The 121896-nt window shown below is 43.8% G+C and overlaps 1 protein-coding gene across 2 annotated transcripts; it reads left to right on the forward strand.

The window, feature by feature from the left end:
- The first annotated feature begins 4611 nt into the window (after positions 1-4611).
- Positions 4612-120307, forward strand: SLCO5A1 (solute carrier organic anion transporter family member 5A1). Of its 2 annotated transcripts, XM_060243663.1 has the most exons (10): positions 4612-4791; positions 6353-7765; positions 61883-62015; positions 65421-65641; positions 92872-93036; positions 95493-95691; positions 112450-112609; positions 116950-117191; positions 119018-119082; positions 119484-120307. In XM_060243663.1, exons 2-10 carry the CDS (start codon positions 6838-6840, stop codon positions 119933-119935), a joined length of 2565 nt encoding a protein of 854 aa, XP_060099646.1. In that variant the 5' UTR covers positions 4612-4791; positions 6353-6837; the 3' UTR covers positions 119936-120307. The 2 variants fall into 2 exon arrangements, with proteins under 2 accessions (XP_060099646.1, XP_060099647.1); XM_060243664.1 differs by lacking the exon at positions 92872-93036 and having other exon boundaries at positions 4645-4791.
- The last annotated feature ends 1589 nt before the right edge of the window (positions 120308-121896 follow it).

Here is a 121896-nt window from a genome sequence, read left to right on the forward strand (position 1 = left end):
TTTATGTTGTGAACCGCCCTGAGCCTGCCTCGGCGGGGAGGGTGGGATATAAATCAAATAAATAAATAAATAAGGAAGTACAACTTCATTATTTAAATATTTATATCCCACAGGGTTTTTTTTTGTAGAAAAATCCCAGCAAATACTCATTTGCATATTGGGCCACACCCCCTGATGTCATTAGAAGTGACATCACCCATTAGGTTACTTTCTGCATATTGAAATAGAACAGTACAGTGCCATTAGCTGCATTTCATGGATGTGTGTTCTTACACAGCCCAATGAGAGACCTTGTTTCATCCCCTCCAAACATGGCTGGAGAGAGAAATTGCGTTGGAGTGGGCAACAGCAGGCCCAGCTTCTCCCAGGAGGGGTCACTCATGGGCAGCTCTGCATCTCTCACTCTCTTTACAAGTGCACTGGATGCTGGAGACGGTAGGGAGGATGGAGTGTGGTTGCCTAGTGCCTTCCCTCTGCCAGAGACCCTTTTCTGAGCCAGAGTCCTGGCCAAGCCAGCTGAAACTGCGTTCTTACTAAAAAACAACAAACCCAGATATTCCACTTTTTCTTGTGCTCAATGCAACTTACACAGTTATGACATTACAATTTAAAAAACAACAGAATAAAAAACAGTTACCTCCCCCCCCCCCCAATATGCCTGTAGTGTATACCTCATTAAAAACCCTGGCAAATAAAATGGACTTTCAGTGCCTCCTGACAATTTCTAATAAAGTTGCTCCCTTCATGTCCTCTTCACAGAGTGGGGGGCTACAATGGAAAATAAGTTAGTACATCTAATAAAGACTGCAATAAACTACAGCCCTGTTCCCTCCCCTCGTATGTCATTATATTAATACCTATCAATATACATCACAATAAATACTGTACATTTGAGTTTAAAATATTTCCAATCCTCCCACAGTGCAATTCAGAGTACTGGTATTAACTTATAAAGTTCCTAAACTGTCTGAGATGGCACTGTCAATTCTCACATTTAATCCACCAATGAAAGGCCTTCTGGAACAAAAATATTTTCAGAAATCTCTTGAAGACCTGTAATGATAGTGCCACTTTCACCTCTAATGAGTTTTTGACAATCTCACTTCCAACAAGAGAGTTCATGCAAAAAAGCCTGCATCAATGATCTTAGCTATAGCCAAATTTGTTATTGGTGGCTGAGATTCTCTGTACATTTAGAAAGAACGTTGGAATTTCTCTGGAATTCAAACCTAGAAACAGAGAACAGGTGTTCTGCCAAGTTCCATCTGATGTCATAATAACTGCAATATACTGATCTAACTGGATGCTGGAGACGGTATATCTATCTTAACCAATACAGCTATATATTCTTGTTTTGCTAGTTTTCTTGGATATTTATTTGATCTGTAGTTTACCTGTATCTATGGCTATTCTACAAACTCATTCTAATCTCAGTCTCAGAGATGTCTGCATCTCTGCCTAATTTATGATGTGGAACCACACCAGAGATAGTGTTATCTCAACAAGGCTGCATGCTGGAACAAGTTCCTATTCTCTTTGTGGAGTGTGATGGAGTAGAAAGCTCAGTGGAACACTTGTTCACAAGTAGACTATACTTCTTGATAACTCTTATGATGTTCAGTTTTCAAGATAAATGATGCTTGGTACTGCTGAAGTCTTCCCTGTTGAAATGGTAAAAGAAATAGCAGGGTAGGTATAGTAGAAGATTCAAATATAAAAGTTAAAAGAAATATATCCTGTACCCAGATAAGGAGGGTACGTCTGTGTACTTACAACATAAAATGGTTCAAAGACTATTGCTTCACCAAATTTTCCACATTTTGATATATGGTTGGAGTATAGGCAATGCATTCTTTGGAATACAATATCTCACAGAAATTTTTTGTTTTATACAAATAAATAGTGTATATTCACACTGACATAGGCCCAGCTATAGTCCTACTGCTATAAAGTACTGGATATAAATAGTAGCATAAAGCTCGATTAAGAATCAAGGTAAGGCAGATGGGAAATGTATCCACAGCAAAAGCACCTGGATGCACATCAGGCTCCAAATGCAGTCTAAAGTTGTATTTCAGACATTATCAAATGATTATGTCGCTTCATATTTAGAATATGCATAGCTAACTTTTGCTGATAGTTAATATGTAAAATTGACTAAAGAAACAATAAACAGTTGACCAGAAACATTTTATTATAAGTAGTGAGGGAACTTTATTTCCTTATTAAAGCCCTCTTGGAAGCACATTTGGGTTACAGTAATTACAATGGTTCTGTCTCCAGCATATCAGGAAAAAGTCAACTTATTTACATAAATGGTTTTGCATAACTGGTTTTTGGAGACAAAGCATTGTGTTTGTATTTCCTAGCAAAATTGTCATGCAACAACTGAATTGGTTGGATTTGTATTGCCCTGGATTCTATGCTGGGTGAGTGGCTAGGGTTATGTTAGAGATAGAATCAGAAGTGGTGGAATAGTCCTGGTAGGATAATCATGGCTCTAGCCTCTAAGACATAAGCTATAGTTCATCAGATCCTCAAAAGTCATAATATTTGTGCATTTACTGTTAACTAAATAATGAACTAAAATTAAAACAGAGTGGCTACAAGTTAAATTAGATATTCTTTTGTGGAATTTCCTGGATAAAGACTTTATTGCACTGAATGCAACATTTTCTAATGGTGGCCATTGAGACTATCTGTGGAAACCTGTGCAATACGGGAAATTACCCCCACCTAAGTAATCTAATGCATTAAAAAACTCATGGTACATGAGTATGTAATGCAAGTATATCATAATATTATAAAAAGTTGGAGGGGGGGAGGCTGACTGACTTCTGTGTTCCTCAAGACTGAAAAATAGACTTTGTGACATACCAGACCTCCTTTCTTGCTCCTTGAGGCTAAAACTAAGATATGATCTAAAAAGCATGGAATTTATTAGTGATTGGCTGGATGACTGATCTTTCAAGGAATATCTTGACCTACAGGTTGGTTGAGACTTTATTAAGGTGTCCCATTCCTAGCATTTTTGCTTTTACAGGCTCTGTTAAGTGAGGTGAGATGGAGAAGGTAAGAGAACAGGTGAGCAGTGCAGTGCAGAGGTCATGCTAAAACTCTGCAGATACTGGCCAATTGCAGCATAGATCATTAGGAATATGTCACAGTAGGGGGAAGTTCTGGATACATAGACACTATATTAAGAGAGCATTCCTAGTCAGTCTTAGGATGCAATCTTAGTAGTTTCAGTTGCTGCCCATCAACTGTATGTACATACTTTTGGGAAGTGCTGTAAGATCAGAAGCAGTTTCAACAGGCATTCCACCTTCTAACAATAGAAATGATAATTAATATTAATACTTCTACTTTGTAAGTCATGTTGAGCCCTTCTAGGGTTGAAAAAGCAATGAAGAAATATATATAGTTCAGTTTGTTCCTGGATGTTTTGAAATCCAAGGTAATATTGCCTTTGAGATAATATTTTAGCTGAGTTTATTCTGCAAATTTTAGATTACCTGCAAATCTCCAGAATGAGTTTCTAAAATTTTAAATAAACACACAAATGCCTGATTATGAGAAGTATGCATATGTTTCTCAGTGACAATCCCATCAACAACATGTCTGGTACTTTACAGAGTGCAGGAAGGCACGTCCCTGTTGCTGTACAGAATACAAGACAGGTCTCTGCTTATATTCTGAAATTTAACACAAGGGAAACAATAACTGGAAATGAGGGAGGTGGAGCTCCGAATACACAAGGAATATGCATCCCAGTCACACCTATAGGGTGTAGCTTCTGTAGGATAGGAGGACTAAGGAAATGGGCCAAAGACATCACTGACAAAGTGGCCTTTGCAGAAGGATTTGAAGTGATATCAGGCCAGCTGTTCCCATCATCAAAGTGTGAGCTCGCTGGCAGTCTGGTCTTTGTTGCGGTAGAACCGATTCTTTCCAGCCATTCCTCTTCCCCCTCCCCCTTGCTGAAGACCGTTTCATTTTTTTCAGGTGTGTATGTGGAAAACCCGCTGTTGCTCCCTTTACCCTAGTCACTTTACAAATCTCTTTAACCTGGCTTTTTCCTATCTGATTCTTTTTTATAATCTTCAGTGGCATTTTATTATGTTCCCTGAGGCGTCCCAAGGGCTACCTGACTGCAGAGGGCTGTTGCTGGTCGACTACTAGCGTTTCTAACCAAAAACTGCCTGAGGCCTGTTTACTTAGTAGTAAGTCTCACCAAACCGAATTGGGGTGTGCGTGTGTGTGTGGTTATGCTTAGAGAAGTGTGCACGGTTTGCCAACTTTTCATCACCCCCATCATCATCTGTGGAGGAAGCCCACTTGAGCTTGAAGCATTTGGGCTTACGTGAGAATGAAGAGCCAGTGTGACGGAATTCAGTTGTTCAGTTGGGAGTAGCCTGCGATTCCTTCGGGCCAAAGCCCCGCTTCTGGTCTGCTCCCTGCCGGCAGCAGCTTCCTCTCTGTCTCCGAGAAGCCGCGCCACAGCGGCTGGAAAGACAGGAGCAGGTGGAAACCCAAAGCAGCCGCTGGGCTGTGTGCTTATGCGTCGCTTCCCCTCACAAAGAGAGGGGAATACGCCTGCGCGCTCCGCTCGGGATCCGGGGGAGGGCCGCGGGGATTCCGCGTCGAGAGTCAGGCCGGGTGAGGAAGGCAGAACTCAAGGGGGGAGACTCGGGATCCTTCACTCGTTTACCTCCGTCGGGGAACCGCCCCAGCCAAGAACGGGTGCTGCTGGCTTCCTGCCGTGCCGCCGTCCTCCTTCCAGCAAGCAGAGTGAGTAATGCGCTGTCTCTTCATCCCGGGAAAGGTGCTGCTGGTTGGGATTCCTTGCGGTTCTTCCTTGCCTCCTCCCCCCTCCCTCCCTCTCTTTCATTCCCAGACCAGCCTTCGCCGCCTAAAAGTTCTGGCATTGGCATTGCACGAGGCAAATTCCCCCCAGCCTTTGAAGGCGACAAAAGCAAAACAGGGGCAATTTCTCATTGCTCATCGTGAAGCGAACAGCTTCTTGTGCGGGAATCGGTGCTGCAACTCACGCAGAGAGGCGGAATTTTGAGAAGTCCTCTGCATGTGCTTTCTGGCTACAGTTCTTACCGGTAAATTCAATGAAGTTTGCCTCATGGTAAAGATGGTTAGGGATTCCCTTGGAAGCATTAGATGCTTGGGAATCAGACGTGTAAACTCAGGCTAACATTGGAAAGCTGCTGTTCAACAACCAGCTACTGAGATGCTTTTAGCTCTTCGGGGAGGCATAGCACATGCGGAGTATGTGAAACTTCTTATGCAGGCTGCTGCCTGCTACTGGCAGCTGTCTAGTTAATCTGATTCCCCCCTACCTTCCCTCCCCCCCTTTCAGTCTGTGATGATGCCTTTATCAGTTTGCACAAAGACCAGGCAGACACTCACAAAGGCAAATGCTCCCAAAGAAATGCTCAGTATAGTTACTCTTCCAGATGGAAAAGCAGACAGGCATTCTTCTCTGACTAAACTCAAGGATGTATGCAGATAGTTGTCTCTGTGTGTCCTATACTAGGCTGCCCTGAGTGTAGTGTGAGCATGAATGAATGTATATATTTGCTTGTTGCTGGCTATATATACCAAGTGCATCTAGGTAATTCTGTTGCATTTCCTATGTGGCTGTCTTGTCAATTGGTGTGTGTCCCTCAAGATGTGTTTGGAGAGGCTCTTTGTTTCCTGTGTGCTTCTTATCTTTGGGGGAAGCTTCCTATGAAACTCTTACTCTTTGTTATCAGGGAAGCAAACTGCATGGGGTCCAGACTGTCTGCAGTACCCTGGCTATTTGTAGATGAATAGATGCCTATTTATTTTTAGCCATGAAAATAAAGGAGTTGGTATGTTGACCTTTTGCATCGGGAGGAGTTGAAATGTCTGCATACAGGACTCAGGGATTATGCACGTGCTCTTTTTATATTTCCCTATTTGCAGAAAGGAAAAATTGGAAAGGGGTGGTGGTAGCTGAGAAAGACCTGATTTCGTCTTCAGATACCTTGTTTCTCTTTATAGGAGAAATTAAAATCATGGAAACGCTTTGATTGCTTCCTTTGTCTTAAAATAAATGCCACTTCTGATGGGTTAGGGTTAAGATAATTAAAATTACTTCTGCCTTAGGATGCTCAGAAAGGGGAGGGGAGCTTACAGTGAAGGGTGAGTGGGTTCCAAGCATTCTGCTTTTATTGTTCAAGGCAGAGAGCCTTACAATAGAGTGCCAGCCTTCTTTTCTAGCCCCAGGCAGCAGCAGCAGCTGGGTAAAGCAAGACAAAAGCAGTATGCTGACCTTCTTTGCTTGATCTCTCTCTCTCTCCCCCCTGCATAACAGATCGGTAGATTTGCCATCAGGAGGCTTTAAAACCAGAGGCTGGAGGACGTTCTCTCCCTGTCTGCAGCGGGACTGCCAGTGATGTAGCCATTGAAGGACTCTCTCAAGGTGGCTGGGCTTCCGTATGAGCTCTGGCACTTCTCCTATGCCAAATGTAGCTGACTAATCCACGTGGGAATGTTTCTGTAAAAGGGGAGAAGCCCAACCCAGTCTGTTTATAAATTGGATGAGCAGACGGGTGCCTAAGCAGCACTAGGAACGATGGAGCTGCCAAAGGAGCTGCTGGACATGTGCTCAGAAGCATTGATGTGATACTCTCGGGATTGTAGGCTCCTTATTCCAGAGAGGCTGCAACTAGCTCTGAAAACCACAAGGAATGCTGGCATACTGCTGGGATGGAAAGGCAGCATCGTCTGTGGTTTTCAACACAAGCATGTGTCTGATTAGGAACTGTTAGTTCAGCCCACATTGGGCTTGCTTTCAGCATGTTTTTGACGGGAATAACAAAGCACCAGCGTCCCTGTTCTCTTGAGAGACAAAAACCAGAAAAGCAAAATGAGAGTTTAAGGTCTAAGAGTTTGCCAGTTCTGAATGGCTCTTCTTTCCGGATTAACATCACGCAAAGTGCTCTCATTACAACCAAGAAGACCTTCTTACAGAGTTTCCAGGGATGCTCTGATCAGAAAGGTTGCCTTGACCCTGACCCTGCTGTTCCTGGGCCTATGGTGTCTTGTACAGCTTCTAGCTTTTCAAAAATTGGAAGTTTAACTGAAAGAACAGATGGCAATAACTTTGCTAGCAGGAGCCAAGGAGTTTCCCCAGCTTCCACACTCCTAGTGATCCCTGGCAGAAAATTTCTCAGCAAAGTATTGATAGATTCTCGGTTCTTCTTGGTTTGCATGTGCTTTCTGACATTTATTCAGTCCCTAATGGTGTCTGGCTATTTAAGCAGTGTCATCACCACCATTGAGAGGAGATACAGTCTGAAAAGCTCTGAGTCTGGGTTGCTGGTCAGCTGCTTTGATATCGGTAGCCTGATGGTAGTGGTGTTCATCAGTTACTTTGGGGGCCGAGGGCGAAGACCTCTCTGGCTTGCCATAGGCGGGTTCTTTATTGCTCTTGGGGCTGCCATATTTTCTTTACCTCATTTCATCTCTCCACCATATCAGATCCAGGAACTGAACTCCTCTGTCTCTAATGATGGTTTGTGTATTATTGGCAATATAACAGGCAAAGACCAAGTGGAGTCACCAGCCTGTGCTGAGGATTCTGGGGGAAAAGACCACTCACTTTATGTAGCTTTATTTATTTGTGCCCAAATTCTTATTGGCATGGGCTCCACACCCATCTATACCTTGGGACCAACCTATTTGGATGACAATGTCAAGAAAGAAAACTCTTCACTCTACTTAGGTAAGTGGCTGTGCATAAAAATCTCTGTATAGAAATTTGAACCCTTAAATGTTTGGCAGCTTTTACTAAATCCATTGAACATTTTAAATGAAATATAGGCACAATCTATCTAAAGTTAAGGTATTTCAAGCATTTAACTTTCCTACTGAAATAAATAGAACTTAAAATGCTTCAGTTTACCATAGTATATATGTCTTTAATTTTCAAAATATGGTTGCTGGGTTGTTAATATTCTTGACTATCTTGAGGCTGCAAACTTCAGTCTCTTTAATCATCTGTCCTCAAGATAGCAATGAATCTCTTAATTTGTCCATCATACTCTAATGATGTGTGAGCAAGACTTATCCAGGGTATTGGATGATAATGTTAGTGAAGTCTTTTGGGCATACTAGTTGTTCTCAGAAAGTGTGGTGCCTCATGCCCATTGCTCCAGAGAGCTGAAAAAACTGACATTTTATTGCATGCGTAGAACTAAGTGTAGATCTTGTATACATATTGCATACAATAAAATGTCATAGTCTCTACCCTACAGCTATCAGACTGATAGTCACTAGAACAGAGTTTGACCAAAAGTATAGCCTCTGATCTTCATCGTGGTCTCTGTGCAGTCCCACACATGGGTTTTCCTGCTGGAACGAACCCGACCTCAGAGAATTTAAAGCTAGCCTAGGCGTTTATTTTGGCGCGTATTCCCTTCCGTTCTGGGGAGCAGGCATCCACTGCGCATGCGAGGGGAAGGGGAAGGTGCTCCACCCACCCAGTTTCTTTCTAACCGCCGCCCGGGATAGTCCTTCCTCATTGCGTCTCCTCAACTTTGCTAGCCTTCTTACCTTTTACCATCGTCCTTCCTTGTTCATCTTCACCTTCGTCTTACTCTTTGTTATTCTATTGGTATAGTAAAATAAATAAATAAATATTATTTTTATATATATATATATATATATATATATATATATATATATATATATATATATATATATATATAAACCCGCTTTACTGTCGCCTCACCTTCTTTCCCTCTACCCCCCCCCCCTTCCCGGGCGTATAGAAGGAAAGGATCCAAAACCCACTTTTAAAAAGTGTACTCGCTGTGGGACAAAAATCCCCTCGACGGTCACTCTCAGTGCTTGTTTTGTTTGGGGGAGGCCCACAGAACCGACGCCTGTATCCATTGCAGCCAGTTTGGGAAACAAGCAAGAAAAAACCACGCCGCGAGGCTGAAGAGTCACCTTTTAGAATCTTCATTGCGGCCTGTGATGTCCCACACTTCTGGGTCCCAAAGTTCGCCGCCTTCCCTGATCCCGCAAAGGGACGTGGTGAAACCGGCAGCTTCAGTGGTATCAGTTCTTAGTAAGCTTAAGTCCAGCAAGCATACTAAGAAGTCGGACGGCTCCAAGAAAAAACATCACTTGGAACCGTCATCAAAGCGACAGCAGGAGTCGAAAACATTGAAGTCGACTTCGAGGACCCAGCCGGATCCTACAATTTCTGACACCATGACTACAACCTCGGTACCGAAAACCTTGGTATCGAAATCTATGGCACCAATTGTTCCACCAGAACTTTCGATGCCTACTGATGTGATTGCTGACGAGATCATACGGATTCGATCCGGGTCACCATCCATGCACGAGTCCCTGCCTGAAGACATCTTAGCCACGGAGTCCATGGAACCATCACCTCGACTCCAACAAAGAGCCAACCTTCTCGAGGTGCATTCATTCTGTGAGGTGTCAGCGCCAAGAGCATTTAAGGATTCTGCTGTCTCCCCACTCCATCAGGAATCTCTGGCCCGTCGGTACCGAGAAAGTTCTCAGAGTCGACGTAGAGATCGAAACTACTATTACAGCCAGTCCAGATCTTTTATAGCGACCAGATCTATTACAGCCAGTCCAGATCTATTTTATAGATCTTGGTCGCCATCTCCATACCGGCATCACTATTACAGGCCTTCTAGATCTCTATCCATTGAATACCGATATAGGTACCGTGACCAACCTCGGTACCGTGAGGATGACCGTGACCAACCTTAGTACCGTGAGGAATCTTATCGGCCTCGCCATCGAGAAGAGGTTGATCATTACAAGCACGTTGGAGACCCTCATCACCGGTACCAGGACGAAGCCTACTATCGACAGGAACCGAAACAGACGTTGCCGGCTCCATTGACATCCAAGCATACCATACATTCAGACCAAACTACTGTGGTGACAAAACCTCTAACTGTGACAACACCGGTACTTGACAGACCCTCGACTCCAGTAGAAGTCCAAGAGGACTCCGAAGCTGAAAACTCTGAGTCATCACATTCAGTCTCGTCTCCAACATCACCGGCATCTGACATTACAAAACCAGCTGACCTATCTCCATTTGAGGGATCCAAGGCGTATCTGGATCTACTCGTGAACATGGCAAACACACTCAACATAAAACTAACTACAGACTTGCCGAGGGTATCAGACGTGGTCTATGACCTGGTCCATGCTGACTTGCATGCAGGATTCTTCTTACCGATGCTACCTGTCCATTTAGAAGCATTGAAGGAAGCTTGGGATAAGCCGGCATCAGTTCCACCAACGTCCAAATGTATTGAGTCCTTATACAAAATACATGCACCAGATTCGAAATTTTTGTTTAGTCACCCTGCTCCAAATTCGATGATTGTCCATTCCTTCCTTACGCAGACATGCTTGGCTTTGTTCATCATCACTTCAACCTGATATAAAGTTTAAGATAGAGGATTTGCCTTTTGATGGCCAAGGTTTATTTAACGCAACCACTGATGACATCTTAACCACAGCAGATGACAGCAGAAAGAGAGCCAAGAGATTGTAACCAGCAGAAAGAGAGCCAAGAGATTGTAACCAGCAACAACCTCAAACTAACAGGCAGAGAGGGTGGAAAACACCCTTCTACAAGCATCCTCGTTCCCCCAGGCAAGCTGATTATTGGAAACTAAAAGCTCCTCCGGCCAAGCAACCATTCCATCAGCGTCCACGACCATGACCACAGTCGACCAAAAAAGTGGCTACAGCCACGAAACAGTCTCTTTGACTTGCTGATGCCACCACCACCACCACCAATATATCATCTTCATTCCCGTACAACAAGGTTGCTTCCCTTTTACCCCATGTGGGAATCCATAACAACGGATTCATGAGTCCTGGCGATCATCCACAGGGGTTACACCATAGAGTTCGCTTTGCCCCTGAAGCACCATCGCTTCATACCTACCCCTCCTTCTCTACCTCTTCAGGAAGAGATCGCTACCTTGCTGGCCAAGGAAGCCATAGAACCAGTACCACCTCAATACCATCGCACAGGGTTTTACTCCCAATACTTTCTGGTCCCAAAGAAGGATGGAGGGTAACGTCCAATACTGGACCTTCGCAAACTCAACCATCACATCCAATACAAAAAATTCCGCATGATCACCCTGTAGTCTATTCTCCCTCTAATTCCCAAGAACGCTTGGATGGCACTCAACAGCACCAAGGGTCTTCACCAAGTGCATGGCGGTGGTGGTGGCGTCACTACGTCAACGGAAAATTTCTGTATACCCATACATAGACGACTGGCTCATTGTGGCTCAATCCCAAGAGCAGCTTCAACAGGACATTTCCATCACGCTTACACTCCTATCTTCTCTAGGCCTACAAGTCAGCCTCCAAAAATCCAGTCTTGTCCTTGTCCAATTTATAGGCACACGCCTATCAACGATAACGCACAAAGCCTATCTGCCGGCAGACAGAGTTCACAATATTCAGACCCTGGCCAAGGCCATCTTATCTCACCCAACCCAGACAGCTCTCACCTTCCAACGCATGCTGGGGCTTATGGCAGCTACGACTTCTGTCCTCTGTCATGCAAGACTTTGCATGAGACCCCTACAATTGTGGTTCGTTCAGTCGTTCCATCCACACCATCAAAGTCAGCGAACCCTACTAACAGCTCCACATCACATTCTTCCAGCAATGGAATGGTGGACAATAGAAGATCACCTTCTGGCAGGAATGCCATTCCTGAGATCACCTCCATCAGCCATTGTCACGACAGATGCTTCGAGATGGGGTTGCGGAGCCCATTTCAACACCCTAACAGTGCAGGGACAGTGGACAGCCTATGAGAAATCCCTCCATATCAACTGTCTGGAACTCCTGGCGGTCCACAGAGCACTCAAATCTTTTCTGCTGCAAAATCATTCCTCAAGGGCATTCTGCACCTAAGACTCTCAACTTCAACTGACATGGAGTTTATATCTTGTCTTAAGTCAACTAATGAAACCTCCCTTCGAGCCAATGGCATCTATACCACTGTCGGTGGCACTTACATCTGGCAAAAGAGCAAACGATGTTTGTGCTTTCTGGACAGACCCACCTTACACTGTCTTTCACCATGACAGAGTGGTTCTGCGTCCCGATCCAACCTTTCTCCCAAAGGTCGTTTCACCTTACCTTCCTTTTTCCAGAATCCTAGTGACATGGGCCAACGAACTTTACACAATCTTAACGTATGTCGGGCCCTTGCTTACTATATTGATAGAACAAGCCCTTTTCGTAAGGACTTGAGACTTTTCATAGCCTACAGGACTCATAAACAAGTGCAAAGAATTTCTACACAGAGACTCTCGAAATGGCTTGTGGCTGCTATTAAGTTATGCTATCAACTAGCTAAACAGCCTATACCTGAACATTTACGAGCCCATTCCACTAGAGCTCTCTCTATTTCCTCGGCTTTCTCCAGGGCGTACCAATTGAAGACATCTGCGCTGCTGCAGTCTGGTCTTCTACATCAACATTTGCCATGCACTATGCCTTAGATGTCCGTGCATGGCGAGACGTGTCCTTTGGACAAGCTGTACTTCGCTCTATCTTTGATTGAAACCTGCAGTCTCTTCTCCTGTAAGTACAATAATTTCTTTTGGGTGTCTATATGCATATTTAATCTATGCCGTTCCTTTACAGAACCAGCACCCACCTCCGTGCACTTCAGCTTACCAGTCACCCATGTGTGGGACTGCACAGAGACCACAATGAAGATAAACAGGTTGTTTACCTGTAACTGATGATCTTCGAGTGGTCATCTGTGCAGTCACACACGCCCGCCCAGCCTTCCCCGCTGCTGGTTTTTCTGCTACGTTTTACATTTAAGATTCCGCTATGCAGCGGCTAGAAGTAACTGGGTAGATGGAGCACCTTCCCCTCTCTCCAGGCATGCACAGTGGATGCCTGCTCCCTAGAGTGGGAGGAAATGCGTGCCAAAATAAACGCCTAGGCTAGCTTTAAATTCTCCGAGGTCAGGTTCGTTCCAGTGGGAAAACCCATGTGTGTGACTGCACAGATGAACACTCGAAGATCATCAGTTACAGGTAAGCAACCTGTTTTTCTAGCATAGACTGATGTACTTCCTAGCTGGTATTTAACTTAACATTTGTGTGTCACAGACTACTTTTAGTTCAACCTCAGAGTTTGCTGATGTGATTTGAAAGTTGGAATTCTTTTCCCAGACTGAAAAATTAAATTGGAGATGTTGAAATTTGATGATGATATTCAGAATTTTGGATATTTGTATTCTATTTCTTATCATCTGAGAACCTGAGTGAAAAAAGTTTCCCTCTTGTTTGGTTTGCCTGTCTTTTGTCTCAGATATAATTGTATAAAATGTGAAGAGTGGGTGTGGAGAAATGCCCTTTACTTTGGAGCCACATCCCAATATGTCAAGATTTGGTGCTTGCAAACACTGCACAATAGTTTTTTTCCCTGTTGTTAGAAGACAGGCAGGAAGGGGAAAGTTGATTATTCCCAAGTATCGCCTATCCTGTCAACTGCTCTGACAACTATCCAACCATCAAAGCTCTAAAGCAATTGGATTTCCCAGAGGAAGACAATGAAATGGCCAACTGATGCCTAGACTGGAATCTGAGATAACAGATTTTGGATGTGGGAGGCTAGATTGTGTCTTCCTAGAGACCTTGGGAAGGGAAGATTAGATCCACAGAAGTGTAAGCAAACAGAGGAGTTAAATTCCCATGACATTGAGGGAACAGGGCCCATTTGGACTGATTCCAACTGGTGATAGTTTTCAGGAAGGCGATCTCATATTGGGTTCCATCTGGGATGGGAGCCATTGCCATGTGGCCAAGACAGGCAGCCCAGGCAAGACTCAAAGGTAATGGAAGGCAATGAAAATGCCATAACTTTGTAGTTCAAAGAGCCTGCATTAGAACAAGACCAGTTAAGGCAATGGGTAGGGCAAGGGAGAGAAGACTGTGTTTGCATCTTTTTCTTGTATTCCTTTCTTTATCTTTTGCTGTACATAATGTGGGCATGAACCCCCCCCCCCCATAAATCCTTTTCTGTTTTAAATGCTAGTAGTTCATCTCCTTACAACATAGACCTCCAAGCACACCATCCAAGAATACTATCCAAAACGGCCACCAGGAAAAGGGAGGCTGTTGGTTGCTAGAGTGCTGTTTCCCTGGGAGTGCTCAAGTTCAGTAAGTTATCCCAGCGGTAACCAGTCATTGGGTAGCTGGAGATGTGTGTGCTAGGCGGAACCTTTGAATCAGAGGTGTTGAACTCATTTGTTACAAGGGCTGGATCTGACATAAATGTTACTTTGTTGGGCCAGGCCATGTGTGCCACAGAATATGCCAGGTCCCAGAGATATAAACTGTATAAAGGACAGCAGCTTGTAAGCTCCAGATTGATGTATCCTCATTGCAAAACCCTATGGGCTGGAAGGAAGTATAGAGGAAAACCCACATGGACAGACTGAGATGCCAGTGGATGCAGCACTGGGCAGATGCTCCCATGCTGCTTGACTGCTGCAGGTAAAGTTGTTCCACAGTGTTGAAACGGCATTTGGAGTGACTCCACCCACTCCGCTCCCTGATCACTCATCTGTTCCCATCTTTGCACCTGCTGTTTTGCAGGCCACATAAGGCCCCCCAGGCCTTATGTTTGACAGCCCTGCTTTAAATGGCAATGTGGAATGAAAGCTAGAAGTTCTGGCCTTCTTGGTGGGAATTTCTGAAACTGACCAGCTGGTGGCAAAAGAAGAAGTGTGAGGAAAAATCCTCTGAGATTTGGGCAGACTCTGGAGAGGGATGTTTCATTCAGGATGATCTGAGAGGGCCAAAATGGGATCAGGCTTGTGGGTCAGCAGGGCCACATTTCTTCACCAATGGGTATACAATTTATATTGGTGTGAAATTATCTGCAGTGGCATGAACCATTTGCAGGGCCTGCTCTAGGCTGTCTGGCACCGTACACAAGACTATCTTCTGGCGCCCCCCCCCCCCGCACTGATAACGTCACCGAGTCACACAGGGGGGCACCCAGTTCAGTGCACCCAGAAGGCCAGCGCTCTAGACAGTTGCCTAGTTTGCCTAGTGGCAGGGCCAGCCCTGACCATTTGATTACTGAGACCTGGAACTTATGTATGGAAATGCAATAAGCACGCTAGGCAACCATGTTAAGATTCTCAGTCTGGTATGTGTGTCTAGGGTTCTTGTTCTTGCAGCAGATTGATCTGTTCTGCTTAACTAATAGTAAATTAATTTACTATATGCTTCTGCTTCCAGGAAGCTTCAGTGGAATTCACTATTCTTGATACATAAAATCATTTCAGAGGTATGGGTTGCAGTCTCATTTTTATTTTCAGCAAACTTTCCCCCCTTAATGAACATTTGGAAGTAGAACACTTGACTATAACAGCAAAATTGAACATACATTTCTAATCTTAATGTTGCTTTAAAATGGAAGCTTGTTTTTGTTGCTTTAAAAAGGACAGGTGTTCTTGGGGATAGTGCAGATACATAATATAATAATTGATTTGTGATCTCCTTACTATAAGGAAAGTGAGAAAGAGACTTTGAATACAATATCTCCAGACCTTGTCATATCAAGATCTGTGGAAAGAAAAGCAGTTCATGATGGCTTTTTTTTTTTTGCAAGAGAAGGTTACTGCTATAACTTCTTGCACATAGGTAAGTAATGGTAAATTGAAGTAAAATGGCACTTCTTCCTTTATCTTCCCTCTGTGATATTATCTTTGTTAGTTTATTCTAATGCAACTGACAACTTCACCCTTAAAATGCATATAATGATAGTGCTGTCCTAGGAAACCATAATATGTACTCACCAGTATGGAAGATCAGAAGGTGCAAGAATTCTTCAGGGTGAAAAGTTTATGGGCATATTTGTTCACTTTGGTGTGTTTTTTTTTAATTGAAGTAGCATGCCTTCTTTTGTTTGTAGGCATACAATTTGCGCAGTTGTACCCATTTAGGAGTATGTAATTCCTGTTGATTTATGGCAACTAAATGGGTAATGGTGTGACATTGCACACACTAAGAATTACTAAATTGTAATGAAAAATCAGTTATTCATTGAAGTAGTAATATTGTGGCTTAAGTTAAGATAGTTCTGCTTAAAACATACTCTAAAGAAAAACATAATTAAAGTTTATAAATTTCAGGAGTGACGACCATTTAAGTCACTCATGGAAACTACCACGTATTTAAGCAAATGCTCTCTATTCGGTGGTTATGCTAATTCTTTATCTATCCTCCAATGATCAAATGCAGGAATTAAATCCTTGTAAGACAGCAAAGATTTGGTGGAAATAAAAGCAGCAAATGTGCAGGGTCAGGCCCAGGGCTGGTCCTGGACTCTTTGGCACCCTATGCAAGGCTAACTGCTTGCGCCCCCATCCCTTCTCGGGGGTCACTGTGGCCTGATCTCTCCATTCTATCCTAGGGACCCCTAAGATAGAATGGAGAGATCAGGCCACCGCTGCAGTATGACCCCAGAGAAGGGGTTTAAAATTTAAAAACCCTTCTGTAGTGTTGCACTGCAGCAGCAGCCCAATCTCTCAATTCTATCTTGTGGGACCATAAGATAGAATGGACTCCATTCTATCCTATAGGCCAGGGGTGGTCAAACTTGCTTAATGTAAGAGCCACATAGAATAAACATCAGATGTTTTGAGAGCTGTAAGACATGAATGTCAGATGTCTGAGAACCACGAGGGAGGGAGGCAGGAGGGCAGGCAGGCAAGCAAATAGATGGGGGAGAAGTGAGAGAGAGGTGGAAAGAAAGCAACTTTAAATGCATTCTCCAAGCTACCATCTGGCTTGGAGAAGTGATTTAAAGAGAGAAATGTCTTTTCCAAGTAGGCTAACAGGGCAGTGGGGGCTTCAAGAGCCACACATGTGACTTTCACACATAAGAGAAAGAGCCATATGTGGCTCCCGAGCCACAGTTTGGCTAGCCCTTCTATAGGCCCTTAAGGTAGACTGGAGGGATTGGGTCATCGATGCAGCACAATGCTCAGAAGGGGTTTTAAAATGTAAACCTTTTCTCTGGGGTTGCACCACAACAGCAACCCAATCCCTCCATTCTATCCTATGGGCCCATAGGATAGAATGGAGGAATCGAGCGGCAGTGTCCCCAGAGAAGGGGTTGCCTCTTGGAGTCTCCAGGGGTGCAAAAGCAAGGAGAAAGCCCCACTGCCCAAGCCTCTCGGGGACTTTGAGAGTGGGTCTCGGGGACTTTGAGAGTGGGGAGAGCCTTTCCCTGCTTTTGTACCCCAGGGTGCAAAAGCAGAGAGAATGCCCCACCACCTGCACCTCTCAGAGAATCTGAGAGGCCCATAGGGGGAATTTGGAAAGGCAGTCAGGGTGGATGGTGGCATGACTTCACTGAGTCACATGGGGGGCACCCCCAGAAGGTCAGCACCCTAGTCAATCGCCTAGTTTGCCTAGTGGCAGGGCCAGCCGTGGTCAGGCCAGTGGTCCAATATCCCGTTTTACATACAGCCATTCAGATACAAAGCATACAAGTTGGACATGGAAGCCAAAGCTTTTCCTTTGATACTATGCCCTCCCATGATCTGATGCTCAGATCATGATACTACCTCTGAACATGGAAATTCCATGTAGCCATTGTACCTAATAGCCATTAAGGAACCTATCTTCCATGAATTTGCCTTGTCCCTGTTAAATCCACCTAAATAGGTGACCATGAAGTTTTGTCATCACTTCAGCTTCCAAACTGTGCACTTTTGGGGAGAGCATGTACATAAGGTTGTGCTATAATCATCCTGTTTCTGGGTTTTCCTCAACCTCAATGCACTTTTTCCCAAACCTGCTCTACTTTGATATTTTTGGAAAGAACATAGTCAAGGCATATTAGCATGCCATCTGGAAGGAATGGTGTGCATTTTATTTGCCCTGAAGAATGCCTTTTATACATTGGCTCCATGTTCCCACCTTCAATGTGTTCTGGACCCCTCCCTCCAATTTTCCCCATTTTCTTCTTGCTTTGCCACCAGAGGGCCTTTTGAGGACTGTTGTGCTGAATTGCTAGCTGCTGTTGTATTGTATTTTGTTCTTCATTTTACTTCATTTATAGGCCACTTTTCTCTCTAAAGCAGCTTATGTAATTTTCCTCCATTTTATTTAAGCTATAGCAATCTACTGCCACTTATCTATTTCCACTTCAGATTTTAATAGAATTGTTAAAACTGTAGTAGTGCATTCAGGAAGGAAGGAAGGGTGGGGGGGAGCAGTGAGCCCAAATGCTAATGTGGAGTTGCTGTAGAGCATGTATGGAAGGAGGAATTGAGGGAGGGGGGAATATGTGTAGGAAAATGCACAGAAACCTCGGTTGCCAACGAAGCCTCAATGAAAGCAATATAGAGATTCCTGACAGCATAGAAGCTATCTCTATTTTCCCCACCCCATATATTGTAGAAACCTCTACTGTACCCTTCTTAGTTCTCAAAAAAGTGTCATGTGGCATCTTGATGAATAGTAGATTCATTGTGGCATAAATTTTTATGCTCGTTTACTTATATAAAAAGAGGTGTGAGGATATTAGCAGAGAGTGAGAGCAAGTGTGCTTTCTACTTAGATAGGCCACAGACGGTACCTCTTCCACGTCATGGCTGTTTCCAGTGGGTTCTCAGTTCCAGACCAGCTACTGGATTCAACTTCCTGTTGGAGAAATGGTCAGTAGTCTTGGATAGCTAGGGTTGTATGATCTGTTCTTTCAAGGAAAATGGTGCTCTTGTTTTGGTAATGATTATAATTATTGTTGGAAATTATTAAATTGATTTGGAAAATGGTATCAGAAATTACCTTTGCTACTAATGACCATGTTCATATTTAGAGATGCTATACTGAAAGCTTTGTTATTGATGGTGATAGTGTTAACCGGTTTTAGGAGCTATGCTCCTGTCCAAATAACAATGACCAGGCTGGAGACCTTCTTGTTCAGAGAAAACAGCTTTATTTTCGTATCTGCAGATAACGGAGAGAGGGGCAGGCCAAACAAAATGCCCTCTCTGCCTGGTTTGGCAAAGCCCCTTGCCTTTATAAGATTCCCGACGTCATTTTTCCCTGTCTTGCTCTGTGGCAGTTTGCTATTGGTCCAGAGCTCACAATCTAAACTAAGCCGGCTGTTGGTCAAGGGCCTTAGCCATATAAGGTAAGTCTTAAAAGTTACAACATGTTCTTCCCAGCAACAACTTTCCCTCCTTTACCCAGCAACAGAATTTATGCTCATGTCCCTTTAACTTAGCACATAATTCTAGAACTTTTACCTCAGCAATTTACACTACCATATTCTTCATGCTAAATGTAACAGTTTGGCCTACTCAGGTTATGAAAGACTTTGCCAGAGAAAAAAATGTTACTTGATGCTGACTAGGGAGATAAGGCATAAAGAGCAGAAAACAGAAAGAGAAGCCTAAACTAGAGGATTGCTGAGAAACTGCAGTAGGGAATGGCATAACCACATCAGGAAGCTAGCACACAGAAGTCCAACTTCCAAAAACTGGGAAAGGGGTGAGGGCCTCCTGACTTTTATACTTCCTTCTCCTTACATTGAATGAATGAACATTATCTATTTATTCTAACAATAGGGAACAAGTCCTGACCTCTGCCTTTGCTAGCAAACGTCATTGTAAAGAAATGATGAATTTTGCTGTTATCTCTATAGTGACGAAAGCCAGAGTGGTGCAGTGGTGAGGGGGTCAAAGTAGGATCTGGGAGATGCAACTGAATCCTCATTCTAGCATGGAAGCTTGTTGAGTGTCCTGGGCTAATCACAACTCTCAGCCTAACCTACTTCACAGCGAGTGTTGTGAGGATAAAATGGAGGAAAGGAGAACAATGTAAACTGTTTTGGGTTCCTATTGGGGAGGGGCAGTATTTAAATATAGTATAGCAATGTTCTTTGCTTCCTAGAATATTTTACAGTGGTCTGTAATATGATGTCCTTTGATAAATCAGTTAATAATATTGAACAGTAGATTGACTGGTGTATTAACCCTCATTTAACCTTGTCCTGAAAGCTAGCCTTATAGGTACTCTGAAATTGGCTTATGTTTGGGCTCTTGGATTTCTGTGGGGAAAGTCGAGTTTAAAAACAGGGATGGCCATTCAAGTCACTGAGACCTTTCTGTGTGCCCCTGCTAGCATGTGGCCCTGAACTTGGAACATATGTGATGACATTAACCCTCTCAAGGAAAAAAATCCAATTGTACTACTTTGGCATAGGGGTCAAAGTGACCCCCATTGCAGCAAAAAGCAGTAGAAACCTGATAGCTCTCTCAATCATGGCATTAGCTACTAAGAAAAAAAATCAGGCCTCAAGAATAACTTTCTTCAGAAATGCAGAACAAAGGAGAATAAAATTTGGAATTGTGGTCAAAAGTACCCTCATTGAAACATCCAAAACCCACAAAAATGTAAATTGGGTCAAATTGACCCCACCATTTTAAAAGCAGAAGACAGAGTTGGGAATCTATAAAGCTATTTATTGTAATGAAAGCAGTCATTGTAACCTTTCACTCACTCACCCCCAATATGTAAAATTGAGAAGGTACAAACAGATGAGACACTGAAGTCATGGGATTGGATCACTAGATTTCTTTAGTTTTCATTGCACGTATATGCATATGTATGCGTGTGTCATGTACATGTGCACCAACTCCCCCCTTCCCCATTTTTCTCTGAGGGAAATAGTCTTCCATCTAGCTGCTATCAGCTCCAGTAGGAAAAAAAGTTCCCTATATTTTTCTCCCTACTGGAGCTAATTGCAGCGTGGGAGGTGATATTTTCTTCATGCAGATAAAGGGTTAACAGTCCTGGTCAATATAGACAAACCCTGCTGCACCTGCATTTGGAAATGAATAACAGCTGCAGAATCTTAACTAGTTGTTCTCTTAGGGCCCAACTAGATGTGACAGTGTCCTTGTGGTTACCATCAGGATGCCTTTGCTATTTTAAAATCATTTTAAAATGCTGTGAGGGCCCAGTTTTGATCAGACCTGCAGCATCATGCTCTTGTTGTTTCCCTTCATGCTTTCTCAGATACTGAACAGTTGCACTCTTTTCTCTTCCTCCTGGCTGATTCAACACTGAAAAATTTCCAGGGTGTGTATGGAAGATTATCGATTATTTTAAGGTTTATTCTGGAGGTAGGTGAGGAACAAGATCTCCATAATTGTAAAAGAGCCAATCAGTTGCCATCTCTAACTTCAGGTACTGATAAAGAGCATTAGTATTAGGAGTTAGTGATTGTTTATAACTTGTGGTTGCAGTCAGGTTAGAAGAAGTTTGGAACAGAAGGCTTTCATAGTTGAATAGAATGTTGTTTGTAATGCTATTGTTAACCACATAGAGCTTATGAAATAGCGGGATATAAATCTTTTACATAAATGAAACATTGTGGCTGTCACAGCAGGATAAGCCTGTGGAATGGGGTAGCTCTTCCTTTAGCCAGTGATAGGGTAAGAATCCTGTCTCTGCCCTTCAGTTCACTATCTTAAGCTATATACCCTCACCTGTAGCCCATCATCAGTTGCCCAGTTCTCCCAGCCCTTCTTATCCCTCACCTAGCAATAAAATTGGGTGGCAGTCACCACTTCTTCCCTGTCAATATAATATCCAAGTAAGATAAGATTAAAACTAACAATACCCTTTGTACTGACTTTATTTCAGACACCAACATCCAGTTCAAATTTAAAAAGTCTTTCAATGTTTTAGAAAACATACTTGAGAGTTATGTGAGTCTTCAGGAAAAGAGCTTCTGATATTAGTGTTTATGGAGAGATCTAGAAATCTTTCTTCTCTATGGCTGTAGTCTTCCAAGGCTGGCTTTTTTCAGCTTTTTGAATACACTGTTCTTTAAGGTCATGATTTGAAAGCCAGGAGTGATGATCGCCCTCCACTTCTAATGACTGACAGATAGTTTCCATATTTGAAAGAAGCCTTTTTCTAACAGATTGATTTCAGCAGGCCTGGCTGTCCAAAGCTGCTCAGGCAGATGGAACGTGAGAATAAGCCTTGCTGTAAATGGATTAGTCAAGTGAGCAGAGGGGCAGCCAAGGCAGCCAAGGGCACCTGATAAATGCTGTTTATCATATGGCTCTGCCACTCTATCACATGGGTGTTGCCATCACTTATATGACATGTAGCTTAGGATTTCAGTCACAGAGAGATCATTTCTTTCCAAACCTTTGCAATATATAGATGAGGAGAGCCAGATTAAAATAATCTAATTCATGATGCTAGTATAGAAACATCCTGAAGATGCTAGTATAGGAACATCCTGAAGAAAATCACATGAAAGTTGCCAAAGTGTAAAGAGCATGCAGCTAGAAAGGGAGGGTAGGACCTTGAAAAATAGAGCTTAGGTGGTTCAAGGATGGTAAAATGGGGAGGAGAATCATTTTATAACATGTTCCTAGTGATGATCACCTTATTTTATGAACAAGTTTGCAGAACGTAACAGTATTTTGTTATGCCATTTTGTCTGTGGTATGCAACTGCTTTTCCTCTGAAATTAAATGTGTGTTTTGATATAGTAATGGCAGAGTTTTATGGCTTCTTAGAATGCTATCTGCAAAAGCGCTTTTCAGATCTTTCCATTTCTCAACTAATGGTAATTTTATGATCTAGAGATCACCAATTCTGATTTTACAAAATTCACCTTATGTAGCTGTGGAAGCTATTTTATTTGTTTTCCAAGTTTAATCCAGCTCAGGACATGAGTGGCAACGGCATATCCTCTTAAATGTAGGCAAGCAAGCTCAGGCTGGACAGCTGTTTTGACATTCCTGGCTGGATGTCCTGCTCTCAGAAAATGCATTTGATGCTTATACATAATCTTTTGGCTGCTGTCACCCCAGTCCATCTGTCAGGATGGCGCTGTACCAGTTTACAAGGTGGAGTGTCATTCTTTTTTTCAGGCTGAGTTATTTATTTATTTATAATTCAATTTGTATCCTGCCCTTCCCACCAAAGTGGTTATCAAGCTATTGTATAATTACCAAGGCGAGTCTGCTTTATAAGTTCTTCCTTATTTATTTATGACAAGAGAGAAACCTGAGAGAAGTCATAAGGGAGAGGTAATCCAATTCTTCCCACTCTTCCTTTTGTGCACTGTTGCCATTGTTTTCATTTTCTTTGCCTTTGTACTCTTGCACTATCCTCCTCTTCCTTGTTCTGGCAGCTTCCAAGGCCTTGCACCAAGACTCCATGTGGGTGCTTTGGCATGCATTGTGGCTGCTGTGAAAACCCAGTGTTGGCTCAATTCTAACCAAGGTTTTCCAGGTGTCTGTGTGTGCAGAAATGGTGCAGCTAAGATTCTGGTGCTCTTACTTCCCTGCAATTTTATTTATTTATTTGCAATTATAAATGGTAGCTGTGTCTAGCCTTTGCTATTTGTACAGGAACCATCCATTAGATAATAAACATAGAAGTGGTAATAGATAAGCGGCACTATCCCATTCAGGCACTACCTCGACCTCAGTCCTGTTTAACTTCAGCAGGTTTATTCCATCCTGTGCCTTTGGGCTATTTCCTGAAGTCAAGGCCTTCTCTTTCTCTGCCTTTCCCCTGCAGTGGGTTTTCTTGCCAGCCACCACCACCACAGTAGATCTGTACTCAGTGGAGAAGTAGAATATCTCCTCTGCCAGGGAAAACATTTGTTAGATTTCAGGTAACTGGCCATTTATTGGCAAATCCAAAAAATTATATTACCATCTCAATTACCACTCCAAAACTACCAATATGTTTTGAATGCTTGAGATATTGATTGTAGATGTAATGTGGCTGGTGCTTATTCACTTTCACTTTCCAGATTTGGGGCTTACTTCTAACTACCAGGCAGTAGCATAGGAGCCACAGAGCAGCAAGCACATGACAGGAAGTCATGGGATATCACTTACTTTGACAGGAAGAGGAGGAGTCAGATTAATGATATTATCAGTGACAAGGCCTGAGCCATTCACAATGGGCTAAGAGAGCTGAGATGGAAAATGCAAGCCAAACGCCAGGTGCTCTACTATAGTGAGGAGTAAAAAAGGAATCCTCTGTACCACAAAGTGATCTCCACTCACCCTCTTGTTCCTTCATTTAGTATGCATGTAAAGGAGAGACAGAATGCTTGGTGCCCCATTCTGTGTACATGCATGCTAAGCAATTTTTTTAGTGTCCAGAACTTTTCATCAGGTGGAATGTTCAGTGCAAACAAATGGTGAAGAAAAAAGATGGCTTAAAATAACTTTTCTTTCCCCTCTTTTATTTTTTGTGTTGCGTCTTTTTCTGAGGAATTCAAAAGTTTGCATTCTGTTTTGTGATGTTTTGGTTGGTCTTAAAGAGTTATTGCATGCCTTTTTAAAAACTGAAGAGACAATTATAGTCTGTGATAAATTATAAAAGCTATAGATACATAGAGTATGATGGGCAGTTAGATCAACTTGATTTAGCGCAGCAGTCTAGCAACGGAAGCTTGACAGTATCCCTCTGGGAAATATGTTATCCAAGGGGAATGTAGATAATAACATGATCTTGAAATCTGCAGTGTGTTACTATAGATGCATCTCTCTCCAGTTCTCATAAAATTATCTGGCAATTATGCAATAGGAATATTTGATGTGAGAAAAAAGTCAATGATGTCAGTGGAACAGTAATTGGGTAAAGGCTGAAGCAAAAGATCTTTACAGATTAGTGCCAAGAATATTATATACCTTGTTATACCATATAAGTAGGATGATTAAAACCATGAAACAGATGGGAAGAATGGCATATAAGGTAAATATGATGTGTTATGTTTTGTCTGGGTTTTTTCCTACTCTCTAATAGGTTTCTTTTGTGTCATGAGGGAGCCTTTCTAAAGAAAACACAGTTAATATGGAAAATGTGTCAGGGCCACTGCTGATGTTTACTTCAGAGAATGCTGCATACACAAATGTTTCCAAATGGGTGTAAATGCAGTGTGAGTTAAAAATAAACACATTCTTAAATAAAATACTAGTATTCAAGCAGGTCTACTTTTATTATATGTGGCAGGAATCCTAAGAAAAGCCAGTAAGCAGGCCTGTTGTGAGGTGTTTTATGGCCCCTTTACCTAAAAATGTGGGGTATGTTTTCTGTTTGAGAGAAGGAAGAGCCCCGTGGCGCAGAGTGTTAAAGCTGCAGTACTGCAGTCCTAAGCTCTGCTCACAACCTGAGTTTAATCCCTGACGGAAGCTGGGTTTTCAGGTAGCCAGCTCAAGGTTGACTCAGCCTTCTGTCCAGGTTCCAAGGTTTAAGCAAGGTTGCTTGATTGTTGTACTTTTGGGAATTTTGTCCCATGTAACTGTTCAGTGCACTGTTAAATCATTACTGAAGCCACAGAAGACAGGTCTATCAGCGGTGACTAGTCATGGTGATTAAAAGTAACTTCCACACTCGGAGGCAGTAAATCTCTGAATTCCAGTGCCAGGAGGCAAAATCAAGGAAAGGCCTTGGCCTCTGTGCCCCATTGTTGGACATCTGGAGGAACTAGTTGGCCACTGTGTGAGACAGGACGCTAGATTAGATGACCACTGGTGTGCTCCAGCAAGGTTCTTCCGATGTTCTTATGCCAATGGATGGTTATGCTGGAAAGCTAAGCTCAACATAACTAACTCAGCATCATGCTTGGAAATCTCAAGAATAAAATATCCTTTTTGTTTCAGCACCACAAATTAAAAATATGAACTTTCATTTGGTCTCAACTGTTTAACATCTTCATGTTAAGCTATATTTGCTGCTACCAATTGCCTTAACCCAAACTTAGCTCTAAATTGACCCTTTCTGGCAACATCCTCCTCACCTGCTTCCTGTTTGTAATAGTTGATGACCTTGTTTCTACACATCTGAAGAAGAGTGCATAAACACAAAAGCTTATACCCAGAGTAAAACTTTATTGGTCTTAAAAGTGCCACTGGACTCAAACTTTGTTGGGCTGCTTTACCACTCTGTGCCACGGGGCTCTATGAGCCTAGGAGTAGAAGATCATATTTCAATCCAAAGGAAGGCGATAAACGTCCCGACAGCTAGAATATTTTTTTCCCCTTTTGGAATGTATTTCAGGCATGAGGACATTGCTCTGAGATTTATGCAAGCTGAAGACTAAGGCTACCCGAAACTGGATATTATCGATAACCGGTACACCTTTGCTTTTTTAAGGTGGTCAAATCTGAAGTGGCCAGAGAAGAATACTGTTGGCTGAGCCACACTTTTGGACTGGCTTGATATTTATTTGCTAAGAGCAACTTGCATTTGTACTGATTACTGCAGTGTGTTGTATAATTTGTTAGTAGAATTTTCCTTGTTAGAGTGGGCTTTGTTACTTTACATATTGTTCTTAATTACAAATGTCAAATACTTTAGAGTGTTGTTCAGGGATTTTTTTGTAGAAAAAGGCCGGCAGGAACTCATTAGTATGTGAGGCCACACCTCTGACATCACCGTCATTGCAAACTAGGTCACACCTCTGATATCACTGTCATTTGCATACTAAGCCACACCTCTGCCATCACCGTCACTTGCATACTAGGCCACACCTCTGACATCACCAAAAAGTATATAATGTCTTTTTTGGGGTATGGTAACAATTCTGGTCATCACACCTCAAAAAAGATATTCTAGCATTGGAAAAAATCCAGAAATATATAGCCACATATATATACAAAGCCATAAATATATAGCAATCCCAGGAAAAGAAATCAAATTCCAACACACTGCTACAGAGTCAACATTGTGTAGTGCTTAAAGAATGAAAGAGAAATAAAGCAAACAGGAGAAAAGATGGACTGAATGAATGAAAGAGGGGAGAGAGAGGGAAGGAGAGAGAGAGTGAGGGAGGGGGTAGTGGGAAATAAGGCAAACAGGGAAAAAGAAATATTGACAGAAAGAAAGTGAGGGAGTGGAAAATAAAGCAAATAGAGAAAAAGACTGACAGAAAAAAATGAATGAATGAAAGGGGGGAGAAAGAAAGATGCCAAAAAAGAAAAAAAATGAATGAATGAATGGAGGGAGAGAGTTGGAAAGAAAAGACACTGCCAAAAAGAAATAATGAATGAAAAAGAATTTGACAGAAAGAAAAATGAATGGATGAAAGGGAGGAGAGAGTTGGAAAGAAAGACTGACAAAAAAGAAAGAAATAATGAATAAATGAGAAAGAGGGAGGGGGTGACAGTTGGAAACAAATAGAGAAAAAAAGAATGAGAAATGAAATACGAAGAAAGAAAGGGATGGAAGGAGTGAAAGAAAGGGAAAAAAGCAAGAAAGAAAGAGAAAAGAAAGGAAAAATAAAGAGACTGAAAGAAAGGGGATTCAAGCAACTCACCTGTATAAATGCTGACTCCCACAAAGCCCCGGCTCTGCAGCTTGGCCCCTTGAGTCCCGCTGGCCAGTTGGATGTTGGGAGCCCCCGCCCTAGTGCAGCAGGCCTCCCCAAGCCCTGCCAGGCAGCGCGACATCGGGAGGCCCCCGTGCAAGCATAGCAGGCCTCTCCGAGCCCTGCTGGACATCGGGAGGCCCCAGCGCAAGCGCGGCAGACCTCTCCAAGCCCCACCGGGCAGTGTGACATCAGGAGGCCCCCATGCAAGCGTGGCAGGCCTCCCTGAGCCCCGTTGGATAGTGTGACATCGGGAGGCCCCTGTGCAAGAGTGGCAGGCCTCTCTGAGCCGCACCAGACAGCGTGACGCCAGGAGGCCCCCGCGCAAGCACGGTGGGCCTCCCCAAGCCCCACCAGACACCTGGACATCAGGAAGCCCCCACGCAAGCACGGCTGGCCTCCTTGAGCCCTGCCAGGGAGTGGGGGAAGTCAAATAGGCCGAGCCGTAACGCTACCCGGGCCAGCCAGAACGGCGTTCTGCTGCGTTCTGGCTCAAAGAAACCCTCTGGTGTTAAGTATTTAAATCTTTTGTTACTCTGGGGCTTTTCGTTTATTTTATATATCAACACAACTACCCCCCTGACTCTATTTTATGTTTTATAAGGAGTTTTGACAACACAGGCCTGGAACTAAATAGCTTTTTCAGTTGTCAAAAAAAGGGAGAAACAGCTCTTCTTTTTCTACCAAAAGTGGCTAAAGTGGGTAATGGGGTCTGCAGGGCCAAATGTAAATGCAAACGAGTCTGGCATAAGATGAGGAATTGGGTGAAACTGAGTGAAAAAGCTGACTGGATACAACCCACAAGTTGGAAGCTGAATATAAATTAAAATAACGAAGCTAATACATGGTTATATACATTTATAAGAATCTCTTTATTTCAGATGTGTTGCTTCTTTGTTCACTGTTCTGAGTGTTATATAGTCAGTGAGGCTGTAGCCAGTTATAATCCAAGTAACAAATAAAACCCTGAGTAGAACTTTCTGTAGAGCCTGGATAGCCATCAAGACAGTTTACGACAGACAGCTTTAGTAGTTATTGAAGGTCTCATATAAGGCATTTTAAAGTGTAAAATTATTATTGTGGAAGCAAGTATTTGGATCTTCTCTCAGAAATGCATAATAGTATTTGGCAATCTCTGTGGTAATCAATCTCCATAAAAGAACATCATTTTAAATCAGTATTTTATCTTTAAGAATTTCTTAGTTTAAGCAGATGGTGACCTTAATTAATCTGATTTAACAAACAGAATGTGGTACTTTATGCATCTTTCCAGCTCAAAATATCTTAAAGGCATTTTGCAAAAGTAATGAGCAAAATATTGGCAATGCAAATGTAGCAGACATAACCAGTTCAACAATATTTTACACAGGCTTGCATGTCTGAGTCTGATTTCTGATGAGGTAATGTCAGTTTAGTGTTCTGTAGATAAACTAATCCTGTCAGGATTGTAAATGACTGAAGAAATTAAGATAAACAATATGTAAGACATCTACATTTCGGCATCCACTTTCTTCAATAAATGGAAATGATTAAATTTTAAGGCAGGAAAGCAAAAGACAAGCTGATGGTACGGAGGGGAGAGAAAGTCAGAGAATTTTTAAATGCTTGTACTTGCTGTAGAAAGGTGGATATTTCTTGAAAAGTTATAGTTTTATTGTCTAAACTGAGCCTGAATAGTGTCTGCTTCCGCAGTCTGGACATACCATTCCACACTTTTTTGGTGCTCCTATGGTGTTTATGGGTAGTAGTTAGGCTTCCCAATCCACAGGTCCCGGTGGGGGATCCCCCGTTTTCACAGGCTTCTCCCCGCCCCCAGCCAGCTGGCCGGCGGGGAAGCCCCGCCCCCCACAATCAGCATGTAGTTTTAGAGCTCCTGCAGGTCCGTATTTAAAATATGTGCCTTTAAGGCTGAGCAGGAAGCAGGAAACAGGAAGGGCTTCGAAGAACGGCCCCTCCCTTTGTTTTGCTTTCGTTTTCAGATGAAGTAAAGTTCTGCAGGAACAAGACCCAGTAAGTATTTGTGTGTGAGAGAGGGAGGGGGCAGGGGATTCCCTGGTTTGGAGGCCCTCCCCCCGCTTTAGAAAGCGTGGGCAGGGGGAGGGAAATGTCTACTGGGCACTCTATTATTCTCTATGGAAAACGATTCCCATAAGGAATAATGGGGAATTGATCCACAGGTATTGGGGGCTCTGGGGGGGCTATGTTTTGAGGTAGAGGCACCAAATATTTAGTATAGCATCTAGTATCTCTCCCCAAAATACCCCCCAAGTTTCAAAATGATTGGACCAGGGGTTCCAATTCTATGAGCCCCAAAAGATGGTGCCCCTATCCTTCATTATTTCCTATGGAAGAAGTGTTAGCCGAAATGCCCTCAAAACGAGGTTGGGGAATTAGTTAGGTGGACACCCGGCTTAATAGGAATCTTTTTACCAAATGTATACCAGGCTCAACCATCCAGATAGTAAATGCTCAATAAAAGGACTCTAATTTAATAAAAACCAATTGTGATTTATTTGGAATGATATAGATTTTTCACACAAGATAAAAGTACAATACAATCACACATTCACACAGGTCTAAGAAACATAGATAGATCGATAGGGGAACATAAACGGGTACACAGACAGGGCGATATTTACCATCGTAGTCTTCCAGGAAGGTTCCAATGGCGACATAAGCGGACAGGGGAAGTGGACCCAAAACTGTGGCCAGAATTGGGGATGGATCTAGACAGCGGAACTGGGATGCTGTTAGATGCACACATGTGAGTAGCTAATCCACATGTTATAAAGCCTCACTTGTACCCTTAGGGGATGGGAGGCAATAGGGAGGAGAGATGGGAGGTTCTGTGATGACAGCGAGGGCTGGACATCGGCTGAACCAATGGTGAGTCTTTGGTGACACCTGATTGGGTGTTTGCTTCAACCAATGAACTTCACCTTTATCCTGGGCATCCTGGAAACTTCCAGGTTGCGACAGGGCCTGAGGCGGCTCCGATGATATCAGTATGGAAATGGTTGGGTGCTTGGGATGAGATGGGATTATCTGGGAAGGTGACAATAGGGAATCAAATATTGACCTAGGTATCCCCGGTGTAGACAAAAGGCTTGGATGTGGCAGAAGAGATTCTTCCTCTTTTCCCCTCGTTTACTGGGCAAGAGTTATTGTTCGGAATATGGCTGAGCAATTAGGATCAACAGTTGAGCTGTTAATCCATTCATAAAACGGATGGTTTGCTTGCGGGCTTGAAGTGACTCAGGGTGCGTACGTGAGATTCCCACTAAGAGGGAATGAAGTCCAGCCTGGCAGGAAGATGGCTACAAGTGGTGTTAGCGAAACACAGTGGTTTCCATGCTTAGCGCTTCAACACCGGTCGCCTGGACAGCTCCGTGGCGGTGCAGCTTCTTCCTCACCATGGCGGGCCCGTTCAGTGACGGGGGAAACGTTCGTACATGTTGGCAAGCACTCTGTGCCTGTTTAGAATGTTTGCACAATTAGGCTTTTTGTACACATGAGTCTCACTCCGTTCCTGGATGGCTTTACTCGCACTCTCTGGCCAGACGGGTGCAAGCTCACTTCTCCAGGCGCCCTGGCAACCGTGCTTGTGACTATAATATTGGAAAAGAGGGGTCGTTTCCTCACAGAAGGGCATTTAAAAAGGTGTGCTGTCCCTTTAAATGTGATGGCCAGAACTCCCTTTGAGTTCAGTTATGCTTGTCACACCCTTGTTCCTGGCTCCACTCCCAATGTCTCCTGGCTCCACCCCCAAAGTCCCCAGATATTTCTTGAATTGGACTTGGCAAACCTAGTAGTAGTTCTCTCCCCCCTCCATTCTTCATAGCATTATGGTGCTCTTGGGTACCTTCTGGCATTTTCCTGGCATTCCTGTGATCTTCCCTAAACCTGCGTAACTATGGTCTGTCTGGGAAGATCCCAGAAGAGCTGAGGTAGCTACCATGTGAATGGGAAAGTCTGGACCTTTTCTAATACTGTCCACAATGGCCATCCCTTGCATACTACTGGGGAAGGGGATTCAGTTTTTAAGAAATGTGTTGTCATGCTGCTATAGAACTAATGTTATAGTGAGTTGCTGACTACTGATTAGAACAAACAGAAAGAAAAAATTATCTGGTGGTGTGTGTAGAGGCAGAAATGGTTGCTAGAGGGAACTTCTGCTGGATTCAATAAGAAGCATTCCTGATGGGCAATTTGGATCTTTAGGCAGACAAGTTTTCATCACAACATACAGTATGCTGTTAAATAGGATTTTTATATGTTACATCCAATCAAAATGTGAACTTTTACTGGGCTAACCTTTGTTAATACAGTTATTGCCCTTGAATTCTGTGATCATATAAGGGTATGAACTAGAACTTGAATTGCTAGTTGATTCCTATGTTTGTGTTTCATGGAGATTCCAAACACTTGAGTATAATAATTATAGTAATGTTTTATAGAGAAACAGTAACATCCATAGTGCATGTTAACACATTGACTTTATAGTAAAGACAGAACCCTTCTCCAAGAAGCTTTGCCATTATCTTTTCCAGTTGAGGAAGTAGCGGAGGAAGCGTAAGGAAAAAGTGATCAAAGGTAACAACCAAGCAAAGGAAGGCAGAAAAACTAGGCATCAGTTTTATCAAATGCAAGTACAAAAACAAGCTTTGTTTTGATTAGGCAAGATTACATTTTACATTTTAAATACATTTTTTAGATTTTTATTTTGCCCCTTTTTCAAAGGACCAAGATGGCATACATTGATCTTCTTCGTGGTCTCTGTGCTTCACATTCATGGGACAGAGCGCCTGTGCCGATCCCCAAATCGGTACCTAAAAAGCCCAGGATTTTTTCGCACTCAGCACCAATGGGCATCCCAGTGCTCATGCTCGCTGGTGCCAGCGCGAGGATCCCGCCAGTTCCTTTCTGACCGCTGCGCTGAGAGGATCTCCTTTCGTGTCCCTGGTCGGTAAAGTAATTTTAGGATTACCTTTCTTGTTGTATATAGCCCGTTTGTTACTTTCTTAGTGTAGTTAGTTAGTTAGTTGTTAGATAGTTAGTGTTGTAAAAAAAAAATAATTGTTGGACTTGCCCGAGACCCAGTTTCCCCCCGTTTTTTCCCTCAGAGACTTTTCCTGGTGGGTTTTTTCCTTGGCTTCTATGGAAAGACGTTGGGGTTTTTTAAGAGGCACCGCTCCTGTGGGAAGAAGATTGCCCCCCCCCCCGACGGCCATTCCCTCTGTCTCCTTTGTTTGGGCGAGGGACATCGTGTGGATTCTTGCTCGCACTGCCTGAGTTTTTCCAAATAAACTCGCAAGAATCGAGCAGCGAAGCTTTCGGCTGCATTGGTTGAGTTGGCACTTCGTCCTCAAAAGATGGCATCAGGCCCGTCGGTACCGATGGGAGAGGCCGCGGCCCCGATGGTCACATCGCCCAATACATTGCCGATCAGGACCGAGATGCCAGTCGAGTGCGGGTGTTCCACAAAGCAACCTTCTGAAGGGTCAGTGGACACCCCAGCTAAGAAGCGTCAGAATGACTCAGGGACCCGATCATCCACACTGAAGAAGGTGAAATCTAAGGAGAAGCGGAAGAAGAGATCATCCTGCACTCCTTCCCGTTCTCATGACGCTTCGACATCGATGTCCGCTCCACCGAGGAAGATTTTGGCGTCCCCACATTGTAGCCCTTCGGTGTCAAGAGGCAGTGCTTCGCAGCAGTTGCGTCTATCGGCATCGGAGCAAGAGATCAACCTCATTCAGCGCTCCCATTCTTCAGGGTCGAGGCGTCGCAGTGAGAGCTATTCTGTCTCGGAGGTGGAGGTGTCGGAACCAATGGAGCCGTTGGCACCGCTGGATCAGGCAAGAGGTCAGAGAGAGGTGGAACCAACCACCATAGCTCGCCACTTCCCACCGCTTCCACCGTGGGAGCAGCGCCAGTGGCCTCCCTACCCCTATCCATATCTGCCGTACCAGTGGTATCTCCCTCGGGAGTTTGCAGTCTGGGACCAGCAATCCGAGGCATCCCATATGTCGAGGCTTTCCTAGCATTCTAGGCAGTGTCCCTCGGCATCAATGTTTGTCCCGCCAGAAAGACATGGCATGGTGGTGGAGGAAGTCCAGCCTCGGTCGTCGGTGTTGATCTGGTCACCCGTCAGAGAGTCAACGCCGGTGCTCTCGGAATGTTCTTTGAGGAGAGAGTCTTCATCGTTGGACTCTGAAGTCGGTACCGATGATCTGGACAGGGCTTTGGAACCTTTGCCAGTGTCTTATACCGCTGAGGATCTTCCCTGTGGAGGAACGCCATCTTAGTTAATGTTGGTGCTTCATTGGAAGGGAACATTAAACTACTAAAGCAGGCTTTGGCCTAGCCTCCCTTCATCCCCTCCTCCCTTCCAGAGTTAAACCAGCGCCTCTAGGGGGAAAGCCTCCTGGAGGGGCAGGAAGTTCTTTAGCCTTCCCCTCATTGCCTCCCCCCTTCTGGAGTTAAACCAGCAACTCTAGGGGGAAAGCCTCCTAGAGAGGCAGGAAGTTCTTTTGTTTTATTTATTTGAGTTAGGCGGGAAAAGGCCAGTTCTCAGCTGGCGCTCAGGGAGAGAGGTTGCCAGCCTGTGGGCTCCTGCCTGTGGGACCCCAGGCAGTCTTTCACAAGGTAGGGCTAGTTTACACCAGGGATGAGAGGATGCGTTTAAATCCACCTTTTGTTTGTCCTTCTTGTTGCTGTTCAGGTGCTGTGCTAAACTTTTAGATATGTAACTTTTTGTTTTTATTTTTTTCTTTCTCTTCTGATTAAACATTTTTACTGTTTTGAATGCTGGCAGTCAAACTCTGTACCGCATAGATCCCCAACCGCTTAGACCACGCTGCTTTATGAAGGGGGCCCCGGGGAAGGGGGAAGGCATGCAGTTGGATAAGGTGCCAGTCCTCCAGGGGTTACCCGAAGAAGTGCTGTGGTCTCTGTGATACCCAAGTACAGGGTGGCAGAGGAGGCCTGGCCTCATAGCTGGAGAGGGGGGTTGGGAGTCCTGTTCCTCTTAATCTGAACCCCTAGACTGAGCAGGTGGTGGCAGCGAGCCCAGGTGGCCGGAGGAGAAATAGCTCCCTCCAGGAGTTGGCGACTCAATAGGGAGTTGACGGGACCGGGTCTGAAGGCAGAATCGGGCCGGTTCCGTCACATTCCCATTTCACCATCGGAGGATCTAAAGTCGTATGGGGACCTGGTGAAGAGGATGGCACTCTCCTTTCCTCTCCCGGTGACACAACTGCAACCCGTTGTAGACGACACTGTATTCGACATCATGCAGCAGGATACGTCTACAGCGGTTGCCCTGCCTGTTACGAAGGTCATCTTACAGGTGGTGAAGGAGCCCTGGGCGAAGCCTGCTTTTACACCTGTGTCATCAAGAAGGTTGGACCACATGTACCACATCCAAGAGGCTGGTGCTGAATTTCTCTTCACGCATCCAAAGCCCAATTCGGTGGTAGTATCCTCCTCGTCAAAGGCCCGCAAGACGCACTCCTCTCCACCAGACAAGGAGGGAAAGAAGCTGGACAACGTTGGGAGGAAGTTTTACTCTGCTGGGGCGCTGGGAGTAAAGGTATCTAACTATGCTGTGTGCATGGCTAGATACCAATACTCAGTGTGGGAACAACTTACCCCCCTCTTGTCTTCCCTGAGTGAGGAGAAGAGGTCTGTTGCAAAGAAATTGCAGAAGGAAGGCTTTGCTGTAGCCAAACAACAACTGGCTGCAGCAAAGCATATGGTGGATGTCTCAGCAAGAACCATCACTTCTGCTGTCTGCCTCCGCCGCCACTCCTGGCTCAGGTCAATGGCCCTCCAGCAAGACACTAGGGCCTTCATTTGAAGATCTGCCCTTTGAGGGCAAAGGCCTCTTCAGCTCGACCACTGACAGTGCACTCCAGGAAATGGATAAAAGCATAAAAATTTCCAGGAACCTGGGTGTCCCGGCATCTTCCAGAGCTACAAAACCAAAACAGTGGAACAAAAGTTCTCCCCGGAACAGCATTGGAGACCTCGCTCTGCCCAACCTGAGAATAGGTCCCCATAAAGGGGGAACAATAGAAACTGCTACACTTCTGCACAGACCACCGGCAAGTCCAAGGGCACTCGTCCTCAAAAGCAGGGCCTTTGACTTTCTGGTAGCATGCGTCATCGTCCCCATTTCTTCTTCGTCTATCCGCCTCCGCCCATTCCTGTCGGCCTGGGAATCCATCTCTACAGACAGGTGAGCGCTTTCCATCGTCGTGGAAGGCTACAAAATAGATTTTGCTCAGATTCTGAACCAATCTGTGGTAATCACCACACCCCCTTCCCCACTTCTGCTGGCGGAGGTGAGCAACCTCCTACAGAAACATGCCATAGAACGGGTCCCGGTGAAGGCCAGGACGGGAGGTTTCTACTCTCGTTACTTCCTGGTTCCCAAGCGGGACAGGGGTTTGAGACCAATCATGGACCTTCGGAATTTGAACAAGTTCCCACCTCTGCCACTATTGACAAGGGTTGTCAACAAGATCGCAAGAGAGAGACCATGCTGCATCCTGGTGACTCCGTGGTGGCCTCGGCAGAACTGGTTCCCGATCTTGCTCCAACTGGCGAGGGGAGTCTTCTACCAGTTTCCGGCGGAACCAGATCTTCTGTCAGCTCAGGAAGGTCATGTATTCCATCACAGCGTGCCCCACCTGAAGCTGACAGCGTGGTTCATTGACCCTGTGAGTTCTCCAGCAGAGTCCAACACGTTTTCCTGAATAGCAGGAAGCTGTCTACCCGCGCTTCTTATGATAGGAAGTGGCGGAAGTTTCTTCAGTTTTTAGTTGATCCTACAGGTTCGCCCCAGAGGATGGGACTGCCGGTTATTTTGAGTTTTTGTTATCTCTGGTGGATGCTGGCCTTGTTTTTTCCTCCATTAAAGTTTATCTGGTGGCAATATCTGCATTCCATGAACCAGTGGAGGGGCATTCAGTTTTTGCACACCCTCATTCTAAGAGATTTTTGAAGGGTTTGCTAGGCTTCATCCTCCTTCGAGATCACCCCTACAGTTGTGGGATTTGACTCTAGTGTTGGACAGGCTGACTCGGTGTCCTTTTGAGCCGATGGCCACATGCTTGTTACAGCTTCTATCTTCGAAGACTGCTTTTTTGGTAGCCATCACATCAGCACGCCGTGCAGGGGAGCTCATGGCTATGCGTTGTGACTACCCATATTTAGCTTTTCAGGAGTCTGGAGTGTTCTTAGCTCCTGCTATTTCCTTTCTCCCCAAGGTGGTTTCTCAGTTCCACCTTAACTTAGAAGTTTGGTTGCCCATGTTTTATCCTACACCTTCCTTGGATGAGGAACGTAGGTTGCATGCTTTAGATGTTAAACGTGCCTTATTGTTTTATTTGAGTCGCTCCAAGAGTTTTCGTAAGGACCAGCATCTTTTTGTTTCTTATGCTGCTCCTAAGTTAGGTTCCAGAATCTCGTCTCAGCGGCTTTCAAAATGGCTTACTGAGACTATTAAACTGTTATTTGTTGGCTAAGAAGCCGTTACCTGGGCCTATTCGCAGACACTCTACAAGAGCGATGGCGATGTCGGTGGCGTTCCTGAAAGGCGTTTCCCTGACAGATGCTTGCAAGGCTGCCACCTGGTCCTCTCCGCATGCCTTTATGAAGCACTACGCGCTGGACGTGCATGCTCAACAGAGGACTCGTCTGGGAGCTGCGGTGCTGCAAGCTGTTTCTTCAGGTTGACTGGCTTCCCGCCTCCAGGTATGTCTTGCTTGCTAATCTCCCATGAGTGTGAAGCAGACAGGTTGCTTACCTGCAACTGTAGATCTTCGAGTGGTCATCTGTGCGTTCACACTACCCACCCTTCTTCCCCACTGCTGATGGTCTCCCTCCAGTAGGGGCTTCCAACGGTCAGGAAGGAACTGGTGGGATCCTCGCGCTGGCGCCGGTGAGCATGCGCACTGGGACACCTGCGCATGCCCATTGGTGCCAAGCGCGAAAAAATCCCGGGCTTTTTAGGTACCGATTCGGGGATCGGCGCAGGCGCTCTATCTTATGAGTGTGAATGCACAGATGACCACTCGAAGATCTACAGTTACAGGTAAGCAACCTGTCCTTCTGTTGTTCATCGTTTTATCCTAAGAATCCCATAAGGCAGATCAAGCAAAGAGAATGTGATGGGCCAAACATCACCCAGTGAATGTAATGGGAAATTTGAAGTTAAACCCATATCCTCCCCAGTTCTAGTCTGGCATCTTGCCCACTACATCAGGCTGTCTGGTTCGTACGTGGATTAATGACTTGGTGCTATATTGATTGTAGGGTTTTCCCCCTTGCTTTAGTTGGCATCATGCACAATATAATACATTTTAAAGTTATCTCACAGAAACACATTTTCCTGTTTATTTAGAAAATTTATATGCTGTAGAGATGAGCTTGAGACAGTTCATAGCATAAAAATAATAAAACCATAAATAGAATAGTCAGAAAATTTAAATAAAGGTGGTACAGCTCCTAGGTTGATATAGAGAAGCTAGTATTTAGATGGTTAACATCAGAAAAAAAATGTTCTGACAAACTGATTTTGAAAAGGAGTTTGAATTGTGTGAATTATTTAATGCTCTTTTCTTTGGCTTGAAAATATATGAATGGCTTTCTCAGGGAAGAAAGCAATTGTTTTGATTCTTGTTTTTCAGTGATGCAGTTTTAAACACTAATTGGCAGTGCAGGCTGCAGGCTGTGCACTTTGACTAAGGCCGTAGTTGGACATACCAAATGCTAAATTATGAATTTATCTGTGATCACCTCCAGGTTAGAATACTGCAGTGTACTTATGTGAGGCTGCTTAGGAACATATTATTGAAACGTTAGTTGGTTCTGAATGCTGTTGTACTTTATCCTTTTTGTTGTTTTGGGGGGGCATTTCCTCCAACAGCTTTTGAGAGGCGATACACAAATATATTAACACTTAAAGACCTTTACAGAACTGGGACATGTTCATGATCTCACGATGCTCATATTGTGTTCTGTTGACTTTCTGCATTTTCTCTGTGTACATTTTCCTTTGTTAATACAAATATACACTTACCTGACCACTACATTCATTTGTGGAGGAGATGCTTGTTTGTCAAAGCATATGACACAATGTATTTCTCAGTTTGTAAGGTACTGCAGGACCTTTTTCTGTTTGAATTTGGGTCCTGGGCCTAAGAGAGGACTTCACCCTTCCCCCTCCCCCCGGTTTCTTTCTTTGCTTCTCTGTTAAACTGATTTTACAGCATTTGTTTAAGGGTCAGTGTATCAACTGTACTACAGGGGTCTAGTTCAGGATAGTGGCATGGACACAATAGTGCTGTCACTCACTGAAAAAAATCATAATTCTGTTAAACTATTTCAAGTAGATTTTCACTGGCCTTAGATAACTTCTGTTGGTACCTCACAGCAGCAAACACCAGTGATCACCAGGTAACATATGAACCATCCCTTGAAATCTGCTGTACAGCAGCTGCAGAGAAGCAAATTCAAGATCGGTTTACAGAGAATCGGAAACTAAGATTACAGTGCTGAAATACTTTATGTATTTTATGTTTTTATACTATTCTATGGTTTTTGGTTTTAATGTATTACTGTATTTACTCATGTACATGCATGTCTATGTGAGCCACCCTGAGCCCGCCTTGGCGAGGAGGGTGGGATGCAAATGGAATAAAATAAATAAATTGTGGTACTATTAAAACCATCCTTTCAGTGTGATTCAATGTGATTTTGAAATTGATTACAGGTTTGAAAATGAAGACTGCTTCCTCTTATCTAGGGCCTACTGTGTCAGGAAGCAAATAAAATTCTGTGACACGTTTGATATTCAGTATGTAAGGGAAACTGAAGGGAAGGTGGCATAGTACAGCCTGATCTCACAAGATCTCAGAAGCTAAACAGGATAGGGGCTTGTAATGGAGACCACCAAGGAAAGGCTCTGCAGAGGGAGGCAGTAGCATACCACCTCTGTTTCCCTCTTGCCCTGAAAGCCCATCGCTGGGGCTGGCTGTGACTTTATGGCATTTTACACAAACATACATTGAAGAGAGAGAGTTATAGAGGGATGGCAAGCTTTCAGCTGGATTTTTAACAACCTCTGTACTATTGAAAACAAATCAAAAATTAACTATCTCAATATTTTATTGTGTACTAATTTTATCCATTTTCCATGGACAGTAACCGTATCACTCTGAAAAAGATCTGGGAATCCAAAAGGGAAGGAAGGAGTGAATAAATTATGCGATAAATTCATTATGATGAGGGAAGGAACTGTCATGTGAACTCACAACTGAAGTAGACATGTTGTTAAGAACGTAAGAACCACTTTTCTGGGTCAAACTAGTGGTTCATCTAGTCCACTGTCCTGTTTTGTTCAGTGACCAGTCAGTTGTCCCAAAGGGCCAGCAAACAACGTATGGAGACCAAAGCCACCTCCTGAAGGTGTTCTGCGATGCCACAATTTCTTGTTAGCTAACTAATAACATAAGATTTAAAAATAGACTTTATAGTTTCAATTCTTTTACATTTCTTTTCCATATGCCCAGCTGTCCACATCATTGATAATTATAATTGTAGAGCTCAGCTTCCCCTACAGATGCCTCAGTGGTTCTGAAAGCCATACCTTCAGATACCGTAATATTCACTTTTAGCAACTCAATGCTAGCCTCTGTGTAGCTGTTGAACCTTCTTTCCTCTCTTTGTTATTCAGGTTCAGATGACAAACATTTCCCACACCAGGCACAGTGTCTTTGGCTCTCAGGTTTCAGATAGAGCTTCCTTCTCAGATTTCAGAAAGTTTTTCCAGATAAGTTTTAAACTTTCTCCAGTAGAACACGGCACTTGAGCACGAAAGATTCTACAAACCCTAATGATGTTACCAGCCGTGAAAACCTGAAATCTTTGATAAGTTTTAAACTGTTGCTTTTTACTCTTCCAGTTGACATTTCCTTTGTGTGTAGGACAAACAGAAGAAACAATTATCAGCCATACTTTTACCTTGAGCTAGTGTTTGGAGGCCATTCTTTGTGCTGCTGTGAGATTGAATCCAAATTGCTGAACTGCTAGGCAGAGCTATGGAAAAGTTCCCCGCATAGTTTACATAATATTCAGTTCGCTCTATCCCAGCACCTGGTCATCTAAGAGGGTGTCCTCATAGAGGAAGTGACTGTGTGAACTCTTCTGTTATCAGCAATATTGCAAAATCAGTGTCACTGATCATGGAGAGGGAGAGTTTGCATGGCCACTTCTTCCACATGGTCTCCTTTGCAGATGACCAGCCAATCATGTGGAGGGAGCAGAGCTGCCATATTCTCTCTCTCTCCATTCTCCCCATATGCTCAATCAGTGCATGGGATTGTCATGTGCACCGAGCTACTGTTGGCAATCATATAGCCAGAAGATGCTGGAACCACATGGTACACTACCTCCATAAGCAGTGTATCATCACATATACATGTGTGAACCATTTTAATAGAAAAGAAAGACCATCAGTGCTGAATTTCCTCCCAGTTCTATAGCAGGATTGGAAGGCAGTGGTGATGTGCAGTGCTAAGGTGTATTGTTGATCTTTTTTACAGGCTGTGATTATATAGTGAAAAGTGAGACTTCTGATTTTAAGTTCTTTAAAAACTTTTAAAAAATGAATAATGTGTTTTCTTAATGACTATTATTGATTTATGAGAGAAAGTTCTAAAATTTAGAGTTGCCAGGTCTTCCCTTGCAGCTGGCATGTCCTTTGCAGAATCTTCTGTGGCTCATGTGAAGCATGTGCAGTGCAATGACATCACCCAGAAGTGACATCACATTGTCAACATTGGGGGTGATGCTCTAGTTTTTGGGCAATGCTCTAATTGTAGCAGATTTTATCATAGAGTGTTGCCCAAAAACTAGAGTGTCACCATGTGATGTCACTTCTAAGCCAGTTGGAGGCAGGATGGGGAAGCACCTCACAAAATGAGGTTTTTCCCCACCCCTAGCTGAGGTCTGGCAAACCCTAGTAAGGGCTGAAAGGCATAGTTTGTGTAGGTTTGGAGGCAGCCAGAGGGGAAAAAAAATCCATTGTTGAAGGGTTGATTACAGGATGTCTTTGCTGCTTTGTGGAACTACTTTGAATCTAGCTGTGCCTTATTGTATGTCTGCTTCCAGCAAGTATATTTATAAATAGGTATTTGAAAAATTCACAAGTCCTACCCTCACAGGGAAACTGACCTGTCAAAAATTCCCTGTGACATTCCTCCTTACAAGGAAGTGGAAATTGAAGACAGGATTTATAGGTGCTCCATGTTTGTTATATTCCTTTTTGATGATGTGACTTCCATGCAAGAAAGAGATAAAATTAGAATACAGCCTATTAATATTTCTGCAAATAATATAGACACAGGTAATTTTACTAGGTGTAAAAAAAGAATCCTGTGACAGATTCTATTTCACTGTTTAGCTTCTTGCCATATAAAACAAAATTAATTATTAGTATGTGCTTGGGAACCACTTAACATCCAAAGGTTAAAGCATGGAAATAATGTCCTTCCTATTTATTTCTTCCATAAACTACTGCTGTATTCTTCAACATTCCTCCAATGCAAAAGCTCTCTCCACCATCAGCAGCAGGCTCCTTGTGTCAGAAGAAGACACTGGTGCCATTAGAATGAACAAGAGGAGTCCCATCTGGTGTGTTAACTGTACTGTAGTTTGATATGGTTCATGTATTTGCTTCAGGGTTGTGAATGCAAATTTCTCTACCTTTCCAGCATATTGATTTATCCAAGCTTTACTCCTCATCTCCAGTGATTTGTAGGCTGAAAAGATGAAAACAGAAAAATGTATTTAGCAATTTATTACAGTCATGTTTTCTTGGGGATTTGAAAGTACACAATATTCAGCAAGCTTAAAGATTTCTTGTTGACAAATATTAAAAATGTAAGCAAATAAAAGATGTGTACATTAGACATTACAGGTAATTAAATTCAGTTTGGAACATAATCCATAATCTCAGCATCTGTATGATATAATCTTCCTTCAGTATTGAATCTAGACTTCTTGCTACTTATGGAGGATTATTTCATAGATACCAAAAGTGCAAATTTAGTAGCATTCCCTTTCTTTTTTAAGAATGCTGGTATACTAAAAACTCATCACAAAATAAGAAAATGTGGCAATACAACAGACATGTACATACAATATACTTTTTTTATCTAGGGTTGACAGCCATAGTGAAACCATGGTGTTTGGGGTGAATTGTAGAGCGCCCTGAATTACAGTGATGTCATTTCTGTGTACACAACTGGAAGCGACATTGCAGTTTTGTCGGATGCTGTTTCATCCATATAAAGTGGTGGTGGTGGAGCATAAAAATTGATGGCAGGAGGTTGCCCAGAGTGGGAAGCCTGACAAGCCTACTTTTACATTTTACAAGTAACAAATTGTTCAGGGTCTTGTCAGACCACCATAAATCTCTTGTTAGTTGTTGCTTGTCTCAAACATACAAAATGTTCCCCTTCTGTTCAGGCCCGTAGCTACAGGGCCCCCTCAGCTGCTCTGTTGAACCCCACCTTCCTTCTGTAGGGCCCCTCCATTGAGACGGAGAGGGAGCAAGAGAGAGTGCAGAGAAGGACAGAGCAGCCTTGCCTTCGAAGCCCAGTAGGGACTTGCTGGCGGATTCACCCAACCCCCGTTTGTCCCTGCTGACTCAGCAGCAGTGGTGAGCCTCCCTCATTCTGGCACCCCACTGCGCCCTGGGGCCCACTACCACTTCCCCAGTGCTGCCACTGCGCCCTAGCCTGGCCTCGCCCTCCTTGTCGTCATCCTCTCCCCCGATACTCAGCACTGGAGTGGTACTGCAGGGCAGCCCCGGGAAGGAGGTGCCCAGGGGGTGGGAGGCCAAGCCAGGCGCACCCTTTTGCCACAACCACTGCTCTACCGCTGGACATCCCCGGCCTGCCAGTGCACTGCCCCCTGGAGGCAACCACATTTTGCTCCTGCTCTCAATTTCTGCCTGCTTGGGCCCTTTCCTGTGCCTCCCCCACCCTGGATTTGCCCCTGCTCCAGGGCTCCTTTCCAGTGGTTGCCTCTGGGCTGCGGGGTCCTCCTTCAAACCCCTCTGGGCACCCCTGCTGCACTTCCCAAGCCAGCCAGGTCTTGGCCTGGAGGAGGAGGGGGAGAGCAAGGGGGGGGGGAGAGAGAGCTGGGGGTGGGCAGGCTGGCAGCTGGAGGGAAGCAGCAGCCAAGCTCCATGGCCCCCCCCACCAAATTTTTCTCCTGAACCCCTCCACCAAAGCTTTTCTGACTACGGGGCCTGCTTCTGTTTATAAAGTAGAATGTACAGTAGATGAGCAGTCCCAAGCTGCTGTTCTACCTTCTTGGGAGCTTAATGGTTGCTACAGTTTTGCTTTGTTTTGGTATTGAAATTATGTAAAGTCCCCAGGACAAAAACCATGACTGGCTGAATGCTCTGGTTTTCGTAAGGTTGATCTTAACTGCAAAACTTCCCTGGCATGCTGATCATATAGACAAGCTGCGGCTGATGTTGTTGAAATTATATCTTGTATTTACAGCAGTGGTTCTCAAACTTTTTGAAGGTGGAGCCTTTGAAAGCTGCTTCCTCATAGTGGGTGAGAAAAGGTGCCCCCTTGTGGAAGGTACACTGAATGAAGTGGAAGCAGGTTGGAGTAGTGTCTGCATGCACCACACTGAACCTCTTGTGATCGTTGATGCCAGTAGTTGTGGTGAGGCACTCAGTAGCAACTCTTCCCCCACCCCTTGCACTTTCCTGGATGAACTGCAGTGTAAAGCTACACTTTGGCTTGGCAGGGAAAGTAAAAAAGCCCTTTGAAGGACCAGAAAGGAGGAGGAAATGCTGACCTCAGCGTTAGCATTTTGAAAGCAAAAGTTAGCTTTTCACATCCCCATACTGGGTGCAGATGAAGTGTCCATTTGGCTATTTTGTCCACTGCCACATTGCAGTTCCTCCTTTGTACTAGGTCACCTTACACTGTGACTGAGGACACCCCCTAAAATTGGGATTTGTACTGCTGCTTACCCTTTTGTGCTTAGAGCTGAGGAACTCTCAGGAAGTGTTCCTGAATGTGGAAAGATATGTAGCAGTAATTTATTTTGGATAAAAGAAAAATAAATTTTTATGGATACAAAACTTTAAAAAATAAGAACTTGCTGGATCAGACCAGTAATCCATTTAGTCCAGCATCCTGCCTTCCACAGGGGCCAACCAGTTACTCTGGAGAGTGAACAACAGGACATAGAGGCCTTGGTCTTCTCCTAATGTTGCCTCATGGTATTGGTATTTAGAGGCCTGCTTCCTCTCAATGTGAAATTTCTCTTTAGTCACCATGGCTATCCTCCATGAATTTATCTAATCTCTAGTTAAAGCCATCTATGCCTGTGGCCATCACCATATCATCTGGCAGTGAATTCCACATTTTAATCACTTGTTTGAGTTAAGAAATATTCCTTGTCTATTCTGAATCTGCTGCTTGTCAACTTCATTTGGGTGCTGCTGAGTTCTAGTATTTTGAGAGACACAGTAGTTTTTTCCTTTTCCCCATCAAATTTTATAAGCCTCCATTGTGTCTTCCTTTAGTCGTCTTAGTATAGTGGCCAAATGTTCAATGCAGCCCTACCAATTGTACAGGTGGAGATGTGTATTGGGAATGGATATTGCAAGATCTAAATTTCAGTCATTATAGGGTTAACATACTTGTTTTGATTCTAGCAGACCTAACTTGGAAATACAACCTGGCAATCGGCTTCCAAGCTTCTTCTAGCTTTCTGAAGTGGAAAGGGACATAGTAGCTGTTGGTGCGGGGCTTCCCCCTGTTGGCAAGCTGACTGGGGGCAGGAAGGAGCCTGCAAAACTGGGGGATCCCCCACTGGGACCTGGTGATTGAGAAGCCTGCTATTGTGGCAGCCCCCCCTTCTTTTATGTAAGCTTACCTTCTAGAATAAATATGCAGTTTTAGAACTTTGTTATTTTCTTACAACCATCCCATGTTTTCCATTTCCTAATAGACTTAGATAAAGAGCTTTATTTTTAAATCCATAGCCTCTGTGCCTTGTTTACCCAACGATGTGCTGGTATAACAGCTCTGCCCACTTCTAATCACTAGATTGTCATTACAGTATCTCATGACTGGACTAAAAGATATTTTCAAAAGCTATAATTATAAACATAGTATAGCTAGTATAATTTATTTTGTCTGACCACCAAAAGTAAAAGTTAGTGGACTCGCAGCATTTACTTGGATATACTTGTATGATTGTGGATAACAAAATTTTAGTATTCTGCAATTCATTCATGCAAATTTAAGTACATATGATTAATGTGATTTTTCTTTTTTTTCCAGAGGCAAAAACAACTTTGTTAAAAATGTACAACTGAAATTACTGGGGGAAAATAGGATGTTAGCATAGTTAGATAGATCACTTTGTAAACTGAAAATCAAAGTAATTATTGCATCTACAAATGCATCCTAGAGCTTTCTTGGTGACTTTTAAATTATAAAAATAGTTTTTAATTTGCACTGGGATTTAAGAATGGTTGTAGAATACATGTGAGGAAACTAGCTAGGCTGAAGGCTTTCTGGTGGCTTTTAATTGCTGCTTTAATATTCATTTTCATTCAGTAGTCTGAAATATCTTTTGGTTGACTAGAAACATTGTTGTGCACCTGTCTTTTCCAGGAGTCCACAATGACTTTAGTAATATTGCTTAATAAGAGAGCCATTCATTTTTAGCCTCCTTTTGTCTCCAATGGGGATCCAAAATGGGTTACCTCATAGTGGTCAGGGAGTGTAATTAGACTTGAGAAACTCACATTCCACTCCCCTCCTATGAAAATAGCTGTGTGGTCTTGGGTCAGTAGATATCCCTGTCTACCACAGTTTTCCACCAGCAGAAAAAGACGCTTTTGTTCCTTCCTGCCTTAGGTGTTAATTGCTATCCTGTGTTGTATTTAATTTTGTTTTTATTGTTTTTATGATGTATATCTAGAATTGTTAGGGTTTGTAGAATTTTCTGGCTCAAGTGCTGTGTTCTACTGGAGAAAGTTTTTCTTCCAGACGTTTCGTTCTTGGCTGCGGAGAACATCCTCAGTGGCGTTGCAGCCGGAGCAGGCGTTCTGACCTTCTTGGCTGCTGTGCATTGAGCATTTATCTCTATCTCTGTCCTCTTCACATTGTTGGTGATGTTTCTTTAACATCTCAATGCACAGCAGCCAAGAAGGTCAGAGCGCCTGCTCCGGCTGCAACGCCACTGAGGATGTTCTCCGCAGCCGAGAACGAAATGTCTGGAAGAAAAACTTTCTCCAGTAGAACACGGAGAACACGGAATGTGGAATTTGATTAAATGATCACACACAGCAAATGGGCACAAATAGTCCTGTTCTGTAAGACTTTGTCTAATTTTTATTTGTTGGCTACCACCACCACATCTTGTAGCAGTCAATTTCCTAAGTTAATAAAGTGTTACTTGAAGTAATACTTCTCTCTCCCCCTCCCCCTTACGATTCATGGCCTTTAGATAGCCCTGAGTTCTCTATCTCTGTCCTCTTCACATTGTTGGTGATGTTTCTTTAACATTTAAAATAACTGTTAGATTGTATGCTGTAGTATTCTAAAAGGTGCCCTGTTGTCCTGTGTGTGACACAAATTATTGTCCACCCTCTCCACACAGTAGTTTGTCTAATCCTTGGAGTAATGGAACAGTGATTTGAATAAAGTCTGCAGATTCCTTAAATAACCCAGGAGAATTAATACTGGCAAGCTAACATAGATTGAATTGGAAAATAGATTGTTCTTCCTTTTAAAAGCAGTCTCTTTCTTTGGAAGGTCTTTGATTTATACTAATGTGAGTCTGAAGCTTCCAAAATAGTACTGCTACCACAAGAAAGGAAAGATGTTTAATTTATTACATAGAGATTGGGAGTGATTTAAGAGGTTTAAAGATAACATGCAGGTATCATAATTGCCAAGAATACATTTATATGGGTAGGATGTTCTGAAATTTTCATTTACCCAGTGGCCTTCTACTTGGCATACTTAATTCTTTATTCCCTAATAACTGAAATGAGTGATGCTATGACATCAGCAGTGAGATTCTTAAAAATATGCATGTATGGTAGACAGTGCCCTGCCACAGGAGAGGAAGAGCTGTAGGAACGAAGAGTAGTAGTTAGATCCAAGGAGGCATCCGTGTTGGTCTGAAGTAGTAGAACAAAATAGGAGTTAGTTGCACCTTTAAGACCAACTTAGTTTTATTCAGAACGTAAGCTTTTGTGTGCTCCAAGCACACTTCATCAGACGAGGAATCTGACACAGTGAGTAGAGCCATACATAGCTGGTAGGCAATGGATCAGAATGTAAAATGGTACAGCTTTAAGATCCAATGACAGGATAGTAAAATTATCTGGTAGGCAGTGACGAGTAGTAGTGACGTCGAACTACGCGTATTAGACAGTGCTAATGTTAACACATCACAACTGAAACCATGGACTGCTGTATGGCTTCTTCTGTAGACACTAGCAGGTTGAATGTGGATGGGGCAGCATAGTTGTTCTGAGAGCAGTCTTTACCTAGAGCAAGATGTTCTGTGGATATATTGTTTTAGTGCCGACTGGAGCTAGTAGCTACGGAGATGGTATTTTTCAAAGATGGCCACCACCTAGCATGTTGCCTATCTAATCTCTAGCATCCTGAGAGTTGTTGAAAGGGCCCCTGATTCCGCTACCTCTTCTCTAATACTATGTGGTACCAAGTGGGTGAGGCACAGAACTGCTTGCCTCCCTGGGATGGTACCAAAAAATGAAATTGACCTGGCTTGCACAAGAGATGTGGTTGGAAGGAAATTATGTGGTTATCTGGTCCTCTACTATCCCTGCGCAGGGGGCAGGGTGGAGAGGTAGCTATTATCTTTTTTGAGCCTTTCAATTTCTGCAGGCTCCCAATACAAACTATAACTGGCATTGACTATATGTTCCTTATACTGGGGACTATGAGTAGATTAGGCATTCTGCTTGTTTGCTGCTCATCTAGTTCCTCGATGAGCACCCTCTCTGAGTTGTCAGGGGTGCTCTTAGATGTAGTGCTGGAGACTCCTAGACTGATTGTTCTGGTTGACTTTTGCATTCATGCTGGTGCAGGATTTTATAAATTCTTTGGCTATTCTGGAACTCTTTCAAATTGTGATGGGTCTATCACATGAAAGAGGCCACACTTTGGGCTTAATCTTTTGCACTGAGGGGGGAAGTCTTGATTTGGGGTTGGACATTTCGCCTGAACCATGCTAAAGGTAAGGGTGAATATGAGGTTCACACCCCACAAAAGGCCTAGCTAAAATGGTGCACCCATAGAGGCTCATGGATCTTTTTTGGAGTCCAAAATGCTCTACTCTTAGGAGTGTGTGAATTCCAAACACATGTTTTGTTAAGGCTGCAATAGGATCTTGGAACATTAAGCTTCTGGAAGCTATCAGCAAGATTGCTCTTCATCTACATATGCCACCCTTTGGGTAAAAGCCCGCCCCGTAGCATACTGAAGAGCTGAGTGACATAGAGGGTTGAAAGATGTCTAGAAAGCCATGGTGGAAAACTCAATCCATCAGAACATGCTATAGAGCGGATTGTAAGATCTATAAAGTGATGGTGGCAAAGAAATGCTATTTCTCTCCACCTGTTGCATCAACTAGTTCATGTTTAAGGTATCTAGACTTCTACTGACTTCTAAATCTGAACCTTTACTGTCTCAAGGACAGACAGTTATAATGCTTTTGCATTTTTTTTGAATGATAAAATAACATGACTATGCTCTGATCTGGATGCTGGCTGTAATATAGGCCAGTCAGAAGAAATGATTAGTACATTATCTGGTCTGTTTATCGACCATTTTGACCTAGTTATGATGATGGATATTGACATGAACCTGGGTATATGAAGGCCACTAGAATGTTGCCTATCATGGCTGCTAAAATTATGTAAGGATCACATTAATGAACCCTTGATTTTTATCATAAATCAATCACTGACCTTCCCTCAGCTACTCAAAGAAGTGGCTATCCACCCACTACTTCAAAACTATTCCTATACAAAAATGATGTGACCAGTTATTGAGAAATCTCTAATCTGCCTGTTCTTGGCAAAATGATTGCGAGAGCAGTAGCAGACCAACCACAGGTCTTGGATAACTCATATTTCTTTTCAGGCTGGTGTATGGGACAGAGACAGCTCTGGGTGGCTTTAGTTGATGACCTCCACCTGAATGTAGACAAAGACTGTGTTTTGCGTTCCTAGTGGATCTCTGTGCTTTGTGCTCCTAATGGATCTATCTGCAGCTTTTGATACAGGAGGTCATGCCATCTGGTTGAGGGGGTTGGAGGCAGGAGTTGGTGTTTCTTGAACTGATTTAAATTGTTTCTCATGGATTAGGCTTAAGAGGGTTGCTACTGGAAACCAGCTCTCTTCAACAAAGACCAACAATAAAAATATCTTCAAATATATTAGAAGCAGGAAACCAGCCAGGGAGTAAAAGGATTACTGAAGGAGGATAGGGAAATGGCTGAGAAGCTGAATGCATTTTTTGCATCCATCTTCACTGTGGAAGACGAGAAGTGTTTGCCTGCTCCAGAACCACTAATTTTGGAATGGGTGTTGAAATGGCTGAGAAGCTGAATGCATTTTTTGCCTCCGTCTTCACTGTGGAAGATGAGAAGTGTTTGCCCACTCCAGAACCACTAATTTTGGAAGGGGTGTTGAAAGACCTGAGACCTGAGGTGACAAGAGAGGAGGTCCTACAACTGATAGATGAATTTAAAACTGTTACAGTTCTTTGAGGGGGTGAAAAACATGTGGACAAAGGAGACCCAATAGATGTTGTTTACCTTGACTTCCAGAAAGCTTTTGATAAAGTTCCTCATTAAAGGCTCCTTAGTAAGCTCGAGAGTCATGGAGTAAAAGGACAGGTCCTCTTGTGGATTAAAAACTGGCTAATTAATAGGAAGCAGAGAGTGAGTATAAATGGGCAGTCTTCGCAGTGGAGGACGGTAAGCAGTGGGGTGCTGCAGGGCTCTGTACTGGGTCCCATGCTCTTTAACTTGTTCATAAATGATTTGGAGTTGGGAGTGAGCAGTGAAGTGGCCAAGTTTGCAGATGACACTAAATTATTCAGGGTTGTGAGAACCAGAGAGGATTGTGAGGCACTCCAAAGGGATCTGTTGAGGCTGGATGAGTGGGCATCAATGTGGCAGATGAGGTTCAATGTGGCCAAGTGCAAAGTAGTGCACATTGGGGCCAAGAATCCCAGCTACAAATACAAGTTGATGGGGTGTGAACTGGCAGAGACTGACCAAGAGAGAGATCTTGGGGTCGTGGTAGATAACTCACTGAAAATGTGAAGACAGTGTACGATTGCAATGAAAAAGGCCAACACCATGCTGGGAATTATTAGGAAGGGAATTGAAAACAAATCGGCCAGTATCATAATGGCCCTTTATAAATCGATGGTGTGGTCTCATTTGGAATACTGTGTGCAATTCTGGTCACCGCACCTCAAGAAGGATATTATAGCATTGGGGAAAGTGCAGAAAAGGACAACTAGAATGATTAAAGGGTTGGAACACTTTCCCTATGAAGAAAGGTTAAAACGCTTGGGGCTCTTTAGCTTGGAGAAACATCGACTGCGGTGTGACATGATAGAGGTTTACAAGATAATGCATGGGATGGAGAAAGTAGAGAAAGAAGTTCTTTTCTCCCTTTCTCACAATACAAGAGCTCGTGGGCATTCTATGAAATTGCTGAGCAGTCAGGTTAAAACGGATAAAAGGAAGTACTTCTTCACCAAAGGGTGATTAACATGTGGAATTCACTGCCACAGGAGGTGGTGGCGGCTACAAGCATAGCCAGCTTCAAGAGGGGGTTAGATGAAAATATGGAGCGGAGGTCCATCTGTGGCTATTAGCCACAGTGTGTGTGTGTGTGTGTGTGTGTGTATAAAATTTTTTTGACCACTGTGTGACACAGAGTGTTGGACTGCATACACCATTGGCCTGCTCCAATATGGCTTCTCTTATGTTCTTATGTTCAATGTGAGAATTGTCTTGCAGGGTTCCATGGAGTGTAACCTTACCCTCATGTTATTTAACCTCTATTTAAAGTCTTAAGAGGAAATCATTCATAGCTTTGGAATTGGATGTCCTCATTATGCAGATGACTCAAAGCTCTGTATCCCTCTATCCCAATATCTTGGGGGTGCAGTAGAGATCTTGAGTGACTGTCTGACTGCTGCAGTCAAATGGCTGAAAGTTAACAAAGACAAAACTGATGCTGGTTAGAAGGTAGAGACCTTAAAGGACACTGTGTTTTTGATGGGGTTCAGCTGGCCCTTGCAACCTTGACTAAGAGCCTGGAAGTTGTACTGGATCCAGCATTGCTACTGGAGAAATAAGTTAATGCAACTGCAAAAAAATGCTTCTCCCCAACGAAATATATCCTGCAATATGACCCCTGTCGTGGTCAATCTGACCACCTGGATCCATGCCATAGTAACATTGAGACTAGACTACTGTAATATGTTCTGCGTAGACATTCCTTCAAAGTAAACTTGGAGATTCCAGTTACACAGAACATATACATTATTCCCATTCTACAGTCACTTGATTGGCTGCCCATTAGTTTGGGGCTCAATTAAAGGTATTGGCTATTGCATAAAAATCCCTTCATAGTCTTGAACCCTCATATCTGCAAACCCACCTCTCTATGCTGCACCATGACATCTTTGTTCATCAGGGCAGGGCCTGCTGCAGGTGCCACCATGAAATAGGCAAAATCAAGAAATGCTTGTACACATGCATTCTGGATACTAGTTAGGAAACCTCCCACTTTCCTGGCATTTGACAAACTATGCAAAGCTGAATTATTCAGGTGAGTTTTTTTAATGCTGGTGATAGGGATGTACTGTAACGAAATGGTTCATGCTTTGGTGAAGGATTAAGGATTATGGACTATACTACTGAGTACAGTCTGCTGCTGTACATATAATCATACTATGTAATCTGTGCATTGTTTAACGTGTCTTGTTTAGACACATTCTTTGTTTCACATTTGTTTCAGCTGTATTTTAGATTTCTAGATGCATTGTTTATTGGATGCCCCATCCTGTTGTATTGATTTATACTGTGAAATCAGCCTTGAGTCTTAGTGAGAAAGGCAAACTATAAATATTGTGAATTTAAAAATAAAATTTAAATTTAAAAAGGATTTATCAAGCTGAAATATTCTGAAAATATGGGAATCTGTCCAACCTTGGAAGACTGTTTGCACCGACATGTTTTTGAACAGGTTCTTTAGAAAATCTCTTCCTTCAGAGTAGTGTGTTGCCCTATAGGGCTTTTTTTGTAGCAGGAACTCCTTTGCACATTAGGCCACACACCCCTGATGTAGCCAATCCTCCTGGAGTGTACAGTAGACCCTGCATTAACCGCCCTGTAAGCTCTTGGAGGATTGGCTACACCAGGGGTGTGTGGCCTAATATGCAAAGGAGTTCCTTCTACAAAAAAAACCCCCTACCTCTTGTCCATTATTATCATATATAATAAAAGCCTTTCCTTCCCCTCAGTTTTTGTTCATGCTGGGTTCCCACTGTGGTACACTTTCCAGTCATCTAGGTGGAATATTCAGGAGCCAGGCATGACTAAGAATGCAGGACGAAAGACAACCTTGTGCACAGAAAATAAAAATTTTCTCTCACATGGTCCTGTCATTACTCTGAGGCAAACAAACGGAAGACTCTGGGTCTTGTTCTGCACCACAGGAATGGAGGTCAGGTTTGTTCCTTCCTGATTGCAGAGCCTCGAATGTCCATAAGTCTTCTTACTCTTCCTAATCATAGGATGTGCAGTTTGCTAGTTTCCTAATAATAGGGAAACAATATAGTACGTAGCAACAGCACCAAGAAGCGTCAAAGGCATACTCAAAGTTCATACTGGAGTTGTACACAGGTGCAGTGTCATTAGTACATGGCAATGCCTACTGGTTGGAGCAGAGACAAACTTACGTAGCAAACAGATCATGCAGAGATGGATGGATTTCCCAAATCATTCTGGAAAGCAAGGAGAGAGTGTTTCCATACCCTGTGTCCAGACCTCATCCTGAACCTCAAAGCCATTTCTCATAGGTAGTAGCTATGTCATTAAGTATGACTACTTCCAACTTCTCCTGAGAAACGAAGTGTCCCATGTTGTACTGCATGGTTGTCTGCTAGTTGGGCGCATTCCACTCATGTAGTGGAATGATCCCTGAGGAGCTGGGTGGAATGTTAAAAGCAGTGGCTGGGTGGTTACAACAGAGCCAACTGAAGCTGAACCTATCGAAAATGGAGGTCCTGCACCTGGGCTGCGGGGACCAGGATCAGGAATCAGGCTTCCATCCTTTGACAGGCTGCCAGTGTCAGGGTGAAGAGCTTGGGGATGCTCCTGGACACCTCTTTGACTATGGAGGCCCAGGTCACTGCCACTGCCAGGTCTGCCTTTTTCCATCTGAGGCAGATCAGGCAGTTGGTCCCGTATCTTGCCCCCAGTGACCTGGTGATGGTGACCCATGCAGTAGTCACTTCCAGGCTGGATTATTGTAGTTCTCTCTACATGGGACTGTCCTTGACTCTGCTCTGAAAACTCCAGCGGGTGCAGAATGCAAGAGCATGGATGCTGACCTCATCGTCTATGCGGACACAGATCCATCCTGTGCTGTGTGAATCTCACTGGCTGCTCAGTAAGTACTGGATCCATTTTAAGATGCTGGTACTTACCTTTAAAGCCCTATACAGCCAGGGTCCAGCATACCTTTTCCCATATGAGCCCCAGAGTACTCTTAAGATCATCCACTCAACACTTCTTGGTGGTCCCTGACCCCAGAGACGTCTGTCTTGTGTCAGCTAGGGCCAGGGCCTTCTCAACCCTGGCCTGGTGGGATGAGCTTCCATTGGAGATCAAGGCCCTGTGAGATCTGCTGCAGTTCTGCAGGGCCTATAAAACAGAGCTGTTCTTTCAGGCTTTCAGCTGAGGCAGTGGACGTCACTTTCCATTAGGCCTCCTTCCCCCCCATGATTTTGGGGATCTGATAGCCCAACTGGACTTGATTGGTTTGATTGTTGAAGTGCTGTTTTGAAATATTGTGTATTTTAACCTCAACCTTTCTCAGGTTCCACCCCCGAAATCTCCAGGTATTTTCCATCCCCAAGCTGGCAATCCTAGCCCTTATGCCCATGTGTAACCTGTTTGTTTTTCCTACTCCCAGTTTCTGCACTAAAGAGTTAAGTGTTAGGTCTTTCTTTTAACGTTTTAGTGTTTAATATTGATATTGCCAGTAAGGTATATTTACAGAAACTTGGAACCTCGAAAGCATGCAGTACCTTTAAAATATTTTAAGATTTTAGGCAGCATTCCCATCTCTAATGGAAAGGAGCTTGCAGTTGTTATTTTTATCCCTACAGTACAGTAATGCTGCTTACTGTGAAACTAGTCTTCAAAGTCACTAAGCATACGTCAAATAAATGCTGCATAATGTCTGCAGGAGCTGAACAGCTGCTGCATGTTCTGAACTTAAATGCAGAAAGCTTATAGAAGCAACCTTATAAGAACTACAAAAATAGTTGTTCTGAGTGTATTTGAAATGAGTAGCCATGTTGGTTTGAAGTAGCAGAACAAAGTTTAAGTCCAGTGGCACCTTTATGAATATGAACATATGAAGCTGCCTTATACTGAATCAGACCCTCAGTCCATCAAAGTCAGTATTGTCTACTCAGACTGGCAGCGGCTCTCCAGGGTCTCAAGCTGAGGTTTTTCACACCTATTTGCCTGGACCCTTTTTTGGAGATGCCAGGGATTGAACCTGGGACCTTCTGCTTACCAAGCAGATGCTCTACCACTGAGCCACTGTCCCTCCCCAAACAACAAAGTTTTATTCACGGTATAAATATCAAACTTTGTTCTGACTTTTATTTTGTAATTCTTGTACACTTTATTTGGAATTAAACTCAACTGGAATCAGCAAGATATAGCTTCAAATAAATGTTTAGGAACTACACCTCATATTGTCTATAGCAGGGGTGGCCAACGGTAGCTCTTCAGATGTTTTTTGCCTACAACTCCCATCAGCCCCAGCCATTGGCCATGCTGACGGGCTGATGGTAGTTGTAGGCAAAAAATGTCTGGAGAGCTACTGTTGGCCACCCCGGTCTATAGCAATCACACCTGTCATTTGCCTGCTAATGTCATTTGGCATCTGAAATCACTCCATTTTCCAATATATAGGACAGATGGGCTCACATTCTAGCTCTAGGGTTGCCAAGTCCCCAGCTTCGTACCATAGAGTTTTCCCTCCCAAATGGCTAGAGCGTCTGGGAAAACCATAGAGTTTTCCCAGAAACACCTAGAGTGGCCCTTCACAGGGCACTACCATTTTGATGGCATCACTTCTGGGTGACATCATCGTGCCAGCGATGTAGGGACAGGTTCCCCTCACTAGCCCAATGTGGGCCACTGGTTTGGGAACTTCCTGAGTGGGGGATTTGTGTCCAGACTGGGGTTTTAGCAGCCCTAGCTCTATGTAAAGAAGTGAGCAGTGACTCATGAAAGCTCATATCCTACCATGAATTTTTGTTAGTCTTTAAGATGTTACTGGACTCTTACTCTTTTCTACTGTTTAGGACACAGTTTAGTCTTGCTAGGTCTGTGTTGGAAAATACCTGGAGATTTTGGGATGGATCCAGGAGAGGGCAGGGTTTGGGGAGGGGAGCGGCCTTAGCACAGTAGAATGCCATAGGGTGCACTCTTTAAAGCAGTCATTTTCTCCAGGGCGCTGATTTCTGCCGGCTGGAGATCAGTTGTAAAAGTGGGAGATCTCCAGGCCCCACCTGTAGGCTGGCAACCCTAATTTGCAGTTAGTTCTTCAGTGGTTCCACAGTTAATTAATGCATTCCCTGGGGACAGAATATATAGCCTCTTAGCTATATTTCAGAAATGTATTGATTAACACTTTCTTATTCCACCAGCCATATCTATAGTAACATTGGAAATGTTTGTCATTGTGGATTTTATTTTTTTTTGCTCCTATTAATTTATTTTGGCTTTTAAAAATGTTTAATGTTTCTGACAGTTTGTTAGTTTTTGTTGTTTAGTTGATATTGCATAATAGAAAGGAAACTGGAGCAAAATAAAGTGCCAGGTGAATAGACAGTGACATCGCATCCTTTTTTGATCAGTGTAGCAGGTATTGAGAAAGACTGAGATTTGTTTCACATCTGAGTGCGGCCCAATTCTGCCTTGGACCTTTGAGAGCCATTGCCAGTAAAAACTGATGAAACTGAACTAATTTGGCCAATGGCCTCAGTTGGTATAAGTTAACTTCAGGTGTTGCTATATATTTAATATGTAACTAAATGACCAGTTTGCCAACAAAAAATCTTTTTGATTGAACATGCAGTATTTAATAATTCAAGAACCAAAATACATAATTAACATGCAGAATCTGTAGAGAAGGCAAAAGCTCTTTGGCCACCTTGTCAGTTTCTGCATTGGTTTTAAGGCATAGTGTAGTTCAGGGGTGTAGAACTCATTTGTGGGGCTGGGCCATGTTCAGGGCTGGCCCGATGCCCTGGGGCACCCTAAGTAGACTTGCTGCCTGGCGCCCCCCCAAGCACCCCACCGCAGTTCCCCCCTGCAGCTCTGCGCCTTCCTGCCGTGCCTCTTCCTCCTCCCTCCCTTCCCCACATATCAAATGTAATGCTGGAACCAGCTCTAACGCCGCTTTTTGGCGATCTAAAGCACCCCCACCTGCCGGCGATGACTTGCTCGGCAGGTAAAACCGCACTGCGGGGCCTTGCTTGCATTCTGTCTGGACTGGCATCCTGAAAGGGTGGCCTCACTGTCGCTGACTCCTCCCCACTTTCTGGATGGGAGGAGTCAGGATGCCATCCAAACTGAGTGCAAGTGAGGCCCCGCGGTATGGTTTCACCCGCTGAGCAAGTAATTGCCAGCGGGGGGGGGGGCTTTAGATCGCTGGAACATAGCGTTAGAGCCAATTCCGGCATTGCAATTGACACGTGGGGAAGGGAGGGAGGGAGGAGGAGGAGGCATGGCGGGGAGGGGAGGAGGCGCAGCGGGGAGGCGAAGGGAAGGGAGGGGGATGGCAATGGCAGGCGGCGGCAGGCGAGGAGGCAGGCAAACTAGGTGCTTGCCTGGGACACCGGGAGGGGGTGGGGAGCTGAATTTTCCGCCCCCAATCTCACAGCGCCCTAGGCAACTGCCTACTTTGCCTAGTGGGAGAGTCGGCCCTGGCCATGTGTGTCATAAAATGTAATGCAAGGTAGCGGAGATATAAACCTTATTAAGGACACAGACAAACACAATTAAAGATACTTTTAAACTTAAAATATAAACATGCTTAAAATTCTTGCAGTATTTTGTTCAAAATGGAAAGGTGGCGGAATAGTGGGATTTGACAATGCAATTTTAAAAATAAAACATCAAGAAAAAGCACAAGGATCATAGCAGAAACTAAAAATATAAAATGCTTTGAGCCTGGGAAAACAATGAAATGGCATTGCAAACGTCTCTCTCCCCCCCCCCCTCCTGTGGTCTACTCAGATTGGCAATGGCTCTCCAGTGTAATATTTCCCTTTGACTATGTGCAGGGCATTTTTTGAGCAGGAACGCAATTCCGGCTGCCTTGAGTCGGGGTGGGGCCTAATATGCAAATGAGTTCCTGTGCAAAACAATAGTGCAGCCAGGGTGTGGCCCAATATGCAAATGAGTTCCTGATGGGCTTTTTCTACCAAAAAACCCCCTGGCTGTTGGTTCCCAGGTTAGAGTACTCACTAGGCACCAGTTCTCAGGTCCATTGAGCAGAGGCAAGCTGGCTCAAAGCATCAACGCTTCATTTGCAAGGACACAACTCCAGGAAGCCTGAACTTCAGCTGTCTATATAGGAATGCTGAAAGGAAACTGATCTCCACTCCATTAAAACACATAGTAGCACATACAAACCTGCAAGGAAAACATGCAATGAATCAAGGTCCCTGGGTCCTATCTCTCTGGGCACAGGGACCTTAATGGAAAATCCACTCCTTGATCTCCCCACAGCTTTGATGGAGAGTCTGTTCCACATTTTCCTTGCAGCTTTGTCTGTACTGCAGCTGCAAAGATAAGGCAGGGATCTGAAAGAGGGGGAGAAAAGAGCCCTGGGGGCCTGATTAAAGTCCTGGGCAGGCCAATTCTGGCCTGTGGACCAGACATTTGACACCCCGGTGTAGTTCGTTAGCAGAAGTCTGGGAAAAAATAGTTTGAAATCATGCCTATACAAAAGTTCTGCTTAATGAAAAGCATTAACGAATATGAATAATTCCCTTATCATTTTGTGTTTGGAAGCTAGAATGCTTTTCTGTCTTCCCTGGCTAAAATCTACAAGAAATATCTCTGGCATATTTAGAAATGAATAAAAATTGTTTATATGGATTCAGCTATGAATTACTTTCATCCCCACTTGTGGAGAGGAAGTTGTCATGACACTTAGGTATAATAATAATAATAATAATAATAATAATAATAATAATAATAATAATAATAATAATAATAATAATAATAATAATAATAAATTTTATTTCTATCCCGCCCTCCCCACCTCGGCAGGCTCAGGGCGGCTAACAACACTTTATAAAAACATACAATAATAGATAAAACCTTTAAATTTAACAATATAAAAACATTAAACTTAATAACATTAAATCCAATAATCCAGTACATACGGTTAAGTAACTTCGACTGACAGTGCTGATGGTGTTTAACGCTAGTTCTGCCAGTTTATACACAGCGGTATAGGTCTTTAAAACCGCATTGGCGGATCCTTGATTAACAAACTTCTTTAGCAGTCCGAATGTGCAAGTTTAAAAAGGGTGGTCTTGCAGGCCCTGCGGAACTGATTGAGGATCCATGCTGCTACTCCTTGGAACTTGGTAGCTGTAGGAGAACTTAAAAGAACGTAAATGGGCCCTTCCACTTAAGCTGTAAGGTTTTTGCCCTCCAGCTTTTAACCCACACACTGTCTCCTGGCTGGTAAGCATGTACAGGAGAATAAATTTGATATGGCAGAGTCTCAAACACATACCTGTTCACATCTTTCACAGCTTTGCCCAAGGCTTGCAGTTCTTTCCAAGTTATGAGGCTCCTAACTGTGAGAGGTCGCCCCAAACTCCTTGGACTAGAGGGGGAGCCTTTCGTAGACAATCTCAAATGGGAACAGTTTGAGTCGTTTGTGTGGCAGGCAGTGCAACCGGAACAATGCGATTGGCAACATTGTAGTCCACGGCAAATAGGTTCCTTGACAGAGTTTAGATGGCGTTCTTCAGAGATCTGTTAGCCCTTTCAACTTTTGCTGAGCTCTGCGGGCGTTAGGCAGCATACAACTTCCAAGTGATACCGAGCAAAGTAGACATACCTTGTACAGTTTTATCAATGAACGATAGCCTGTTATCACTCCCGATGATTACAGATAAACCTCTTCTCATTTTTATTTTTATTTTTAAATTAATATTTTATTAAGTGTACATATATCAGAGGAAGGAGTTTATTTGTTGTTAGTATTCAGTTAGATTTGTAGAAGATAATAAGCAAAAAATGAAATGTATTTATATGAGATGTATAAACATGTTGATATATGTACACTTCCCCTTCCCATAATTCCTGGAGGTAGGAAGCAGATTGCAGTTTCTGACTCCAATGGGAGTGCCTGTCTTTTGTTCTCCTTGCCCCTGCTCTGCATTTCTCGTTGAGACTCACTGTGGTTAGATTGTGTAAGTCAGAAAAATCAATAGGATGGGACATCTAATAAACAGTTAATTTGGAGGGGCAGTGGTTCAATAGTAGAGCATATGTTTAGTATGAAGAAGACAGAGGGTTCAATCCCCATCATCTTCAGGATCAGGTAGCAGGTGATGTGAAAGACCTTTGCCTGACACCCTGGAGAGCGATGTCAGTCTGAGTAGACAAAACTGACCTTGATGGACCAATAGCCTGGTGTCTGGTGGAGTATAAAGCAACTTCCTGTGTATTAAATGACTATGATTACAGCACCCTGAAACAAAGCATTAAGGATTAGAAGTGGTATGTATTCCACTTCTACTATATTCCATATGAATAAAAATAAAGCAGTGAAAGTAGAAGGAGATGATGATACTGGATTTATATCCCGTCCTCCACTCCGAAGAGTCTCAGAGCGGCTCACAATCTCCTTTACCTTCCTTCCCCACAACAGACACCCTGTGAGGTGGGTGGGGTTGGAGAAAGCTCTCACAGCAGCTGCCCTTTCAAGGACAACCTCTGCCAGAGCTATGGCTGACCCAAGGCCATTCCAGCAGGTGCAAGTGGAGGAGGGGGGAATCAAACCCGGTTCTCCCAGATAAGTCTCCGCACACTTAACCACTACACCAAACTGGATGATAATACTATATAATGATATTGTTCTCAGTCCCATTCCTTTTATAAATGCACCTTCCTGAACCATTTTGTTGTAATGTTGCCCTACTGCTGTTATAAAAATGCCCTCCTGAACAATTCTGTTTTTGACATAATTTGCAGAATGACAGAAGTGTGGGGGGCCTTCCTGACCTAGGTTATTTTGATTTCTGAATGTAGCTTATGGAAAGTGATCCTGAAATTTTTGCATTAAAAAAATTGCAAAGTGGAATGTGTGTGTGGATGAAGAAGAAGATACTGGATTTATATCCCACCCTCCACTCCGAAGAGTCTCAGAGCGGCTCACAATCTCCTTTACCTTCCTCCCCCACAACAGACACCCTGTGAGGTGGGTGGGGCTGGAGAGGGCTCTCACAGCAGCTGCCCTTTCAAGGACAACCTCTGCCAGAGCTATGGCTGACCCAATGCCATGCTAGCAGGTGCAAGTGGAGGAGTGGGGAATCAAATCCAGTTCTCCCAGATAAGACTCCTCACGCTTAACCACTACACCAAACTGGCTCTCCTCCACCAAACTGGCTCTCTGGATGGATGGATGGATGGATGGATGGATGGATGGATGGATGGATATACTATGAATCAGAAATTGAACTTGTTGCTTAAGAAATTTTTCATTGTAGTTGCAAGGGAAAAGATTTTTATGGGAAAAGCTGGGAACTGCATAAAGACAATAATTGATCCTTTTTGAGATGTATACCATGAAAGTAGATCACTCAGTTTTCTTTCTTCTGTTGTGTGAAATGTTACAGTGCTGCAGCCTGCTTCTCTGATCTTACTATATTCATGACATGGTACTATTCATGTGTTCTGGGTATACTTTCTTCTTTTGTTTTTACAGCCATAATGTATGTAATGGGAGCTCTTGGCCCTGCAGCAGGATATTTATTAGGAGGAGTTCTTATTGGGTTTTATGTTGATCCTAGAAGTACTGTTCAAATTGACCAGAGTGACCCTCGATTCATTGGTAACTGGTAAGTTGCAACATTTTGTTTTTTAATGCATAGGAATAGCCATTGATTTAGAATTCATGGCTAGCTAACAAAATGAAAGTGAATAAGGCATTTTCAATTAATGTTGTGAACCATGAAGATTGCATTTGTCATGATTGGAGGGGCATTTGAACAACCAGAGGTCAATGGTGATGGATTCTTTGAAAAGGATTAGAAAAATTAATGGAAGATAGGTCTATTGATAGTTTCTTGCCTTGGTAATTTAATGGGACTTTTGTGTTTAGAGGCAGAATGCTTCAGAGTATGAGATGCTAAACACAAGCATGAATAGCCATCATCTTTATGCCCTGCTAGTAAGTTTCCAGAACTATTTGGCTGAACACTGTTGGAAATGGCATATGGTGCCAGATGAAGTACTTACAATCTTCTAGAAAGGTTCTTTAAAGCTCTAGTTCATCCGCCAAGAATTTGATACTGCTGTTCTAGTGGTCTTGGATTCTTTGTTAATCATTCTTATTAATCGTTTGGAAAGCATTCAGTGGTGTACTTGGAGCTCACAGGCAGTCTTTTTATCCACGCAGGGAGCAGGGTGTGGTTTGTTCAGCTTTAACAGTTTAATAGCCTCATGGGCCCTCAGACCACTCAAAGCTTGTCAAGTGCAGAAGCATTGCCTATCTTAACTGAAAGAAGTAGCAGTAATACAAGAGTCACAGGAAAAGGTGATACCAATTTAACTATGGCAATTATAGTGGAGGTCTTAATATGAATAATTTTTCAGACATTCAGTTCCAAACATCTGCTGGATAGAAATAACTAAGTAGTGTGTTATAATTAGGCACATTTAGAAGAGACTTAAGTAGCCATAAAGGCTATGGCTTCTTAATTCTACCAGATTCTCTTTAATTGGTGCTCTGCTGGTAGAATACTCAGCTTTTGATGACTATGTCAGCAGTATGGAATTTGGCAGCAGCTGGTGACCTAAGAATGTGGGAATCGTCCATCCCAGTCTATCTGGGTATCATTATGTAGGTTGACTATGCCGCCAATTCCACTACATTTAAAAAAACAACAACATGATGCTGAGCAGGATACCAGAGTTGAATATAAGTCCCAAGGTTCCTATCTAGTACACCAAGGATTTTTTGCTAGAAAGGCCTTTCTCCTTGATATAGTTGAATAGCTGGTGAATCACTGCAAGAGCAAGAGGAAAATTTTTAGGGAGTAGGGTGTTCTCTATTGGGCTTATGCTACAAGATCAGCTGGTGGGGCCAAATCTGGACCTCTGGAACATATCTTCCATTTTCCATACTAGAAGCAAAAGAAGAGAAGAAATAACAAATGTGGCAATGGAACTTTTTGGCACACCTAATAGCGAGTTATGGGGGGTGTTGGTCCACCTCTCATACCTGCTTCACAAAGTGACTCTACAAGAGACCTTATTGCTGATCAGGATCTTTTGTTGTCAATCCCTGGAATAGACTGGTGTAGGATAGTGGTTTGCAAGGCATGAAGTCCAACTATTGCCTTAGCTACAGTCTTTCTTGATAGTTTTAGATGTTACTATTCTGTTCTGCTTTAGTTTTTCCCCTTCCCCCAGTTTGCAATAATGGGTTAATACAGTGCTTTTGCTAAGGATTGCTGAAATAATGTCTATGAATTATTGACACAATATAAGTGCTATGTAATATTGCTGACCAGAGCACTAGATGATTTTATCTGTAAGTCAGTTATTTGATTCAGTTCTGAAATAATTCTGAGCCTTTCAGTGATTGTTTTGAAGTCTATGCCTCTGGTACCAATTTTGGTGGCTCTATGAAAAGCACTATTGCTACTTGAAATAGCCTCTGCCTCAAGTGATTGGTGAAGAAGCCTTCAACTTAATGAACTATGATCTGTTTCTTACAAAAACAAGCCTGTCATATTCCTTTGCTCTCTGATCATATGTAACTCAAATATCAGAACTTCTGGGTTCATGAAAAACCACACATCATTGTGACAATTAGGCAAAATAATGCACTACACCTTGTTCTCTTGCTTACAAGCCAGGATGCTAACCCATGGTTTGTAAGCAATTGAACAGACAAAACATCGTTTTAAATGGTTTGGATGGAGACTGTTTATAGAATAATTACATTTTGTAATGCAGAGTGTCTTTTCTTTCATATGTATAAGAAAAACTACATATGCAACTGCTCACCAGCCTGGAATCTTTATGTGCTCATTATTTATAACATTAGTTTAAATATTGGATGAGCAGTTCTGCTTCCTGTTAAAAGAGATGCAGCAATAGCGGATAAAGCAACAGCAAGCACATCCTTTTTTTTTTGGCAAGCTGTAGGCAAAATTAGATTTATAACCAATGGCATATGCCATCTTTCTCCCCAATGGGACCCAAAGCAACTTGCACTGTTCTCGTCTCCTCTGTTTTATCCTATAACAACCAAGTGAGACAATGTGACTGGTTCACTCAATCAGCTGCTGTGGAAGAAGTGGGATTTAAACCTGGGTCTTCTAGATCTTAGTCAGAAACTAACCCACCAAACAGGCTCTGTTCAGTCAGAGAAGTTAAATTCCTTCTCTCTCCCTTTGAGAGGATATTTTCCACTATCGCTGTCTGTGCACCTTTCCTGGCTTCTCTTTGAGTAAACCTTCTCTTCCACTGCAAATACAGAGGAGTGTACTGGAGCTAATCTAGGTGGGAATGTTCTGATGCCCTTCGTATTTGGCACTGCCGCTTCTACAATCAACCTGAAGCTGGTAGGCCAAGTTTGACACTCTTAGTTTCATTTTGTGATGAGCTAAGCCTGCTGTAGAGTGGATGGACAGACTCACATTGTTGCTGTTGTTACCACAATAATCTAACTGCTGTTTTCTATTATGTAAAAGTTATGGTGCTCCTGTTTTTGAGTGTTCTCTCTACAAGTATTCATCTGGCTTTCCTTCTTATATATTTATCCTGTGCCAAAAATATGCCTGTTTTCTAAGGCATTTTGATCATTTTTAGGTTTGTGTAGTTGGATTTTATGTCGCCCAGTCTTTTGTCACCAGCTTTTAATGTTAATATTATCTGCTGTTGTTGTTATTGATGAAACCCCTGCTGGTTTTAAGATGAATTTTTTTGTTTTAACATCTGTTTTATCATTTTACTTTTTTTTTGTTTTGAAATCTGTTTTATCATTAATATTTTAGTTTAATTAGGTTTTACCCTGAGTGTGTGTGTACATAGATAGATTTTTTGTATATTTTGAAATTTTGATAAGCTGTGTTTTGAATACCAGTGAGAGCTACATAGTAGAAACCTTTTAAAATAAATACAAGTTCTCTGTACCGTTACAGAATGTGATAACTATTTTGTTTTGTTCCATGGCTGTTAACATTGTATTAAATCAAAAGCAGCTTTTTAAAAAAATTATCTCCTTACTTTAGGTGGAGTGGATTCCTTCTTTGTGCCATTGCAATGGTCCTTGTGATACTCCCAATGTTTACTTTCCCAAAAAAACTTCCACCTCGCCATAAGAAAAAGAAGAAAAAGATGAAGAAGTCTGATGTTTCAAGTGATGATGAAATTGTGAAAGAGAAAGCAAATAGCAAAAGTCAAGTAGACAATGAAGTTCCTGCTTCAATGGGATTTGGAAAGAATGTTAAAGGTATGCTTTGAATGGCATTATTTTATTTATAGCCTACTTTTCTTACCAAGACGCAAGAATTCTGGAGTACACATACACACACAGAATAATTTTTTAAAATAATCATACAATATAGGACACTGGATGGATAATGCTATTGGACTAGAAGTGCAAAACTGAATAAAGCAAGCAACAAGATGATCATACAGTAAAATATATGTAATAAACAATGCAACTGAACAATACACTAGGAGTACAAATACAAAATTGAATGTCAGTACAACAAGCCAGCCAGGCCAGCATAGTCTGAGCAATGAAGAATTTGTGATTATAAAGATACAAGCAATACAGTACCCACTCCCATATGAAGGTGCTCCTCTGGACCATTCTATCCCACTGCAGATCAATTCCACTATAAAAATGATCTCCTGAACATTTGTTTTCTTCACATTTGGTCTGATGACAGATGTGTAGGAGCCTTCCTGACCTCAGACAGGCCATTTCACAAGATGGGAATCACCACAGGGAATATATGTGAGCAGGCGGTTGCCAATCTTATCAATTTGTTTGACATAAGCTTTTAAAGATTCTGTTCAAATGACTGAAATGCCCATTGTGGACCATAGTATGAGATGCAGGTTATGAATGGTGGCCTTGTAAATGATAACTAGTACCTAGGAATGGGCATGCACCGGATTTATGGTTGAGCTGCAAACCAATAGGCAGGTTTGTGAACTGAACTGGTTTGTATTGGTTTGTGAGTCATCTAAAGTTTAAACCTGTACTTTCTGCTCCTATTTTTTGTTTTTCACAGACTGCCACAAAGTGCATCAAAATTAATGGATGTTCATGGTGGCTCTTCAGTTTGTGAACATTGCTTCACGAACCATGAATCAGCCAAAATTTGTGATGAATACGGCCTGCCTGGTACCTGTTAGTAATAGGGCTGCTGCATTTTGTACCAGTCTGAGTTTCTGAGTTGACGTCAAGCATAGACTGTATAAGAGTGCTTTACAGTAGGTTACCCTTGAGGTAATCATGGCATGTATCCATGTGGCAATATCAGCTAGTCAAGGTAGGGAACCAACTCCCATGCTAGATGCAGCTGCATATTATGTTGTCTATAGCTGCTCAGCTGTGTGTGGAGTTCTTTGTGCAACAGTATCTCTCTACACATTACCTTTCCCCATGCCCAGTCAATGTGCCAAGAAGAAAAGTGGTCAAGATCACACTGGCCCCACACCTACCTGTACGCATTTGTTAGGTTGTGAATACAGTACCTATGTGTTAATGCTCCTGCTCTTGATATGTGTATACACTCGCACCCTACGCAAATGAATGTTTAGAAAACCACATCCCCTATCACTAGGAGAGAGCATATGTTCATAAACTTGGTCTGTGTGTAGGTACTGCCACCAACTGATGATCACACGTAGGTGGGAGGCATAGCCAGCACTCTCATTTCCACTCTCCTCTTCCTGCAGTGACTGAATGTGGGTCATGTGCAGTGGGTTATAGTTTATTTGGATCATAGGCGCAAAGAGCAAATGCAGCAAATGACTTTTAGCTGAGAAGACGTTTGAGTGGTAACCACAAGGTATGTGATGTGCATCCATGCTAGTCCTCAGTGTTTAAGAAGCATTGGCGTAGATCTGTTTGTTCTTGAGAAATAAGACAGTCCAGCAATTCCAAAGTTATATAGAAGAGCATGCTGTGAGTAAATTGCCAGTGTGGTTACTCATTCATCCAAATAGCTGTCCACACAGAAGACTGCAGTCTGTGTCTGCATGATTTACTGCTTGCCTCCTTCTGAGAGTGCTTTGGCCCTTTATTTGCATAATTAGCTAATTCACACTACAATCCTGTGCAGTTACTCCAGTCTAAGGATAGTGATTTCACTGTCAATCACCCTGGTATGGAGATTTAGTCTTCTCGGAAGAGACTGCCTATAATGTTTTCATGCTTTCTTTGAGACCTCTGTAAGGCCACCTCTTTGTAGTGTTCTGAGGTGATTTGTGCTATGCTGCCTCCTTGCCTTTCTTAGTTTCCTACTTATTTTTGTTATTTCCAAAGGCTCTTGCCTTAGAATTCTTAGTTGGACCCCAAGAACAGGATGGCTTAGTTGTACATGGTAAATTGACAGAACGGTGAACATATGGGGGTGGCTCTCAGGTAAAAGGGAGTCCTTTGCTCTAAAATGGTTATCTTAAGCATGACTATAGTTTATTTATTGTTTCTGTAAAGTTAATAAAGTTAATGGTTTCAAGTAGGTACGTAGTCATAATGGTTACAGTTAGATTCTCTAAAGTTCCTTAAGCAGACCTACTGCAGAGACTTATTTTCTCATTTGCCACTTAGGCTTATTTTTATGACTTGCCACTTAGGCTAATAACCTCCACACAGATTTCTCTCACACCATACAGCACCTCACTCAAGCTTCTTTCTCCACATGCACACTGCTCAGCACTAACTCTCATTCAAAGCCTCTCTGAACAAAACACGCAGCTCTGCTCCCTAGGGTCCAGCTACCATCTTATCATATATACATAATTTGCTAATGGTGGTGGCCAAATGAAGGTCTCCCATTGGCTTAGGAGTGCATTCAATACACTCCATAAACCATTGGCCCATGACAGCTCAGTCAGTGTCTCTTGCCTCCCATTGGCTGACTCCCCTGCCCCTGCCTACCGCAGGCCCAGAAATGTTGAACAAACCACCAAAACAGTCTTACCTCAGATACACACATCTCCAGCTCTTTTCTGTGTCCTCTCTGTCAACTGGACTCACAAAAGGTATCAGCTGGCAACAAACCACTGCCACCCAATCAGTGGTCCACACAGATGGCCTCCCAGCACATGCAGCCTCCAAAGGCTGCAGAAATAGCCAGGGAGCTGTGGCTGCCATAATGTGACTAGGCGGCAAGGCCTGGCCCCTCTGGGAGTATTTCCTACCCTCTCTCTCCCTCCTTCCCTCAGCCTCACTCCTAGCCAGAGGCTGTTGCTAGGCAACAAAGGCTGCTTCTTTCAGTAAAGGAAGAGGCCTCAGGTGAATAAAATGGCATACAGTCCATCCTCCAAAGCAGTTCTTTTATTCAGGATGGGGTTAGAGATTTGTTGTCTGGAGTTCAGTTGTGATCTCAGGAGATCTTCAGGCTCCATCTGGAGGTTGGCTACCCTAGGCCTGACTTGATGCCACATGGCTGGCATGACTTAACTAGGCCTGGCTGCTAGCTCTTGTTCAGCAGCAGCCCCACTAGGGCTGCTATTGTGCACAGTTGAATAATGCACTTTCAGTGCACTTTCCAGCTGGATTCTACTGTGTGAACTGACAAAATCCAGTTGGAAAGTGCATTGAAAGTGGATTAAAAGCGTATTATTTAGTGTGTGTGATCACATCCATTGATGGCCAGTGTGACTTAGCAGTAGCACAACTTCAGTTTGGCTAATTCCTGGAGATTTGAGGGGTAGAGGCTGTAGAGGGTGGGGTTTGAGGAGGATAGGACCTCAGACAGGTACAATTCCATAGACTCCACTCTCCAAACTAGCCATTTCCTCCCATGGGACTATTGTTGCCAATCGCCAGGTGAGGGCTTGAGATCACTTAGAATTACAGCTGCTCTCTAGATAGCAAAGATCAGTTCCCCTGGAATTGGAGGGGGGAGTGAATGCCTTCACTTTGGGTGGGTGGGAAGACAGCAAGGGTAGGGGGGCACTTGCCCAGAAATGCTTTCTAGAGCCCATTGTATTTTCCTTCACAATGGGCCTTATTCCTAGTCAAATCATAATAGACTTCAGTCACCCATCCCCCCACACTCTACACACCTGCATTTTAAATCATAGCAACATAGCATAGAAATGAAATACACACAATATTTACATAGTGAAAACATCACTCTGCCTCTTATCTCTCTTTATGTAACTACTTTGAGCTTCTTGTTGGGAACAGACCAAGAATCCTCTACAGATGGGTCATCCGTGCTAAAAGTGAACCATTTGGGATACAAATAGAATGTTTCTCCAATTTTAATTTTCAAAAACCTTGTGCCTTGGGTATTAATTTTTTTTACAGCATTTATTATGGTTACTGTATTGAGGGTCCATGCAGTTTGCTATTGTCCCTAAGGCTTCTAGCTAAAAGGGCTTTGTTTAGATCTATAATAATCTAAAAGCCTCATTTCCCCCTTTTAATGCAGGTAACTTATCATGGAAAGCATTCGCATGAAGAAGTGGATACTGGTGCTAACATTATAGTGGTGATGAGAAGAGTCACTGTATTCTTTGGCTGTGCCAAAGAAAGTGAGAACAGTAATGCCTAAACTGTTATGCTTGAGTAAACAGCATGTTCAGTGATTACCCAATAGCACTCAATATAAAAAACTGCTGAATTGGCCAGAGATTACAGGAACTTCAGAGACGCAATTGCATGTGAAATAATTAGTTCTTCCACCAACATTTTGATAGATATCCTATACGGGATATCATAAATAGATCCCTACTGGAGGGGCGTTTTCCATCAGCGCTCAAGGAGGCGGTGGTCCGTCCCCTCTTGAAGAAAACAACGTTAGATCCGGCCGAATTGGCACACTATCGGCCGGTCTCGAATTTGCCCTTTTTGGGCAAACTTATTGAGAGGGCAGTGGCGTTGCAGCTACAGAGTTTCCTGGAGGATGCTTCTATCCTTGACCCCTACCAATCTGGTTTCCGCCCGGGCCATGGGGCGGAGACGGTGCTGGTCGCCCTGGTGGATGACCTTCAGCGGCATCTGGATCAAGGCGGCTCGGCGGTGCTGATGTTGTTGGACCTATCGGCAGCGTTCGATACGGTCGACCATCGGCTTCTGGCGCGCCGCCTTGCCGACGCTGGGATTCAGGTGCTGGCCTTGCAATGGCTTTCCTCTTTCCTTGATGGTCGGGGACAAAGGGTGGCGATTGGGGAGGAACTGTCCCAGAGACACACGCTTGACTGCGGCGTGCCTCAAGGGGCGGTACTTTCCCCGATGTTATTCAACATCTATATGCGCCCCCTTGCCCAGATTGCCCGAAGGTATGGGCTGGGTTGTCACCAATATGCGGATGACACCCAGCTCTATCTGCTTATGGACGGCCGGCCCGCCTGTGTCCCAGAAAATCTGGACCGGGCGTTACAGGCAGTGGCTAGGTGGCTTAGGCTGAGCGGGCTGAGGCTGAATCCAGCGAAGACAGAGGTCCTTTGTTTGGGTCGCTGCGGCCCGGGAAGGGAAATCCCCCTGCCAGTTTTTGACGGCGCGCCGTTGACAGCGTCGGGCAGGGTTAAGAGCCTGGGGGTGCTATTGGAGCCTTCTCTGACGATGGAGGCTCAGATAGCAGCTACTGCCAAGTCCGCTTTTTTTCACCTTAGGCGGGCGAGACAGTTGGCCCCCTTCCTGGAGCGCGACGACCTAGCAACAGTGATTCATGCTACGGTCACCTCGAGGTTGGACTACTGTAATGCCCTCTACATGGGGCTACCCTTGTGCCGGACCCGGAAACTGCAGTTGGTGCAGAACGCTGCTGCCCGGCTGCTATTAGGGCTCCCAAGATGGGAGCACATTCGGCCGGGGCTCCGGGATCTGCACTGGCTGCCAGTAACATTCTGAGTCCGGTACAAGGTGTTGGTCATTACCTTTAAAGCCCTGTATGGCCTAGGACCTGCCTACCTTAGGGACCGTCTCTCCCCACACGTTCCCCAGAGAGTACTACGTTCCGGCTCACAAAATCTGCTGGTAGTCCCTGGGCCAAAGGAGGCCCGCCTAAAATCCACCAGGGATCGGGCCTTCTCAACAGCGGCACCTTACTGGTGGAACCAGCTGCCGGAGGAGGTGCGGGCCCTGCGGGACCTAGGGCAGTTCCGCAGGGCCTGCAAGACAGCCCTCTTCCGGCAGGCCTATAACACCTAACTGATATTTGGATGGAACATCTTTGGATGGAATAAAATGCTCTTATAGACCGCTGGCTTTATTTTATCTTGTTTTATTAATTATGGTTTTATTGTATTTGTAAATGTTTTAAATTGAATTGTATGAATCATTATGTTGTGAGCCGCCCTGAGACACTTCGGTGAGAAGGGCGGGATATAAGTCCATTAAATAAATAAATAAATAAACATTATCCTCAGTGTCATAACCAAGCTTCCACTGCCTTAGGAAATTTCAGCACAAACTAATAGGAATTGCATAACCTTAAATCTTACTCCAACAAACTACTAATTCACGTGAATGCTTTCCATGGTAAGTTACCTGCATTAAAAGGGGGATAAAGCTAGCATCCAGGCACTGTTATGAAACTGCCAGTTTCCTTCCAGCTAGAGGTCCAGGTGGAAATTACACAACAGTTCTAGTTGGCTGTAATAAGTTAGCTTGCTCAACATGAGAAGTGCAGAAGTTAGTAGCTCCTGTGTGGTTGCTGTGTCCTTTATTAATAAATATTAGTGGATATAACACGAGTCCTTGCTTTCCTGTTAGTAATAAACAAGTGGGGCCTTGTGAGCCTTGCAGGGGGGAAGTCCCATCTCTCTGTGTCCCTCTGCATCATGGTCCTGGGCTGCTTTGTTGAGAAGAGCTGTCATCTCGTATCTCTCTCTGATTCTTTTCCTTGCTTGAAGATGTGCTGTGCTAGTTTTGAGGGACTCCTGTTTTCCTCTAACCCACACACAATGGGAAATTTTTGAACACCTCTCTCAAGTACAGCTGAAGAGTTTGCTGCCAGTTTGGCATCTCTAAACTGAACCAATCAAACCACCATTTCCCCAGTTTGTGTTCATCCCTAGTTTTAATATATATTTAAACTAGAAGCATAATCCAGTAGGATCTTGAATTCGTTTACTACATAAATCATTAGTATTTAAAAAAAAAAACTATTGTAAAGGTCATCTGCAAAAACCTAAAATCAACTACCCAAGAATGCAGAAGCATAACTGAACCACTATATCATCTATCCAGATTTCCCAGATGATCTCCTGAACGGGAACGCTCACAAGTCTGCTGAGTTTCAAATAGGAATTGATAGGCAAGGCTCCAGGTGGATCAAATAACAAAGACAGGAAACAAGCAGAGAGAAGGTCATTGATTTTGCTTCCATTGCTCATACCTGCAACCATGGGGCTACACAGAACATGGCTTTCTCTGTGTATATTGGAGAATGTATGGAAGAAAGTGCTCCTTCAGATAGATTTTTTTCCCCAAGGTGACTTTCCTATGGCATAAACAATTTTCCTTTCAACCTTTGTAATTGTAATTCCTATGCTGTTTGTTATCCTAGTGTTGGCATCAGCATGAAACTACATCATCATTTTGCAGGGATATTGGCGCAGTTTCAGCTTTACCTCACAATGTCACCTTTTCTTATTTTGACATTGCAGCATCATAATTGTTCAGTTGGCAATTCTGCAGATTTTGCTGCCTAACGCTCCCTTCTTACTCTTCCCCCCCTGCCCCACCTTCAACATGCAGTTTAAAAGCCATTTGCTTATCATAGTAGTTCAGACCTAGTAATGATTTGCTTATCAGTAGTTCAGAACAGACTTTAGAATAAAACCGTTGAGCAATGGAAGTCTATAATAAAGGTTTTGATTTTGACTTTACATAAATGTTTTTGGAACTGAGGGCAAGTTACATTTTGTGGTGACTTATGACCTGCAGCATATATGATGAATATAAACAACTAGTGCTTGTAGAGAAACAGTTAGGAAAGCTAAAGATAACTAATACATTCTAGTCTTGTCAATGTGAAGTATAGTATCTATGAAACTAAGCCTGTAACATCATAATATTGTTATATTTTATTTTATTATTAACAAAAGTAATATAAGTTTTTTTTTAAAAAAGGAAAGCTAAAGCTCAGAATGAGCAAGAAAAAGAGCAAGGACATTGTAGGCCCATTGCGAGGACAGGAAAGTGAAATTGTAACAGGTAATGAAGAAAGGGCATAATGCTCAATTCTTACTTTTCCTCCGTCTTCTTTTGTGAGGGAAATGGTGATCAACATGGCAGAAACAGAACATATGATGAGGGAAGAGAGTTGCAACCTAGGCCAGATGAACTGCATCCAAGGGTACTAAAAGAACTTGTGGATATAATTTCTTAGCCTCTATCCATTATTTTTAAGAATTCTTGGAGAACAGGTGAGGTGCCAGAAGACTGGAGCAAATGTTGTCCCCATCTTTAAGAAAGGGGAAAAGGAGGAACCGGGTAATTACAGACCTGTTAGCTTGACATCTATACCTGGAAAAATTTCAGAACAAATAATCAAACACTCAGTCTTTGAGCATTTAGAAAAGATGACTGTGATTACTAAGAACCAGCATGAATTTCTTCTTTTTTGAGAAAGTTACAACCTTGCTGGATCCAGGGGAATGCTATAGACATAGTTTATCTTGATTTCAGTAAGGCTTTTGGTAAGGTTCCACATACTATTCTTGTTGATAAGTTGGTAAAATGTGGTCTGGATCCTGTTACCATTAGGTGGATCTATAACTGGTTGACAGATCGCACCCAAAGAGTGTTTGTGAATGGTTCCTCATCCTCTTGGAGAGGAGTGATAAGTGGAGTGCCTCAAGGGTCTGTCCTGTTTTGTTCAACATCTTTATAAATTATTTGGAAGAAGTAATAGAGGGAATGCTTATTAAATTTGGAGATGATACTAAATTGGGAGGAGTCACAAATACAGTAGAAGATAGAGACAAGATACATGATAATCTTGACAGGCTGGAAAACTGGGCTAAAACAAATAAAATGAATTTTAACAGGGATAAATGTAAAGTTCTGAATTTAGGCAGGAAAAGTCCAATGCATCACTATAGGATGGGGAAAACTTGCTTTGGCAGTAGTATGTGCAGAAAGGATCTAGGGGTTTTAGTAGACCGTACACTGAACATGAGTCAGCAGTGTGATGCAGTAGCTAAAAAGGCAAATGCAATTTTGGGCTGTATCAACAGAAGTATAGCGTCCATATCATGTGAAGTGATGGTGTCACTTTACTCTGCTCTGGTTAGACCTCATCTAGAGTACTGTGTTCTGTTCTGGGCACCACAATTTAAGGAGGATCTAGACAATCCAGAATGTGTCCAGAGGAGGGCAACAAAGATGGTAACGGGTCTGGAGACCAAGTCCTATGAGGAAAGGTTGAAGAAGCTGGGTATGTTTAGCCTCGAGAGGAGATGACTGAAAGATAATATGATTACCATTCTTCAAATATTTGAAGGGCTGTCATATAGACAGACGATGGTGCTGAATTGTTTTCTGTTGCCCCATAAGGTCAGACCAGAAGTAACATTAAATTAAATCAAATTGAAATTAAATCAGAAGAATTTTCGGCTAAACGTTAGGAAGAACTTCCTGACAGAGTGGTTCCTCAGTGGAACAGGCTTCCTTAGGAGGTAGTGGCCTCTCCTTCCTTGGAGGTTTTTAAACAGAGTCTATATGGCCAACGTTGATTTTGTGAATTAGGCAGATAAAGAGAAGGAGGACAGGAAGGGTGGCAACAATGCTTAGTTCTTGTGGCCACTTCTTACACACTCAGGGAAATACTGATTGACACTATAGGGTCAGTCAGAAATTTTTCTCCAGGCCAGATTGGCAAGGGATTGTGGAGGTTTTTGCCAACTTTTGAGTATGGAACAGGGGTCACTGGGGATGTATGTGTGTGGGGAGGTATTTGTGAATTTCCTGCATTATGCAGGGGGTTGGACTAGATGACCCTGGAGATCCCTTCTAGCTCAATGATTCTATGATTTATTAATTTTCATTCCACTTTTCAGAGAATTTTGGCTCCTCAGCTGACTAAATAATTCAGTCTATCACAAAGATACGATATAAAATGTTAGGCATATTTTTATATGTATAATGGGGAAATGAAGAGAGGTTGTTTACATTTCCATTTATTTCATTAGTTTCCCCACACCACCACGCTGCTTGTCCCTTGATTTTGTGTTTCTCATTATACAGTTTGGTCAGCTAACGTATTTCTTTTTCTGAATTAAAAAATTGTAGCCAGCTGCTGACCCTTCATAAAATTCTCTGCAGAACAATTTATACATTTTTATACAAAACTAAAGTTATCATTAAATGTGAAGAGCTTTTTTGCCTTTTTATTCCATTAAAAAGAGTTGTAAAATCAGTTGTTTTTAAGAAAAAGGGTAAAGTGAGGATAACATGTATATATGTAGATTATAGCCTGCTGTCAAGATGATTCATTGAAGGAGTTATAGGACATGACTGTAGTTTAGGTTGTTTTAGAGAACCTGTGGCTGTTACTAAACCTGAAGAAATTATGGAAGGTTTGAGGAAAATTCAGGAAAGATGATGGAAGCATTTGCCCTGCAAGTGAGGGTGGTATGGTCAAAAGTTGTTCCAGGTTTCACCTGTACACCCAAGCCACTCCCACTGTTTCTGGTTCTAGGATCCTGCAGTGTGATTATCAGTAAGAATATCTGTAAAAAAAAACATACAGTGATGCTTTCCTAACTACTTGCAGTTTCCAGTTTTGCTCAGCTGTTCCCAAAGTGTCATAGCAGCTCATATTTTAGAAGGATGACTGGCAATTACTATGAAAGATTCCAACCTTGAGCCTGTGTCTCTGAATGGATATCTTATGATCCGGAGAATGGTTGTACCCTGTTTCGGATCCAAGAATTCATGATTCAAACTATGTCCTGCTTCCTCAATCCTTATTCTATCCTTGTGATTGAGGCTATGACAGTGTCTTCTGTCAGGCTTCTAGACATGTACTTGCTTTAATTACATTGCTGTCTCTCTTGTCTTCAGTGAAGGTTTGTTCTCCTGTGTTTGCCCTCTGCCACTGAACTGGATGTTTGTTCTTTAAATTCTCTTGTCCTTGTGCTTGCCACTGATCAGGTAATCTTTTTTCAAGACAACATTATTTCAGTATGTATCAAGATAGGCCTGATCCCTTCCAGAGCACCACAGGAAGTGCTTCTTACATCTCTTACTGCAGTGCTATCTCCCATCTTCCCATTCATCTACTTCTCAGATACACCTGCCTAACTCAGCATTCCATAAAGTTGCAGCTTTTTCCAAAGCTGAGCAAAACCAAAATGCTTTTGGTCTGCATCTGAATACGTACTTTCATAGAGAAAGGAATGAAAGGGGGGACGGACGAACTTAACCGCCCCCCCCCCCCAAAAAAAATTGAGTCAAGAACTAAAAAGGTAAGTTGCAGCAGAGGGATGTTCCTTTTCTTCTCACTCACATTTCAACTCCATTGTGGGAAAGCTGGCTCTGGAAAAGAGAGACAAATCATCCACGTGGGTCCCAACTGACTACTAAGTAAAGAAACTTGGATGCCTTTGGTCATAATACTTACACTAACAGGAGCAATGTCCTTTAGAGTTGTAAACTTCCTTGCCTCGATGGCATAGTATCAATGTTTCATCTGAAAGAAGATCTTGCTGGGCTTAGAACACCTGTTGGATGATTGTAAGTCCATAGCAATGATACTCAGGGATGATTGGATCCGTATCTCTAAATGTGTTCCTGACTGTGGCTAAAAACAGATGTTAATGTCAATAGCTCTTCAGTGTCATGCATGGCTGTAGTCTACTAACTTCTCCCCTGAGACCAAGATGTATATTGAATCTCTGTTTCGAGGGGGAGGGCCTCTTCAGCTCCAAAACTGACCACAAAAACTCTGCTCAGCAGTGAAGTGTTAAGGCTTGATTCCATCATTTACAGCAGCTGTCATCTTCCTGACCTTCTAAAGCATGAAGGACCTTGTCTGACCAACCCTCCTTCAAGAAGGTTTTCACCTCAAGATGAAGATCTTGATATATAGTGTCTGAGTCACAACAGTCTTCTCATGTGAACTATTCCTGAATGGTGCTTTTAAAAACTTACACGACTTTTTTCTACCATTTTCCTCATGTTTGGCAACATCTCTGAGCTTTGGAAGAGATTACATTGACCACTGATTCCCAACTGTCATAATGCTGAGTTATTTTCTCTTCTTTCTGTCTAACTTACTGTTCTTCACCAGGAAGCAGATTTTCTCCTTTAGAAAAAGATAATAGAATTGGTACGTTCCTTGCGTTTCTACTGTCAGTACTTCACTGTCTCAAAGAGGGATTGAAGTCTCTGCTCCATCTTGGATCTTAGGGACATCAACTAACCATCAAGATCAAAAAGTTCTAAATCGTGTCTCTAGATGTGTTTCTGACCTTCTTCAACCAGGGGCCTGGTCTTATATCTGTCGACCTTAAGGGTGCCTATTTTCATATCTCCACCTGACTTCAGCATCAGTTTCTGAAGTTTGCTGTGGGAGATCCCCACTTCCACTACAAGTTACTGCCCTTTAGCCTCTCCATGACTCCAAGGGTTTTCCTCAAGTGTATGCCAATGGTTGCATTGTACTCTTGGTGAAAACAGATCACAGGGTTCTCACAAAGGAACAACTGGCTCCAGAGTGAGTTTTTTAAAGCTCTCCCTCTTGACCATGAGTGAAAAACTTATCCAAATTGGCCCTCATGTTAGGCCAGGCACATAAAGAGGGTCCCCTACATGTGTAGAGCTAGAACACAGATTCAGAAGCAGGGATTGTCACAACTTTTTTCTTAATGTATTTAATGCTGCCACCAGGAATTTAATTCCAAACACTTTATTTAACATTCAGCATTTAATTGTGCCCAAGCTCTAAGGCTTCTTCATTGGCTCTTGAAATGAGATTCTCTTGTTATACTAATATATGAATCCAGGTTTTAATAAAATTTTATTTGTATTTGAAGGGTATTGGTTTCAGGATGTATAACTACGGTACCAATAATTTTAGTGGATAAAACAGTGGAAATTAGTAACTAACTGAGGTGTCACACTCATTCACTTTATTAACACTCCTCACTCTCAATTCCTTCTTTCTCTACAAAATGTACTTTGACCAGTCTTTATTTTATTTTTGCTTTGTTTAATCTTCCCCTTTTCAAGTCAAGTTTCTGTCAGTTTCTTTCTCTCACACTCTTATAATTCTTTGGCAGTATTAGGGTTGACTGTCTTAAGCCACTAATGTGTCCTCTTAGTATTATCAGTCTCTTATTTAGAAATTTGAATGCCTTTCCAGCACTAAATGGGTTTCTCACCAGAAGTCTGTGATTTCAGATTCCATAGACTGCTGTTTGACCACAGCTGACACTCAAAACTGCTGACGTTTTGCTGAGAATTAACTGCTGACGCTCTCTCTCTCTCTCCCCTCACTCTGTCCCCACACACTTCTTAGCTCCGCCCACACTCTCTCAATCACCAACCACTTCACTCATTCATCCCCCTCTTTCACCCCCCTTTCTCTACTGCAACTTACCAACAATTAAAGGAACACAAATGTATAAGTTCAAATCATCATAGGGAGGCCTCATTTTGGGCAGGAGCTCACAGGAGTGGAACTTCAGAACCTCTAAATCTCTTTCCTCTCCTCTCCTCTCCCTTCCCTCCCTCCCTCCCTCCCTTCCTCTGTGTCTTTCTCCCCACTTGCTTCTGGGCTCCATTGTTCAACCCCCCAGTGAGAATTTTGCTGAACTCTAAGATTTGAGAACCTTTCTAATATTTTTCCCCATACAAAAAAAGGGAAAATAATCAAAACATATAAAACAGACAGATGGAAATCTTCATCTTGCCACTGTGACCACATAGGAGAAAGTAATTTAAAAAGTATGATGGGAGTAAGGTTTTATTATGACAATTATAATTCAGGAAGCATTTTAAGGTAGGTGCTGAGCTGATATAACTTGGTACACCTTCTGGTGATGTCAGGGGTGTGTGGCATATGCAAATGAGTTGTGCTAATGAGCTCTGGCACCTCTTTTTCTAGAAAATTACCCTTTGAGTCTGGTATGTCTGTTACAATAGGTACTGTAAATAAATCTCCCATGGCACAATAAGTCTCCATGTAAACTGATGGGAGACAGATATTTAACCAGTGAGTAACCCTGTTTCCCTATCATGATATAGAATAGAAAGAGGAGAGGTGAAATAGTGGTAGTTATGACTGTGAGACTGAGCTTCTCAATGGCAACAACAAAACCAATTTATGCACGGCAATCCAATAAAAAGCATTCACTTTTGCACAGTCTTAGTGTTCAGTTGATTACTTTAATACCCAAGTAAAGTTACTTTTTAACATGAATTGTGTACCTCCCATGTGGCTGCTCCAGAGAAGAAATTAACCCAGAGAGAAGAGATAAATATGGGGTTGCTCAAAATGGGACTAAAAAGATATAAAACAATGAGCGGATAAGGGTTTTGTAATAGGTGTCAAGTCTGTCTATAACTCTGGCTCATGCACAGAGCATGCTTGGGTAGAACCAAAGTATAACCAAATGCTGCTAGCTCATTCTCTCCTACTTCCCCCCTCCCTTTAGAGATCTGGTCCTGCTTTGAAATGGTAATGTGTGAAAGTCTTATCTGTGCCTTCTCAGCCCAGGCTTGGGGGAGAGGAAGGAGCCTGGGAGTATCAAGGCCAAACGGGCCTCTAATCAACAATGTATTTATAACATCTATGTGTGAATGTCCTCTGCACAATTCCCCCCTCCTGTAGGAATCCTTTTGAAGTGTACCTTATATGCAATGTATCTACTGTATGTTCTTTAGTCTTTTCAAGACCTGGTTTAGGCCACAAGTATCAGTATCAATAAAACAGAGTCTTTGTATCCACACTGACTCATCATTGAATCTGCAGACTTGACAATAGGAAGGGAAGGATTCTATAGCCAGGTGCAGGGAGAACGGTAAGGCTGGCTGGCTGAGTCAGGAAGGGAAATGCTTAGAGGTAGTGAGCAGGAAGAGAGATAAGAAGGGTTGATTTGTGCAGGGAAAGAATGGGAGAGAGAAAAAGCATTCTCTGCTCTCTAGATAAGGAAGGTCCAAGTGATCATCCTTTATAATAAAAGCCAAATCCAGGCCCCTCATTGGCTCAGCCTGCACTCCATGAGCCATTGGCCGATCACGTGTCCATCAACCCCTCTGGCCTCACATTGGCTCACAGTCCAGTCCCCTGCCGTATGCCCTCCCCCGCCGGCCCTGTCAGGCAAGAACACCAACAAATGGCCACTGACATCTGAGGAAGACAGTTCGCTGCTGGGGGCTTACTGATCATTGCTTCTCCTCAGGGCCCTGTCTATCTTCCTTCTCCTTTTTCTTTCACTCTTTTATCTCCCTCTTTTTTCTACCTCCCCCTTCTGTTCTTTCTCTCATTCTTTCTCTGTATCTCTGGCCCTTTTCACACTTACCAGTGGAAGCCGGAAGGGAGTCGGTATTGTGCCGCCTTGCAGTAATCCGAGACAGGGATGGGAGTTTTCAGACACATGTTTTTTTTTCCGATAGGGTTCCGTGATTGAAGCGAGCCATTTCACACTGTTCCGCTCTTATCTCGCTTCCACCAGCGCCAGCCGTTTTTGCCTGCCGGTTCACGATCTCCAGCTTATTTTTTTTTTGGGAACGTCCGGCAAAGATCGCTATAGCGCTATAGCGACGTATCACAACAGCAACACCATAGAGATGGCTACACTCTATTGAGATAAGTTACCAGGTTTCAGCGGTGGCGATATCTAGCATCTTAATGGAGCCCAGGCATCCCTATGGTGATGCTGTTATGATACGTCGCTATAGCGATCTTAGCCCGACGTTCCAAAAAAAAAAAAGCCGGAGATAGCACGCGCCGGGTTAGATACTGGACATTTCACACAGCACCCCATAGCGATTTCAACCCGGAAGAAGGGGTTGAAAAGCGGAAGAAGCTGCTCTTTGTTAGTAATGACTCAGGCATGCCTCACTACCGGGACAGCCGCGGGACTGTGTGAAAAGGTGAGAGTATTCCGGTAGCAGCCAGTTACTGAATCGGGTCTGTTTGAAATGCCAGCAGAAACCCGTTACTGTTCAGTAACTGACCAGCTGGCATACCGGAATACTTAGGCTGTGTGAAAAAGATCTCTGTCTTTCAGTCTTTTTATTTCATTTTGTCAGTCTGCCTTCCTCCCATTAATCCACAAAAACAGTAGCAGTTAACATCTCTTCAACTGACAAGGAATGTTTGTTCACAGCAGGGAGGGCCAAATTCAGAGAGAGTGAAAGGGAGGCTTCCAGTGGCTTTCATCACAGTGTCAGCTGCTTAATGCTACCAGCCATTTCCTCCCAGGGAACCACTGTTGCCAACCTCCAGGTGCTTGGTTTCCCCCTCCCCCCCTGTGAAGAAAGACTGTCCTTTTCCCATGATGCCAACTCCAGGTCACCTCCCCTTGAGGTATGTATGTGGGGGGGAGAATTAATGCCTTCACTTGAGTGGGTGGGAAGACAGCAAGGCACTCCAGAAACCATTGCTTGATCACAGCTCAGTCAGGGTCTTTTGTCTCCTACTGGCTGACTCCCCTACCCCCGCCTACTCAGAGAGAGACACATCCCACTCATCTCTATGTCCTCTCCGTCAACTGGCCTCAGAAAGGACTGCTGCTGTACTGCAGCCTCGCAAAAGGTGTTGTAGCTGCCCCTGGCAACAAACCTCTTCCACCCTATCAAGGGTCCGCACAGATGGCCTGCCAATACAGGCAGCCTCCAAAGGCCGCTGAAATAAGCCAGTGAGCTTATTGCTTGTCTTTCTGCCTCTTTCCTCACTCCCTTTCTCCCTCCTCAGCCTCATCCTAGGACGGTTGGCTGAGAAGGAGATGGGGTTGCCAACTCCAGGTTGGGAAATTCCTGGAGTTTTGAAGGGTGGAGCCTGGAGAGGATTGGGTGTGAGGAAGGGTGGGACCTCAGACAAGGCCACCTTCCAAACCAGCCATTTCCTCCTGAGGAACCATTATTGCCAATCTCCAGATGAGGGCTGGAGATCACTCAGAATGGCAGAGATCAGCTCCCTTGAGGTGTTGGGGAGGGAGTGAATGCCTTCACTAGGGTGGGAAGGCAGCAAAATTGGGGGGGGGCACTTGCCCAGAGGCCTTTAGCAATACCTTTCCAGGTTGGTAGGAAATTCCTGGAGATTTTGTGGTGGACTTTAAGGAGAGCATACAAGTTAGAGCTTCAGGGTGTGGTCTGCCAGAACCAGGTTTTTGCTGGGTGATGACTGGGTGCTGGGTGCTGACTGGGTGATTTTGGACCAGTCACAGAATTCCAGCCTAACCTGCCTCACAGGGTTGTTGTTCAGATCAAAGGGGAGGGGAGAGGAAAATGATGTAAGCTGCCTTAATCCTCCCCCCCCCCCTGGAGAAAGACTGTCCTTTTCCTATATAAAAGCTGCAGGGATGGGGAAGGTGATGGAAAGCTGAAGTCAGAGGGGCAAATAAAGGGAAAGAGATAAGGTTGCCAACTCCAGGTTAGAAAATTCTGGGAGATTTCAGGGGTGGGGCCTGGAGAGGGTGAGGTTTGAGGAGGGATAGGATCTCAGACAGGTAAAATGCCATTTCTTCCTGGGGACCACTGTTGCCAATCCACAGGTGATGGCTGGAGACCACTCAAAATTATAACTGCTCTCCAGATGGCCTTTGAGGGAGATGCCTTTCCTCCTGGGGAACCACTGTTGCCAATCTCCAGGTGACAGCTGGAGAGCACTCAGAATTACAGCTGCTCTCCAGATGGCAAAGATCCACTCTTCTTGAGGTGTGTGTGTTGGGGGGGGGGGAATGCCTTCACTTGGGTGGGTGGGAAGACAGGAAGGGTGGGTGGGGCACTCACACAGAACCTCCTTCTGGAGGTCATATTTTTCTTCACAACGGGTCTTACATCTAGTAGTTGTAATAAGGCACAAGTGTAGGAAGCTGCTGAGATAAGAAGTAATTAGCAATAGCAATAGCACACCTTTATTGGCATAACCAAAAGAGATATACAGAGACTTGTCAACCAAACAACAATCCAATATATTTGTTCAAAGCATAAAAGGCTAAAATAAGATTAAGAATCACAATAAAACCTGCTTAGAATAATTTTGATAATTTCAGCCAAGAATTTGGCAACAGCTCTTGTGATATCGGTTATGTTGTCATTTAGTAGGAAATAGCCATCAATCCTATTTTTTTTATTATAGCATGGTAAAGAAAGTCTAACAGAACCTTCCAGAGATTAGTATACAGTTGCAAGAAGTAATTTAGTTTCTGGATTCCAAGAGCCATACAATATGCTCCCCTACACCTTCCTTCAAACAAGCCCCCCAAAATGTAGCCCTTAAAAGGACCAGGTAATTGGCCACAGGATTGTGGATACCCCATTTAGAACCTGAACACAAACAAATTTATTGAAAGGTGAGGGGAAAAATAAGATCAGACAGGAAGGTTTAACAAACAGTATGAATAAAAATTATAATGGCAGTCCCAAATTTTAAGGGGGGGGGGAGGAGGGATTGAAGAGAGAAAGTATTTAGTCACATCGTCAGAGTCAGTGAGCTGCCTTTTTTCAGTCACCAAAAAGCCACACTTTTTCAGGACTGACAGCTCACTACAGAAAATGGCCACTCCTCTGGTAACTGCCTTTCTCCATCTCAACCGTCTGTTTTCATCAGGAACTTCTGCTTTCTTACAATAGAATTAATGCCATCTCTTCCAGTTTTTCTAGAATCACAAGATATATCATATAATTAGATAAAAAGACAGGGATCTTATTGAACACATGAAGCAAAGTTCCTGGTAAATGAGAGACCTTTCTCCGGTGGTCCCTGGTAGTGGGACGGTCCGAAACTGTTGGGGAGTAGGCTCCTCCTCCGGAAACAGGGTCGTTGATCGCTTGATCCGGCCTGGGGGAGGGGCCGCTCCGTTGGAAACTCTCGAGTCCAAAATGGCCCTGTTATGAGACAGGACGTGTTCGCTGTGCGCGGAGCACATTGATCCGTAGACGAGGTCTCCATGTGAGAAAGTCTCTGCCATTCGGTTCTTCAGCTGCAGCGGCGGCGGCCAGAGCTGTTTACCGCCAGCGTTGGGTTTTTACCTAACAAAGGCGGTTCAGCCGGGGACTGCCGCGGAGAGCGAGGCTCCCCTTCTGAAGCCTGTTGAGGCGGGGGGGGGGGGGAGAGCGGCAAGTCCAGGCTTGCGGTCTCACGCAGCGCCGTCAGGCGTAGAGCAGACGACCGAGGTCCAGCGCGGCTGAGAGCAGTTCCCTCAGTCAATGTGTCTACTCAAGAGGAGGTGGTAAGCTGCCGGAAAGAGAGCGGGAAGCTCTTTGTGATGCGCGGACTGTTTTTTACTTGGGATGGGCTCCGATGGAATGTGGGAAGCCCACCCGGTAGCTTACGGCAGTTTCCTAGATCCTCCCCCTCCCCCCTGAATGGGGTGTAGGAAGGCTTATGTCGTAGCAGGTCTCTCCATTTCAGCGTGCTTTTTAGTGGCCTGGGGGGCGGGGTTTTTTACCGCACAGCAGGGGGTCGCCATTTCAGGCATTTAGCCTGGTAACAGAGGCTTCTCCCTCTCCCCTTTTCACTTTCGTTTCAGCCTTCTGTGGTAGCTGAGATGGCTGACGGACGGGGACAGACTAGTGAGACAGGCTCAGCCAGTGATTTCTCCATCCCAGAGTACTCTGGATCCACTTCTGAAAAAGATCGAGAGAATTCTGAACCGGATTTATCTGGAGAGGATGCCAAGTTTAACTTGCTTGCTTGGTTAAAAAGAGAACTGAGCAAGGAGTTTGCTCCTGCCCGAGGCTCTACTGCACCTGCCCCTTCCCAGAAAAGGAAGAGACACGCAGTTCTAGACATTGCCACTGCCCCTACAGACCCTAAGAAAGCAAAATTGAGCATGAGCCTGGACTCTCCTTGTGATAGTTCTCAGGAGGAAGAGGAGGCTGACTCTTCAGTAGACTCCTCTGCAAAGGAGGAAGGGGAACTCTTTGATGAGGAGGATGCTACTCCTTCTGTGCAGTCAAGGGTTTTTCCAGTGGAATATTATTCTAAACTCCTTCCTAAGGTCCTTAGGGAACTGGACTTTACTGCCACACCCAGAGGAAAGGCAGAATTGGACCCTGACCTGCCTGCAGGCTCAGGGAAGATGATGCCCAAAGTGGGGGTTTCTCAGACCGGGGTGCCCTTGCCTGCTCCCTTTTTTAGTCTTATTAAGGCGGAGTGGGAACACCCGGCCAAGCCTAAATCTAACCCACATCTGTTTTCCAAACTGTATGGGTTGAGTCCAGAGGCTACTAAATGGCTGAAATTGCCTGTAGTGGACGATCCTGTAAATAGTTTATTATCCACATCTGTGCTCCTCATGGATGCGGATGGGCTACCCAAGGATGCCTGCGATAGACGGACAGAGCAGGCATTACGAAAGAACTTTGAGGCTTCGGCCTGGTCCATCCGGGCGTCTTCAGCGGGATCGCTGTTTGCACGCGCAGTGTATACCTGGGCATCCAATTTGGCATCAGCAGATAGTGATGCGCCAAAGGAGTTCAAGGATGAGCTTAAGAAAATAGCTTTGGGCACAGCGTTTATTGCAAATGCGACCCTAGACGCGATGCAGTTGTCCGCAAGGGCAGTGGCTTGCAGTGTGGCAGCGCACAGGAACGTTTGGCTGCGGACTTGGGATGCAGATGCAGCTGCACAGGCTAGACTGGCAGCTGTACCATTCAAAGGCGTTAGCCTCTTTGAGGACGAACTGGAACGCTTCCTTATTGAGGGGAAGGACAAGAAGAAAGTCTTGCCTTCTAAGAGGAAGGATTTTAAGTCTAAGAAGCCCTTCCAGCCCTTTCGGGACTCCAAAAAATTCTCCCGGCCTTCGGCCTTTAAGCCTTTCCGAGGGAAGTGGCAGTCCCGCAGTCGGGATGCTAAACCCTTTTCTAACCGAGGCGACAAGGGAAGCAAAAGTGACTCCAAAAAGGGAGGGTCACAATGACTATGCCATAAGGCCGAAGCTACTTCCTATCGGGGGGCGCCTTCAGTTTTTTGCAAACCAATGGAGTGTGACGGTTTCAGACCAATGGGTGATCGACACGGTATCCAAGGGCTATGCATTAGAGCTGGAATTTTTTCCATGTCGGAGGTTTCGTGCAGTCCCGAGGAAGCAAGACCCGACCACACACCAGCGGATGTTGGGTGCCATCCAGCATCTATTGGACATAAGAGCTATAGAACCCGTACCTGCGACTCAGAGGGGTCAAGGGGTGTATTCCATTTTATTTCTGGTGCCAAAAAAGAATGGCGATGTCCGGGCCATTCTAGACTTAAAATGGGTGAATCGATTTGTGAAAACCAAAAAGTTTCGGATGGAGACGTTGCGTTCCATTCTATTGGCGGTTCAGGAACAAGAATACCTGACGTCCATCGATCTGTCCGAGGCGTATTTGCACGTTCCCATTCGACCAAACCACAGACGGTTCCTCAGGTTCGCGTACGACGGGAGGCACTTCCAGTACTGGGCCTTGCCTTTTGGGCTCAAGTCTTCCCCACGAGTGTTCACGAAGATCCTGGTGGCGTTGGTTGCTCATTTACGGATGGGGGGCGTGGCTCTTCATCCGTATCTGGACGATCTCTTGCTCAGGGCCCCTTCCTTCCAGCAGAGCTTGGAGAACACCAGTCGGACTATTCAAATACTGCAGGACCATGGTTTCGTGGTCAACAGGACAAAGAGCAACCTTACTCCGACACAAGAGATAGTGCATCTGGGTGTTCTGATCGATACTCAGAGGCACAGAGTGTTTTTGTCGGAAGCACGACAGGTGAACCTCAGATCCTTGTTGGAGGAGGTTCTGTCTCTGAATCGGGTTCCTGTGATGACTCTAGCAAAGCTTTTGGGGGTTCTGGTGTCTTGCCAGGATGTACTGTCTTGGGCGCGTTTCTGTCTATGGCCCCTACAATGCTTCCTGATCCCTTATCAGCATGTGATAGCTCGCAAGCTGCACAGGCTAGTGTTCCTTCCACCGGAGCTGCGGACGCAACTCCAGTGGTGGCTGGTACCATCCCGTTTTCAGCAAGGAGTGGCTATGAAGGAGCCACAGAGGATAGTGGTAACTACAGACTCCAGCCTCTCGGGCTGGGGGGCGCATTCTCAGGGGATGATGATTCAAGGTCAGTGGTCCCAGATGGAGTCCCAACAGAGCATCAACCTGCTGGAGCTGAGGGCGATTCGTCTGGGGTTGTTACGTTTTCAGACGGCGTTGCAGGGGAGTCACGTATTGGTGAAAACAGACGTGACGGCCAAAGCTTATGTCAACCGTCAAGGCGGGACCAGAATCAGGAAACTGTGCAACGAGGCCAACGAGGCCAAAAGCGGTTCATGTAGCCGGAAAGGACAACGGGCTGGCAGACTGGCTCAGCAGACAGCGGCTGGATCAGACGGAATGGTCACTGGACAAGGCGGTGTTCCAGTCTCTTCAGCGCAGATACGACAGAGTGGCTGTGGACTTGTTTGCAACCGCGGACAATTGTCAAGTGCGGCGGTTTTTTGCCAAACAAAAAGACGATCAGGCGGAGGGCGTAGACGCTCTCAACTGCGACTGGCCGGACGGTCTTCTGTACGCCTTCCCGCCACTACAACTGATTCCCCGGTTGGTTCACAAGATTCTACAGCAGACAGCGGAGTTGATTCTGGTTGCTCCCTTCTGGCCGAGAAGGGGGTGGTTTCAGGACCTCATGCGGCTGTCGACGGAGAAGCCTTAGCGTCTTCCAGTATCCGAGGCATTGCTGAGACAAGGGACAGTTTGCCATCCTCAGCCGGACATGTTGCAGTTAACTGCGTGGAGGTTGAGCGGTCGCAGTTAGTTAAGTTGGGTTTTGACAAATCTGTGATTGACACCATGTTGGCATCCAGGAAATGTTCTACCACGCGTGTGTATAATAACACTTGGCAGGTCTTTTCCTAGGTGGTGCGTAGAAAGGGGTTGGGATCCCTTAAAGTTACCAGTTCGGAAGCTGCTGCTGTTCTTGCAAGAGGCCCTGGATAAGGGGTTGGCTACTAATACCCTTCGTAGGCAGGTGGCAGCTATTTCTGCTGTTCGGGGAGCTAAAAGGGGGCTCTTTGACGTTGCATCCGCATGTTAAGCGTTTTTTGAGGGGGGTGTCCCTGTTGAACCCCCCTACTGCACATAGGTATCCTACCTGGAAGTTAAACGTGGTGCTGAAGGCGTTGTGTCATGCACCTTTCGAGCCCATGGCTACTTGTAGCCTGAAGGATCTTACTGTTTTTGGTTGGGATTACCTCTGCCCGCAGGGTATCCGAGTTGCAGGCCCTGTCCGTGGATAAAGACCTTTGTATCTTTCATGAGGACAAGGTAGTGTTGAGACCTGATCCGACCTTTATCCCTAAAGTGAATTCAGTTTTTTCACCGGTCTCAGGACGTGGTTTTACCCTCATTCTGTCCTAATCCCAAGCATGAGAAGGAAAAAGAATGGCATCGGTTAGATGTTAAGCGTGCCTTGAGTTTTTATATAAATAGAACCAAGGACTTTAGAAGGTCAGAGTCCTTGTTTGTTTCCTTCAATTCTCCCTCCTTGGGAAAATCAGTTACTTCTTCGACCCTGAGCAGATGGTTGGGGCAATGTATTTCTGCAGCATACACAGCGTCAGGGTTGGAGCCCCCAGGAGGAATTATGGCTCACTCTTTACGAGGAGCGGCCACGTCTGCAGTGTACAAGTCCTTCTCGTCCCTGGAAGGCATTTGTAGGGCAGCCACCTGGAGTTCCGCTCATTCTTTCACCAGGCATTATAAGGTGGATAGGTGGACCTCTGCTGAAGCGGCTTTTGGCCGCAGGGTGCTACAACAGGTTATACGTTGAATGTAGTGGTTCCCGCCCGGGGTACATATTGCTTTTGTATGTCCCAACAGTTTCGGACCGTCCCACTACCAGGGACCACCGGAGAACGGAAGATTGGAAGCTCTTACCGTGAAGCTTCCTTGTCGGTGGTCCTGGAGTGGGACGGTCCATCCCACCCGGTGTTGTACTTTGCTCTAGGCGAATAGCTGTGGGAGCTGGTTGTGGAAGGTACTGGGGCACTGGTAGCGGAAGTGTCTGTTTGGTTACGGTTACTTATGCCGTTTGCAGTTATTAAAATGGCGTTGCATCATTATGGTCTCTGTGTGGTTTATTACCATGCTGCAGAGTTTCTTTTATAGATGTATGCCAATGGGGGAGCATGGCTTTTCTATGGACTGGAGAGTTTCCAACGGAGCGGCCCCTCCCCCAGGCCGGATCAAGCGATCAATGACCCTGTTTCCGGAGGAGGAGCCTACTCCCCAACAGTTTTGGACCGTCCCACTCCAGGACCACCGAGAAGGAAGCTTCACGGTAAGAGCTTCCAATCTTCCGTTCTATTCTGTAATTTCCTCCTCTAATTTTAGAGGTAATAGGAATAATTCAAATGAAAGCAGTTTACTGATTTTGTGTTTAGGCAATGTAAGTGTTCACAACAAAGCTATGATTCTGCCCTAAAAAGAAGTTCCTGTTTTGAGATGAAGTGTTGTCATACCCTGTGGTTTATGACATTTCATTAGACGTGATGTCAGACTTACCTGTATACCCACAGCCATTTCTCCTATTTTAGTTTTCCGTTTCAGAATGTTCCCAGAAGTAAAATTGTATCATGTAAAACATTTTATTAATTGGTCTGTCCAAAAGTTTGGGTACTTTAAGAACATAAGAACATAAGAGAAGCCATGTTAGATCAGGCCAATGGCCCATCCAGTCCAACATTCTGTGTCACACAGCGGCCAAATATATATATATATATATATATACACACACACACACACACACACTGTGGCTAATAGCCACTGATGGACCTCTGCACCATATTTTTATCTAACCCCTTCTTGAAGGTGGCTATGCTTGTGGACGCCACCACCTCCTGTGGCAGTGAATTCCACATGTTAATCACCCTTTGGGTGAAGAAGTACTTCCTTTTATCCGTTTTAACCTGTCTGCTCAGCAATTTCATCGAATGCCCACGAGTTCTTGTATTGTGAGAAAGGGAGAAAAGTACTTCTTTCTCTACTTTCTCCATCCCATGCATTATCTTGTAAACTTCTATCATGTCACCCCTCAGTCGACGTTTCTCCAAGCTAAAGAGCCCTAAGCGTTTCAACCTTTCTTCATAGGGAAGGTGTTCCAGCCCTTTAATCATTTTAGTTGCCCTTTTCTGAACTTTCTCCAATGCTATAATATCCTTTTTGAGGTGCAGCGACCAGAACTGCACACAGTACTCCAAATGAGACCGCACCATCGATTTATACAGAGGCATTATGATACTGGCTGATTTGTTTTCAATTCCCTTCCTAATAATTCCCAGCATGGCGTTGGCCTTTTTTATTGCAAACGCACACTGTCTTGACATTTTCAGTGAATTATCTACCATGACCCCAAGATCTCTCTCTTGGTCTGTCTCTGCCAGTTCACACCCCATCAACTTGTATTTGTAGCTGGGATTCTTGGCCCCAATGTGCATTACTTTGCACTTGGCCACATTGAACCGCATCTGCCACGTTGACGCCCACTCACCCAGCCTCAACAGATCCCTTTGGAGTTCCTCACAATCCTCTCTGGTTCTCACCACCCTGAACAATTTAGTGTCATCCGCAAATTTGGCCACTTCACTGCTCACTCCCAACTCTAAATCATTTATGAACAAGTTAAAGAGGATGGGACCCAGTACCGAGCCGTGCGGCACCCCACTGCTTACCGTCCTCCACTGCGAAGACTGCCCATTTATACTCACTCTCTGCTTCCTATTACTCAGCCAGTTTTTGATCCACAAGAGGACCTGTCCTTTTACTCCATGACTCTCAAGCTTTCTAAGGAGCCTTTGATGAGGAACTTTATCAAAAGCTTTCTGGAAGTCAAGGTAAACAACATCTATCGGGTCTCCTTTGTCCACATGTTTGTTCAGCCCCTCAAAGAAATGTAACAGGTTAGTGAGGCAAGATCTTCCCTTGCAGAACCCATGCTGAGTCTTCCTCAATAACCCGTGTTCATCAATGTGCCTACTCATTCTGTCCTTGATAATGGTTTCTACCAACTTTCCCGGTATTGAAGTCAGACTGACTGGCCTGTAATTTCCCGGATCTCCTCTGGAACCCTTTTTAAAGATGGGGGTGACATTTGCTACCTTCCAGTCCTCAGGAACGGAGGCAGATTTCAATGAAAGATTACAGATTTTTGTGAGAAGATCCACAAGTTCAACTTTGAGTTCTTTCAGAACTCTCGGATGTATGCCATCCGGACCCGGTGACTTATTAGTTTTTAATTTGTCTATTAGTTGTAGGACCTCCTCTTTTGTCACCTCAATCTGACTCAGGTCTTTCAACACCCCTTCCAATATTAGTGGTTCTGGGGCGGGCAAACACTTCTCATCTTCCACGGTGAAGACGGAGGCAAAAAATGCATTCAGCTTCTCAGCCATTTCCCCATCCTCCTTCAGTAATCCTTTTACCCCATGGTCATCCAAGGGCCCCACTGCTTCCCTGGCTGGTTTCCTACTTCTAATATATTTGAAGAAATTTTTATTGTTGGTCTTTATGTTTTTTGCAATATGCTCCTCATAGTCCCTTTTTGCCTGCCTGATCACAGTCTTGCATTTGATTTGCCACTGCCTGTGTTCCCTTTTATTAATCTCACTTGGACTGGTTTTCCACCGCCTAAAGGAGTCCTTCTTACCTTTTACAGCTTCCATTACTTTGTTTGTTAACCATGCTGGCCTCTTCTTATACCTGTTTGTGCCTTTCCTAACTTGTGGCTTTATGATCTTACACAGGTCATATATTCTTGTGCTCAGGTAATATGGGAAGCCATGGACTCTTGTGAGGAATCTATATTGGGGCCTCCTGCCCATGACAGCATTGCTTCAGTTTACCTGAATGCCAAAGAAGAAGTTACATTGTAGTGGCCCTAGGTTTGCCAGTTGCAGGTTGGGAAATGATCAGTGATTTTGGGGGTAGAGCCTGAGGAAGGTGGGGCTTGGGGATGGGAGGGACTTCCGTGGGGTATAATGCCATAAAGTCCACCTTCCAAAGCAGCCATTTTCTCCAGGTGCACTGATCTCATATGGCCCTCACACATCCAACATCACATCAGAATCCTTTTAGCCACATGTATAGGTGTGTGTGTGTCTCATTTTATAGTTATACTTAGGAAACTTAATGTGTGAGAACACTATGAATGTTGGAAGCACTGCATACAAAAGCAATGATCTTTTGTATCCAGATATTGGAACCCATAGGAAGAATCATATTGTAATTGTGTGAGTAACATTCTTTATAGTTCATTTCAAAGCAAGCCAGATTGGTTTCATTTCCCATTCATTATGTATAACATTCATGTGGCATTTTTTGTTGTTGTCATTTTGTAGAACTTCCAAGAGCAGCTGTAAGGATCTTAAGCAACGTGACATTCCTTTTTGTGAGTTTGTCATACACAGCTGAGTGTGCCATTGTTACTGCTTTCATTACCTTCATTCCCAAGTTCATCGAGTCACAGTTTGGTATCCCAGCTTCCAATGCCAGCATCTACACTGGTAAGGCTTTGCCTGTTAATAAGGGTTAATTTTGTGTGATGGCAGGAAGAATACCAGTGGAAAAACTTTCAGCAGTGCTGTTTCTACCTTTTCCTTTTAAGTTTACAATCACTCTGGCATAATTTATGATAACCCCTTGTGATGTCCATAGTATCCTAAGGCTTTGTCACTGGAGAATGGAGGGGAGGGGAGGAGAGGGAGAGAATGTGCAAGCAATGCCAACAGTATTCAACACTGGTTTGTTAACTGATTATTAATGGCTAAAAGCCCTTTTTGCTGTTCACTCAATCTGAATCAGTAGTCAAATGGTTCATCCATGTACTTTTCATATCAGCTATGATTGCTGCTATTCTTATTGACATTGCTGTTAAGGTTACTTAAACTGAAGATCATAAGAACACAATGGCTGACCTGCATCAGACAAAGGGTCATCTAATCCTGTCCTCTGTCTTCAAAAGTGACCATTCAGATTTCCCTGGACAGTCACAAGCAAGGTCATCTAGTAATGTTAAAGAGGAGCTTTCCCTGCATTGGGGGGTAATGGAAGCAATTTGACATGGTATGGAAGAGGAGAAGTAAATAGTGGACACCTTGTATGTCTTGGTATGTTCATATATGGTGGTGGAGAAGGAGAAAAGTCTTGTATAAATTATATAATAGGATATGAGAATGAAGCATGTCTTTTAATGAGTACAAATAGAGGCTTTTTTATTGACAGACTAGTAATTCCATGTGATTAGTACAGAAGCTTCCCCAACCCTATAAATGATGTTGCTGTGGTTTATGGCTTACCCAAGAGCCATGATGGCATCATTACTTGCCATTATGTGTATATTTTAATATTTTAAAATGTAAGAGTCAGGGTAGACGAAACATACTAGTAAATTCTTTTTAATGTCAGTCCCAGGAATGAAATGTAAAAACTGGTAAGTGGATGTATCCTCATAAGCCAATTTAGATCACTGAAAAAGTTATTTGTAAATAAGGATATAACAAAAGATATTGTTCTCGATTGCTATCTCTCAAAATGTTGAAAAGGAATGTTAAGGTTATAGAACCTAGAAGTCATACTGTCTAGAAACATTTTGAATCCTTGGAAGAAAATAATGCTATCATAGTTAGGTATACTCTGGACTTCAGTTATTGCAGCTATCACTTTATGCTGAAATACACAAACCCATTTTGAAAACATAGTATAGAAGTAATATCTGACTCAACTTAAACTATTGAACAGGAAAAGAATTAAGAAAACTAAGAATTAAGAAAAGCACATAAGCCATTTTTCTAATACAACCCAAAACCAAATCAATAAATCAATGCTGGATGAAAAAGAAAGTAGTTTCTGTAAAAAGAAAGAAAAACATGAATTGGTAAAAATTATTTCTAACAAAGTATTAAATAATGATATTTGCCACTGTGTGACACAGAGTGTTGGACTTGATGGGCCGTTGGCCTGATCCAACATGGCTTCTCTTATGTTCTTATGTTCTTATTTCAGAATTCAGTAGTTACTTACAATAAAGTGACAAAGGCTAAGAGATATAATTGAGGCCTCTTATAATACAACCTTATGTCCTGGTCAAGGGCATACATGTGAAGTATATTAGTTTGTTTATTTATTTATGGTATTCAGTTAATAGAGCTGATAGTTAACAAGACTCAACAATTTTCTTTAAAAGAAACAATTTGTTGTAAAGAAAAATATTCTAACATATCATTAAAATCTTTTATTGACAAAGGTGGATTTATTAAAAAGTTGATAACAGACTTTCAAATAATTCTCAGTCATATAGATTAAATCACCCAATTTTATTGTAAACCGTATTATTTTCCATCTGAATTTCACACATTTTTCACAACACTTTGGGCTTGATTCATTCTCAGGCTAGCATAAAAACAAAACAATTTCTGTTTGTGCCTAACAATGCTTCTATTTATAATGTTTCTGTCACCTCTGAGAAAATCATAAGGAGGCTTTTATTAATCCTTTGACATAACTGCAGGATATTTAAATTTCTGACACTTGTTTGCCTGGAGAGAATTACACCCAGTTCTCAAAGATAGTAGATGAGCTGATAAACTTGTGCCTTGGGCTGTACCACTTTAAATCGCAAGCGGGAGTTCACATAATGGCATGCTTTCCTCGTGACAAAAATGTTCCTAGACACAGAATACAAGCATGTCACAGAGAAGCCTGAAGCAGAATCCTTGTCCAACTGAAAATCAAATTTTATGTGTAGAAAATTTTTAAGTCTGTATTTTTTAAAGGTTTTACAACTATTTGAACTTTTCTGCCTTTGGTCTGAGTGGGACACATTGTGCACTGTTTGTGAAAATTGAGCTTTAATCAATATGGTTGATAGTGTGGAAATGTTACAGCAACACTGGCAGTAAAATTCTTTTTTTCAGTATTCATAATAAATATTTTTATCCTGTTCTTTCACCACCTAAACCAGGTGTGATCATTGTCCCAAGTGCTGGTGTTGGTATTGTCATTGGAGGCTACATTATTAAAAAACTCAAACTTGGTGCCAGAGAGTCTGCAAAACTGGCGATGATCTGCAGCGGTGTGTCCTTGCTGTGTTTTTCAACACTCTTCATTGTTGGATGTGAAAGTATTAATCTTGGGGGCATTAATATACCATACACCACAGGGTAAGTGTCTTTTGCCTCTTTTTTTTGGTCATGCATTTTCAGAAAGCCAACAATGATTTTTTTTTTCTTCCCATAAGAACATTTGGGAATCAAAGTGCTTTGCAGTAGCATCCTAAGAAGACTTACTGACTTCTCTGGACTTAGAAGGGTATGATTCTGCTTAGGTGGCATTGATGATCATGCAAGATAATGACACAAATTATAACAGCACAGTTTGATATTCTAACACAGGGGTTCCTAAACTTTTCAAGCCTGCACACACCTTTGGAATGCTTATGTGGGGTGGTAGGCCCAACTAAAAAATGGATGCCACAGTAGATAGAACCAATCACAAAACGACTGCTACAGGAAACAGGCAACCACAAAATGTCAGCATTGAGATTATTATTAGTAACTTTCAAATATTTCAGGCAGAAGCTCTGTTTAATAGCATACCTTTTAATCTACACAGCCAATCTGAAGCCCTGCTAGGCAAAAGCTGCACGTAGCCCTGTCCCCTTTCTAAAAGCATGCGGGTGCCATGAAAGGTGTTGGGCACCGCATTGGGGACCCCTGTTCTAGCAAGAAACTTGCCCGATGGAAAGAAGTTAGAACAGGGGTATCGAGCTCATTTGTTATGAGGGCTGGACTGACATAAGTGAGAGACCTTGTCGGTCCAGGCTATGTGTATCATAAAATGTAATGCCAGGTAGCAGAGATGTAAACTTTATAAAGGACACACACAAACACAATTAAAGATTTTGTATTTCTCCCATGTGATCAAGTGAACTGGGCAAAGGAAGCACTGACTATTTCCCTCCCTCCCCAGGGGATGAGGAGGGGCGAAGCCTCAGCCAATAGAAGGAAAAGAGACTTGGCTCTGCTGTGCAACTGAGAGAGCCTGGCAAAGCAAGCTCTCCCTCCCAAAGGGAGGAGCCTCAGTCAATGGAGAAAATAAAGGCTTTGCTCTGGAACTCCTGTGTGATTGAGTAAGCCTGGCAAAGCAAGCTGTGACACAGAAGGAAACAAGAGAGAGGGAGAAGAAAGCATACTTGTTTGCGAGCCTGATAGGAACCCTCTGGGGGCCTGATCCAGACCCAGGGCCACACGTTAGACACCCCTGAATTAGAATATGTTCACATGTGTGTAGGGGTTTGGTAACATATCCATCTCTACCTGATTCTGAAAAAAAGCTGTAGAAATCAATGTACAGCTGTTAGTGCCCCATGAGCAGTTGGACTCTAGTTCACATGTGAATGGTTTGACATATTTGGTATAGATAATGTTTCCATGTAAGTGTTTTATTTTAAAACAAGCTGATAGCATCATTTCACAGCTGTTTAGGAGTACTGTAAGGCAAACTGTCAGATTTGACTTATCCTTGTATAGTTCACACATGCCTGATCACATGTGGTAGTAAAAGGAAGCAGTAAAAGAAACTAGTTAAAAGTATAATAAAATAAGCATTCACACTTTGGATATTGAGCATTTCATGTTTTTACTTATGCATAGGGTAATATTAGTTTGTGCTTATAACTCTTGCTTGAACAGAACAGTTTTGCTAAGCTGGGAATTAGATTGCACCTAGACCCTCTGAATGCTCTGGGGGGTTAATAATTCTTTTTAGTTGAATACCACTTCACAGAACTTTTCAGCACAGGAAATATGAACACAAGAGAAGAAAATGGTAGATGATCTTCGTGGTCTCTGTGCATCACACCCATGGGGAGAAAGCGCACCTGCGCTGATCCGATCGGTACTTAACAAGCCAAGGATTTTCGCCCTCAGCTCCAGTGGGCATGCGCAAGAACCCCACCACGCATGCTCACAGAGTGGGCGGGACATCCCATCAGTTCTCTTCTGACCGCCGCGCTGATAGTTGATCTCCTCGCTCCGGCTGGTACTTTTATTTTCTTCCCCTTTCAAATAGCCACTTCTAATCCTATTTCTGCCTTTCATGTTATCTCAAAAGCAAATAATAACAAACAAACCTAGTGAGAGGGAGAAAAGTCGAAAACTTTACTCTCCTCAGCCCTTCGGATTCCCCCCCCCCTTTCCCCCCCTTCCCTGTTACAGAACAGCAATGGAGGCGGGCTTGCTTGCCGACTCAAGTGCTGGAGTCAAATTTCCCCTCCTGATTCGTTTCCTCCGCTCTCCCTGCCCAGAGGGACTCGCAGCATAGATCTTCACCAATCCTCCTAACAAGGAAAAAGCCAGCAATGTGCCTGTTCAAACTGCTTGAGTCGTCTCCCTAACTGATTCAATAGACTTCGATGTCTTCCAGCCTGGACAACACACGGCCCAACTCGCTATGGCTCTCCCCTTTTCGATGCCGACCGCTCTGACCTACGAGCATTCTGCTTGGCCAGTCTCGTGGGCACTGGAGCCAAAGCGCTCCCCCATACCGACGTTCGACCTTGAGGGCAGAGGCTCGTCGGCAGCGATGATGCTGACCCCCCCCTTTTTTAACCTTTCTCCACCGTCATCCTCGTTTTCACATGGGTTCTTTCTAGTCTTATAAAGACAGGCTGCAGGGGGCACACACCGTGTCCCAGCAGCTTTTTCTTGCTCTTGTTCTAAGGACCTCCCAGGTTGGCCCAGCAATATGCAACCTCCTTTAGGTACTGGATGCTTTACCATCCATCATACTACTGTTGGCAACAACGACCTGGCTGCTCTATTATTGGATCAATGCTAAATGCATCCGCACAATCCTCCAGAGCAGACTCACATGGCTCTGCCATCAGCACTGAATATCAGCATCTCTATCCATCCCCTGGCTGTTTTAATGCAGATCAAGCCTTGCCTACCTCCACGCTGTTTCTTTACCCTGAGCTTTATGGTCTCTGCCTTTACCATTAGATGACCCTAATTCCTATGGCAAATGCATGAAAGCATTAGACTATACCCTGACGCTTTCTCCTATCAACTTCAACCCTCGACCACTGCAATGGTGTTTAACATCATTTCACTTGGCATTTGCTGTTTTAGCACCCACCCACCCCCTTTCTAGCAGTAGTGCCATAAAGGACTAAGAAGTTTAAACTACACCAATCCTTCCTCCAAGTTCCTCTCTTTGGCCGGATCATACGTGTACGATACATGAACTGGGGACCGAACTAATTCAAAGGGGGCATGCTCTTGTCCTCACAACAACTCATCATCTGTAGTTGTTATTCCTGGATGCCAATCATGTCTTCGCTCTGCTGCCTCAGTCGGGCACTAGAACATATACTAAAGTTTTCCTGCTCAAGACAGTTGTTGTCCACTCTATTGCAGATACTACTTGGCATGAGTTGCTCAGGAGTATCACAACGCTCTGCAATCTGGGTCTGCCTCCAGGTTCTATGCCATCCGGAACACAGCCTAGAACAAACGACAATCCTAGCACCAACCATCTGAACTCTCTTAGAAGCAGGGTTCTGCCTCAGTACTAACCAACACCTTTTCTCTCTTACCTGAGAGAATGTAGTGCAGCTGCATCGGCTAACTGCCGGTTGAAGGCTCATATTAATACCAACTGTCCTCCTGGCAGAAGTCCCATTATTCCTGTTCAGGGACTAAGCTCTTCTACCCTTCCAAGTTTCCACCTTCCCTTTCAGCACTTCATGGTATCAAGAACAGGACTGGGAGGCCTCTGCCTCATCGGGATCCACAGAGCACTAGATGAAGAAGAGGATATTGGATTTATATCCCGCCCTCCACTCCGAAGAATCTCAGAGCAGCTCACAATCTCCTTTTATCTTCCTCCCCCACAACAGACACCCTGTGAGGTGAGTGGGGCTGGAAAGGACTCTCACAGCAGCTGTCCTTTCAAGGACAACCTCTGCCAGAGTTTTGGCTGACCCAAGGCACCTCCACTAGCAGGTGCAAGTGGAGGAGTGGGGAATCAAACCTGGTTCTCCCAGATAAGAGTCTGTGCACTTAACCACTACACCACACTGGCTCTCCAATTGACACTAGTACTAGTCCCTCTAGTACAATTTTAGCAGGACTGCCCTGCATGATATGCTCCTGCCAACTAACGTGAAGTAGGGATTGGCACCCCTAATTTACTGAGTGTGTATTCCCATTACATTTCGGTTGGACCACTTCACTTCCATTGGGCACTTGAAATCATCATGCATCCCTCGCAAACTATAACTCTCAACCTCCTCTGCTTCCTAGGTTTAACCACACTCCTGTAACTGTTGGTTGCTAACTAGAAAGAAAGAAAGAAAGAAAGAAAGAAAGAAAGAAAGAAAGAAAGAAAGAAAGAAAGAAAGAAAGAAAGAGAAAGAGAGAAAGAGAGAAAGAAATCCTTTAAACATGGCTCAGTCCACAGGGACAACCATGAATCCTAGCCTGTGGGGTCCACACACGTGCACACATCATACGGGGAGTGCAGAACTTGCTCTTTTGCGCATGTGCTCCAAACATGGTAAGAACACACAGTTTTCCATGTTGATCCTCGCTGGGCCTTATGGCCTCAACCACCTCGGTCCGAATGCTTACCAGCCTCCTCATGCATGTCCTACATTTCTGGAGTTCTGGTGCCTCAGATCTCTCTGACTCTTCAGAGACCCCTGTTGCTTCACCTCTCCGTACTGCCCGAACCATGGGATTGGTGCATAATGGGAGCTCTTCCTGTTTTTCGGGACATCTCTCCAACTCCCTATCCTTCCTTTTGGATCATTACAAACCAGTCTCTGATTCTGGAAGATGCACATGAATGATCCCGTGTCAAGAGTTTACCAGCCCTGACCTGGATAGCCCAGGCAAACCTGATTTCATCAGATCTCGGAAGCTAAGCAGGGCCAACCCTGTCAAGTGCTTGGATGGGAGACCTCCTTGGAATACCGAGGAGGCAGGGACAGGCTGTAGCAAGTCACTTATAACCTCCCGACTATGCCAACTACCACATCATTTTCTGGGAACGCTGGCGATAAGATCCACTACACACTTCCCTCAGCTATCACTTGCAGAGAGGTCTGTGTTCACCCTTGCATAAATGCCTCATCCCTCATCTTATAGCTGTCACAGATGGGCTATTGCCTGGATACTTGTACCCTAGTACTGGGAATGTGGACAGATGGTATGGACTTCCACTCTTCCCACAGGTCATCTGCCCACTTGCGGACCTGAACATAGAGGCAATTTCTTGACCCTGCAGGGCATCATCCCCTCATGTTGAGAGGTTTTTTCTCCACCCTCTGTTATGCCTCTGGGGTCGCTCGCCAATCGACAGCATCTAAGTAAGATAGGAAACATCAGCAATTCTACCCCAGAGCAGGAGTGGATACCAGATCTTGTCTCCTTTCCTGCGACACAGCCAATACCTCTACGTGTTCCCATGTGCACCTTGAAATTCCAGGGTAGCCAACAAAATCCTAAGCCATGCCCTCACTGCTCTAGGGCATCACTATGATGGCTTTGCCATCGCTACTTTCCTCTTCTGCATCATCTCGTCCCAGAGACTCCCCCTACTTTTCTTCCAAATATGGAACATCCTATTAGCATAATTGTGGGCTGCAGACTCAACTCCTCTTCGGTTGAACAGCCTCCTGGCCGTCTTGGCACACTGTACCTCCATTGATGGGTACTGGTCATCCTCACACTTTTCTATTACTCACTTCCTGAAGGCCACCTCGGCTTTCATCTTTATGCCAAATGACCTTGGCATCTGCCTTTCTCTTATCAATCCTGCCAGGGAACCTCTCCAAACCTCTGGCTACTGGTTCAATTCATTTCTTGTCATGGAGAGCAGCGTTATTGATGGCTGTCTCTCTCACTGGTTGGATAGCTGGACTACTGGCTCTATGTTATGATACCCTTTGTTTTCATGATGAGAATATACTTCTTCCCCACTCTCCAGCGGTATTCTTTCTCTTGGAAATAGAGTCTGAATTCCCTTTATAACTCTGACATCTCTTTTGCAAACATTCTTTTTGTAGGTTGGCAAATAAAGAAAGTCTCCTTTCTTTGGATATCAAAAGGGTCCTCCTTTTGTGTTCTTCATTCAACTCTAGAAACAATACTAATTTGTTCTTCTCCACAGTTTCTTCCAAGCTAAACTGTAAGATCTCAGAGACTTCCCGGAGGCCTAACAGGACATCCTGAGCCCTACTGTCCCTTACCATGGGTTGCCTCTTTACCTGCCTTGAGGTCACTCAACTAGGGCCTTAGCCATGTCTCTGCTGCACCAGGTGATCCACAGAGGTCTATACAACAGATCTACAGAGCTACGATCTAGGCCAGTCAGCATGCTGCTATGCCTCTACTGTCTATCTACACTTGTGTTTTTTCTAGTGTGCAATGTGCTTCTGCTGTCTGCTGTGTCTGAATGACCTCCAGCACCCTCCTCCAGCACTCTCCTCCAGACATAGGCCTAGCTTGCTAATCTCCCATGGGTGTGATGCACAGAGACCACAAAGAAGATAAACAGGTTGCTTACCTGTAACTGATGATCTTCGAGTAGTCATCTGTGCATTCACACTACCCACCCTCCTTCCCCACTGCTGTTGGTCCTTCGGCACTCCTTAGGATCATACAGCGGTCAGAAGGAACTGACGGGATGTCCGTGCCCACTCTGTGAGCACGCGTGGTGGGGTTCTTGCGCATGCCCACTGGAGCTGAGCGTGAAAATCCTTGACTTGTTAAGTACCGATCGGATCAGCGCAGGCGCGCTTTCTCCCCATGGGTGTGAATGCACAGATGACCACTCGAAGATCATCAGTTACAGGTAAGCAAACTGTTTTTACTTTGTAGACTGCATGCCTCCTGATGTTATGAATACTTCAACATGTATATACCAAACTCTGTTTATCTCTAGATTTTTCTTTTCATTTTTTGGATTAATCTTGCTTCTGTTTTTCATTTTACTATGTGCTACTGGATTTTGCTGGTCATATTCTAAATAAAAGACTCTCTTTTGTAGAGTCCTCTCTCTTCTGCCGCATCTAGCCGTGATTGATTATGCTGGCTTGTTAAATTCCTACTATAATGTATTTAGAAGCTGTCAGTTTGAAACTATAAAAATGGAGCTGAGAACAATGTAAACTTTTCTGGGTCCTCTTTGGAGAGGAACAGGGGTTTGAATGAAATAAAATTAAAAATGTTCCTCCTTCTATGGTCACATAAAACTTACATTACTGCTGGGAAATGGTATTGTATTAAAATTGTATTTTGAAAGTCAGTATGCATATCAGTGTGCCTCTGAAGTCAGAAGGAGCTAGCAGACCTTGGAACAACTCAGGGAAATTGTATCCAACACACTTCTCATTTATCTGTCTTGTGTTTGAGCAGTAAGACCCTTAGCAAAGAGACTAATTTTTCTTCTCAGGACTGTTAGGTTCCTAATACACATGTAGGTCTGTAGAGCATGCCTTTAGAAAGGTAGCATATACATTACCTAAACAAATAGGTGTTCTATAAATGCCAAGTGGATTTCTCCATCATGTGTGGGATCAAATGCAGAATCTTTATAAAAAGCTGTTATCTGTCATCTAAGCAAAGCACAATAAACAGCCTGGTTTTTGACAAGCATACATCCCAAAACCACATGGAGTGCTTGTATAGTGGGAACAGGGTGAAGAATGACTATGATGGTTCAGTATAAAATGGTTCATAATGATGGTTCAGTATAAAATGCAGCTTTCAGTTCTGGATAATGGCTGACCTCCCCCTCTTTCTCTGATTTTCTTTTGCTTATTCTGAGTGCTCACAATTGGTTGCAGAAAATGGAAAACTACTGGAAGCTTCAGATTAAAAAATATTCTGCAAATTTAAGTTGACACATTCAGCTTTATATTTGCTGATGTGCTATAATTTCCCTATATCATCAGAAAACACAAGGACATTCTGTGTATTATCTTTCAGCACTAATATTGAATACTTTAGACTCTGAATACCACAAGGATTTGTCAAGGTTGTTCAGGGTTTTGTGTTTTTTTGTAAATCCAAGGAGGTAATGCCCACTGGTTTACTTCCTCTGAATGTGTTTGGTTGTAGAAGCCTTTTATTTTTCTTTATTAAGGCTTGTTCTTCTGTACTTTTAATCAATTTTAGCTTTCAAAATGCTTTAATATCAATTTGCACTGAATAAATATTAATGTCACTATCCTATAATTTTGTGGCTCCCTTTTTTTTTTTTAAAAAAAAGTCAAGGTATATTGGTATTATACTTGTATATCTCAACTTGATGAAACTGCAAGAAAGTGGCAAATGTGTTTGAGTGAAAAATGACATATTAGGACAAAAAACGTACATATTGAAAGAATCTGAACTGGGAGTAACTAAAGAACGTGGTCTTGGGCTTGACTGGAGGATCACTCAGTGAAATAGCTACTCATTGTTTGGCTAGAGTAAAATGATATCTGTCTGCTTCCATGCTTGAATTTATTAGGACAGATTTTGAAATAATATGTATTGTGTGGTAATGCCTTTCTATAAATGTATGTTGCACAACATTTGAAATACTGTTCAAGATTTTTGTTTTCTCTCTCCTCTTTATCACCTCCCTATGTATCTTCTCTATGTATGCCCTAAGGGCAATTATAGTGATTATGAAGGACTGGAGTTCTTTTTGTATGAGAAAAGCATTAGATGCTTTTTATTGTAGAAATTTAAATGATTAAGGATCAAGTTAGAATGGATCTGTTTTTTTAAGTGTTAATTGTATGTGGGAGAGTTCATATATATCTTACCTTGCAGATGGGGGTGCAATTGCACTCTGTCCCTTATACTGCAGCCCCGGACTCATGCATGCTCCTGAAATTAACATGTTAAAAATTGAAAAATGCTCATTTAGCTTGGCTTTGGGTGAGCCCAGGTATAATTGCAGTAAATAGTTAAGGTTTTAACCTATCAACCCTGAGTGAGAGGGGATTGAAAGGAAATTCTTCAGTTGAGAGAGTCAGTTTGGAGTGGCAGTTGAGGACTGACAGTTAACAATGAGAAAGCAAAGCAGAGTGGGAGAGGATCAAGAAAGATCCCGAGATAGGGAAGTGGGAAGGTTAGCTCATCCCTGTCAAGACTGAGGGAAAACTCCCAGTGAAGGGGTCGGTGATCTGAGGGAAAGAGCTCCTAGAATATGAGAGATATTGCTAGCCAGTGGATAAAAAAGGAAACTGGAACTTGTATGAATGTTCCTGCCTTCACTGATTTTAGTGTCTATTAGTCCAAAAAGCTTATACTAGTTTATGTCAGAAAAAACTGCCAATAAATCTCTCCAAGTTTTAAAGATCTGTAGGAATAACAAACAACAAAGAAGAAAGATAAAATGGCTGCTTAGTGAAGAACAAAATAAAGGAAAATCCTGTGATGGAGGGTGAAATCCAGGCTAAAATGGCTCTCCCTTTCTTATCAATATAACTAATCGTTTACATGGCCCCATCTTCAGAAATTTAAATCCACAAATCAGAGTCATGTTGAGAGATGGGGTTCCACCTCCAAACTTGAGGTTTGCAGAAAATCCCAAACCTGAAAAAAACCCAGGAGGGATATAGAAACCCCCAAACAGAGAGCAGGCAGCCACATCCTCCACTGCCCACCACTGTGGAACTTGCACTGGAGGCAGGTGGGCAGGCCAGAAGGGTTTTGAGCCTCCACCACCAACCCTTCCAATGTCCCCAATTTGTTTCCAACCCAGCTACCTCTACTCCAAGACAGTGGTGCTAGAAGCTGGAGGGTGGGTGAGAAGAAGTGGGAGCCTAACTGCCCCCCTCCCGCCTCCATTGTTTGATAATGGCACATGAGAGTTAATGGTAAATCAAAACTAACTGTCTTTGTTTTCTCAGCATGTCATAGCAAAATCTCACTGCATATGTAGGTATAGTACAATATAATAAATACAAATAATTTAAAAATAGGTTCAAATATATATCAAGGAATGCATTTAATAAAGATAATGAAGGCCTTTCATGTATGAGTTGCCGGGGATTAATAGTGTCAGCATTTCAGCTATCAGAATTATTTAATGGTCTCACAACTATGAAAGGTGCAAACTCACAAATCCTGTGGGTTAGGTCCAGACTCAATTTTCCGGTGGCAGAATGGAAATTCCCTATTTTCCCTACAGCCCATTAAGCTCTGCAAAATTCTGTTCCTGGGAGATAAGGCACCTTGAAGAATGACAAAGGGAATCTTCAGGAGGAAGAAAAAATTAGTAGAAATTGCTGGTGTTGTCTGGAGCCAAACCTCTACCTAGAAACCTACTTTTTCTGTCTCTGCACATACCAATTTTTTTCATTTTCTGGTGTGCATGTAGATGGCACATATTAGGCTCATGAGTTTTTGGAACAGGAATTGAGTAGATCTTCTTTGTGGTCTCTGTGCATCACACTGATGGGATAAGGCGCCAGTGCCGATCTCGATCGGTAAACTTGAAAGCTGCGGATTTCCGTGCCGACATCCCAGTGCGCATGCCCAGAAGCTCCACTGCGCATGCCCACTGAGACGGGAGTGGACATCCCGCCAGTTCTTTTCTGACCGCCGCGCTGATCAGTCTATCTTTCCTTGCCTCGGTCGGTGAACTTTCTTTATTCATAGAATCTTGTTAGAATTGTAGTTGTTATAGTTAGTAGTAGTAGTTAGTTAGTTAGAATAGTTAGATTGTTATTTGTTTGGGGGAGAGCGGGGGCCTGAAGAACTTCCCGTGTTTTCCAAAAAAACCCCCTCCCCATTCCCTTCTGCCCCAACCCGTCCTTTCCTCCATCCTCGCATGGAAAGACGGTGGGGATTTTTCAGAAGGTGCTCTAAGTGTGGGAGTAAAATAGCCCCACCAGACGGGCATTCACTGTGTTTGCTGTGCCTCGGAGAGCTGCATAGAAGCAACTCCTGCTTGCATTGCGCCAAGTTCTCGAAGCAGACTAAGAAGAACAGAGTAGCAAGGCTTGCAGCAGCCCTCATGGAGCAGACACTTTTCCCTCGAAGGATGATCACAGAACGGGCCGAGCAGCCCATCGCTACCGCTGAACCATCGACGTCGACAGCGGTCGATACTGATCATCTCCCTTCTGACGCCAAGCACCCGGGCTCGGCTGTTATGTCGGAATCTTCCACGCCTGCTAAACGGCATGAGGAGGATAAGGGATCACATGTAGAGAAGAAAAAGAAGGTCAAGAGACTGGATAAGCCGAAACACAGCAAATCTGTCTCCCCAGCTTCTCCGACCTCTCCATCGGACCCGACGGCACCGATCGTCCCTCCACTGAAATTATTTGCCTCACCGGGTCGTCAGGCAAGCCCCCCGATCGCGTCGATGTTGACGGAACTAGTCATCTCCTCTGAGTCAGACCAGGAGATTGAGCTAGCGCAACACTCCGGTACCAACAGGAGTCCTTCGGATCGAGCCCGAAGTTTCCGATCTCGAAGCCCACTTCCTTGGTGTCGAGTGAAAGAACCATGGGATCGATCCCCGAGAAGCCGCTCTCCGCGACACTGAGAGGTCAATCTTTTGCCGCACCACCGCCCCCCTACTCAGATCCCCTGGGATCAGAGGCAGTGGCAGTACTTGTATGGAGCGTACCTCCTTCCCCTGGCTTCCTCCGTGTCAGATGGAGTGGGATCAGTCCTCTGAGGCATCCTATCAGTCCTGCACATCATACCGACCGCCAAGATGAGCTCCATTGGCTTCGGTATCGAAACCGCCCGATATTGAACAGACCAAACACCATCGGGAGCATGGTCAGCTGGTCTCTTCAGAAAGGGCGAAGATTGGCTCTGCGGACCCTGTATCACCCCCAGCTCCACACCTGTTTGAGCATTCCGACTCGCCGGACACGTCTCCTAGATCCCATGAAGGGTCTTCTAAAGAGGAGCAAGAGACATCCTCACTGGGGGAACCCTCCCCATCACAGAAGATTACAGAGGAGCAGCCTATTTCACCGTCGGAGGATTTAAAATCCTATGGAGACCTCATTAAGTGAATGGCCCAGTCGTTGTCTCTCACCACTGTCCAACCACAACCAGTCATCACAGATAATGTCTTCCACATAGTCCAGATGGACACATCCACCGCAGTAGCTTTACTCCTTACCAACGTCATGCTGCACACTGCAAAATCCTCGTGGGAAAAGCCGGTTTCCACACCTGTATTGTCTCGCCGGCTGGACCACATGTACCGCATTCAGGAGTCCAGTGCAGAATTCCTTTACAATCACCCTAAACCGAATTCTGTTGTGGTATCCTCGTCCTCCAAGGCGAAGAAGACTCACTCTACTCCCCCTGATAAGGAGGGGAAGAAGTTGGATAACATCGGAAGGAGGCTGTATTCAGCTGGGTCTCTGGGAGTCAAAATTGCCAACTACACAGCCTGTATGGGTTGATACCAATACGCCCTTTGGGATCAGGTTTCAAAGCTCCTGCCTAGCCTTCCGCAACAGAGCAGAAATGCTCTTAAGAAGATCCAAAAGGAGGGAATGACTCTGGCCAAGCAGCAGCTTAACTCAGCCAAACATTTGGGAGATACCTGTGCAAAGACCTTGACTACAGCCATCACCTTAAGACGCCATTCCTGGTTGTGTTCCACAGCCCTCCAACCAGATACTCAGGCCTACATTGAAGATTTGCCATTTGATGGCACCGGTCTTTTCAGCTCGACTACAGATACCGTGTTGCAGGAGATGGATAAGAGCATCAAGACGTCCAGAAATTTGGGGGTCTCTACACCTCGCTCTCAAACTAAGCGACAATGGCCAAAACCATGGAACAGGAAACCATATTCCAAATCTCTGGATCAACCCTGGCACCCTAAGCCTATGTCACCTTTCTCCAAGCCGCCGTATACGGCCAAGCCGAAATACTCTCCGCCTTCAACCCAGTCGTCTCGACAGAAGGGGCCCAAACAGCCTAAGCAGGGACTTTGACTGCCTTTTGGCCCTTCTCCCATTCCAGCCTTCCGCTATGGACCATACCCGCCTCTTTCCATTCTTTCAGGCATGGACCAAAATCACCTCAGATCAGTGGGTCCTCTGCATAATCAGGCGGGGTTATGTAATCGAGTTCTACCAGAATTCACCCACTCCCACTTTCGTCTCCACCAACCCCACAGACACCTTAAAAGAAGAAGTCCAATCCCTTCTTCTAAAGAACGCCATCGAACAGGTTCCTCCAAATCAAAGAGGTCTCGGCTTCTACTCCTGTTACTTCGCAGTTCCAAAACGGGATGGGGGTCTCCGTCCCCTCATGGACCTTCGAGCTCTGAATTTGTTTATCACCTACCACAAATTCAGAATGACCTCCTTGCCCAACGTTCTCCCTCTTCTCAATCGCGGAGATTGGATGGCTACGCTGGACCTAAAGGACGCGTATTTCCATATTTCCATCCATCCTTTCCACAGGAAGTTTCTACGTTTCACAATTGGAACAGACCATTTTCAGTACCATGCGCTGCCCTTTGGCCTCTCCACGGCCCCCAGGGTCTTCACCAAGACTATGGTGGTGATTGCAGCCCATTTACGTTTACGGGGTATAACCCTGTTTCCGTACATAGACGACTGGCTCCTGGTGGCAGGGTCAAGCAACACTCTGTTGCAGCACATCACCACCACCTTTCCTCTTTTTGCGGGAACATGGGCCTGCAGGTGAATCAGAAGAAATCGCATCTCCAGTCCTCTCAGAGGGTTCAGTTCATTGGTGCTATTCTGGACTCCCTTGCTTGCAGGGCTTTCCTCTCACCAAATCGGGCAGACGATATAATACATCTAGTCCGCTTGTTCCAGCGCAATCCAACGGTCACAGCCTGTCAAGTCCAGCGGCTTCTGGGTCTTATGGCTGCCACCACCTTGGTTCTGGTCTTCGCAAGGATGCGTATGAGAACCCTGCAGCTTTGGTTTCTAACGCACTTCAGTTGCAGTCGTGACCCTCCTTTGCGTCTATTGACCATTCCTCCAGAGATCCTGTCGTCCCTCACCTGGTGGGCACAGAAGCATCACTTGACGGAGGGTGCGCCCTTTCACAGAGAGTACCCGTCAGTTACAGTAACCTCGGATGCTTCTCTGTGGGGCTGGGGTGCGCATATGAACGGTCTATGTGTTGGGGACAGATGGCCCAGGTACCATGCGCACCACCACATAAATTTTTTAGAGCTTCTAGCGATTTTCCATGCAATCCAGTCATTTTTCAAGGGCAAGACGGTGGCCATCATGACAGACAACAGTACAGCGATGGCATATGTGAACAGACAGGGAGGTACGGTCTCCTGCAGACTCTGCCTGCTTGCCCTGAACATATGGGAGATGTGCATTTCGATGGGGGTGTCATTGGTGGCTACTCACCTTCCGGGAGACTTGAACGTCTGCACAGACTTCCTCAGTCGGGGGGGGGGGGGGGAGCCTCGCTTCACGAGTGGGAGCTCAATTGGGAGTTCCTGCAACCCATTTTCCATCGCTGGGTGATGCCCGTGCTGGATGTGTTTGCCGCCTGCAACAACAGAAAGTGCGCACTCTTCTGCTGCTGGGGAGGGGCGGATCCCTTGTCCCTCGGGGATGGTCTCCTCGTTCCGTGGAATCATCACTGAGTGTACATGTTTCCTCCTATCCCCTTAACCACTAGGGTGGTACAGAAGATCCTTGGGGAGGGACCGGTGGGCATCCTCGTGACACTATGGTGGCCCAGACAACATTGGCTCCCCCTAGTCCTTCGCCTCGCCAACGGAGTGTTTCACCACTTTCCCCAGGCCCCAGATCTCCTTCTTTCGCATGGAGGTCAGGTAGTACATCACGATGTTCCATATCTAAAGCCAACCGCCTGGTGCCTCCGGTGACTCCTCTCTCTGACAGAGCTAAATTCATCATGCTGAACAGCAGGAAACCTTCTAAACGAAAAGCTTACTCAAATAAGTGGTCGAAATTCGTTCAGTTTTCCTCTGGTTGTTCCCAGGATCCAGTTGTGGCAGGCTTGCCTACAATTTTTGATTTTCTGCTTTCCCTTTTGGATAAAGGATTAACAGTTTCATCGTTACGCGTTTATTTGGCGGCCATCTCGGCTTATCATTCCCAGCTTGATGGACTTTTTTACTCATCCTGATACTAAGCAGTTCCTTAAGGGTATTACTAGATTGTACCCGGCGGTGCGACAGCCTACTCCAGCTTGGGACTTATCTTTGGTTCTTCGGGCTCTGTCAGGAAGGCCCTTCGAACCGATGGCTGCTTGTTCTCTCCAATTGTTGTCTTGAAAGATGGCCTTCCTAGTAGCTATTACGTCTGCAAGATGGGTGGGTGAGCTTGCAGCTCTTCGATGTGACGCTCCTTATTTGTGTTTCATCAGTGAAGGTGTGATTCTTCGGCCTGATATCACCTTTCTCCCCAAGGTGGTGTCGTCATTTCAGTTGAACACGGAGATTTGCTTGCCGGTGTTCTTCCCTAATCCGGCTACTGACGCTGAGCGCAGGCTGCATGCCTTGGACTTTAAGAGGGCACTGGCGTTCTATCTACATCGCATGCACCCCTCTCGAAGGGATTCCAGACTTTTTGTTTCATATGCCCAGTCTTCTCTAGGGCAGAGGATTTCGTCTCAAAGACTGTCTAAGTGGATAACAGAAACCATTAGACTTTGTTATCTACTGAGTAAAAAGCCTCTCCCAGGACCCATTCGAGCTCACTCCACCCGAGCCATGGCGACTTCGGCAGCGTTTATGAAGTGTGTTCCGCTCCAGGACATCGACAGGGCTGCCACCTGGTCCTCTGCGCATACCTTCGTGAATCACTATGCGCTGGATTTACGTGTACACCGGGAGTCTTCGGTGGGCCGTGCGGTTCTGCAAACGATTTCCTGCTGATGGACCGTTGCACCCTCCTCCAGGTAGGATTTGGCTTGTTAATCTCCCATCAGTGTGATGCACAGAGACCACGAAGAAGATAAACAGGTTTCTTACCTGTAACTGATGATCTTCGAGTGGTCATCTGTGCAGTCACACTACCAGCCCTCCTTCCCCTCTGCGGACAGTCCATCTGTGGGCTGACGCAGCGGTCCGAAGGAACTGGCGGGATGTCCGCTCCCGTCTCAGTGGGCATGTGCATTGGGGCTTCTGGGCATGCGCACTGGGACGTCGGCATGGAAATCCACAGCTTTCAAGTTTCCCGATCGAGGTCGGTGCTGGAGCCTTATCCCATCAGTGTGACTGCACAGATGACCACTCGAAGATCATCAGTTACAGGTAAGAAACCTGTTTTTCTCAAAAGGAATTGCTCTTTGTAATGGATGTGTGTATGATAGATTCTGATGTGATGTTGATATCGTTCTAAATTTATGCCAGAATGTGCAGCATTAATTGTATCTTTATCAGTTTACTTTTTTTTCAACTGAGGAAAACACAAAGAATTCTTGTACTAGACCCTAAGAACTGATTGCTGCTGGATTTTCCCAAACATTAGATACATGATATTATGGGTAAACACATGAATATGCCTTAATCAGAACATTGTTCCCTCAAGGTCAGGATTTTCTATGTAGTGGCTTCTCAGCAAACGTTTTCACATCACCTACCACCTGGTCCATTTAGCTGAAGATGCTACTGAACCACAGTATATTTGCCAGCAAGTCTCAGTGATTGTGCAGTGATAAATGTTTGCTGTCCATTGCTCTTCTTCACACTCAAAGCACTTACCAAGCAGTGGCTTACTTGCAGAGCCACATAAAGTGTGAGTTCACTAGGATAAAGATGCATTGCTGCATCATTTCTTTGTAATCTATAATATTTTTTAAAAAATCAATCTGTACATTTCTGTTCTAGTTGTGAATATGCTCACATATGTTTATCATTTTCTGCTGTTAACATGCACTGCACTTGCCTTTTTGTAGTCCTACTCTCACCATGGCACATAGGAATCTGACTGGGAGTTGCAATGTCAACTGTGGCTGTAAAATCCATGAATATGAACCTGTCTGTGGATCAGATGGAATCACATATTTCAACCCTTGCCTGGCTGGCTGCATCAACAGTGGAAATCATACTGCAGGGGTGAGTTTGTCACTCAACTATCTACACATATGATGTGTGTTATTCTGTGAGAAAAACGTGTGTGAAGAGGGTCAGTGTGATGGTTCTCCATCACTTTCTTCTAGTGTAAGCAGTTCATTCTGACATTGCTCCCTGTGTGTTGGTTTATCAGAGCCTCATTTCAAAGTAACTGTCCCAGCCTTAACCAATAACATTTTTTAAAATCCTGGATGATGATGATGATGATGAAGAGGAGATTGGATTCATACCCCACCCTTCATGACCCAAAGGAGTCTCAGAGAGGCTTTCAATCTCCTTTCCCTTCCTTTCCCTGCAACAGAGGTAGGTGGAGCTGAGAGAGTTCTGACAGAAACTGCTCTTGAGAGGAACAGCTTTGTGAGAACTTGTGACGAACAGCTTTGTGAGAACTTGTGACGAACTTAAGGTCACATCAGCAGGTGCATGTGGAGGAATGGGGAATCAAACCTGGTTCTCCCAGACAAGAGTCTGTGCACTTAATCAATACACCAAACTGGCTCTCAAACAGAATGCAATACTTTGGTTTAAAGAGAGTGTGTCCTTTATCAGAGCAACTACTCATTTCTCTAAGAAATCCAGTTTTTCTGTTCCTACTAGCTTGTAGGGAAATTTCATGCTTTCAAATAAGGGCTTCTTAAACATCTTAAAATCTGCTTTTCAGAAAAGAGTGGACTTTTCCATATTATAAATATCTCAAAAGCATGGTATTCTTCTCAGAGCATGGTATGAGGATGCTCCCTCCCCTCAAGAGAACAGAACATTTGGATTTTTGAGTTGTGACTTATGCACATAATGGTGAACTTTTCAAGTCAAGCTTCCTTAATCAGATACACAGTAGTTCTAGTTGGTTCCTGTTGTCATGGATGGTATTGGTAGCTGGCTAGGAGGAAAAGAGATTGGATTTATATCTCATCCTTTACTACCTGAAGGAGTCTCAGAGTGGCTCACAATCTCCTTTCCCTTCCCCTCCCCACAACAGACACCCTGTGAGGTAGTTGGAGCTGAGAGGAGCTCTCCCAGAACTGCTCTTGAGCAGAACAGCTCTGTGAGAACTTGTGACTGACTCAAGGTCACACCAGCAGGTGCATGTGGAGAAGTGGGGAATCAACCCAGTTCTCCCAGATAAGAGTCTGTGCAATTAACCACAATACCAAACTGGCTAAGTTTGGCAGCTGTTTAGATCCATACTCTACTGTGAGCAATTTAGCCCAGCACTTGTATCTTAGCTCTCTCTGGCACTGGGTCCAATCTGTTGGAAGTGGTATAATATTTTGTCTTCATCCTGGCCAGATCCTGAACCAACAGGGAGTGAGCTCTGAGTTTCCTCTGATGATGGAAAACTCTTTCTCCTCATTTCATTCATTATATTCTAATACTTTCCTAGATTAGTGGCTTCCTATATTCTAGTGCTTTTCTAGATTGTTGTTGTCAAACCTATCGGCTGCATTCAATACGGTCGACCACCATGACAGATGTTGGAAATGTAAGCACCATGAAGGTTCTTTTTTTCATATGTGGTGGACCTGTGAAAAAGCAAAAAAATTTTGGTGGATGATACAACAAGAAATTTCTAAAATTTTGGGTTATGACTTCAAGAAAGTGGCAGAGACCTTTCTGCTAGGATTACAAATAGAAAAATTTCCAAAAGAAGATAGGACTTTAATTTGGTATCTGCTCTCAGCTGCTAGGACATTGTATGCGCAGCTGTGGAAATAAGAAAAAATACCAGAGAAATGGGACTGGATTGTGAAAGTTTTATCGTGGAGCGAGATGGATAAATTAACAAGAACTTTGAGAGACTATGATCTGGAAGTGTTTAAAAAGGAGTGGAAGAAATTTAAAAAATATATAGAGTTAGAATGGAACGTAAAAAGACATTGGACAATCTTTTAATATGAATGAGAAGAAAAAGACAGTGTGTTTTGATGGGTTTGGGATACCTTTATATTTGGATTTAAATATATAACTTCGGGGTAAGTCTAATAACGGAGGGAGGGGGGATTGAAAATATCATATGGGTTAGGGATAGAAAAGATATAACTAAACATCGTAACCGTAGGTTATTAATGAATTGTTAAAATACAACATTGGAGGGAGGGGGGATTGAAATGTCATACGGATTAATATTGAGATAATTAAGAAATAACTAAGTTGTATAACCATATGATATCAATAAATTGTTAAAACACAATACGGTCGACCACCAGCTGCTGTCCCGCCGCCTCGCCGACGCAGGGATTCAGGGGCTGGCCTTGCAGTGGCTTTCCTCTTTCCTTGATGGTCGGGGACAAAGGGTGGCGATTGGGGGAGAACTATCCCAGAGACACCCACTTAATTGTGGGGTGCCTCAGGGGGCAGTCCTCTCCCCGATGTTTAACATCTACATGCGCCCTCTTGCCCAGATTGCCCGGAGATATAGGCTGGGTTGTCACCAGTATACTGATGACACCCAGCTCTATCTATTGATGGACAGCCAGACTGGCGATGTCCCTGAAAATCTGGACCTGGCGTTGCAAGCTGTGGCAGGTTGGCTTAGGCTGAGTGGGTTGAAGCTGAATCCAGCGAAGACAGAGGTCCTTTGCCTGGGCTGTGGCAGTCTGGGAGGGGAAATTCCCCTACCAGCTTTTGATGGTGCGCCACTGAAAGCAGTGCACAGGGTCAAGAGTCTGGGGGTGCTACTGGAGTCTTCTTTGACAATGGAAGCCCAGATAGCAGCCACAGCTAAATCCGCCTTTTTTCATCTTAGGCGGGCGAGGCAGTTGGCTCCCTTCCTAGAGCGTGATGACCTGGCAACAGTGATCTATGCAATGATCACCTCGAGGTTAGACTACTGTAATGCCCTCTACATGGGGCTGCTGCTGTGCCAAACCCGGAAACTACAGCTAGTGCAGAACGCGGCAGCCAGACTGTTAATGGGAACATATACAGCCTAGGCTGCGGGAACTGCACTGGCTGCCAATTGTGTACCGAGTTTGTTACAAGGTGCTGGTTATTACCTTTAAAGCCCTATATGGCCAAGGACCTGCCTACCTTATGGACCATCTCTCCCCATATGTAACCCAGAGAGTACTGAGATCTAGCTCACAAAATCTGCTGACAATCCCTGGGCCGCAGGAGGCCAAATTTAAAGTGACAAGGGAGCGGCCTTCTCGATTACAGCACCTCACTGGTGGAACCAGCTACCAGAAGAGGTGCGGGCCTTGCGGAGCCTAAATCAGTTCTGCCGGGCCTGCAAGACCATCCTCTTCCAGCTGGCCTTTTAATGTGGAACCATTGTATCATCAGCATAAAAACTATGTTTACACGCATATATTAAGACTGTAGCACCATATCATACTGTAGTCTTAAATTATTAGTTTAAATGCTGTTTTAAATGTAATTATATATTTAATTGATTGTTATGAAATTGGGTATTTTATTGCTGTATTATTGTAATATGTATTTATGTCATGTAAGCCGCCCTGAGCCTGCCTCAGCGGGGAGGGCGGGATATAAATTAAAAATTATTATTATTATTATAAATTTGTCTGAGTGCCCACTTGCCAAGCTGGAGCAAACCTCCCTGGTCTGCTTCAATATGATCTCGTTTCCCTGCTTGTGAACTGCTAGTCTGTGAATTGCCAAGTTTTTGTTCTCCTACACTGGTGAATCCGCCAGCATCTCATCATCCATCCAGCTTTAATATTGTCTAACCCAGGGGTCTCCAACGTGGTGCTCATGGCCACCATAGAACTCACAGGCACTCCCCTGACCTTTTCAGAAAATGGGCAAGGCTTTGGCTGCCCTTATAAAAGGGCTCTCCGTGGCTGTAACAACAGCCACAGTCCCTGGATGATCAGGAGGACTGGTAAGTAACCTGGTTTGTGGTTTAATTCCCCCCTGCAGGCTCCCCCCTTCTTTATTCACCAGTCTCTTTCTCCCTCTCTGCCAAGATTCCCTTAATTTTTTTTTATTATTCTCCTGTTGCTCTCTTGCAAGACTGAGAAGGGAAATTTCAAGTATCTGATGAAGGGAGCTTTGACTCTTGAAAGCTTTTACTGTGAAAATTTTTGGTTTCTAAGGTGCTACAGGACTTGAATCTAGCTCTTCTCAAGTATGAGATGGGCGGTAGTTGAATATGCGGCAGTCATATGGAGGGTGCAATTAGTGGGTGGGTGGGAGGGAAAAGGAGTTTAGACCTTTCTCTCCCTCTGAATTAGCATTACAAGACAAACACAGAACTGGGGAGCCCATGTAAACTTAGCTATAGTCAGTGTCACTTCCTAGTAAAAATGCAATCAAGAAATGCTGGTGTTTGATGCTCCTTCTCTTGCATTTCACAGATAAGGAATTATACTGAATGTGCCTGTGTTCAAAGTCGACAAGTTATCACACCACCTACGGTGGGACAGCGCAGCCAGCTAAGAGTGGTGATTGTCAAAACGTATCTCAATGAGAATGGTTATGCTGTGTCTGGAAAGTGTGATCGAACCTGCAATACGCTCATCCCATTCCTTGTTTTTCTCTTCATAGTTACACTTATCACAGCATGTGCCCAGCCATCTGCAATCATAGTAACACTCAGGTGAGAAGTGTCTGAATCACTGACTGTCACCTGCTATGCAGTCAGTGTCTATATCATCATCAGTTATTGGGCAAGTCATATTTAACTCTCCTGAGTTAAGGGTGGTGGTGGTTATTTGCACCCATTTTTCAGGCATATTTGGATACAAGAAGGAAATAGGAAGTACAGTGGGAATGAGTTCACAGTATGTGAATCCACTGAACAGTTTGTCTGAAAAACCTTTTGAGATCCTGGACTGATGGACTGTTCAATTTGACTACTGTACTTCAGCATGTATATCATAAATTGCTTTTTTTTAAAAAAAGCATTCACATTTCCAAATGTCTCCTTCTGGAAAAAATCTTACATATCATACAGAAGCCCTAAGCATTCTTGTCATGGCTGCTAAATTTTCAGTTTAGAAAAAGGACAACTAAGCAGAGGGTTGCTGAAAGTGGACAGAGAACTTTTTATCCCTGACCAGTAATATTTGAATTTGGGAGCTCCTAATAAAGTTGATTCTAAGCCATAGATTCAGGAAGAAATGAAGGAATTACTTTCTTTACTCAGGGCTTTCTTTGCAGAAAAAGCCCAGCAGGAACTCATTTGCATTTTAGGCAACACCCCCTGATATCACCATTATTTAACATAGGGGTTTTTTGTACGAAAAGCCTACTAGTGCCTCATTTGCATATTAGGCCACACCCCCTGATACCAAGCCAGCTGGAACTGCGTTCCTGTGCATTCCTGCTCAAATAAAGCCCCGACTTTACTTAATGAGTAATTTGTGAAATTCACAAGAGGATGTATTGAGTACAGATGGCTTTAGAAGGGGGTTAGGCAGATTGATGGAGAATAGGTCCATCAGTAGTTACTAGCCATAGTGAATAAAGGAAAACTGAAAACTAGAGCTAGAAGAGGTACTGGTCTCTGTTCCATTTGCTGGCCTTCCAAGTAAACTGGTTGGCCACTGTGTGAAACAGCTGCTTGGCTTGGTGAGCCACTGTTTTATGTAAAGCGTTTCATAGCTTTGTAAAAAGAAACTGTTCAGTACCAGACATTTTTGTTGTGCCAAACAGAACCCTAAACTGTCAGAGAAAATGAAGGAATGTCAAATATAAAAAATAACTTTCTTTTAAAGAGGGGAGTCAGTGATGAAGCTATGTATTTCTAGTCTGCCCTCCCTGTAAGGAGCTTAGAGTGGCATATGTGGTTCTCTCCTCCATTTTATCTTCACAACAACCTAGGTTAAGATGAGAGAGACTTTCATCCAAGGTCATTAAGTTTCATAGCAAATTGGGGTTTAAACCTGGGCCTTTTCATTCCTAGTTCAACACTCTTAACTACGTCATAAACTGATACATTATCTTTTTTGCCTATATGTTACATAGAAGGCCTCGGCTATACTCACCTCTTCTGGTATAATTGTATTAATCACGCTATTCAAGAGGGTTTTTTTAAACTTCAAAATGGAGAGAGGTGCTTAAGTTTTGTGATTTCTATTGGACAGGGTGCTAGGATGTGGATTTATTAGCCTGCCCTGAATTCTTTGAAGAGGGACAAATAAATTATTAGGAATAGAAGCAATACACCCATTTACTAAGGCAGGCTTTACAAGCCATTTTTCATTGTGGTTCCTCAGCTACAGATACATTTCTGTTAGCTCAGAGATTAATTTTCTATTGAACTGCCTTGGTGTCTGCTTTTGGAATATTTGTGGCATTTCAACAAATGTATTCATCCTGTTGGCTTATTCAAGCTGCTGGTGAAGTTTTTAAAAATTCAAGACAGATATTTTGCCGTTTCATTATCCTAGTTTAACTCTTTCTCTCTTGTGGTCTTTTCAGGTCAGTAGAAGATGGGGAGCGGCCTTTTGCCCTTGGGATGCAGTTTGTCTTGTTAAGAACCCTTGGTAAGTGCAGAGGCAAAATGCCATTTTAAGCAGTACTGAAGATACAAAAGCACATGAGAGAGGAGCACAATTAGATGCAGCATTAGGTTTAGTGCTCATTCAGATCAGTTGCTTAGTTAAAATTTGAATATATCCTTAATTTCTTGCCAAGTAGTTCACAAGCATCTTGCTCACAATGCCTCTTGTTCCTTTTCTGATGTTTGGAGCATTTTAGTTTTTACAGCACATGAACTGCTTTAACAAGATAGAGAGTCCAGTAGAGCCTTAGAACCAACAAGACTATCAGAGTATATAAGCTTTTTAAAGTCAAAGCGCCCTTTTAAGAAAGGATAGACTCATGTTACAATGCTGTACCTTGAGCCTCCTCTTGCTAACTCTTCTCCAATTCCAATTTATTTCAGCATACATTCCTACACCAATTTACTTTGGAGCAGTCATAGACACAACCTGCATGTTGTGGCAGCAGGAGTGTGGAGTGCAAGGTTCATGTTGGGAGTATGATGTGACGTCATTTCGTTTTGTCTATTTTGGACTAGCAGCGGGTCTCAAATGCTTGGGATTCTTGTTCATTTCCCTTGCCTGGTACTCACTGAAGTATAAAGAGGAGAAACTGCTAAGGCATAGGAGGAGGGCTTCGTCTATCCACACTGTGAGTGAGTTGGTGGCTAATGCTGGAATTCAGCAGAACTGTGCAAGGACTAGATCCTGCCCTACTTTTAGCTCTCGCAGTGAACGTACTGAAGATCTTGGTCTGAGCAGTGGAATGCAGTATGTAGCACAGACATATTCTGGACCCCTTTCAGAAGCAATAAATATCTGCATTGAAAAGACTGCAGAAGAAGCTGAGATATAAGCTGCAGTTTTTGGCAACAGCAAATTGCTTTGTAGGTAATTTATGTATGGCGCCTTCTGAAACACCTGTGCCTTCTCTTTCCTAATCTAATCTGCAAAAGATGATATAACACAGCATATTGCACAGAAAGAACTGTGACTCATCTGAGGGCTGGCTCCCTTAGACCAACCCAAGTTGCTCCTTCTTCCCTCAAAAAATTGAGTTTTAAAGTATTTGAGGACTTCTGTTGTGTCCTCTAAATCTTGACATGTTCAAATCAAGTGTTACAGCGGAAACAGCTCCTAAACTGTGAAAGGCTAAAGATGACTGTGATGAGATAAATTATTGTTTTGTTTTCAAGCACAACTAAACTCTGACTCTCTCACCTATGCATCTCAGAGTGGCTTTTCTTCTGTCTGGTGTTTATTTCCCCCAAGTCTTTCATTCAGCAGAATCGGAAAGTGGGCTGTGTTGAATCATAACATGTACAATTCTCCCCAGTGTGTCCTTTCATACTGTAGTACTACTAGAAGCCATAGACTAGTACTCAAAGTCTGAAATGTTCAAATAGCCTTAGCTTCACAATATTAATTTAACCTTTAATGCTGCATCTCAGTTTAGTACTTGGTTACTAACTAATTACCATACAGGTTAAAAACTGTAATGGTTTTGCATAACAAACTGATGTTTTAAGACAGACTTTGTCTTTGATTTAGCTTGCAACTATTCAACTATTCCACTTTTATTTCCAAATTCACACTTAAGCTCTCAATTGAAAACAAAGTGGCACCTGGAAGGAATCTGTATTACAGGTACTTGTATAATGCAGTGAGTTTTCATTTTTAAAACACCTCAAAGGAGGAAAATATTGAACAATTGAGTGTGGATTTATCTGAAGTTATTACGAAGCCAGCTCTTTCATTGTATAGTTACATTTATTGTTCCCTCAAGTTCCACTTCAGAAAAACAATTTCTGACCCTCTTTTTTAAAGGGTGCAAGCTAGAGACATATTTATCAATGAGAATACGTCCAACTGGCATGTCCTTTTGACTAGTGTAAGGTGGTCCCTTATTTCTTCAAAGTTCTACAGGTGCTAAGTTGCTGTGCTGTTACCTCTGCCAGCCTGCTGGTATACTGCATCAGGTTCCTTTGAATGGAGAAGGCAAAAAAATGGAGAAGGGATTTGTTCCATTGTGATAGTTTTTCCTTCTTGCCATTAAAGGGCTTCCAAATGAACTCACCACATGCAGTGAAGGCTTCTGTGACCTATTTTCTAGAAGCTGCCTCTGGTGCCACTGGCCAAGCTATTCCTGAAACTCAGGGAATATTCACATGGCCTTTGAATATCTATATGCTTCACAGATCTTTGTGGGTTGCAACCATCAGGAACCAGTTCAGGAAGAAATGTTTTACCTGTGGACTGGAAGAAAATTATTAGGCACTGTTTCATAATGGGAAAGTACATTAAACAGTGGGTACAGCCAGAGTTCAAGGCTGTATGGCATCCCATAAAACTAGATTTTGTTGCAGTGTATATGAAATACAAGGACATAGTTCATGCTGCAAAGTGGGAAGAGGCAAAAAGCTGTAGTCTTTAGAGACTGGATGTCAGTTTTGCAAATCATTGGTGCATGAAGCATGCAATGCATCTGCTTCAGGTCTGTTTGCAAAGGTCCTTTACTGAGTCATCATATTGCAAGCCTACAAATTGCCAACTTCTGAAATAAACAAGTGGCAAAATTGTCTTGTTTAATCAGCACAGGACTCAGTCTTGTGTCAATTCAAAGCCACATTTCTTGGGCATGTCAGTTACTGTGATTGCCAAAACAGCAGCCTGTCCAGCTGGGCCTTTAATTGCTTCTCTTGGGCTGGTGGTACTCACTCACTGGTCCATTGATGGTATCATTCTTAGCTATGGAAGAACTACTCAAAACACTCTTGGAGAAGCAAACAGTATGTGAAAGTGCCACCAATGTTCAAG

The sequence above is a fragment of the Heteronotia binoei genome, chromosome 7 (assembly GCF_032191835.1).
Source record: "Heteronotia binoei isolate CCM8104 ecotype False Entrance Well chromosome 7, APGP_CSIRO_Hbin_v1, whole genome shotgun sequence".
Taxonomy (NCBI): domain Eukaryota; kingdom Metazoa; phylum Chordata; class Lepidosauria; order Squamata; family Gekkonidae; genus Heteronotia; species Heteronotia binoei.

Coding starts and splice junctions, on each gene's coding strand:
- SLCO5A1 (XM_060243663.1), top strand. CDS start 6,838: ATGTTTTTGACGGGAATAACAAAGCACCAGCGTCCCTGTTCTCTTGAG. Junction 117,192..119,017: donor GCAATCATAGTAACACTCAG/GTGAGAAGTGTC, acceptor TGGTCTTTTCAG/GTCAGTAGAAGATGGGGAGC. Junction 119,083..119,483: donor TGTCTTGTTAAGAACCCTTG/GTAAGTGCAGAG, acceptor AATTTATTTCAG/CATACATTCCTACACCAATT.